General features: G+C 40.1%; 12 protein-coding genes, 2 long non-coding RNA genes and 3 pseudogenes across 18 annotated transcripts; 2 read left to right on the forward strand and 15 right to left on the reverse strand.

Moving 5' to 3' along the window:
• Positions 1 to 2,907: 2,907 nt before the first annotated feature.
• Positions 2,908 to 6,802, reverse strand: LOC126593637 (serine--tRNA ligase-like). The gene is made up of 9 exons (XM_050259730.1): positions 6,472 to 6,802; positions 6,270 to 6,340; positions 5,399 to 5,560; positions 5,210 to 5,315; positions 4,860 to 5,053; positions 4,498 to 4,601; positions 4,232 to 4,415; positions 3,582 to 3,761; positions 2,908 to 3,316 (listed from the first exon to the last, which is right to left on the reverse strand). The coding sequence occupies exons 1-9, from the start codon at positions 6,602 to 6,604 to the stop codon at positions 3,107 to 3,109; spliced, it is 1,344 nt and encodes a 447-aa protein (XP_050115687.1). The 5' UTR covers positions 6,605 to 6,802; the 3' UTR covers positions 2,908 to 3,106.
• A 5,078-nt stretch (positions 6,803 to 11,880) lies between these two features.
• Positions 11,881 to 18,020, reverse strand: LOC126593212 (uncharacterized). Of its 2 annotated transcripts, XM_050259203.1 has the most exons (11): positions 16,969 to 18,018; positions 16,615 to 16,683; positions 16,127 to 16,348; positions 15,749 to 16,024; positions 15,574 to 15,642; positions 14,724 to 15,212; positions 14,579 to 14,647; positions 13,891 to 14,055; positions 13,579 to 13,795; positions 13,132 to 13,479; positions 11,881 to 12,515 (listed from the first exon to the last, which is right to left on the reverse strand). In XM_050259203.1, the coding sequence occupies exons 1-11, from the start codon at positions 17,938 to 17,940 to the stop codon at positions 12,403 to 12,405; spliced, it is 3,009 nt and encodes a 1,002-aa protein (XP_050115160.1). In that variant the 5' UTR covers positions 17,941 to 18,018; the 3' UTR covers positions 11,881 to 12,402. The 2 variants fall into 2 exon arrangements, with proteins under 2 accessions (XP_050115160.1, XP_050115161.1); XM_050259204.1 differs by lacking the exon at positions 15,574 to 15,642 and having other exon boundaries at positions 16,969 to 18,020.
• Positions 18,021 to 19,633: 1,613 nt separating this feature from the next.
• Positions 19,634 to 20,469, reverse strand: LOC126592496 (uncharacterized GPI-anchored protein At3g06035-like). The gene is made up of 2 exons (XM_050258183.1): positions 20,342 to 20,469; positions 19,634 to 20,238 (listed from the first exon to the last, which is right to left on the reverse strand). Exons 1-2 carry the CDS (start codon positions 20,421 to 20,423, stop codon positions 19,739 to 19,741), a joined length of 582 nt encoding a protein of 193 aa, XP_050114140.1. The 5' UTR covers positions 20,424 to 20,469; the 3' UTR covers positions 19,634 to 19,738.
• A 746-nt stretch (positions 20,470 to 21,215) lies between these two features.
• On the reverse strand, positions 21,216 to 23,172 carry LOC126593803 (uncharacterized GPI-anchored protein At5g19250-like). Its single transcript, XM_050259916.1, has 2 exons — positions 22,461 to 23,172; positions 21,216 to 21,864 (listed from the first exon to the last, which is right to left on the reverse strand). The coding sequence occupies exons 1-2, from the start codon at positions 22,549 to 22,551 to the stop codon at positions 21,350 to 21,352; spliced, it is 606 nt and encodes a 201-aa protein (XP_050115873.1). The 5' UTR covers positions 22,552 to 23,172; the 3' UTR covers positions 21,216 to 21,349.
• Positions 23,173 to 24,196: 1,024 nt separating this feature from the next.
• LOC126593343 (NADPH-dependent aldehyde reductase 1, chloroplastic-like) lies at positions 24,197 to 26,094 on the forward strand. Of its 2 annotated transcripts, XR_007612916.1 has the most exons (5): positions 24,197 to 24,494; positions 24,783 to 25,159; positions 25,308 to 25,666; positions 25,768 to 25,885; positions 25,935 to 26,094. XR_007612916.1 is itself a non-coding variant. In XM_050259385.1 (4 exons), the coding sequence occupies exons 1-4, from the start codon at positions 24,219 to 24,221 to the stop codon at positions 25,788 to 25,790; spliced, it is 1,035 nt and encodes a 344-aa protein (XP_050115342.1). In that variant the 5' UTR covers positions 24,197 to 24,218; the 3' UTR covers positions 25,791 to 26,094. The 2 variants fall into 2 exon arrangements, 1 of the variants encoding a protein (XP_050115342.1); XM_050259385.1 differs by having other exon boundaries at positions 25,768 to 26,094.
• A 222-nt stretch (positions 26,095 to 26,316) lies between these two features.
• LOC126593342 (mevalonate kinase) lies at positions 26,317 to 30,368 on the reverse strand. The gene is made up of 5 exons (XM_050259384.1): positions 29,857 to 30,368; positions 28,779 to 29,022; positions 28,427 to 28,680; positions 27,281 to 27,694; positions 26,317 to 26,685 (listed from the first exon to the last, which is right to left on the reverse strand). The coding sequence occupies exons 1-5, from the start codon at positions 29,987 to 29,989 to the stop codon at positions 26,567 to 26,569; spliced, it is 1,164 nt and encodes a 387-aa protein (XP_050115341.1). The 5' UTR covers positions 29,990 to 30,368; the 3' UTR covers positions 26,317 to 26,566.
• A 5,120-nt stretch (positions 30,369 to 35,488) lies between these two features.
• On the reverse strand, positions 35,489 to 47,464 carry LOC126592001 (amidase 1-like; annotated as a pseudogene).
• Positions 47,465 to 48,048: 584 nt separating this feature from the next.
• On the reverse strand, positions 48,049 to 51,519 carry LOC126591996 (amidase 1-like). 3 transcript variants are annotated; one of them, XM_050257746.1, is made up of 9 exons: positions 51,253 to 51,513; positions 50,597 to 50,749; positions 50,282 to 50,406; positions 50,082 to 50,207; positions 49,567 to 49,749; positions 49,180 to 49,327; positions 48,891 to 49,059; positions 48,575 to 48,709; positions 48,049 to 48,435 (listed from the first exon to the last, which is right to left on the reverse strand). In XM_050257746.1, exons 1-9 carry the CDS (start codon positions 51,360 to 51,362, stop codon positions 48,298 to 48,300), a joined length of 1,287 nt encoding a protein of 428 aa, XP_050113703.1. In that variant the 5' UTR covers positions 51,363 to 51,513; the 3' UTR covers positions 48,049 to 48,297. The 3 variants fall into 3 exon arrangements, with proteins under 3 accessions (XP_050113703.1, XP_050113704.1, XP_050113705.1); XM_050257748.1 differs by having other exon boundaries at positions 48,287 to 48,435; positions 48,575 to 48,681; positions 51,253 to 51,519; XM_050257747.1 differs by lacking the exon at positions 50,597 to 50,749 and having other exon boundaries at positions 51,253 to 51,518.
• A 1,740-nt stretch (positions 51,520 to 53,259) lies between these two features.
• On the reverse strand, positions 53,260 to 54,531 carry LOC126592338 (uncharacterized). Its single transcript, XM_050258034.1, has 5 exons — positions 54,423 to 54,531; positions 54,263 to 54,331; positions 54,038 to 54,150; positions 53,737 to 53,798; positions 53,260 to 53,554 (listed from the first exon to the last, which is right to left on the reverse strand). Exons 1-5 carry the CDS (start codon positions 54,529 to 54,531, stop codon positions 53,260 to 53,262), a joined length of 648 nt encoding a protein of 215 aa, XP_050113991.1.
• Positions 54,532 to 55,690: 1,159 nt separating this feature from the next.
• Positions 55,691 to 59,267, reverse strand: LOC126592000 (amidase 1-like). The gene is made up of 9 exons (XM_050257751.1): positions 58,959 to 59,267; positions 58,305 to 58,457; positions 57,989 to 58,113; positions 57,789 to 57,914; positions 57,268 to 57,450; positions 56,884 to 57,031; positions 56,595 to 56,763; positions 56,238 to 56,372; positions 55,691 to 56,101 (listed from the first exon to the last, which is right to left on the reverse strand). The coding sequence occupies exons 1-9, from the start codon at positions 59,066 to 59,068 to the stop codon at positions 55,964 to 55,966; spliced, it is 1,287 nt and encodes a 428-aa protein (XP_050113708.1). The 5' UTR covers positions 59,069 to 59,267; the 3' UTR covers positions 55,691 to 55,963.
• A 1,657-nt stretch (positions 59,268 to 60,924) lies between these two features.
• On the reverse strand, positions 60,925 to 62,192 carry LOC126592339 (uncharacterized). Its single transcript, XM_050258035.1, has 5 exons — positions 62,188 to 62,192; positions 61,890 to 61,950; positions 61,703 to 61,837; positions 61,402 to 61,463; positions 60,925 to 61,219 (listed from the first exon to the last, which is right to left on the reverse strand). The coding sequence occupies exons 1-5, from the start codon at positions 62,190 to 62,192 to the stop codon at positions 60,925 to 60,927; spliced, it is 558 nt and encodes a 185-aa protein (XP_050113992.1).
• Positions 62,193 to 63,501: 1,309 nt separating this feature from the next.
• On the reverse strand, positions 63,502 to 69,325 carry LOC126591998 (amidase 1-like). Its single transcript, XM_050257749.1, has 9 exons — positions 69,025 to 69,325; positions 68,371 to 68,523; positions 65,650 to 65,774; positions 65,450 to 65,575; positions 64,929 to 65,111; positions 64,545 to 64,692; positions 64,256 to 64,424; positions 63,869 to 64,003; positions 63,502 to 63,732 (listed from the first exon to the last, which is right to left on the reverse strand). The coding sequence occupies exons 1-9, from the start codon at positions 69,132 to 69,134 to the stop codon at positions 63,595 to 63,597; spliced, it is 1,287 nt and encodes a 428-aa protein (XP_050113706.1). The 5' UTR covers positions 69,135 to 69,325; the 3' UTR covers positions 63,502 to 63,594.
• Positions 66,389 to 68,361, forward strand: LOC126592002 (uncharacterized). The gene is made up of 3 exons (XR_007612563.1): positions 66,389 to 66,702; positions 66,793 to 67,132; positions 67,906 to 68,361. It is a non-coding gene; the product is annotated as an uncharacterized LOC126592002 (long non-coding RNA).
• A 3,180-nt stretch (positions 69,326 to 72,505) lies between the features above and the next one.
• LOC126591999 (amidase 1-like) lies at positions 72,506 to 75,894 on the reverse strand (annotated as a pseudogene).
• Positions 75,895 to 78,727: 2,833 nt separating this feature from the next.
• On the reverse strand, positions 78,728 to 90,987 carry LOC126592341 (uncharacterized; annotated as a pseudogene).
• Positions 90,988 to 99,071: 8,084 nt separating this feature from the next.
• LOC126591995 (uncharacterized) lies at positions 99,072 to 100,641 on the reverse strand. The gene is made up of 2 exons (XM_050257745.1): positions 99,688 to 100,641; positions 99,072 to 99,601 (listed from the first exon to the last, which is right to left on the reverse strand). The coding sequence occupies exons 1-2, from the start codon at positions 100,610 to 100,612 to the stop codon at positions 99,072 to 99,074; spliced, it is 1,455 nt and encodes a 484-aa protein (XP_050113702.1). The 5' UTR covers positions 100,613 to 100,641.
• A 6,448-nt stretch (positions 100,642 to 107,089) lies between these two features.
• Positions 107,090 to 108,393, reverse strand: LOC126592003 (uncharacterized). Its single transcript, XR_007612564.1, has 4 exons — positions 108,009 to 108,393; positions 107,828 to 107,925; positions 107,647 to 107,744; positions 107,090 to 107,471 (listed from the first exon to the last, which is right to left on the reverse strand). It is a non-coding gene; the product is annotated as an uncharacterized LOC126592003 (long non-coding RNA).
• Between the last annotated feature and the right edge of the window lie 17,485 nt (positions 108,394 to 125,878).

Genomic DNA, 125,878 nt, shown 5'->3' on the forward strand with positions numbered 1-125,878 from the left:
CCGCCTAGAACTTACCCAACCACCACGCACCTCCATCAAAGTTGATATTTTCACCGGAGAAACCCCATCAAATTCTCTCGCTTCATACTTTTTCCTTTCTCCTCTTCCATTCTTAGCTTTACATGGTACCCAAGAATGATTGATGACAACTCCGACCTTCAGATCTACAGTCACTGATCTCCGATCAAAGCCTAGGAGTGTCGTTGACAATTTCTGAGATCCTTCTCCGGCGTAAGGGAGGAGTAGAATTAAAAATAGGAAGAGGAAGGGAAAAAGAGAGATAGGTGAGGGGGAGATGGGTGGGGTGGGGTGGAGGTCGAAGACCCAAAACGAGAATCTGGGTTTTGTGTTTTATTTAGAGTTTGTTTGGTACTCTACTTGAATCCAATTTTTTAAACTTAAAAACAATTTTCAAGTTTTAGGCCTTAAGAACTTGTTTGGTAGGATAATTTTCAAAAACGGAATTCAAGACTAACTAAAAAGTATAGTATATTTTCTAAAAACATAAAAAGTTAATTTTTAAAGTCTTTAAACTTAAACTCACTTCTTTCTTTTCTCTCACTCTTCCCCTCTCACTCCAAATCTATCTCTCTCTCCTTTTTTTTTGTTAACCTTTTTCATCTCTCCTCTAATCAGCTATCTTTATTCTCTCGGTTCTTTCTCTCACTCTTCTTCCTCTCTATCTTGTTCGATCCCCTCTCTTTTTTCTCTTTCCTTCAATCATCTCTTACTTTCTTTCCTCATCTCTCCTCTTTCTCCCTCTCCTGCAACCCCATCTTTTTAGATCTCTTTGTCTAGTTTAAGTCGTAAGATTAAAAAATTTAAATCGCAAACCAATCAAGTTTTTGAGTTTTAAAGAAAATTGTTTTCAAGAAATGTTTTGAGAAATGATTAAAATTTTCAACAGGCCCTTAACTTTTTCTGTTTTTTATTTTTTTATTTTATTTTTATAATTATTTTCTAAAAAGTTGAGTATTAGGGACTAATTAGGAAGATGGTAACTCAAGTGCCAACATGTAGCTATCTTGTGTACTCGGTACCTAGAAAAATTTCTCGTGTAGCTGGGATATCAACTTATTTTTTTATCTCACTTATCGCGTGACTTTTTCAATCACGTAAATCACGTGTAACATGAAGGATGAAAGTGGTTAAATCTTATTATACATCCTCAATTCCACTTAACAAAACTAACGATGGATTTGATGTTGAATACGGAAAAATATAGAAGCAACCCTACAAACACAGCAAATAGACAAGATCTGGGACATGGGAATCTCCCTGTCATTGTGGGCGAGAAAGATAAATCTAAAAGTTGATGCTTCAAAGTCGTCGCTTTTTGACTTCGAGAGCAAAGCAAGATTCCAAATACAGTAATTTCCACGATTTTAATCCTAATTACAAGATTCGACGTAAAAAATAGAGTGTCGACTATCAATTTTAATCCTAATCATGCAAAAATATTTCAATTTGTGGGCTCTGGATTATTTTGTTGCATATGAAAAGTTATTCGAGAAAGATAATAAAATTGACTAAAACAATATGATTATATTTGATATCGACAACATAATGTATAAAATGTGTTATTTTAATAAAAAAAAAACTAATGAAGAAGGCTTGAAAACTTTGAGTTTAACGATAAAGACAAAATAAATGATAAAATGAATAGTATCATGATTGATTTTTTAGTGTAAAAATTTGGTTTTTCATTAAAATGAACAGTACCGAAAGATTTTCATTAAAGTTTTCTTTTAATAATTATATTATATAACCCAAATCGAGGGACCAACTCTTTTGGATAGCTCATGTGTTTCACACAGGACAAGTTTCCTCTTTCATGAAGGCTGAGTCAGCCCCCGTAAACTGAAAAGAAACAAGCCGAGTCGGCTCAACCCAACAGGATCCTCACCCGTTCCGTGAATTGTATCTGTTTATTGTACGTTGTACAGTCAATTTTCTTCAAGTATTGTTTGTGTTAAATTTTAAATAAAAAAATTTAAAGTAATTTCTAACTACGTGATGTACGATGAACAAACACGATTCACGAACCTCTGAAATCCACACAAAGATGATCGGGATTCGGCCTCACCTTCAATTCGTGGAGGAGCTGTGATGATTGGTCCATGTGTCAGCTTCACATTGGTGATTGGCCCATGTGTCAGTTTTACATTGGTGGTGACTTAAGCCTGCAACTAGCTTATAATCTAGGATTTGTGCAGTAGCTAAGGTTCGACGGGGTCTAACATTCTGATCACGAGTACTTTTGGTTTGAAGCTCCGGATTTTCTCCAATACATTGTATTAGAATGTAGAGTAATGCTAACGAGACTACATTTATAAATTAACATTGTAAACTAAATTATGTGTAACTAATAATTAGCACATTTATTACCGTTTAAGTAATAACCCAATCATCAACTTCCATGTCATTTAGTTTACAAAACTTAGTCTACAAATTTAATCGTCCTAACATTACTCTAGAATGTATCGCTCCTTAATGTTTCAATAAAGCGCTATCGTTCATCTAAAAAAATTGAAGCTTCATTAAGATTTCAAGATTTATCCCCATACAAAGCAAAATTTCCAATTTGTGAGCTCAAAACCAAGGGTTAAGGTAAAAAGTGACTGGAAAAGAAAGTTGATTTCATGTCATTTCAACATCATGGTCATTTTTTTTAACCCAAATCCCCGGACAAAGTTGAAGAACGGCTTTTCAAACACTTCGAGGATCGACGATGACCTGAATTCTTGACAACCCATCAAACGAACGGGGTGGTGAACCCTGCAGAAGAACAAATAGATTTCTTTCAGAAAGGGGACAATGTGAAAGCAGAATGTATGAACAATTTACCCTCCCAATGTTCGAAGTAAAACTCCGTAAATTAACTCGTGAAACAGTATGTAATTAAGGTTTCTTGGGGGTCAAGCATCCGCCTTATCAGACAGAACCATGCATATCAGAAATCAGAAGGTATACAAGCTCTAAGTATATTTAATTCGTTACATCAAGACATGGACTTTGGGTTTCAGAGTTTCTCAGAACAATCAGTCGACGGGTTTACGCACGCGATATATCCAGAAAGGTTGAAGAACTATAAAAATTATGAATTTTAGGCCTTCGATTTCTTCCCTTTGACTTCAGGGACCGGTTTCTCCTTGAACGGTAGGAACTCCTTTCCACCCATGAAAGGTTGAAGAACTTTTGGTACATTTACACCCTCTTCGGTCTGGTAGTTCTCGAGAATGCAGCACATGGTTCTCTCTGTCGCAGTAAGAGTTGAGTTCAATAAGTGAACATATTGCTTTGTCTGCTCGTTGCTCTGTAAAAGCACAAAGGCTCGAGTGAAAATAATATTTCAATAGGTAACAACAAAACCTTCTTAAGTTCAATAAACACCATATGAACAGAATATTTCCTAAATTTGATCAGAGCATACAGTTCAATGGTATATGACCTACGGTAAAAGTAAGTGGTTATCTTCTTTCTAATTAAATTTCTGAGGCACACATAATCAATCTTTATGTTAATTAGAAGTACAGTCTGCAGTAATCAGAAATATGTGATAAATGTCAGATTTAACCTACCTTTTTCTGCCCATATCGAATTTCTAACTTTCTTGACTGGTAGTCCGTACAGTTTGAACAAGAAACCAGCTCTCTATATGTCTGAGATGCAGGAAACCATCCTTCCAGATCATACTTCTTTGCTGCGGCATCATTCAAAGCACCAGAAACGATGGACACAATATGATAGGGGAGCCCTAACTGCAAGTGACAAAATTCAAAATATCATACTCAGAAATAACACTATTGATGAAATTGAGGTTTCACCATAAAACCAATTGGCAATATGGGGAGTAGCCCATGACCATATAAGCACATAGCAAATCTTGTCCCTCACCGATGTGGGACAACTCTTCCTCACATTTCAACTCTCAACAACTACTAAACAGAAGATTTTCATCTACATTAATCAGATCCATAAAAAGGCATCCAACTTTGGTTTACAATAAGCAGGTGTATCTGCATCAATCTCTCAACCAATACAGTGACAACCATGCAATTCAAATATTTTCCTCCCAAAAGTAGAATAAACGTAAACTTAAACATGGGGTATGTGCTACAGATGCCATTTGGCATTCCAAAGTCACCCAGTCACTAAATCGTCGTTCCCAAACTTGATCAAAAAGCAAAAGTATGAAAAGGAAATAAGTTCTCAAGGGAAAAAGCTGTACCGCTTGATAAAATTCCTCAGAGTTTTTTATCATTTCCTCGTGCATTTCCCAAGAATCATTGCCATTTGGGGTTGTAATACAGAACTGTTCAACTTTCTCAAACTGATGAACCCTAAAAATTCCCAAGGTATCTCGACCGTGTGAACCAGCTTCTTTACGAAAACAAGATGAATATCCCGCATATCTGAGAAAAAAAACCAAAAAATTAATGAATGGAATACAAATATCATCTTTTATACATAAATTTTCCAACAAAATGTTACTACCTTAAGGGTAGCTGGGATGGATGGATCCAATCATCTATATGATATGCACAAAGTGGCTGTTCAGATGTAGCAATCAGATATTTGTCATCACCTTCACCGGTAACCTGTTCCACAAAAATAAATTAAAGTCATCCTCACGTTAAGCAAACCAAATGTAGGAAATATGATTTCAATGGATCATTAAAAATTTAGAATGAAAAACATCCACAATACGAACCAATTCTAGTATCTTGACAAGTTAACACAAAACAAGGCCCATATATTTGTAAGTTAAAATTTCACAATTACAACAAAAAGCTTGGGTGCCAACTCTATATGGCCCTATAAAACAAAAACTATTGGCAAATATTACCAAAAGCTACCTTGTAAAGTTCCTCATCAAATTGTGCTAATTGAGCACATTTTCCCATGATATCTTTTCTCATGAAAAATGGGGTATGCAGTTCTGTATATCCCCTTTTCTCAAGAAAATCAAGACCAAAGTTTATCAGAGCTTGATTAAGGCGTACACCAACACCTTTCAGGTAAAAACCTCTACCTCCTGCCACTTCAGCGCCTATACATTTTAAGCAGATTGAGTTAAAAACAGGCTAGTGCGGAACTAGGCGAATCTAGAGATTATACATGTCATAAGAAGTAAAAATGCAATATCATCCATAACTTTCCAATTCTTTCAAACCCTATAGACCCAGAAAGAGAGAGAACTCAATACCTTTCTTCAAGTCTGCGATCCCAAGAAGCTCAACAAGTTCAACATGGTTTTTGAGTTTTGGCTCCACTCGTTTGTCACCCCATGATCTAATCACAGCATTATTTTCCTAAAATACATAAAAACACCACATATAAAAATAAGAATTACATAGACCCATAGCAAAAGAAAAATCAATGTACCCAACATTACCTCATCATTGCTAAAGGGAACTGAATCATGCACAAGGTTTCCAATGATGTCCAGTTTTGAATTCAACTGTGTTAAAGCTTCTCGCACTTCAACTTCTTTCTCTGCTGCCAACCTTTTATTTTCCTCTGTGTCTTTAATCACCTCAGTTGCATCCTCTCCTGCCTTTTAATCCAGAAATTTTTTAACATCCAGTCCATAGATAACATAACCAATGTATTAGAATAGAAACATACATACTTAAAGAAAACAAACTCAGTCAAACTGCACTGGATGGCCCTATAAGAATCCGTTCTTATTTTTAAGAGAAAGCGGGATTAAAAAAAATCTTATTCAATGTTTTAATGACCTAGGTTTCTAGAATCGGGATAACATTCTCAATCAAATTTCCACACACATTCTAATATCTGTATATGCAAAGGGGCCTGCTTTACAATCATATGCTTACAAGTTCAGTAGTAGCCACAATAATATAAACACTCAATTAAGCATCAAAATCACCACCGCAATTCCATGCCACCACCCCGACCCTCGTTAAGCAATTTCCTCATCCATTACAAAATCAATGGAACTTATTTTTCAAAGTCAGTGATCTGAGAACAAATTCTCAAAGTTCTACAATATTCACTAGCAACATGAAATCAAGGCAATCAAAACCTAGTGGGAAAATCTACTAAAACTGACCTAACTTATGGTGCCAAGACAATTATTATCATTTGATAATTGTTTCGCAAATACGAGTTTCATAAGTTGTTCTGAGTTTCTAAACACATGTACAGTCCAAAAATTCAGGATTTAATAACCTTAAGGATGTATTTTCGGAAAACAACCGATCATCAAGATAACATTCAAATAGGAAAAAAAAAATACTCACAATCCTCAGCTGAGCAACTCGCTTGTTGATCTTGTTGAACTCTTTCCGAAGGCTCTCGAGCTCGAATTGACCTAAAAATTCATCATTTCACCACGAAAATCAATACTTTAATCGTAATTAATTAATTCAAAATAAATCTCAAAGCTCATGAAAAACTCAAGCTTTTAAATAGAGAAATGGATTGAGAGAGATGGGGGATTACGCTGTCGCCATTCTTTGTCGAGCTGGATGACCTCGTCGACGATCTCGACGCCTTTGAAACGTCGTCGTTGAGATTCCCGGATTATTTCGGGGTTGTGGCCCTTCTCCTCTCTGAACAGATTGATGTCCAGCATCTTTCTCTTCTTCCGACTGCGGATTGAAGTTTGGAATCCGAAAAAGTTGGATGCTTGCTGAAGAACAACGCACAAGTAACGCTAATCCTTACTGAGTGAGAGTGATCCCCAAAACCCTACTTGTATTTTATTTGATTTTCCCTATTTAGGGTCGATGATTTGGATTTCCGCCCCGATTTCCCATGGCCATATCTTCGACCCGATTTTTATCGGCCTCACTTTATTTTATTTTATTTTGTTTTTTATTAGGTCTGTTTGGAGATTTTATTCACTAAGGTCATCTCCAAACGATTCGATCAAAGAGTTATAGAGCTAAAAATAGTTCGGAATGACACGAAAATCATCTCCAACCGGGGATTAGGTCAAAAGGCTTGTGGGCCCGGGCTGACCATTTTCAGCCAGCCTTTCAGCCCAGCCCTCTAGCGCCAGAATGTCAAGCTTGACATTTGGCCCGCCCTCCAGCGCCAAAATGTCAAACTTGACAGTTTGCCAGCGTTTCAACTCATCCCATTTGAATGCCAACAAGTACCTGGTGTTAGTATGACGCCAACTAGCAACGACTAGCTAACGTCATGCTGTCATCAGGTTACCATTGTAATTTGAATTTTTTTTTTTGAATGAATTTAAAAATAAAAAATCTATTTTTTTTTTCTATAAATACCTACACCATTCCTACAACATTGAAAGTTGAAGATAAAAAGTGCCACGTAGATAAGAATTATATCTAAAATTTGCACAACCACTTACATCTCGACTGGCACTCGAAATCCTATCTGAAAAATTATTAAGATTACATAAAAATAAGAAATATGGAGAGTTACTTACTTTAACTACATGTGTCACTCGAAATCCTATCCAAAAAATTATTGAGATTACATAAATATAAGAAATCTTTAGAGTTATTCACGTTAGCGACACGTGTTACTCGAAATCATATCAAAAAAATTATTGAGATTTGGCGACAAGTGACACTTAAAATATGTTCGAAAACCTTATTTTTAGATTGTAGTTTAATTTAATTAACCATATTAATTTAATTAAAATAATAAATTATGTTTGGCCTATGACCCTTTGGTCATTTGGAGATGGTTTTTTGTCAAAGAGTTATGTTTGGCCTATAACTCTTTGGCCTCCTCGGTTGAAGATGATATAAAATAAGGAAAACTAATAAAAAAAAACTTGAAAACTTTGAGTTTTAATGATAATGACAAAATAAAGGGTAAAGTGAATAGTACCAAGTTTGACTTTTTAGTGTAAAAATGTGGTTTTTCGTTAAAATTAATAGTACCGTGGGTTTTTCGTTAAAACTCCTTATAAAATATAGGAAAACTAATGAAAATAGCTTGAAAACTTTGAGTTTTAATGATAAGGATAAAATAAAGGGTAAAGTGAATAGTAACATGTTTGACTTTTTAGTGTATAAATATGATTTTTTGTTAAAGTTAACAGTATCGTGGACTTTTCGTTTAAACTCCCATAAAATATGGCATATCACTGCTCATTAAAAATATAATTTCTTATAAAGCTATAGGGCTAAAGGGAAACCTTTGGCCCTCCTTCGATTAGAGATTGCCTAATGGTTGAAAGTATTTTCCTTTAATACATACGATATTATCGAGATTAACAAGTAGGGAGCATGATTATTATCTGCTAGTTATAGTATCACCCAAAATGGTGGCCGGCCAAGTCAAAGTTTGGGTCACAAACGGGCTAAGTTTACCCGATCGCTCTAATTGGGTCTGATTTGGGAAGAACTTTTCATTTTAGTGTTTTTGATTTTTGAGGTTAGACTTATAGTTATAGTAACTTTTAGTCAAAATGATGACAATACCCTCAAAATTTAAACGTTTCTAAATTCTTTGTTCTAACTCTGAATTGGGTGTCATTTGTGCCAACGAGCTTGTGGGATTGAGATCTATCCATACATTCTACCCTCACCTCCAAACACCAACTAAAATTCAAAATGACCAAAATAGATTTTAAATCTTTTTTTTTTCTTTCTCAAAACTGTCAAATATATCACATATTCTTGATTATCTTGGTACATATGTTGTTGAAAAACATTATCTTTACAAAACTGATGAGTTTTATAATGAACACATCCTTTGGTGATGGTTGGTCGCCTCCATTGTTCATAACAAAATTGAGAGAGATATTTTGTTGAAGATTCCCATGTTGTCTGAGTAATTTGTGAAATGTCAACCACGAGATATGATATGTTGATTTAAAAGGAAACTAGGTCAAGCCTCAATACTCGCACAAAACTACCTTCTACCACTTTCAAGAATTCGTTCCGCCCGTTGATGAGCTCGTAAATGGAGACTATAATTATCAGTTGGACTTGAATCATATAAGAGAGGTAAGGTGGTCAAGTTTAACGACATGCATTTGGAGATGTAGGTGGTTTATTTCGTTTGTAAAATGAGCGCAAATTTTTTTTAGTTTCCCTCAATATCTCAGTGTGGATCTCAATGCGGGTTGGAATAAAGAGTAGTTCAATTCAAATGAGGGGTATCACTCCGGTGATTGCGAATACGATTGTTGCTCATGCAATCATGGCCGCTAAAACTTACCTCTCAACTTCTTTATCTCTTTTCTAAACGCATGTTTCGTTTTCATTTTTCTCATACGAAAGTAAATACAACATCATGCATATGGTATGATGTTAACACGAAATAATTTTCACATTATGTAGCAAGTCATGCATGATTAAAGCCAATTCAAATCTCCTGCTTCGCAATTTAGACTAGTTTAAGGCAAAATAACGCTGGTATAAAAGATGGAGGAATTTGAATTTAGAAATTTCTTAAAAGTTTCACTAGAAATTGTTATCACTCTGTATGCAATAACCCAACTTTCACCAAGGAAACTCTACACAAACCGGCGACTTTAGGCCTTTTTCGATTTCTCGATTCCCTTCCCTTTGGCTTGAGATTGAGGGGAAGTTTGTTCTTGAAAAGGAGGAATGTGTTTCCATGCATGTACGGCTGTAAAAGTTTTGGTATCTCCACACCATCTTCCCTTTGGTAGTCCTGGAGCATGCAGCAAATAGTTCTCTGTATGTCTGAGATGTCGGAAAACATCCTTCTAGATCGTACTTCTTCTCCGCGGCATCATTCCAGAGCACCCGAAACCATGGACACAGTTTGGTAGGGGATATTTATCTGAACATCACAAAGTTCGGGTTAAACAAGCTTAGAAAAAGTCATTTGGTCACTAATCATATGTTTCCAACCACAATGATCTTTCAAGAAATGCTACGGTAAATAAATCGTATAAAAACATATTGTTTTGGTTCAATTTAACTAGAGTAAATCTGTTGCATAACAAAGAGAATTCGGTAAATACTGCAGTAACCGCACATTATCAACAACATTACATTGTACTAAATCGTAGACGTATAAATCCTGACTGCACAACAGACTCAGTTGTAAAACTAAATTACAAAACTATCAATCTGCCATGTCATTGATCCTACACTACGTACCCTACTCCCAGCCGTTGGTATGCTGGATGAACATCGTCGTATGAATGCTCATGTGATACTTCATTATTATGATTTCGAGAAAGACATCCGGTTACTAAGTGGCCGTGTATTGCATCCACAGAGGGAGGATCAGTTTGTACCTCAATCGAAATGAAAACGAGAAACATAGACAAAGCCTTTCTCCATGATCATCCAAAGTGTGGGATATAGGTTTTGTTATCGAACAGAAAAACAGGTGGAAAGATCGCAGTTCTGTCTACCAATCCTTGCACTCTTTAATTTCCTGAGGACCGAACGAAATGGTGATTTCCATAGAGTGAATTTAGTGCGAGCGGCTTTCACAGGAACCTGTTCGACAGTGACCAGATGTGTGACAGGCGTTGCTACTGGAGGCTGTGGTTCATCTGAAATGTTGGACAAGAGCGGACGCAGACTCTCAACATATATATTCAGTTACATTCACACTCGAGTTAATCCCAAAGAGCCTATATTGCCCGCTAAAAACCACATCCTTGTCAACATTGTCTTCTTTTTTATCAAACCGTGCAAACTCCATGTACTCGAAATTGCCTTCCTGCACCCGAAGAGCTCCCGGGTAATGTGGGAGGGGGGCTTCAATCCTTTTCCAAGAGCAAGCTCTCGACGAAAAGACCTCAACCGGGTCTTCGGTTCCATCCTCATTCAATTCAGCAGCCACAACAACTTTGTTTTCTGCTCACACGCTACTTTGAGCTGGGATTTAGCCAACTCGGGATCATAGATGATTGTATAACACCACCGTTTTGATACGCAGCTGAAGCGGATTAAGGATTTGACCGGCAATCTGGAGAGAATGTTTACTTTCAGAGTGCTTCTTCACCATTGCCCTCTGGTGCAGGAGAGCAAGCTTTAGCACCAAATGTGGGTGGAGGTTAGAGCATTTCCGACAAGATAGTCAAATTCTCCAATCATTTCGCTTTGGAATAATCTTATGTCACGTGTTTTAGGTTTTTTGCATGACCCTGGTTGGTTTATAAATTTTCTACGTAACATTGTTTGGTTATTTTTAAGTTTTAGTTTAAAATACGGCAAGTTCTTATGTACGACTGGTTGCATTTGACGCTTTTTCTTTCACGATGGTGAGGTAGTAGTAATTACTTTATAGGTTTATTTAGTTACCTTTTGGAATTGACTTTTAGTCTCATTTTATCCCTTTAAACATAATTTATCTCTCTTCTTCTACTGAAATTGTCAAATTGAGTCCCCTCACCCTATTTCTGTCAATTGTACCTCATGAAAATGAAATGAAAAGACAGTGTGGACATTTCGTACCATGCTGGCAGAGATGAGCTAGTGGACGTTAATGAAGTGAAATGACACAATTTTGACAGATTCAGCTAACAAAGTGAGACTAAATGGTAATTTCGTAGGACAAATCAATAAACAAGCCTCGCTTTATATTGGGGATCGATTTGTGTGTGCATAAGGCCTACTCTTCGAGCCTTAAAAAATTTGTTATGTGGTGTTACAGTTTTCACTCATGCATCTGTGTTTATTTATTAATTATATATTATAAGTTAAGGACGTATCAACCTTGTAGCTCATCCATGTTATAAACACAATACAAAGTATATAACCTTGTAGCTCATCCATGTTATAAACACAAGAAAAGGATCCTCGCCGGATCCTTTTCTTAGGGATTCAGGGGACCCCGTGATCATGATCGTTCAGCGTACATCATGCGATCAGAAATCATTTAAAATTTAAAATTAAATATAAATAGTACTTAACAAAAACTGACCGCACAATGTACGATGAACAATCATGATCACAGGAGGATCCTTGTCCATAAACACAATACAAAGTATATTATTAAGTACTACACCACAAAAAGGTTCTATTTCCATTTTGCACCAACATATGTAACATCCTATTTTTCTTCCTCGTTTCAAAATTCTAAAACCGGGCTCTAGGATGCTTTCCTTATTCACCCGGTTTTACCTTCGGAAACACAAGTACACACACACTGATACAAAAACAATTTCTACATCGAATCACTATCGTACAATAGCTACACAAAAATGAATGGCAAGCTTGAAACACAAGAATCGGATAACGGTTTGGTCGGATCAAACTGAGCAGCCTACTGTGTTTCGGATCAGATTTCTTCCTAATCGTGTTGTTGGGAAGCCACCACCGTTCTTTCTGAAAGATCGTCATGCTTTTTCAGTCCGGCAAAGCCAAATTCTAGAGAGAACGGAGAGATGCAGCGGCTATTTTCCGCCAAAGAGCGTGTCAAAAGTCCTCATATTCCTCGAGCATGATTCTGCGATCAGCTATAACTCAAGTGGGGCAATTCCGGAGGACTAGGACTAATTAAATTTGCCCACAAGTTCGCAAGCGTCAATAAGTAGTGTTCCCCATTCCACATCACCATTTTAATACCTGAAACATACAAACCAAACTAATACATTAAAAGAGCAGAAACACAAAACATATACATTAAAAGGGCAGAAACACAATACATATACATTAAAAGAGTAGAAACACAAAACATAGGTTCGAGATGAATATGAAAATACAGCGAGGATTTCAGATGTGAAGATGTACATTTACTAGTGAGCGGATGCGCCTATACTGCTAATAGTTTTATGACACTTTTCTTGAGAGAAAAAAGGACCGAGTTTACTAGGTGACGTAAATCAAGTATGCATCTCAGGTATCCTAGTTTATCACCCAAAAGAGTGATGACCAAACTACCAACAGTTTCAACATACTAACGCTGCAAAAAAGGTAAGCTGAAAAGGGACTACTTCAAACTCACTAAAGTATCTCTAAATATTTAGAAATTTTCCACAATGTTACTAGTTTGACTCAAATAATCATATCTTAATGAGCAACAAAGAAATTTAGTGTTGCTTGGTGTCTGGTAAGGATTGTTAAACTGGACAAAAGTTTACTGGACATGTACGATGCAAGCACCAAAAGAGTTGAGAGAGATTCATCGCATGGCCAGGTGTAATGAAATGACGGTTGGTGATTAAAATCAACTTCTGCATACCTGGCACGGCTCCTGCAGTTAATAGTGTTAGCGAACAAATAGGTTCTTGGCCATATACAACAACTTGGTTTTGGAGAGCAAATGCATCCAGATGATGAATGTATGTCATGGAATCTAGTAGTGCAGCAACGGTCTCGTCATATTTAAAATCAATCGCATCCGAAATGCTCTTGAGAGCTTCATCAAGTCCCGAACTTGACCATAAAGTAGAGCACTCGTTCAGAAGAGAAAAAAAACTAAAACAGTTTGAAGAATGTAATAGAATCCATGACTTGTAAAGTTTGGCAGACGCTTCAAGAACTAAAACTACTCTGTAAATTTCTCCAAGGGCAACAATATACTGCTTGCCTATGTTTCCACAAAAGATAAAAACAAAAAATTAATCAGAAAATTTTGAGAAGTAACATAAATTATGAAATCCATCAACAACAATTTTTTATGGGGTACCTTGAGGTTCAGATAGTATTTGATTCTGAACATTCGCTTCTAATGATTGCCTCCAAATTAGAGAACCATGTTTCAACTCTTCAGCGCAAAAGGAGACTATTCGAGACCAGGTGGAAATGAAGTTAGATTGTTCCTCAGTTGATCCCAATCTAAGAATCCTTAACATGGATGCCGCGTGTCTTGAAAGTTCAACAGCAGATCTCAAATCATTCTCTGCCTATCAAAGCCAAAGTATAAGCAGTGTCAAGCAAAGTCCACTTACACGTTATAACAAAAGTTTTCATTACGTCATATCAATGCAAAGATACATACCAATGACAACCTTTGTGACAACTGGTATTCGGATTCAAGAACTTGGAACTTTGGATCCTGTAGAAGTTTACGAACTTCTTGAATGTGTGTATTTCTTGATGAAAGATTCCCTGACCAGAATTGATCGGAGATCATATTGTGTTGATGCAGTTCATTGTACAATTTCTATAACAAGAGACCATAAGAAGTTAGGAAAAACTAACTTACAAAGTGTTAAGCTCCACAAAACTACTGACTTAAGCACCATCATACACTCATATCATTTGGTCTCTGTAAGAATGTTTCAAATCTCAAACAAAAAATAATTGAGTTAATTAATAAGCCGAATATTCAATTATTTAACAGAAATATGAAATCCACCAACGTTAGTTCCTGATTTTCACGCTTAATGCTATTCACACATGATGATTCCCAAGATAGTCCAAACACGAAAGAAGTATTATAAAGCCATAAAAGAAGTAAAAAAGTCCATGTTATCCTCTAATGAAACTTATTATACAAAAGCTACAACAAGAAGTTATTACAAAATTACAAACATAACAAAAGAATTCATTCAAAAACCAAGTCCATTGAAAATGCTATAAGACCAATTAGCTAACATGTCGATTCAGTTTTACTTGGGCATAGCCGCATAAGACATGGTAATAAAAAAAATAAGGAAAATAAAATGACCATTTAAAGCACAAACCTGGATTTCCTCTTCCATAGTCTCTATTGTTGTATCTTCACCAGAAAGAGTAGCACCACTTTGAGCTTTCTAAAAAAAATGCACATTTCATATACTTAATACTTAAAATTTCGTAACAGAAAGTTTGTCTGAGTAAATTACTAACCTTTTTATTTTCAAGATGGTAGAGTGCAAGACCGTATGTTTCATCCTTCAATTTGCAATATAAATCCACATAATTATCTAGATGGACTTTAGCAGAAGAATCGTGAGGTGAATCTTCAAGAGTAGCAATAGAGGTTTGGTTTTGATCACTTGAAACAGCATCCTTAAATTCCCAAGAATCTTCATCAAAATCATCACCACCAAAATTAGATTCCAAAACGGTTGGGGCAGGATCCATAATACTTTCAGTTGGTTTCGGCGCATGAATTGTGTTAGTGTTCTGGTCCACTTGACTGTATAAGCTTGATATTAGATCCGTGATGGATAAATTGGACGCAGGGCTTTTGTTGGTATTTACTTGGTGGGATGCAGTGGTAAGAGAAGAAATATCTTGTTGAATTGAGGAATCATCAGTCTCTAGTTCATCATCTCCAAAAATGGACAAGGGCAAGGCTCGTCGATGATTTTCTTCCAATGTTACCTCATTATGCTGTAAAATAGAAGGGAAAACAATTAAAAATTAGTATGGAGCATTTGCTCATAGAGCATAAATGAACAAAAAACTTCAACACCACAAGCACAATTGTCAATTTGTTAATGAGAGCTTAAACATTGATGAGGCAAAAACAAGCTAGACCAAGGAATTCTAGAGTACACTAATACAACGACATTAACACCAAGATGGTAAAGTTGCTAACTTAGATGATTCAAGAACATGCGACAGTTGAATTTTTCTTAGTCTCCAAATTATTTAAAGTGAACAGCTACAGATGATAAGCAAAACAAAATAAATATCTCAAAAACATATAGGATTGTGTCAATAAAAGAAAGATCAGGAGCGACGTGAGTACCTGGATTTCAAAACCCATGACAGATGGTTTTATATTGGCGGGAGGATTACCGCCAACCACTAACTCCCCCTACACCCAAAATTAATATAAGTCTATTCCAATTCCTTAAAAGTTTCTAATGTACATGAAAAAACATGCATATAAATACAAATCAAAGTCGGACTGAATCATCTACCTCAATATTTGATCCAGATTCAGAAAATGCATCCTTAAATTCCCAAAAATTGTCATCAGACCCAACATCTGGAGAACTACTCAAATCTTTTTCAATGTCCTCTTTCTTGCCACTGGAATGTGAATCTGAGATTACACCATGTTTCCTGCTAGAAGTCGGGATAAAAGGAAATGCAAAGTTTTCTCCAGACTTGTGGGGATCCCCATGAAATGCAGCAAAAAAATCATTATGAGCACGGGAGCCAAAACCAGCAGGATTGGCAGCCCTTGCCTCTTCCTACAACCAAAAATTAAGTCACTCTTTGATAGTCAACATTTCAGTAAACCAGATCAGAAATACCAAAAATAATACAAATAAAAAAATAAAAAACTAACTCACCAACTTATGTTTTGCTCCAGTTTCTGAAAATGCATCCTTGAACTCCCACAGATTTCCATTAACTGGAGTAGAATTGGGAATATCCGCAGCACTGTTCTGCTTGCTTTTCGAAAGTGGATCGAAGAAAAAATTATGTTGAGTAACAGGCTTTGGGTTGAAATCAAATGAAAACCCCCCACTAAATCCACTTCCTCCAGTATTTGCTTGCCACTTCTCATCAACCTTCAAAATGAGAAATGTCAGACTTGGGGGACCAAATGAACAGGTTTTTTTTTTCTTTCTAAAAGTTCAATGGCATGCTATAGTATTCGATTTAGATAGAAAATCTAAGTCCCCTATTTGAGTGTGGAAATGAAAAAATCACAACAGAAGAGACAGAGGGTGATTGAAATAGTAAGTTCTGCTTTTCAAAGAGAAGTTCCATGGTGGGACACAAAAACTACACCTAAACAAGACAATGAAGACATGCAACAATAAACAATACCCGCCTGGATTCCTGGTCGTGCGTGTGCACTTGATTCCGCTTTCGATCCTGCTACTTCCACAACCCCTTGTTCCTGATATGAAGAATAAAATTAAAGCAATGAGTAAAATAAATAAACAGTACCAAATGCAAAGACCATAGTTTTTCCAATGCTCCATTTAATCTTCATCAATGCTTATAAGAAATCTAAAAAGCCAGTAGAATTGTTCCTCACTAATCCGCCTAGAATTCAGTACGCATTTCAAACCAGAGAGGGAGAAGTTCTACTTTTTTTTCTCACTTCAGTTTTCTCAGCAACCAAACAGAGTCCAGACTAAATAAACAAGATCATCAAATCACCAAAGAAAACAACTTTTACCTTCAAATCCGCAGCTTTGAATTCCCAACCATCCTCATCCTCCTCATCAAAGTCCCCATTTCCTTCCTCCAAATCCAACCTCAACCCAAGTGTATTTGAATTCGAATCTACCCCATCAAATTTCAAATCAAAACCATTCGAATCCAAATTCAAGCCACCCGATGTCCCATTTTCTTTCGGAACCAGAGCATCAAGCTTCAAATCCAATGCATCTGCACTGAAATTCAATCCGTTTTTTACCGTATGAGGACCACCAGAACCCGAATTCGACACACTTGTATTTGAATTCGAACCCACATCGTCAAATTTCAAATCAAAACCATTCGAACCAAAATTCAAACCACCAAAGTTCCCTTTTCCGTTCGGAATGGGAGCATCAAACTTCAAATCCATCCCATTTGCACTGAAATCCAACCCCTTTTTTGTTGAATTGGGACCTCCAGGACCGAAATTCGAATCCGACCCATTTCGAACCACGACTTTTGGATTATGACCGTACAAATTTGCAATCAAATCATTGATCTCAACATTCAAATTCGACTCCTTTTTCGCAAATCCCTCGTTTGCAACGTCCCCAACCTTGGACTCACCCGCACCGGAGTCCTCTTCCTGCTCTTCCCAAAATAACGATAACGGCAAAGCTCCCTGCGGCTTTACCCACCGAGTCTTATCAGCCTTCGCGGGCTCAGTCTCAACTTGGATTGGCTCTGATTCCGTTCGGGTCGGCGCCGACCCATTAGGAACGAAAAACCCCAAAGGGTCGACGGGTATTTGGGAGGGAGGTGACTGGGAGTACGTGATTCCATTGGAGAGCACGGCCTGAGCTTTGATCTGACTCGTGCTGTCCGTTACGAAGTCGCCCCAATCGTCGTCCGAGACGGTCGAATCTCGTCCGTTGATCTTGGGCTTGGGATCGACGGCGGTGACGAACTTGAAGTCTCCGAAGCCCCCGGCGTCGTCGACCTCCGCCATGGCTATGAGGGCTTTGAAGCTCTGTGTGTGGGCCTCTCTCTCTGCTTCTGTGCGTCTAAGGAGGGATGTTCCGTTACGCGCTGGTTAAGATCTCGTTGTTGCATGTGGGAGTATGACGTGGATCAGGACCCAATCCAGCTTAAGCTCAGCTCGATTTGTTTGGAAAAAGATTCAGATTTCTTTCACCAAGGTTACCGGATTAAGTAATTTGGATTCTTAAAATTTGATCAAATGGTTAAAAAAAGAGATCCTTTAATAGTTATAATAACTTTAGCCGTTAGATCAAATTTCAAGAACCCGAATCACTTGATCCAGTGATCTTAATAGAAGAGATCCGGAATTTATTTTATGAGTGAATTTTAATTTAGGTCAATTACCTCATTGAATTTTGATTTATAGCTAAATTCTCTCATGCTGCTAAATTTATCTACATTTCATCCAAAACTCCATTAACTTAGGGGCACTTAAAAAAAATAAGATTAGAAAAAAAAAATTCAAATTAAAAAAAAAAAAAAGATTAGAAAAAAAAAATCAAATTAAAAAAAAAAAAAAAAAAAGCACCCAACCCATAACCCACTCAACCCACAACTCACACTCAATGTTAAAATATCGGTATCAGTGAATATATTGATATGTAAATTTGTAAAAATATTGACGGATATATCGAATATCGTTGTTATTGATATCGGTTGCTTTCAATGGAAATGATGAAACTTTAAACTGAAACTTTAGGATTTGTCAAACATGTGTAAGAAATATCGACGATATCTGTAGATTTTAATTTAAACTTAAGAGTTTTTCCAATATGAGGTAAAGTTTAGACTTCACCCCATTTCCATATCTTACTTGATTTTTTGGATTCACGAAAATATCGACCGTATCAAAAAAAATTTAAACACTGAACCCATCCATCCCACAACGATCACCCTTCTCTAATCCCAGCGAACCCACCTTCCCGAAGCTAAAGTATGATTATTTCCCTCTTAATCTCCTCTTTTCTTCTCTTCTCTTACACTTTCCTCATTGTCTTTCTGTAAAGAAGTCAACATAAAATATTAATGTGACGTAATTGTAACCGTTCAAATAAAAATAAAAATAGAAGAATTAAAGATTACGAGAGAATAGAATCTTACCCCACGTAACCCACTTACCACCACACCAAAAACTCATCATTGCTCTATTTTTCTGTCTCTACTCCGTCGGCGTCGTCACTAATTTTTATTACGCAGTTATAGTTTCTGAAATGTTTGGGCATGGATAGTTTTTGCACTACCATATATTCATTCTCTTTAATATCAGACTTTATTTAAGGATGACAAAAATCATATTTAATTGAGAAATTGAAACTATCACAAGGCATGCATAGAATGGTAAATTACAGTGGTTGAGAATGGAACACCAGTCTTGTAAAATTATAGAAACTTTAAAGACAAATAAAAAAATAACTTTGTCTCAATAGAATAACAAGTATAAGATCAAGCTTTGCGTTAATAAATGGCACCAACAAATAATTTAAACGAGATAAAGAGGAGTTGTTGCACATGGCACGTCGTGGATTAGATTCATGACGCTCGTGAATTATACGATGATAGATGGGAGGTGGCTGAAATGCCTTTGTAAGCATTTTCGGTTCCTGAAAAGATAAAATATCTTGACGAAGCCACTAGTTATTCATTTAAAGGAAAACAAGAGAGGAGGTGTAGCACATTATTATTAAGATATTATGTGTAAAGATCAAAGGGAAAAAATAATCACATTACTTTTTCCAACACAATAAAATAGAAAATAGAATACCAATTCAGCACATTAAAACCAAGAACAACCCCAACAAAACAGCCGCCATGTATTGAAACATGCCGATTGCACCCAAAGTAGCAGCGCCTCCAGAAAAGCTTCCACTTTCCGCGTCAGTGGTCAACACAGCAACGATCCAATCATCCTCAGAACCAATCCCAACTCCTGAATACTTGGAATCATTCAGATATTTTGAGGAATGGGAGTGAGTGTAGTTGTTGAGCACAAGATCCTCGTCCAAATCCGGCACGCAAACAGGCCAAATGATGGCGGCTGTTGTCGTGTTGATGTCGATATGGCACTTTTTTACGAGCTTCTCGAAGCTTGGGAACCTGGGTAAGTTGCCTGGCTCGATGATGTAGTGTGCGCTAGAACACGGTTGGTCTTCTAGCTCGTCGGCGAGTTCATCAGCTAGACAAGCTGCATTGTCGTTCTTCTTAAATTCCGGCAGGTTTGCGGATTTCCTGAAGCTGTTGAGGCCTTGGAAAAGATCGTCTTCTTCATCTGCCAAGAAAATAACATGTTAGAGAAATGATTACACTCGAACGAATTAAGACGAAAATATAGCGGAAGTTTTGAGACGCGAGAAAGATGATAGTGTACGTACCGTTCGAAAATACTGGATGAGAAAGGAAGAGTAAGCCAAGAACAAGAACAAAGAGAAAGTAGCTTAGTTTGGAGGAGGCCATTGTTTTAGTGCTAGGACGATGGCTGTGTGACAAGAAGAGGGTGCATAAAAATATACACCGGGGGAAGGAATAAAAAGATGGCTTGTGGGTTCAGATATTCTTTTAGGGTTTCCTCATTTACTTTTTTGTAAGGTTCCTTGGCTGCCAAGGTATTCTTATTCTCATTAAATTGGAAAAGTGGATAGAGATGTTTCTCCAGTTCTCTTTTCCTTTTGGTTCATTAAATTCTTTGCTAGAGAATTCTGGTTGACAAATCTTATACAGTACAATGAACGTTCTGGTTAACTTCTATTTCTTTTTTACCCGACATGAGATGAAAGTGGTTTTTACCTGAGATGAAAAAGGTTTGAGGGATCCATTCGAACAGAGTGACCCGATTCTTTTTCAATGTTCCTAAATTAACTTTCTAATGTGAGGTAGTAATTGTATACTGGTAACGTGGAGCACGCGTGCTAACACATATTATTCAATGGGGTGCCGAAATCCTTATAAACCCTTGCAAAGTTTCTTAACTTTTCAATATGAAAACCACAAAGTACAAAGCTACAAGGATACTCTACATTTGGTAAATTATTGTTTTAAATGAAAGGATGGTAATAAATTAAGTGAATCGAACTACACATAAAAGGCTGCTTGAGGCTGCTTGATCATCAAACTACAATAGTAGCCCTTACTCTCTTAACCCACAAGGCAGGTCAAAGGGCAGGTCAAAAGAACTAAGACCCTGGATCAGCCATCAACTACAAAGAAGGCTCAATTGCATAACATATGTAATGCAAATAACATTGCATGAAATGAAAACATAAAGTTCATTAGTTCATGCATTACATACAATCGAAATCCCTAGTTAACAACTACAAAAGTCACATATTTTGGTACAACATAACAACAGAGAGAGGGGGCAGTAAAAACTTTCAACTACCGATTCAGCTGACCAAAATAACACACAACCCTACCAAAATGGAGACCAAGAAATGACCAAAACCAACGGCTGAAACTAAAGAGCTTGCTGCATTAGCAAGGCTTCCAGTTGGGGTATTTGAGGCCAAAACCACCACCATCCAATCATCCTCGGATCCAAGTCCAACTCCAGTGAACTTCGTATCGTTCAGATACTTTGCGAATTGCGGTTGGTGAGTGTAATTGGTAAGTACCAGAGTTGGGACCAACTTAGGCACACAAACAGGGAGAATAACTCCATCTGATGCGCTGTTGGCATCGATTTTGCATTTTCCCAAGTGCTTGGGAAGATTGGCGAGCGGAGTCTGCGAGGTTGCCAGAATGTTGGCTCCATTGGTGGGGCTGCTGCAAGGCTGGTCTTCCATGTCATCAGCAATTTCATCTGCTAGGCAACCTGCGTTACCGTTCTTGACGAGGGCCGGCAGGTTTAGTGAGGTTCTGTAACTGTTTATGCCTTGGAGAAGGCTATCCTCATCCTTATCTGCAGGCAAATAGGTATGGTAAGTTTGAAAATGGTTAATTAGCCACTGAAATTCTAAAATAATACCAAATGCTACAACCATGGTCCTATCACTAACTTAATTGCTAAACATGCATGCATGCCATCAAGGATATATGTGAATCATAGATTCACAATCTAACGCCTAGTCTTGGATTTTTATCAGAATTAGGTTATTAATTGTTAATAATTTATATTAATTTGTTGCTATTTTCTAATACACCTAGGTCTGAGTGATTAAGCTGGGATAATATCGGTGCATATATAATTTGGACTCGATATACTCACATAGTCCGTGACACAACAACATTAATACTTTTTTATAACAATCTTGACAGAATAAGTTCATCAGTTGTACTAGAAAATAGCAAGTAATCAAATGCAAGGAGAAAAAGAAAAACACACCTCAACCTTGGTTAATTGCGAGTAACCAAGAAACTGAAAAATTGCATTCATACCAAGAACAAAAATTGCTTTCATATATATCTTAAATTAGACAAACTAGGGACCCTGTTTATAGTAATGCTATGCCTAACATGTCTGCATGCAAAAGAACACAGATGAGAGAGAGAGCATACCAGAACTCTGCACCAATGGAGAAAGCAAGACAAAGGCATGTGCAATCACAAAGAAGAAGAAGAAGAAGCTAAGTTTGGTCAGGGAGGCCATAGTTTCAATTAATGCTACGGTTGAATGCCTTTTCTGGAAGTTAAATAAGGTTTGTAGATTGGAACGCACCAGAGAGAGAGAGAGAGAGAGAGAGAGAGAGAGAGAGATAAGGGAAAGAGTTGAGAGATTGTTAAATGAGTTGCTAAAGCCTCACATATTTGTTCTTTAAGGCAATTTTCCAGGTGTTCGAGTATTGATCGATTACACAATGCTAAACTTGGTGCCTAATTGACATGTATCGGTTGCTTGGCCTGTCGCCCTTGCACGTGTACTACATGCAAAGCATGGCTCGAGACCCTTTTTCAACGGCTCTCTTACGGATCAAATATGCCGACAATTTCAACTTCTATTCGGGATGCACATCATCTTTTGTTTTTATCTGACATCATCTTAGCTAATACTTTTTATAAGTACTTAGCTTCTTACTCTCGGAGGGGTTAATTATGGCAGTTAAACATGAGTGCATAAAGATAATGTCCACGTACGATGAGCTTCTTACTCTCGGAGGGGTTAATTATGGCTGTTAAACATGAGTGCATAGAGATAATCCCCACATACGATGAGCCAAATAGTGCTTCTCTACCTATCACTTTCAGAAAATCCTCTCGAATATCTTCAGGCATGGCCTGTCAACAAACCTATTAAGACAATGAAACATACAAAAATTATGCTATGTTTTGATGTATTTTATACATTTGGATTTTTAACAATTAGATCATTATATCTTGAACAAAAACTTAACGACTACAATTTCATATAGTAGTACTCCGGATACGAGAAAACATCTAAACATATCAAAGCATATATATTACTTTGGACGTACTAGAGAGTTCTTTTCTAGTAAACTTTGTGATATTCGAGCTCATAGAACCCTAATATGACATATGAAAACTTGAAGTACGTAAACGACTCTTGATTTCGAGAGATTTTACGCTCGAAATAAAAGGGATTACGTTATGGTACAATCCGATAGACACTTGAAAAGAATGTCCCCTCCAAATAGTGGCGGATTCATAAAATATAAGGAGTCACAAAAAATTTTTGGACGGTATGGCATGAAAATCAGCATTTCGTCCAACTTTGGTATGTTAAAGTTATTTATCAAAGTCATATTGCAGCCTGTCAATAGATGCCAACAATTTTCGAACGAGCATGTCGACTGATGTCAATAGATATTAAGTGGGCATGAAGTCAGATGCCAACATATATTAAGTGCGCCTATTGAAACATGTCTATAGCAAAGCTTACAAAGTCATAAGGCTAGCAGCTACCCTACCCAATGCCTACAAAGGCTATTTGTCATAGGCAACTTCTCAAAGCATCTCATATTTTAAAAGAGCAGCATGAGCAACTTCTAAAGGCATCTCAGATTTTAAAAGAGGTCTTTCATAGAGAATTTCTCCGTTTTAGGGGACATGTCACCCACTTTGTTCTAAGGTGAATCCACCTCTACCTCCAATTGTATAATAACATGCCGGGCACATTAAAAAATTTCTCCTTAATTTCAGGCAGGGCCATGTCAACACTACTGTCCGCTTCAACAGATGTTCGCTGCATGCGACTGTCAGGACACGTACAGACACCTTCCCTGCCACGTACTCCCCCACGTGTCAACTCAAATCTCCTATTTAACCTCCTTGTCAAATTCTTATACAACCATTGCATATATGCTTTCCCGTTTAGCTTCATCCTCAGCAAGAACCCTAACAAGCAGATCTTCACCAGCATTTTATTTGTGCCTTCCCAAACCCTACATCCAAAGTTACTGTCCAGCAACTTCTTTGAAGAGTAATTCTCTGAGAGTTTTGAGAAGAACAATGGCTTCTGGTGGAAAGCAGCAGTTCCCTCCTCAGAAACAAGGAGCTCAGCCTGGCAAAGAACATGCCATGGATCCCACCCCTCAGTTCACCAACCCTGATTACCAACCCTCCAACAAGCTCCAAGTATTACATCTTACAATAAAATTTCACTAAGTTTCCATGTGATCCAATAAAAGTTCATTAGTTTTCAATTGATCCATGATGACAGTGTGGTGGTATTGCAAGTGAAGTAGGAAAATTTTTAAGTGAGAAAGTTATAAAGCATGCAAGTGCGTGATTGATTTACACTTAGCAGTTGGCTACCGTCACAGTGATATCTTGTGTAGGATATAAGTTTTTCTTGTGTAAGTGATATATATATATGTGTGTGTGTGTATGTATGTATGTATACTTATGTTTCAAGTGTTGCAGGGGAAAGTAGCGCTAGTGACGGGTGGGGACTCTGGGATAGGGAGATCCGTGTGCCATCTCTTTGCTCAAGAGGGTGCAACCGTGGCCTTCACATATATAAAGGAACAAGAGGACAAGGACGCACAAGACACAATCCAAATGATCAAACAGGCCAAGACTTCTGACGCCAAGGAACCCATGGCCCTTGCAGCTGATCTCGGATACGATGAAAATTGCAAGAATGTTGTTGAGAAAGTCGCAGATGCATACGGCCGCATTGATATTTTGGTTAACAATGCGGCTGAGCAGTACAAAGCAAGCTCCGTGGAAGAGATTGATGAGCCCCGTTTGGAGAGGGTCTTTAGAACCAACATATTTTCTTACTTCTTCACGACCAGGTAATTTAAAGAAAATAACCGAAATTGTTACCAAACGATATCTAATCCACCTTCGTGCAATCATAAGCATATTATAACACGTGTACTCAGAAGTTTATTCTCTAAAAAGCTTTTAGTTTTGATGATGATGTGAAATTGTGAACTTAAGGCATGCGTTGAAGCACATGAAAGAAGGAAGCTCCATAATCTGCACGACATCAGTCAATGCATACAAAGGAAACGCCAAGCTGCTTGATTATACTTCCACCAAGGGGGCCATTGTGGCATTCATAAGAGGACTTGCATTGCAGTTGGTAAACCGAGGCATCCGAGTCAACGGTGTAGCTCCGGGACCAATATGGACCCCATTGATTCCGGCATCTTTCGATGAGGAGGAGGTTTCGCAATTCGGCAACCAAGTGCCAATGCAGCGAGCCGGGCAGCCATGTGAGGTCGGACCAAGTTACGTCTTCCTCGCTTCCAATGCCTTCTCTTCTTACTACACCGGCCAAGTCCTCCATCCTAATGGTAACGATTTCTTACTAATCTAATGCAGTTTGGGTGGCGTTTATGCTACGTTTTTATGTACGAGAACTGGGTTTTTTTTAACGATCTGTGGAATTTTGCAGGTGGAACTGTTGTAAATGCTTGATGGGGTTTTGCGGAGGAGTCCTTTGGCTGGTGTTTTTGTGTGTGTGTGCGTGTGCGTGTGCGCGTGTGTGTTTTGAGTCATGAAATGGTTTGTGTGTGTCTGCTGTATGTAACAGCTGAGGAAGAGCACTTTTAAGAGTTTCAGATGTCCAATGTTGTGTGAAGTACATAAACAAATGAGCATGTCTATTTGCTAATAAAGCTTGGAACAAATTCTGTACCTTTTTATGATGAGTTGGGTTGAGTTGGAGCGATTCTTAACAATCCCACATCACCGATATACAACCCGTTACAAGGTAGAATAGCAGCAGAATGGGTTGGATTCTCAAATTCCACGTTTAATGTTTCAAACTCTCCGGAGCATGACTTCCATATACAACCAGTTACATGGTAGAATTCAGCCCATTCAGCCCAACAGTCACGAGGATTTGCAATCGTTTACAAGATAGATTATTATCCTAAATTATCCTGTTAACATGCTGTGTGTTTGCAATGTTCAAACAGTTCTAAGCTGTGATTTAAGAGGATTAACATAAAAATAATCCCATAGCAACAATCTTGTTTACGCCACAAGAAATCTGCGAGTGACGAGAAGTTACAAGAACTAGCACAGATTGCCATTTTTCAATTATTTTCGCCAAAAATTTGGAAGACGAAAATTTCTCGGATTAAAATTCAGAATACAAGAAAATAATTTACAGACAGCAGATAGAGCTCGAGTCCTACCAGTCAGCAATGGAGGTTTAAGATCTTATTCTCGGCACTTCGGAGGGAAGGTTACAACGAACCGCCGAAGCGAATTTCGACTCCGTTTCCACCAATGGCGGCCGTCAAACAATGGAATCCACAAGACTCCAGTTCAGCAGTTACTTTATCAACAACAGTTCCTGATAGCACTGATTCATGTGGTCAAGGAAACATCGTGCAAGGTATTGGGAAATAAGCACCAACAGAACTAGGTGAACGCTAAACAGAGAATAAAGTGACACTACGAACTCGTTTGAGACTGCTTATGTGGGAAGCACTTATGTTCGAAAATACTTTTGATATAAATGCTTTTATTATAAACATGTAGAAAACTTTATTGAAAATCCAAGTATTTCCTGGAAATGCACTTGGAAGAGGTTCTTGAAGAAGCACATAGCAAGTGCTTCTCCATAAAGCACTCTTACAACTCAGAAGCACTCTTAAGTTTTAATTAGAAGTGCTTTTAGTTGTCAGAAAGCAATTTTATCCCTTCTATGTGTAAGTTTATCTTACATTGCCGGTCCCAAGCCTGGATAAAGAAGGAGGGGGAGGGCGTCAGGTAGTCGACATCCGGCCCTCCTTGGTTACGTTGAATCCTTATAAGCAATTCTAAACAGACCCTAAACCGTGTTTGTGTGCAGCTAACTATCAGTTCATTGTTCTCCACTATTAGAGAAGGAAAATGAGAAGACATGAGATAATGTACTAAAGAACCAAAAATAAAGGGAATCATGAAAAGGATACAGGTTGGCAGTAGTGTGAGAACACAACCTCCGCCCCCAGCTCCGGTCAACTTGGAAGCTAACTTGTATTTCAGCGTTGTTTGAAGAACGGTTTCAATTGAAGCATGGCTGACCCCCATACATTGGAGCAAACCTTGATTCATTTCCATTAACTCTTCTATTTTCGCTTCCTTCTCAGTAATGGAGAGATCATCGGGGGCGGGCGATTGGATGATGCTAGCCACTTCCGTGCTGATAGAATCGACTGCATTAAACACAGAAGCCATGGCCTCCGGATGCCTTAAAGTTCTCTCCGAAACACCAGCGACTAAGGCCTTCGTGTTCCTCCCAACTTTTGTGTTGGTAATAAGCATTTTGAGTGTCATGTTCGATTTGATGCGAGTCAGACTACCTGATCTGAATTTGATCATATTGCCTGTTGCACGAGAGATTTGTATAAAGATATCGTCAAAAGCAGTAAATCCATTGCATCAAACAAGATAAAGAAACTACAATACTCCATAGCTCTAACGTTTGAACTCCAACAAATATGCCAAAAGATGATGTGGAGAGCTATGTCTAAAACCAGATACCATTACGCATATTTGAATACCTCGTAATTACTGCGATATCAGATCCGAATGCCCAATTTTTGGTGATTCAAAAACAGTAGTTTCTAGATTAATCACGATGAGCCAGTATGAACAGTTCCTCACTGAATCACAACATGATGATGGAACCAACAGTAGGCTTGGATTGCAAAAGAATAAAAGAGGTGGCAGAAGAAAATAATGGATTAAGCAAATCAACCCCAAGAGAGTTCCTATCTTAGCGAAGAAAAGTCCTAAGCGCAACTTCAAGATACAATGTGGATCTGGTACGACTATTTTTGGGGTACTAGTAAGCACCAATGAAGTAGATGCATAGAGATGAATGAATCTCTTCATGAAAGAAAAAATGTAGCTTCCGAGTAAATTGAAAATTTTCCCTTTCACCAGTAGCTGTTTGACATCATAACACTTTTCGTACTAATCCAGACAAACTATTTATCTAACTGATTCCAAGAACTTTATAACTAGAAGATTCAAGGCAAGAAATCAAAAGAAGAAGAAATGAGATATTGATGAAGGAAGATAATGAGTTGGGCACAGGACACAAAATAACATACCGTATGTGCTAACTGTATTGTCAATTCCAGACGGCTTTCCATGGATGATCTTCTCACCTTCAAAAGCCCATTTGTTCAGCAATTCAAGTTCACTTTCCCCAAAAGTAGTCCACTCTTTGTGGCCCAAATCCAGACTTACACAATCTGAGAAAGAAAGAAGAGCACCCGAGAGTGCAACGCATAATGCAGCAGATGATCCCAGGCCTGAGCCCAACGGAAGTTCTGAAGTGATAACAACAGTAGCAGGCTTAAATCTGAGCCATAAAGAGAAGAGATCAGAGAATGAGAAAATAAGAATAAATCGACAAAAACTGCAAGTAGTCGATTATTCAAACAAACAACAGTCGAGTACCCTTGGATAGATGCATATAGCCAAAGAAAAGCCACCACTCCAGCACCAAGTCCAATTTTTGCCTCTGGAATGTTCAGTTCATCAACCAAAGCAGCAAGTGATTTAATCGACTCCGTTGAACATGAGGTTGGAACTGATGAGTTGGGAATATCTAATTCTGATAGGACTTCTTTTATCCTACCAATAGGCCATGAAAACTCTAATCCAATATCCTTGAGCTGGAGCCTTAGTGCATCATCATTATCTATGAATAATAGCAAAAGACGGTCAGTGAGAGATTCATATAGAATTAACCTGGACTTGAACATATGAACTTTATACTATGTTCATATCAGAAACGTTTACATGTTCTCATTCTCGAAATTAAGACCCTGAAAATAGTCAGATTTCTAATATAACCCATATAAATTCAACTAGGCCAATAGTCAGGGTCGTCCGAAAACAGATTCCAGGATCTAAAAAGGGTTTCTTTAAAATCCTGATATCAAGTAATCCAGTTGCTGAATAGATTTCTGAACATAACTTAAAACCTACAGGTGTAACCATTCAGATTCATCCACAAAACAGATTTTCACATATCTCGAAAGGGTTTCTTTCAACCACAGTTTCAAGCAACAAAACAACCAAATTTAAGTTTAGCTCAGAAAAAAGATACAAACTTTGCGCCTTGGTACTACAGTCACAAAGTTGAATCAAAACCCATGAAACCTAAACAGAACAGAAGTTTCAGAAACACTATCATCTCACCCAATGGAAGTTCCCAGAATCTGAAAAGGGTTTCTATAAACCCTGATTTCAGGCAACCCAAAAGCTGAATTCTTATCTTACAAACCCTGAAAGCTTAAGCAAAACCATGAATCCAACCATAAAAAAGATGAAAACTTTTGCATTGGCAAACCATTGACAACCCAAAAATGATCTCCTAAGCAAAACCCACGAATCCAACTCAAATACAACATCTTCCAAATAACATCCCAAATCAAACGCACCAAATGCCACATCAAAGAATAAATCACATAAATTGACAGATGAAAAGAAACCCAGTAAAGATTAGAGATTAGAGAGAGAGGGAGAGTACCAGAGGGAGTGGGAAAGCGAAGAGAGACGTAGGTGTAGAGGTCAATGGACGACGCCACCGCCGTTGATCCATGAACGACAGCATGTTCACCCGAGAGTATGATTTTTCCAGGAGCTCTTGCTTTCACTTCCATTTTCTTTCCTTTTTTTCGTAATTGCTGGAATTAGCTGAATGATTCCAATCGGGGCGACCAAATATTTTGGTGCCAATATTGAGAACCCCAGAGAGTCTCTGAGTGTGGTGGTTGGAAGTTCGGAACTTGGAACTCGGTGACTTAATCTGTTAAATGTGGGAATAATTTATACAGCCATTTAATGTGGGAAAGTCGTAATTGGGCTGCTGCCAACCACAGTTGGCCTTCTGATTCGTTTATTTGGCTTCTTGTTTTTCATGTTTCTTTGACTCCATGCCGGTGGCGGCGCGTGGATCATCTGCGGGGATCATGGTGCGGGGATCATTTCCGCTCGAGGCCAATTACTCGGTGGTTGGTGCCCAGTAGTGAAAAGGGTTGTTGAAAAGATTGAATCGGGAGTCTGTTTGGAAGTTTTTCTTTAAATAATTAACAAGGTTTTTAGATTTATCAAAAACACTTTTGATAGTGTCGGCAAAAAAAAAATTAAAAAGTGGTTTTGAGGTTGAAAAATATAGTTGCAATGCTTTCTAAGACAATCTATAACCTTTAGCCTAAAACTTAATATTTTTAGTCCAGAAAATCTAGATTTCAATCCAGAAACAGTTTTTGTGCTTTAATTCTTTTAGCGTAAAATTATGTAGACTATCCTAAATTAATTTTATGAACATTTTAACCTAAAAATATTTAAATTCTGATAAATATTGAAAAATCACTAAATTGATATATTAAACTCATGAAACACTATGGAAGAATATGAAAATCAAGATAGAGATGTATAAACACAAAATATATGAAACAAACAATACACACAGAACACATATGAAGCACATACAAAACACATGATAAAGATGTATAACACACCAAACATGTAAAACACATGACACACACGAAACACATACCAAATACATACAAAACACATGAAACGCATGAAACACAAACCTACACACATGAAACGCAAACCTTCATTCATCCTCTATATAAGCATGGGGTGAATATCTAATCATCACACAACATATTCACCAATCTTCCAACTTTCAAAGTGTTTTTCTCCTCCTCAAAATCATCAATATCTCATCAATGAGTGTTAGAAAAAGGCGTAGCTTGGCAATGCATATGGCACAATACCAAGCAAGCCTTGCAACTACGAATGCAAAAATGAACAGCGAAGAAGTTGAATTTGCAAACTCGCTTATGCAATATGAGCACCATGCCAAATCTAACTATCATGGTTCTGTCACGGGATGTTCATTTGTGCAGCGTGATACAGAAGAATGTCATGACCGGATGATGAAGGATTATTTCATCGAATGTCCAAGATATCTTCCTCATAATTTTCGGAGGAGGTATCGGATGAGGAGAGAGTTTTTTGAAAGCATCTTGAACGCAGTTGTCCATGAGGACCACTACTTTGCAAGGAAGATAAATCCCGTAGGCCGACGAAGTCTATCACCTCGTCAGAAGCTCACATCTACATTTTGGATGCTAGCTAATAAGTGCTCTACAGACTCAATTGACGAATATTGTCGACCTGCGGAGAGTACTGCTATTGGTCTGCATCGGTTCCCCACCTCAGACAATCCTTGAGGACGTTCTAAGCATAATGCAACTTAAAAGCTTAATTTTTTGGTGTAGTTCTTGTCTTGTAAATTGTCATTGCTTTGTCACCCTATGCAAGAAATACATAAAAACAATTAGTTGAAAAATAATATTGTGTACATGACAAATAAAATATCAACAAAGAAACTCACAACTTCTACGGCGCTTCTTCCACTAGTCATGTCAACCACAATTCTCCCCAAGCTTCCTTTCTATAAAGTGCACGCTTTGTTGATAACCTTCCACTGATTGTAAACACCACCACCTTCCCTTCGCCCGGCTTTGGAGCTTTTATTGAACTTATCAACAATTTTACCCCACAAAACCTTTTTATTTTGATTCGTGCCAACAACATCATCTTTGCTAATAGAAACTTATGCAAAGCATAAAGCAACATCTTCCTCAAATGTCCAATTACGACCTCTAATATGCTCTTTTGCCATCCTGAAAAATTTGGAAATGGAAAGAAATGGTAGAAAGAAAAATTGGAAGAATTGTAGGAGAAAAGTGAGTGTGTGGATGTTTGAACAAATACATAGGTATTTATAAAGTTTTTGGGTGAATTTTGTGTTAAATAATGTTTTTTTAATTATTTTAGCCATTGGATTTAAATTTGGGCCGTTAGATCTTTTTTTTTCCGTTAGATTTGATTATATTTGATCTCAGTCGTTGGATTCAATAAATAGATAAATATATAATAAAAATTGAATGTAAGCCGTTGGATCAACCAATGACCAATTGATCTCAGCTGTTGCTTAAAAACTGGCCGTTGGAATATGACAAGAGGCTGACATGCCCACGTGGGTGGGGCCATGCCGGCTTGTCCCTTTGCCGCGTCGCTCGGGTGCGGGCGTCGCAACCCTTTGTCTGGTGTTCAAGCGCTGAGTTTCACTCTTGTTGGTGGGGCCCACACCATTTTCTAGGCTAAAACCTGGGTGGAATCTGATTGTTTTTTTTTTTAGGTTCTAACTTCAAATTAGAACTAGGGTTGGAATGGATTGGGGGGGGGGGGAATATAAGGGAAATGATAGGTTTTAGGTTATGGGTTGGAGTTGGTCTAAGACTATCTCCAATCCTTAGGTTAAAACCTATATTTTTTAATTCAGAAGTAGTTTTTCTGCTCTAACCATTTTTAGCCCGATATTATTAAAAAAATGAGGAACCTTGGATTGAAATAAATAATTTTCTCATCTCTTTCTCCAACATACCTTGAATATTATCCATTCCAATTTAATCTTGAAGGCTAAATAAGGAGTCTCGGATCTTGAGTTCGGAATAAGTCTTTTTAGTATTGAAAAGGGTTGTTAAAAGATTGAATTGGGATTATGTTTGGAAGTTTTTTTTTAAATAATTAACAACGCTTTCAGATTATAAAAAACGCTTTAGGTTGAAAAATGAAGTTGCAATGCTTTCTAAGCTCCAACGCTTAGGTTAAAACCTAAAATTTTTAATCCAGAAACAATTTTTCTGCTACAATCCTTCTATGTTAAATTTTTAGCCCGAAATTTTAAAGAATGAGGAGTCTCAGATTGAAATGAATAATTTTCTCATCTCTTTCTCCAACATACCTTGAAAATTATCCATTCCAATGTAATCCTGATGGCCAAATAAGGAGTCTCGGACCCTGAGTTTGGAATAAATCTTCTTAGTTTACCATCTATCAAGATTAGTATATCACAACAACGTAAATAATGAGACTAGAGCAGGGTTAACTTATATATTTCAATCCATATCCATTTTTGTGCACCAAACATAAATATTAAACCAGCCGTAGATGGATTTTGATTGATCGACGAGTACAGGAGCCAGCTTCTGAGACTGCACCGCGTGCTTTGCACGAGTATAAGTAGGGCGCTTGGGTTTTGGTTGGAAACTACGCCGCTCACACGACAACACAGTTGTCAGTAGAGACCGCCAATGGGGAAGCAGCGCCCACTCTTCTTTACCTTACCCTACCTTCATCGTTGACTATGGCTTTCAGACAAAAGTGAGATTGTTCGTGAAGGACGAGGATCCTTTTTGTGGGGATCCGGAAATCAATAAATCGTATCTATTTATTATATATCGTGTGATTATTTTTTATTAAGTATTATTTATATTTAATTTTAATTAAAAAATTCAAAATATTTCTAACTGCACGATATACGATGAACGGACACGATTAATTGATCATTCGGATCCCCACAAGGAGGATCTGGGGAGGATCTTATTCCGTTTGTGAACTCTATGCCAATTTTTAGTACAATATTTTATAATATTGGCACGGAAATTGTGCCAAAGAAATGAGGTGACGGATAGTCTCACTTTTGAAGGATGAGGATCCTTTCCGGATCCTCTTTGTGGGGATCTAGATGCTCAATCTATCATGTTTGTTTAGTATACATCGTGTGGTCAGTTTTTATTGGGTATTGTTCATAAAATTTTAGATAAAAAAATGTAAAATGATTTATGACCGTACGATATACGATGAACGAACACAATTGATTGATCATCCGAATCCCCCCCAAAGATAATCCAGCTAGAATCATAATCCACTTTTAACAGAATCTCCTTAATATTTCTCATCCGACAAATCAAATTACTAACCTACAACGGGAATGCGGATTTATAAATCAATCACTCATTGTTATAGATGTCAAATTTTATATAAAATAGTGCATGATTGAAATAAAATATCTGCATAGTTAATCTTTAGGGAGTTTTAACGAAAACCCCACAGTACTGTTCACTTTAATGAAAAACCACATTTTTACACTAAAAAGTCAAACCTGGTACTATTCACTTTACCCTTTATTTTGTTCTTATCATTAAAACTCAAATTTTCAAATCCTTTTCATTAGTTTTCCTTAATTTATTGCATGAAAATCCTTCTCCACTCAACATCACATGTACATTCTTCGATACTTTCGAAGTAAAACACCCACAAGGTCCACACCACACAACTCGCATTTCTACTCAGACCACTTCCTTTTCACTTATAATTTTGGTTTATTTTTTTATTTGTATTGTAATTTAGATTGTGGATTAGTTAACACGACCCAATACTACATAACCAAATTACTAATTATACTATCCAAGTATATGGAGTGGGATGAGGATCCTCTTTGTTAGGATTTTAGAGATTCTCATATTTTAGCCGTTCATTATACATCGTACGACCAGTTTTTGTTAGGTACTATTTGTGTTTAATTTTAAATAAAAAATCAAATAAATTCTGATCGCACGATGTACGATAAATAACTAAGATGTGAGGATCTCTAGAATCTCCACAATTTGGATCCGGATAGAATCCAAATCCTATAGAGTGAATATTTTATCCTCACAAGATAGATAGCATACGAAAAAGCGGTGGGTGATTTCTACACTCTCCTTTGAATGTAGAAAGTCTCTGTACTTTCTAGCCGTTGTATTGATAATTTAAGGACAAAATTAGGAAAGAAAATGCATAAGTGAAAAGGAGAGTACAGAAACCACTTTCATGTTAAAATGAGACGATGAGAGCAACATATAAGCTTGATAGCTTGCTCATGAACCATATGGAAGGATAAAAGCAGGAAAATTCCTGTCTATTTTAGACCTTACGATAGTTTGGAGTTGTGGTGCTTTTATTAAAAAAAAAAACTTATGCAAAAATCTGGAACATTAAATGCGTTTCATAAAACCAAAAAAAAATGCTTATTTAAAAAAACTATTGTCAATGACAACAAAAAATCATAGAAAAGCAAAAACAAGGTCTAATATGCTTCTAAAAAAAATAAATTTTTTTTCTAAGCATAGTGAACAGTGGCCATTTAATGAAATTTTCAAATGGCAAATATACTACTGCATATTTTACAAAATAACAATCGTTGCCCGTGTACTATTCTCTTTGACAATTATTATATCACATTAAATGTCATATCATTTTTAGTATTTAACATATTCACATTAATTTTATATAAAAGTTTACAAAACACTCAGATACTGTTTTTTTTTTTTTTTTACAAGCACTTTTACAATAAAAGTTTATTAAACGCTCAACAACTTTATTTTATAGCTCTTTATTCTCAAAACACAGCAGAAACATTTTTTTTTTTTTTTTTTAACATAACAATACCAAACTAGCAGAACTTACAAGGACATGTATATCAGGAAGAGATTATCAGATCTGCAACTCAAAATCTTGTAGTCAACATTCACAACTTCCTGACGTGTTCTTTGAGAGTGTCGTAAAGAGTCTCCACAAGATTGAGCAGGAACCCGTCCGAGCCATGCTTTGCCAGCAAGGAAACTGAAACAGGTAGGTTATCGTACATCCCTAGAGGTATACTCACCTGCAAATACGTAGAAATAAGTTACAAACTTTCGCAAGATACTTGCAGTCAATGACGAAGAAGAAGATCGTAATGTGTCGTATACAAACATGGAGAGGGGGAGGGAGAGGTAGAGATAGATAGAGGGATTAAAAACCTGGCAGAATCCGGAAACCACGGCAATGGATAGGAAGCTGTAAGCCTGGCACTAAAAGCGTCCAATATAGTAGGATCTGTTTGCAGCTTTGGTGGATCCCCTGGAACTGTAGGCATTGCGAGGAGACCGAAATCCTGATGAGCAATTCAAAGAGATTGTGTTACGTATTCATTAGAGACAGTATTTCTTCTGCTAAAAGTTTCGTTTTAAGAGCAAAAGGAAGGAAGATGCTAAAAAATAACAGTTTGTCAGTCTCTCTACTCTAACAAAACGAACTCGTTAGATATGAAGTGACGGATTCCTAAAATGAACTTTGGCGTGTGCAAAGATGAGAGAGAGAGAGAGAGAGAGAGTACCCCGAGAAGGTCAGTAAGAGCAGCACGCAATTCAGTCATCACGGAGTGACAAACATCGACATTTTCATCTGTTGACCGAACGGCTGCCCATATACGTTCTCCTATCCCGGGACCTAAGTCAGGTCTGACTGTACTAACCCATTCACCATGGTTGCTCTTGAATTCATACCTATTCTATCAACCAAATAATAAATTTGGAATTCATTATGAACGACAAATTTAAATTTTGTTAATCAAGGTGAAGATGCAGAAATTATCACACTCATATTCAAGTCCACCAAATCAGCACCTTACGAGAAGATGAAAGGCGGTTGATAGGGCTGCCAATGACGGTATAATGTACTCTTCACTTGGATTTCCTTTATCCAAGAAAGAGTTCAAGCTTGGAACTTTGTCCTTGACAACATCCCCGAGGTTAGCATGTTTTATAACTTGACCTGCATTTGCAGATATAACGAGTGAGCGTCTTCTTTCCATGTTATGAGCTTGTCCCTATCTCAGCAGGAGACCCAATTTAATAAGTGAATAATTTTCGGTTAATAATCTGTCTATTGAACATAATGGCCAATTTGTGTCTTAAAATGCGGGGGAATTATAAATTGGACTCGATTCATGTCAATCAAAATACTTACAGCGAGAGATGAAACAGATGAATACGGTCAAATCACTTACCCCCAAATAACTTCTCAACTGAGTCAACAAGTACTTGTTTCACTCGACTGCTTGGAACACTTGAAATCTGGAAACAGTCTTCTGCGATGATTAACTGAGTGGGTACGACAGGACCCGTATCAGGCAATTGGAGTAACACTCGTCCAAGTCTATTCAAAATTGCCGGATTCCTTGCAAACCATCCTATATCAGAAGTTAGTGTCAAAAGGATAGTTTCCGATTGCTTAGAGTGCTAGATAGATCATTCGCATAGGTAAAGCTTTCGAAGTACTATATTTCCAATTGCAGAAAAATTTAAACAAAGAAGTGTCACAAGTAATAATCAACAAAAATGCAGAATGCATGGATGGCATATGAATCATTAAAGCGGAAGAAGTTAGCTACTTTCTAGAAACAGAAATAGAGATTTCCTGTTATATAAAATCAAGGGAAAACCAAAACATGACTTTTTTTTGTCACAACCAGAAATCTATTTCCTAAGCCAGTCTGCAATATAAAATGTCATTGATTTCTCACCCACTGTATCGAAACTTTGTGCCAGAGGAGTAACTCCAGAAGTAGAAATGACGCCATGAGATGGCCGAAACCCAAAAATTCCACAATATGAAGCAGGAACTCTTACACTTCCTCCAGTATCGGTTCCTGAAAAAGTGAGGGCCTTGTGCTTCAACTTAAAGAAGCAAGAAAACAACAAAAGCACACAAGGAATAACTTACCTAAGGAAAAATCTGCGAGGCCTGCAGCTACGACAACAGCAGAACCGCTAGAAGAGCCTCCAGGCACCCTATCTGGTGCGCACGGATTTCTGGGTGTGCCATAATGCTTGTTCTCTCCATTCATACTGCCAACAACACAATGCAAAATTCAAGGGCGTTTTCTGTTGAGTGATTTTCGAATGTCCAAAATCATTATATAAATACTTTTACCACGAAAAGAGACTTGTAGCGATCAATCATTTGTCAAAATTTTTGCAAACAAAACAGTAATGCAAGTTTAAGCATGTGAAGTAAGACAAGGCCTCTTTGCACTAACCAGTAAGCCATTTCATCCATGACAGTTATACCAATACTTGTGGCACCTCCACTCAATATTGCCGAAACAGCCGGAGCTGTTGATTCAGCAGCCGGGTGAGTCCTCGCCCAATCAGGATTCCCAAACCCAGTCACACGTCCAGCCACATCAAATCTGCCTCCAAGTTCAAATTTTAGTGAATACAAAAATGTTTTGGCTTTTACACACACACACACACAACAACAACAACAACAACAAAGCCTTTTCCCACTAAGTGGGGTCGGCTATATGAATCCTAGAACGCCATTGCGCTCGGTTTTGTGTCATGTCCTCCGTTAGATCCAAGTACTCTAAGTCTTTTCTTAGAGTCTCTTCCAAAGTTGTCCTAGGTCTTCCTCTACCCCTTCGGCCCTGAACCTCTGTCCCGTAGTCACATCTTCTAACCGGAGCGTCAGTCGGCCTTCTTTGCACATGTTCAAAATCACCGGAGCCGATTTTCTCTCATCTTTCCTACAATTTCGGCTACTCCTACTTTACCTCGGATATCCTCATTCCCAATCTTATCCTTTCTCGTGTGCCCACACATCCCACGAAGCATCCTCATCTCCGCTACACCCATTTTGTGTACGTGTTGATGCTTCACCACCCAACATTCTGTGCCATACAACATCGCTAGCCTTATTGCCGTCCTATAAAATTTTCCCTTGAGCTTCAGTGGCCTACGACGGTCACACAACACGCCGGATGCACTCTTTCCATCCAGCTCGTATTCTATGGTTGAGATCTCCATCTAATTCTCCGTTCTCTTGCAAGATAGATTCTAGGTAGCGAAAACGATCGCTTTTTGTGATCTTCGCTAGATTGCTCCAGTCATTAGTGTGGATAAGTATATAAATGGATAGAGATAGGAAAGCAAACACAAGATGTACGTGGTTCACCCAGATTGGCTACGTCCACGGAATAGAAGAGTTCTCATTAATTGTGAAGGGTTTACACAAGTACATAGGTTCAAGCTCTCATTTAGTGAGTACAAGTGAATGATTTAGTACAAATGACATTAGGAAATATTGTGGGAGAATGATCTCGTAATCACGAAACTTCTAAGTATCGGAGTGTGGTGTCGTCTTGACTTGCCTTATCTGTCTCATAGGTAGATGTGGCATCTTCTCTGGAAGTACTCTTCCTCCATCCAGGGGTGGTATCTTTAACTGGTGGAGATGCACAAGGTAATGTATCAATTTCACTTGAAGCTTACTTGTAGTTTCAGGCTTGGTCAAGCGCGATACAAACCATGTAGTAGGAGTCCCCCAAGTCGCCGAGCTAGGGGGTCTGCTGAAAGAGGTGACAGACAAGGTAAGCAATCAGAGCTCCGACTGATTGTTCACCTTCTCCCCATCTTGCAGCAGCATGAAGGATAAAGAGAAGAAAAATGAGAAGAGATGATATGAGATACTTTTGCTTTTGAAGAAGTAACTTTCCACAGGCTTATTCTTGAACTGAGCTGGAGGGTTTTCTGGTTTCCTCCAGAGTATAAGGCCGACTGAAGAATTTGAGGGTCAAAACAAGTCCATCAAATCTAGAGTACGTTCCACCCTGCTGATATGGGATACTTTTGCTTTTGACAGAGTAATGAATGTATCGGCACGTGTGCTGTTACGCTTGTCTCCACATGCTTCCTTGTATCCTTCGCACTTGCCCTATCTGTTCCTCAAGCAGATGCGGAATCTTCCCTGGAAACATAAGATGTTGAAGATGAGTACTCGAGAGCAATGCCAGGTAAGTAATCAGGTAAGGGGTTCCAGGCAGTCAGTTCCTGGCTGGAAGCTTGATTCCAAGTGCTGACTAATTGCTCTCTTTCTCCTTGTCTTGCAGGTAAAAACAAGGCCAAAAGAAAAGACAGGGAAAAAGCATGATATGGGATACTCTTGCTTTTAACCCTGATGATATGAGATATTCTTGCTCTAGTATAGCTTGTTTGCAGAGGTATTATCGGGGGGAAAGAAAGCTGAATATTTCGAAAGGCTTCGTTGGGAGTGCCCTCTCAGATATGATGAAGGGTTGAGCATTTTTGCAGGTCTGCCTGTCCGTTGGGGATGGAGGTCGACATATATAGGAGTCTCCCTAACAACAAGTAGTAATGCTATTCCTTTACCCTGCTTGGTCATAGCACGGTAGTGGGAGCTGCCAGTTTCACATGTTTTAACTCTGTCAGAGCACTTTGAAAAAGTGGTCTGTGGTATCTGGCTCTCGAGATTCGGAGAACGATGCCTCTTCGATTTTTGAGAAAGCAATCATGCTGGGGGTATGACTCTCGAGATTCGGAGAGCAGTGTCTCTTCGATTTTTGAGGAAGTAATCATGTTGGGAGTCTGGCTCTCGAGATTCGGAGGGTGGTGCCTCTTCGATTTTGGAGCAAGCAATCTTGTTGGGAGTGTTGTCTCGAATGTGAGTAAAGGTTGGGCATGTTTGCTAGTCTACCTTGCCACGAAGCACAAAGGTTGACACACAGGGACTTTCCAATTATCCAGCAATGGTACTGTTCCTTTACCCTCTCTTCGATTTTGAGAAAGTAGTCATGTTGGGAGTCTGGCTCTCGAGATTCGGAGGACGGTGCCTCTTCGATTTTGGAGCAAGCAATCTTATTGGGAGTGTTTTCTCGAATGTGAGTAAAGGTTGGGCATGTTTGCTAGTCTACCTTGCCACGAAGCACAGAGGTTGACACACCGGGACTTTCCAATTATCCAGCAGTGGTACTGTTCCTTTACAGTTGTGGGTAATAATATGGTAGCTAGACCTTCAAAATTTATGTGTCTAAACTTTTGTTAGTGCTGTTTCTTTGCTATTCTTTTACCTTTCTTGGTCAGAGCGATGTAGTGGGAGCTGCAAGCTTCACGTGCTCAACTTTGGCAGAGAACTTTGGCAAAGTTATTTGTGGTACCCATGAGCTATTGTTGCGTGTGGGAAGTGGGTGATTGAACAGTAAGATTCATGTGCTTTCTACTTCAACAGAAGTCTTCGACAGAATGCCCATAATTTCTGCAAAGCTGAGTGTGCGTGTGACAGGTGTTGACAAGGCTAGAAAAGTAGGTGCCTCTTCGATTTCTGAGATCGGCCCTCGTGGTCTCTGAGCAGCCCAGCTTTTGAGAAAGCGAGCGCCTCTTCGATTGATTCGGAGAACGATGCCTCATCGATTTTTGAGAAAGCAATCATGCTGGGGGTCTGGCTCTCGAGATTCGGGGAGCAGTGTCTCTTCGATTTTTGAGAAAGTAATCATGTTGGGAGTCTGGCTCTCGAGATTCGGAGGGCGGTGCCTCTTCGATTTTGGAGCAAGCAATCTTGTTGGGAGTGTTTTCTCGAATGTGAGTAAAGGTTGGGCATGTTTGCTAGTCTACCTTGCCACGAAGCACAGAGGTTGACACACAGGGACTTTCCAATTATCCAGCAATGGTACTGTTCCTTTACCCTCTCTTCGATTTTTAAGAAAGTAGTCATGTTGGGAGTCTGGCTCTCGAGATTCGGAGGACGGTGCCTCTTCGATTTTGGAGCAAGCAATCTTATTGGGAGTGTTTTCTCGAATGTGAGTAAAGGTTGGGCATGTTTGCTAGTCTACCTTGCCACGAAGCACAGAGGTTGACACACAGGGACTTTCCAATTATCCAGCAGTGGTACTGTTCCTTTACCCTTGTGGGTAATAATATGGTAGCTAGACCTTCAAAATTTATGGGTCTAAACTTTGTTAGTGCTGTTTCTTTGCTATTCTTTTACCCTTCTTGGTCAGAGCGATGTAGTGGGAGCTGCAAGCTTCACGTGCTCAACTTTGGCAGAGAACTTTGGCAAAGTTATCTGTGGTACCCATGAGCTATTGTTGCGTGTAGGAAGTGGGTGATTGAACAGTAAGATTCATGTGTTTTCTACTTCCCCAGAAGTCTTTGACAGAATGCCCATAATTTCCGCAAAACTGAGTGTGCGTGTGACAGGTGCTGACAAGGCTGGAAAAGGTTGGAAAAGTAGGTGCCTCTTCGATTTCTGATATCGGCCCTCGTGGTCTCTAGGGAGCCCAGCTTTTGAGAAAGCGAGCGCCTCTTCGATTTTTGAGATTGGCCTTCGTGGTCTTTGAGCAGCCCAACTTTTGAGAAAGCAAACGCCTCTTCGATTTCTGAGATCAACCCTCGTGATCTCTAAGCAGCCCAGCTTTTGAGAAAGCAAACGCCTCTTCGATTTCTGAGCAGGCGCCTCTTCGATTTCTGAAGCTTCGTCGAGTGCAGATTTTTATAGGGGCTGGCATTAAGTTCCAAAGCACACTTAAATCTCCACCAGTAGAAGCTTCATTCTTGCACTTCTAAGATCTTGATTTGTCCGACCTCTTCTCTCTTCAACAACTTTGAAAATGTCTGGCCCCTCCGACCGTCGTTTTGACTTGAACCTTGTTGAAGAGGCAGCCCCGCCTTCTCCAGACAACATATGGCGCCCATCCTTCGTCTCCCCTACTGGTCCTCTTACCGTTGGGGATTCCGTGATGAAGAATGATATGACCGCTGCGGTGGTGGCCAGGAACCTTCTCACTCCCAAAGATAACAGACTACTTTCCAAACGGTCTGATGAGTTAGCTGTTAAGGATTCGCTGGCTCTCAGTGTTCAGTGTGCAGGTTCTGTGTCTAATATGGCCCAACGCCTATTTGCTCGAACCCGCCAAGTTGAATCATTGGCGGCTGAAGTGATGAGTCTCAAACAGGAGATTAGAGGGCTCAAGCATGAGAATAAACAGTTGCACCGGCTCGCACATGACTATGCTACAAACATGAAGAGGAAGCTTGACCAGATGAAGGAAACTGATGGTCAGGTTTTACTTGATCATCAGAGATTTGTGGGTTTGTTCCAAAGGCATTTATTGCCTTCGTCTTCTGGGGCTGTACCGCGTAATGAAGCTCCAAATGATCAACCTCTGATGCCTCCTCCTTCTAGGGTTCTGTCCAGTACTGAAGCTCCAAATGATACCCCTCCGGTGCCTTCTCTTTCTGGGGCTCTACCGACTGCTGAGACTTCTCCTAAGCAACCTTTGTGAAGGCTCCCTCTTGTGTGCTTATTTTGACTCATGTATATGTACATATTTGTAGCTTATCGGGGATATCAATAAATAAGCTTTCCTTCATTTCAACGTATTGTGTTAAATACACCAAAGCCTTCTTCGCTAAGTTCTTTGAATTTTCTTTTGTTAAAGCTTGTATGTTGAAGCTTTCTGAGTGGAGCATGTAGGTTGGGGTAGTGTTCTCTTAATTTCCCGAATGAGGAAAACTTCTCGGTTGGAGACTTGGAAAATCCAAGTCACTGAGTGGGATCGGCTATATGAATCTTAGAACGCCATTGTGCTCGATCCTGTGTCATGTCCTTCGTTAGATCCAAGTACTCTAAGTCTTTTCTTAGAGTCTCTTCCAAAGTTTTCCTAGGTCTTCCTCTACCCCTTCGGCCCTGAACCTCTGTCCCATAGTCGCATCTTCTAATCGGAACGTCAGTAGGCCTTCTTTGCACATGTCCAAACCACCGTAACCGATTTTCTCTCATCTTTCCTTCAATTTCGGCTACTCCTACTTTACCCCGGATATCCTCATTCCTAATCTTATCCTTTCTCGTGTGCCCACACATCCAACGAAGCATCCTCATCTCCGCTACACCCATTTTGTGTACGTGTTGATGTTTCACCGCCCAACATTCTGTGCCATACAGCATCGCCGGCCTTATTGCCGTCCTATAAAATTTTCCCTTGAGCTTCAGTGGCATACGGCGGTCACACAACACGCCGGATGCACTCTTCCACTTCATCCATCCAGCTTGTATTCTATGGTTGAGATCTCCATCTAATTCTCCGTTCTTTTGCAAGATAGATCCTAGGTAACGAAAACGGTCGCTCTTTGGTATTTCTTGATCTCCGATCCTCACCCCTAACTCGTTTTGGCCTCCATTTGCACTGAACTTGCACTCCATATATTCTGTCTTTGATCGGCTTAGGCGAAGACCTTTAGATTCCAACACTTCTCTCCAAAGGTTAAGCTTTGCATTTACCCCTTCCTGAGTTTCATCTATCAACACTATATCGTCTGCGAAAAGCATACACCAAGGAATATCATCTTGAATATGTCGTGTTAACTCATCCATTACCAACGCAAAAAGGTAAGGACTTAAGGATGAGCCTTGATGTAATCCTACAGTTATGGGAAAGCTTTCGGTTTGTCCTTCATGAGTTCTTACGGCAGTCTTTGCTCCTTCATACATATCCTTTATAGCTTGGATATATGCTACTCGTACTCCTTTCTTCTCTAAAATCCTCCAAAGAATGTCTCTTGGGACCCTATCATACGCTTTTTCCAAATCTATAAAGACCATGTGTAAATCCTTTTTCCCATCTCTATATCTTTCCATCAATCTTCGTAAGAGATAGATTGCCTCCATGGTTGAGCGCCCTGGCATGAACCCGAATTGGTTGTCCGAAACCCGTGTCTCTTGCCTCAATCTATGCTCAATGACTCTCTCCCAGAGCTTCATTGTATGACTCATTAGCTTAATACCCCTATAGTTCATGCAATTTTGTACGTCGCCCTTATTCTTGTAGATAGGCACCAAAGTGCTCATTCGCCACTCATTTGGCATCTTCTTCGTTTTCAAAATCCTATTGAAAAGGTCAGTGAGCCATGTTATACCTGTCTCTCCCAAAAGTTTCCACACTTCGATTGGTATATCGTCTGGGCCTATTGCTTTTTTATGCTTCATCTTCTTCAAAGCTACAACCACTTCTTCCTTCCGGATTCGACGATAAAAGGAGTAGTTTCTACACTCTTCTGAGTTACTCAACTCCCCTAAAGAAGCACTCATTTCATGTCCTTCATTGAAAAGATTATGAAAATAACCTCTCCATCTGTCTTTAACCGCGTTCTCTGTAGCAAGAACCTTTCCATCCTCATCCTTGATGCACCTCACTTGGTTTAGGTCCCTTGTCTTCTTTTCCCTTGCTCTAGATAGTTTATAGATATCCAACTCTCCTTCTTTGGTATCTAGTCGTTTATACATATCGTCGTAAGCCGCTAACTTAGCTTCTCTGACAGCTTTCTTCGCCTCTTGCTTCGCTTTTCTATACCTTTCACCATTTTCATCAGTCCTCTCCTTGTATAAGGCTTTACAACATTCCTTCTTAGCCTTCACCTTTGTTTGTACCTCCTCATTCCACCACCAAGATTCCTTTTGGTGTGGGGCAAAGCCCTTGGACTCTCCTAATACCTCTTTTGCTACTTTTCGGATACAACTAGCCATGGAATCCCACATTTGGCTAGCTTCCCCTCTCTATCCCACACACATTGGGTGATTACCTTCTCTTTGAAAATTGCTTGTTTTTCTTCTTTTAGATTCCACCATCTAGTCCTTGGGCACTTCCAAGTCTTGTTCTTTTGTCTTACTCTTTTGATATGTACATCCATCACCAACAAGCGATGTTGATTAGCCACGCTCTCTCCTGGTATAACTTTGCAATCCTTACAAGTTATACGATCCCCTTTCCTCATTAGAAGAAAATCTATTTGTGTTTTTGACGACCCACTCTTGTAGGTGATCACATGTTCTTCTCTCTTCTTAAAGAAGGTGTTGGCTAAGAAGAGATCATATGCCATTGCAAAATCCAAGATAGCTTCCCCATCCTCATTTCTCTCCCCAAAACCATGGCCACCATGAAAACCTCCATAGTTGCCTGTCTCCCTGCCCACGTGTCCATTTAAATCTCCTCCTATAAATAACTTCTCCGTCTGAGCAATTCCTTGCACCAAGTCTCCAAGATCTTCCCAAAATTTCTCCTTCGAACTCGTATCCAACCCTACTTGAGGTGCGTACGCACTAATCACATTGATAAGTTCTTGTCCTATTACAATCTTGATTGCCATGATTCTATCTCCTACCCTCTTGACATCTACAACATCTTGTACCAAGGTCTTGTCCACGATGATGCCAACACCGTTTCTCGTTCTATTTGTGCCCGAATACCAAAGTTTAAACCCTGAGTTTTCTAGATCCTTTGCCTTACTACCAACCCACTTAGTTTCTTGTAGGCACATAATATTTATCCTTCTCCTCACCATAACTTCCACTACTTTCATAGATTTTCCCGTTAAGGTTCCTATATTCCACGTTCCTAAACGCATTTTGCTCTCTTGAACTCTACCCTTCTGTCCTAGCTTCTTCACCCTCCCCCGTCTAATAGGATCAAAGTACTTCTTTTATGTGTCCCGGGTAAAGTTGATAGGAGCATATGCTCCCAAACAACTTTGAGTGGAGTCGTTCGAAAAGAAGTTTCTATGGCCCCCTTGCTCATTTAACACTGCATCCGGGTGCCGATGGAGATACAGCGACCCTTGCTCACTTATCACTGTGCTCAGGCCACACAGCGCGCCACTTACGGGTGACGCCCTAGCTTTAGCGCGATTTTGTTCTGGATTCATTTTCATAAGGATTCGACGTGATCATGGAGTGCCGGCTGTCGACTACCTGACGCCCTCCCCCTCCTCCTTTATCCGGGCTTGGGACCGGCCATGTAAGACATAGGCGGAGTTACACACACACACACACAAGAAAAAAAAAAAAATTGCACAATTCAACACCCTGAAGTTCATCATCATGGTTCCACAAGCACGCATAAAACCACACAAAGCAGGAAGATTTATTAAAACGCTTCTCTGAAAAAGCACTTCTCATCATAAGTGCTTTTGTTGGAAGTATTTTAACTTTAGTAGAAGCAAATCCACCACAAAGTTTCATTAAAAATTCAAGTGCTTCAGGTAAAAATAAAAAATAAAAAAACTTTTGAACTTTTTTCTTTCTTTCTGAAAGTGCTTTTAGTCATTCTCAAATGAAGAAACGCCCAATCACAGAAACAACCCACAAAATTGGGTTGTTGTTGGAGAAAACTGCTTGAATTCAAATCCGAAATTCGCAAGCATCCACCAAATAGAAGAGTGATATAAATGAGGAAAATTTAAGAGAGTAGCTCTCACATGTCTTTAACAGCAAAGGTGAGGCTGCTCAGAGGAAGGTCATGTGACGAAGACGGCGGCCGAAGAAGGAATTTCTCCACGAAAGCTCCATGTTCTGAGTCTATCGCCATCCCTCTCTGCCACTGCTGTCTCAGACAATCTCAGCCTCAGCAGCAGCTCCACATTTGATGACAGAAGTGAACAGCTCTCCACTCATCAATCATGCGATGATCACTTCAGCCAGTGAGGACAAATATTATTCCTTAAAAAAAATCTGTGTTGATAAGGCGGTCACTTCAGCCAGTGAGGACAAACTGGAAATTCTGGAGGTTGCTTAAGTCCTCACTGTGGTCGTTAGACATTGAGAATCGATAAAGTGGTACTTAAAAGCAGGAAAAACAACTTACCATAAAATCTGGAACATCAAATGTGTTTAAAAGGTCGTACCCAGTGCACAAGGCTCCCGCTTTACGCAGGGTCTGGGAGAGGTGAATGTCGGCTAGCCTTACCCCCATTTATGGAGAGGCTGCTCCCAAGTCTCGAACCCGAGACCTACCGCTCATGGGCGAAGGCACTTGCCATCGCACCAAGTGCGACCTCAAATGTGTTTGGTAAAAAAAAAAAAGCTTATTTAAAAAATTGTTGTCAATGACAACAAAAAAGCATAGAAAAGCAGAAGTAGGATCTACTATGCTTTAAAATTATCTAAGCATAGTGAACAGTGGCCATTTGATGAAATTTTCAAATAGCAAGTATACCCCTGCCTTTTTTACAAAATAACAATCGTTGCCCGTGGAATATTATCTTTGACAACTATTATAGGGAATTATTATTAGCATTCCAAAAGTCTCATTTGACATTCCAAACTTTCTATAATTAGAAAGAAAAAAAACACTTGTGAGGAGTGTAGAATGAGATTTTTGGAATGCTAATAACAGTTCCGTTATTATATCACATTAAATGCCATATCATTTTTAGTATTTAACATATTCACATTAATTTTATATAAAAGTTGACATAACACTCAGATACTGTTTTCTTTTTTTTTACAAGCACTTTTACAATAAAAGTTTATTAAACGCTTAACAACTTTATTTTACAGCTGTTCTGCTGTTTTTTTTTTTTTTTTAACATAACAATACCAAACTAGCAAAACTTACAAGCACATATATCAGGAAAAGATTATCAGAGTCTGCAACTCAAAATCTTGTAGTCAACATTCACAACTTCCCGACGTGTTCTTTGAGAGTGTCGTAAAGAGTCTCGACAAGATTGAGCAGGAACCCATCCGAGCCATGCTTTGCCAGCAAGGAAACTGAAACGGGTAGGTTATCGTACATCCCTAGTGGTATAGTCACCTGCAAATACGTAGAAATACGTTACAAACTTTCCCAAGATATTTGCAGTCATTGAAGAAGAAAAAGATCGTAGTCATATACAAACATGGAGACTGGAGAGGGGGAGGGAGAAGTAGAGATAGATAGAGGGCTTAAAAACCTGGCAGAATCCGGAAACTACGGCAATGGATAGGAAGCTGAAAGCCCTGGCACGAAAATTGTGCAGTGTTGTAGGATCTGTTTGCAGCTTTGGTGGATCCCCTGGAACTGTAGGCATTGCGAGGACACCGAAATCCTGATGAGTAAATCAAAGAGATTGTGTTATGTATTCATTAGAGACGGTATGTATCATCCATTTCTTCTGCTAAAGGTACCTTTTTAAGAGCAAAAGGAAGGAAGATGCTAACAAATAACAGTTTGTCAAAGATGAGAGAGAGAGAGAGAGAGAGAGAGAGAGAGAGAGAGAGAGAGAGTACCCCGAGAAGGTCAGTAAGAGCAGCACGCAATTCAGTCATCACGGAGTGACAAACATCGACATTTTCATCTGTTGACCGAACAGCTGCCCATATACGTTCTCCTATCCCGGGACCTAAGTCAGGTCTGACTGTACTAACCCATTCACCATGGTTGCTCTTGAATTCATACCTATTCTATCAACCAAATGATAAATTTGGAATTCATTATGAACGAAAAATTTGAATTTTGTTGATCAAGATGAAGATGCAGAAATTATCACACTCATATTCAAGTCGACCAAATCAGCACCTTTCAAGTAGACGATCGGCGGTTGATAGGGCTGCCAATGACGGTATAATGTACTCTTCACTTGGATTTCCTTTATCCAAGAAAGAGTTCAAGCTTGGAACTTTGTCCTTGACAACGTCCCCAAGGTTAGCATGTTTTATAACATGACCTGCATTTGCAGATATAACGAGTGAGCTTCTTCTTTCCATGTTATGAACTTGTCCCTATCTCAGCAGGAGACCTAATTTAATTAAGTGAATGATGATTTTCAGGTAATAATCTGTCTACTGAATTTAATGGTCTATTTGTGTCTTAAAATGCGAGGGAATTATAAATTGGACTCGATTCATGTCAATCAAAGTACTTACAGCAAGAGATGAAACAGATGAATATGGTCAAATCACTTACCCCCAAATAACTTCTCAACCGAGTCAACAAGTACTTGTTTCACTCGACTGCTTGGAACACTTGAAAGCTGGAAACAGTCTTCTGCGATGATTAACTGAGTGGGTACGACAGGACCTGTATCAGGCAATTGGAGTAACACTCGTCCAACTCTATTCAAAATCGCAGGATCCCTTGCAAACCATCCTATATCAGAAGTTAGTGTCAAAAGGATGGTTTCCAATTGCTTAGAGTGCTAGATAGATCATTCGCATAGGTAAAGCTTTCGAAGTACTATATTTCCAATTGCAGAAAAACTTAAACACAGAAGTGTCACAAGTAATAATCAACAAAAATGCAGAATGCCTGGATGGCATATGAATCATTAAAGCGGAAGAAGTTAGCTACATTCTAGCAACAGAAATAGAGATTTCCTGTTATATAAAATCGAGGGAAAACTGAAACATGACTTTTTTTGTCACAACCAGAAATCAATTTCCTAAGCCAGTCTGCAATATAAAATGTCATTGATTTCTCACCCACTGTATCGAAACTTTGTGCCAGGGGAGTAACTCCAGAGGTAGAAATGACACCATGAGATGGCCGAAACCCAAAAACTCCACAATATGAAGCAGGAACTCTTACACTTCCTCCAGTGTCGGTTCCTGAAAAATTGAGGGTCTTGTGCTTCAACATAAAGAAGCAAGAAAACAACAAAAGCACGCATGGAATAACCTACCTAAGGAAAAATCTGCGAGGCCTACAGCTACGGCAACAGCAGAACCGCTAGAAGAGCCTCCAGGCACCCTATCTGGTGCGCACGGATTTCTGGGTGTGCCATAATGCTTGTTCTCTCCATTTATACTGCCAACAACACAATGCTAAATTCAAGAGCATTTCTGTCGAGTGATTTTCAAATGTACAAAATCATGATATAAATACTTTTACCATGAAAAGAGACTTGTAGTGATCAATCATTTGTGAAAATTTTTGCAAACAAAACAGTAATGCAAGTTTAAGCATGTGAAGTAAGACAAGGCCTCTTTGCACTAACCAGTATGCCATTTCATCCATGACAGTTATACCAATACTTGTGGCACCTCCACTCAATATTGCTGAAACAGCCGGAGCTGTTGACTCAGCAGCCGGGTGAGTCCTCGCCCAATCAGGATTCCCAAACCCAGTCACACGTCCAGCCACATCAAATCTGCCTCCAAGTTCAAATTTCAGTGAACACAAAAATGTTTTGGCTTTTACACACACACATGAAAAAAATTGCACAATTCAACACCCTGAAGTTCACCATCATGGTTCCACAAGCACACATAAAACCACACAAAGCATGAAGATTTATTAAAACGCTTCTCTGAAAAAGCACTTCTCATCATAAGTGCTTTTGCTGGAAGTATTTTTACTTTAGTAGAAGTAAATCCACCACAAAGTTTCATTAAAAATTCAAGTGCTTCAGAAAAAAAAACATTTGAACATTTTTTCTGAAAGTGCTTTTAGTCATTCTCAAATGAAGAAACGCCCAATCACAGAAACAACACACAAAATTGGGTTCTTGGAGACAACTGATTGAACCCAAATCCGAAATCAGCAAATAAGCACAAAAGCATATGAATTTTAAGTATAACACTACAAAATTTAAAGCATCCACCAAATAGAAGAGTGATATAATTGAGGAAAATTTAAGAGAGTAGCTCTCACATGTCTTTAACAGCAAAGGTGAGGCCGCTCAGAGGAAGGTCATGTGATGAAGACGGCGGTCGGAGAAGGAATTTCTCCACGAAAGCTCCATGATCTGAGTCTATCGCCATCTCTCTCTGCCACTGCTGTCTCAGACAATCTCAGCCTCAGCAGCAGCTCCACATTTGACGACAGAAGTGAAAAGCTCTCCACTCATCAATCATACGATGATCGTATTCAAATGCAAGGACAAATATTATTCCTTAAAAAAATCTGTTGTTGATAAGGTGGTAACTTCAGTCAGTGAGGGCAAAGTGGAAATTCTGGAGGTAGCTTAAGTCCTCACTATGGTCCTTAGACTTTGAGAATTGATACAAATGGTCTTTAAATTTCTCCACCGTAAATTATTTTGCTCTAAAAAATTTGTCAATATCATCGTTGAGTGGTTGGGTTGATTAGACAAAATATCCTTAAAAAGAAAGACAATTCAAGGACCGCTTCTATCGGTTTTCATTATCATGATCAAAGTGAGGGGTTTTGCCAAAGTCATGAACTATTTTGACTAAAACCCTAAAAAAAAAAGGGAATTGTTATTGGCTCTCCAAAAATCTCATTCTATACTCCAACTTTCTATATTTGGAAAGAAAACTACACTTCTGATGAGTGTAGAATAAGATTCTTGGAGTGTTAATAACACTTCCCAAAAAATAAAACATATTCTATGAAAATATTGTGAATTTCTTAGCTTATGGATCCAACGCAAGTACACAATGTATTAGGGTTTTTATCACAAAGGATCCCTGAGATTGATCAAACTCATTATTTTGATCCCTCACTTTCAAAATCAATCAATGTCGTCTCTAACCTTCACTACCAAATATCAATTGGGTCATTCCGTTAAGATTTTGTTAACTATTCTGTTAGTTTATATGCGGGGCCCACAATTTCAATGAAATTGTGACATGTAGATTACACAAAATAAGGATTTTTATCGCAAATGGTCCCTAACATTGATCTAACTCCTCATTTTGGCATCTGAGTTTCAAAAATTAATAAATTTGGTCATTGACTTTCAATACCGCATGTTAATTTAATCATTCCGTTAAAGTTTCGTCAATATTCTTTTTCCCACTAATTCAATCATATGACGTCACGTGAATTAACTATAAGAAATTTTTTTTTTAAGATTTAAAACTAAAAGTAAAATAAGAGACTAAAAACCAATACTAAAAGAAAGAAAAAAGTCATCGTCATCTTCATCAGGTATGCTAAAAAAGAAAATAAAGGCACCATGACACTATTAAAGTTCTTGGCCTCCTAAACTTACTCTTCATTATCTCCAGTTGGTTATAATCCTATCAACTTTAAATTGAATTTGGATTCGATTTTATCAAATTTAGATTGAATTTTTTTCAATTGGGGTTGTGGGATGTGAGAAAAATATCAACGCAGAATACTCGTATGTTGGTTCAATCTTAAAAAAAAAAAAAAATTCTTATAGTTAATCCACGTGGAGCCATATTGATGAAATTTTAATGAAATGACTAAATTGATGTGCGATAGTGAAAGTCAGGGATCAAATTCATAAATTTTTGAAACTTAGGGACCAAAATGAGGGGTTGGACCAATGTCAGTGACCATTTGCGATAAAAACTTTAATTTTGTGTAATCCACATGTCACTATTTCACTAGATTTGTGGGTTCCACTTACAAACTAACATAATAGTTGACGGAATTTTAACGGAATGACCAAATTGATGTGGGGTGGTGAATATCATGGACGACATTAATTGATTTTGAAAGTAAGTCTCACTTACAAACTAACAGAATAGTTGAAGGAATCTTAACGGAATGACCAAATTGATGTAGGGTAGTGAATGTCATGGACGACATTAATTGATTTTGAAAGTAAGCGACCAAAATGATGAATTTGATCAATCTTATGGACCATTTGTGATAAAAACTCCATTGTATTATCAATGGAAACAAAATTTCAAGTGGCAGTTCCATACATATGCAGGCGAACTTTCATTCGCTGCGGTCGTAATAAAAAAATATGTACAAATAAGGGATCACAGGTCTGTGCTCGGCGAGTTCCACCTCTGCTGGCTTTGTAGTTACTCCCGGAGCACTCCAACCTAAGCGTTGCATGCACACAGCATCGTATGCTTCAATTTTCAAACCCGAAGCAAGAAATAGTTCCACCTCGTTTACAAACCGATTGGTTCTTGCTGCCAGGAAAGGCCCTGCTGCATCACAGGTTGATTCTTGAAATTCTCTTTGTTTTTCTTCAGGTGCCGTCGTTCGACCTTTTTGTTCATCCCTTGAAAATGCATGGTTCAGGTAAAAGTTCAGACAAAGAGTTCATTGAAATTTTGCACGTTTTCAAGCACTTCAATGTTGTTCTTTCTCATATCTTGTCCAAAAGAACTCTAAAGACGGGAACTAAACTTTAGAATGTTATTCGATTTTTCAATTGAAGATCTAGGGAGTAACACATATCACCTCGTCAGGGATGAATTAATCACGCCATGTATGTGGTGCATGACGATGTCAACATCTTCCTCCTACAAGCAGCAACAGAAGCAAGTTAGCTATAAAGAGTCACCCGAATAACTATAACATGCATGTTCTGCTTTGGTCGTCATAGATAAAGAAAGACCACACGCACAATTTTATGATTTAGCTAATTGGACTAGGTGATCCAGTTCATTGCCAAGCCAAAGAAACAAAAATGAAACTCTGTAAGATGTTGAAATGTCCCCGTGTCACCACGAAAGAAAATTTATGCAGAAGAAGCCAAGACCTGCATCAGAGCTTGGATTTCCCTTCTCCACCAACTTTGGAGCCAGCGGTTTGGCTGAAGATACTTGCTGGACTTCCGATACCGTGGTATGTCAAATATGTCACTTAAGAAAACTAATTAAGAAACAAAGTTAACCAACTGGAAGGCATGTAAACAGTGACGTCGTTTCTCAGGGATATAAAATGAGAAACAACACAACCAATAAAATGACAAGAAGCACAAAACCTGGTTCAGTGTAATAACACTGCAATCTATGCTTGCAATCTATGCTTGTGCTCCTTTGATAAGAAAAAGCTGCAGATACCATTAACAAAAAACGATTTACAGAGAGGGTTACATATTTTCGAAAACGATTTACAAAACTTTATTTTTCAGGCCTATCCACCCTTGTTTTTCTCCCCTCCAGGAATTTTAGTGGCAGAGGTTTTGTGACGACGAGGATTGTTGGTAAAAGCTGTTATGTAGGAGACTTCTCCTTTCAGTATAAATGTCATTACTCTTCTTTTATTGTAATTTATTTATGCTCTGACATCATTTGTGTGAAATGGGTTCAATCCCGCTCATATGCGCAGTCTAAATTAGTTACTTTTAGGTTTTAATTTATTCACAATTTTCACTTCACTACATTTTATGGCTTCGTCACCTCTGAGTGTCGGCTAGTACATCACGATTTGGGTGTCTGCGTGGACATTCCGAGTCGGAATGTGTCAAAAATGTACCATATAAAGGCTACCAATTTTTTGTATGTAAAATATCATTAATATAAGTAATGACAAATCATGGGTTTTATTTAAATATAGTTTATTTTAATGACAAATCATGTCATTAAGATAAATTATACTTTTTTATATAAGTATAATTTATTTTTTTATATTTTCAACCCCACAAATCATGAATTTTATCTAAAATCTCATTAATACAAGTAACTAAAAATATCAAAATATCAAATTTTAATTTGAAATTATAATAACCTACATAGAAATTTATTATTGTATTAATTTCAGGAACTTCAATAAAAAACTGAAAACCAACAAGGTTTCAATTGGATTAAAATTGAGGGACCATTGATACAATTTTTCTTATTTGATTTTTCATATTTGCCCCTTAATTTGGCCTCATGTGCATAGCATGTGACTTATTTTGGCAGAAGTTCTAATGTAGTTGACAAAAAAAAAAAATCATATCTGCACGTTTTGATGAGTTTAGAGACCAATGTTAATGAATTTTTAGTTGATGGATCGTTGCTCCTATTAAGTTAAAGTTGAGAAATTATTGCTACAATTTCCTCTACAATTAAAGCTAATATATAAGCTTGATAGCTCGCTCATGGACCATACACAAGGATAAAACGAGGAAAATTCCTATCTATTTTAAACCTTATGACTGATTTGGGATTGTGGTTCTTTTATAAAAAACAGCTTATGAAAAAATCTGGAACATCAAATGTATTTGGTACCAAAAAAAAAAGTGCTTATTTAAAAAATTGTTGTCAATGACAACAGAAAAGCAAAGAAAAGCAGAAGCAGGGTCTACTACGTTTCTAAAAATTTCTAAGCATGGTGAACAGTGAGAATTTAATGAAATTTTCAAATGGCAACTGCATATTTCAATATTCTCTTTGGCAATTATTATATCACATTAAATGTCATATCATTTTTAGTATTTAACAAATTCACATCAATTTTATATATAAAAGTTTACAAAACACTCAGATACTGTTTTATTTTTTTACAAGCACTTTTACAATAAAAGTTTATCAAACGCTCAACAACTTTATTTTACAACTGTTTATTCTCAAAATACTGCAGAAACAATTAAAAAAAAAAAAAAAACAAAACATAACAACACCAAACTAGCAGAACTTACAAGCACATGTATTAGGAAAAGATTATCAGAATCTGCAACTCAAAATCTTGTAGTCAACATTCACAACTTCCCGGCGTGTTCTTTGAGAGTGCCGTAAAGAGTCTCCACAAGATTGAGCAGGAATCCATCCGAGCCATGCTTTGCCAGCAAGGAAACTGAAACAGGTAGGTTATCGCACATCCCTAGTGGTATACTCACCTGCAAATACGTAGAAATAAGTTACTAACTTTCGCAAGATACTTGCAGTCAATGACGAAGAAAAAGATTGTAACATGTCGTATACAAACATGGAAAGGGGGAGGGAGAGGTAGAGATAGATAGAGGGCTTAAAAACCTGGCAGAATCCGGAAACTACGGCAATGGATTGGAAGCTGAAGGCCCGGGCACGAAAAGCGTCCAGTATACTAGGATCTGTTTGCAGCTTTGGTGGATCCCCTGGAACTGTAGGCATTGCGAGGACACCGAAATCCTGATGAGTAATTCAAAGAGATTGTGTTACGTATTCATCAGAGACAGTATTTCTTCTGCTAAAAGTTTCGTTTTAAGAGCAAAAGGAAGGAAGATGCTAACAAATAACAGTTTGTCAGTCTCTCTACTCTAACAAAACGAACTCGTTTGATATGAAGTGACGGATTCCTAAAATGAACTTTAGCGTGTGCAAAGATGTGAGAGAGAGAGAGAGAGAGAGTACCCCGAGAAGTTCAGTAAGAGCAGCACGCAATTCAGTCATCACGGAGTGACAAACATCGACATTTTCATCTGTTGACCGAACGGCTGCCCATATACGTTCTCCTATCCCGGGACCTAAGTCAGGTCTGACTGTACTAACCCATTCACCATGGTTGCTCTTGAATTCATACCTATTCTATCAACCAAATAATAAATTTGGAATTCATTATGAACGACAAATTTAAATTTTGTTAATCAAGGTGAAGATGCAGAAATTATCACACTCATATTCAAGTCCACCAAATCAGCACCTTGCGAGAAGATGAAAGGCGGTTGATAGGGCTGCCAAAGACGGTATAATGTACTCTTCACTTGGATTTCCTTTATCCAAGAAAGAGTTCAAGCTTGGAACTTTGTCCTTGACAACATCCCCGAGGTTAGCATGTTTTATAACTTGACCTGCATTTGCAGATATAACGAGTGAGCTTCTTCTTTCCATGTTGTGAGCTTGTCACTATCTCAGCAGGAGACCCAATTTAATTAATTGATTAATTTTCAGTTAATAATCTGTCTATTGAACATAATGGCCAATTTGTGTCTTAAAATGCGGGGGAATTATAAATTGGACTCGATTCATGTCAATCAAAATACTTACAGCTAGAGATGAAACAGATGAATACGGTCAAATCACTTACCCCCAAATAACTTCTCAACTGAGTCAACAAGTACTTGTTTCACTCGACTGCTTGGAACACTTGAAATCTGGAAACAGTCTTCTGCGATGATTAACTGAGTGGGTACGACAGGACCCGTATCAGGCAATTGGAGTAACACTCGTCCAACTCTATTCAAAATCGCAGGATTCCTTGCAAACCATCCTATATCAGAAGTTAGTGTCAAAAGGATGGTTTCCGATTGCTTAGAGTGCTAGATAGATCATTCACATAGGTAAAGCTTTCGAAGTACTATAGTTCCAATTGCAGAAAAACTTAAACACAGAAGTGTCACGAGTAATAATCAACAAAGATGCAGAATGCACGGATGGCATATGATTCATTGAAGCGGAGGAAGTTAGCTACTTTCTAGAAATAAAGAGAGATATTTCCTGTTACATAAAATCAAGGGGAAAAAACCGAAAACATGACCTTTTTTTTGTCACGACCAGAAATCTATTTCCTAAGCCAGTCTGCAATATAAAATGTCATTGATTTCTCACCCACTGTATCGAAACTTTGTGCCAGAGGAGTAACTCCAGAAGTAGAAATGACACCATGAGATGGCCGAAACCCAAAAATTCCACAATGCGACGCAGGAATTCTTACACTTCCTCCAGTGTCAGTTCCTGAAAAAGTGAGGGTCTTGTGCTTCAACATAAAGAAGCAAGAAAACAACAAAAGCACACTAGGAATAACTTACCTAAGGAAAAATCTGCGAGGCCTACAGCTACGGCAACAGCAGAACCGCTAGAAGAGCCTCCAGGCACCCTATCTGGAGCGCACGGATTTCTGGGTGTGCCATAATGCTTGTTCTCTCCATTCATACTGCCAACAACACAGTGCAAAATTCAAGGGCGTTTTCTGTCGAGTGATTTTCGAATGTCCAAAATCATTATATAAATACTTTTACCACGAAAAGAGACTTGTAGCGATCAATCATTTGTCAAAATTTTTGGGAACAAAACAGTAATGCAAGTTTAAGCATGTGAAGTAAGACAAGGCCTCTTTGTACTAACCAGTATGCCATTTCATCCATGACAGTTATACCAATACTTGTGGCACCTCCACTCAATATTGCTGAAACAGCCGTAGCTGTTGATTCAGCAGCCGGGTGAGTCCTCGCCCAATCAGGATTCCCAAACCCAGTCACACGTCCAGCCACATCAAATCTGCCTCCAAGTTCAAATTTCAGTGAACACAAAAATGTTTTGGCTTTTACACACACATGAAAAAAATTGCACAATTCAACACCCTGAAGTTCACCATCATGGTTCCACAAGCACACATAAAACCACACAAAGCATGAAGATTTATTAAAACGCTTCTCTGAAAAAGCACTTCTCATCATAAGTGCTTTTGCTGGAAGTATTTTTACTTTAGTAGAAGTAAATCCACCACAAAGTTTCATTAAAAATTCAAGTGCTTCAGAAAAAAAACATTTGAACTTTTTTTTCTGTAAGTGTTTTTAGTCATTCTCAAATGAAGAAACGCCCAATCACAGAAACAACACACAAAATTGGGTTCTTGGAGACAACTGATTGAACCCAAATCCGAAATCAGCAAATAAGCACAAAAGCATATGAATTTTAAGTATAACACTACAAAATTTAAAGCATCCACCAAATAGAAGAGTGATATAATTGAGGAAAATTTAAGAGAGTAGCTCTCACATGTCTTTAACAGCAAAGGTGAGGCCACTCAGAGGAAGGTCATGTGATGAAGACGGCGGTCGGAGAAGGAATTTCTCCACGAAAGCTCCATGATCTGAGTCTATCGCCATCTCTCTCTGCCACTGCTGTCTCAGATAATCTCAGCCTCAGCAGCTGCTCCACATTTGACGACAGAAGTGAATAGCTCTCCACTCATCAATCATACGATGATCCTATTCAAATGCAAGGACAGATTATTCCTTAAAAAAATCTGTTGTTGATAGGTGGTCACTTCAGTCAGTGAGGGCAAAGTGGAAATTCTGGAGGTAGTAAGTCCTCACTATGGTCCTTAGACTCTGAGAATTGATACAAATGGTCTTTAAATTTCTCCACCGTAAATTATTTTGCTCTAAAAAATTTGTCAATATCATCATTGAGTGGATGGGTTGATTAGACAAAATATCCTTAAAAAGAATGACAATTCAAGGACCGCTTCTATCGGTTTTCATTATCATGATCAAAGTGAGGGGTTTTGCCAAAGTCAGGAACTATTTTGACTAAAACCCTAAAAAAAAGGGGAATTGTTATTGGCTCTCCAAAAATCTCATTCTATACTCCAACTTTCTATATTTGGAAAGAAAACTACACTTCTGAGGAGTGTAGAATAAGATTCTTGGAGTGTTAATAACACTTCCCAAAAAATAAAACATATTCTATGAAAATATTGTGAATTTCTTAGCTTATGGATCCAACGCAAGTACACAATATATTAGGGTTTTTATCACAAAGGATCCCTGAGATTGATCAAACTCATTATTTTGATCCCTCACTTTCAAAATCAATCAATGTTGTCTCTAACCTTCACTACCAAATATCAATTTGGTCATTCCGTTAAGATTTTGTTAACTATTCTGTTAGTTTATATGCGGGGCCCACAATTTCAATGAAATTGTGACATGTAGATTACACAAAATAAGGATTTTTATCGCAAATAATCCTTAACATTGATCTAACTTCTCATTTTGGTCTCTGAGTTTCAAAAATTAATAAATTTGGTCATTGACTTTCAATACCGCATGTTAATTTAATCATTCCGTTAAAGTTTCGTCAATATTCTTTGTCCCACTAATTCAATCATATGACGTCACGTGAATTAACTATAAGAAACTTTTTTTTTTTAAGATTTAAAATTAAAAGTAAAATAAGAGACTGAAAACCAAAACTAAAAGAAAGAAAAGAGTTATCGTCATCTTCATCAGGTATGCTAAAAAAGAAAATAAAGGCACCATGACACTATTAAAGTTCTTGGCCTCCTAAACTTACTCTTCATTATCTCCAGTTGGTTATAATCCTATCAACTTTAAATTGAATTTGGATTCGATTTTATCAAATTTAGATTGAATTTTTTTCAATTGGGGTTGTGGGATGCGAGAAAAATATCAATGTAGAATACTCGTATGTTGGTTCAATCTTAAAAAAAAAAAAAATTCTTATAGTTAATCCACGTGGAGCCATATTGATGAAATTTAAACAAAATGACTAAATTGATGTGCGATAGTGAAAGTCAGGGATCAAATTCATAAATTTTTGAAACTTAGGGACCAAAATGAGGGTTTGGACCAATGTCAGTGACCATTTGCGATAAAAACTTTAATTTTGTGTAATCCACATGTCACTATTTCACGTTGACGGAATCTTAATGGAATGACCAAATTGATGTGGGGTAGTGAATATCATGGACGACATTAATTGATTTTGAAAGTAAGTCCCACTTACAAACTAACAGAATAGGTGAAGGAATCTTAACCGAATGACCAAATTGATGTAGGGTAGTGAATGTAATGGACGACATTAATTGATTTTGAAAGTAAGCGACCAAAATGATGAGTTTGATCAATCTTATGGACCATTTGTGATAAAAACTCCATTGTATTATCAATGGAAACAAAATTTCAAGTGGCAGTTCCATACATATGCAGGCGAACTTTCATTCGCTGCGGTCGGAATAAAAAAATATGTACAAATAAGGGATCACAGGTCTATGCTCGGCGAGTTCCACCTCTGCTGCCTCTGTAGTTACTCCCGGAGCACTCCAACCTAAGCGTTGCATGCACACAGCATCGTATGCTTCAATTTTCAAACCCGAAACAAGAAATAGTTCCACCTCGTTTACAAACCGATTGGTTCTTGCTGCCAGGAAAGGCCCTGCTGCATCACAGGTTGATTCTTGAAATTCTCTTTGTTTTTCTTCAGGTGCCGTCGTTCGACCTTTTTGTTCATCCCTTGAAAATGCATGGTTCAGGTAAAAGTTCAAACAAAGAGTTCATTGAAATTTTGCACGTTTTCAAGCACTTCAATGATGTTCTTTCTCATATCTTGTCCAAAAGAACTCTAAAGACGGGAACTAAACTTTGGAACGTTATTCGATTTTTCAATTGAAGATCTAGGGAGTAACACATATCACCTCGTCAGGGATGAATTAATCACGCCATGTATGTGGTGCATGACGATGTCAACATCTTCCTCCTACAAGCAGCAACAGAAGCAAGTTAGCTATAAAGAGTCACCCGAATAACTATAACATGCATGTTCTGCTGTGGTCGTCATAGATAAAGAAAGACCACACGCACAACTTTATGATTTAGCTAACTGGACTAGGTGATCCAGTTCATTGCCAAGCCAAAGAAACAAAAATGAAACTCTGTAGGATGTTGAAATGTCCTCGTGTCACCACGAAAGAAAATTTATGCAGAAGAAGTCAAGACCTGCACCAGAGCTTGGATTTCCCTTCTCCACCAACTTTGGAGCCAGCGGTTTGGCTGAAGATACTTGCGGGACTTCTGATACCGTGGTACATCAAATATGTCACTTAAGAAACCATGTAAACAGTGACGGCGTTTCTCAGGGATATAAAATGAGAAACAACACAACCAATAAAATGACAAGAAGAACAAAACCTGGTTCAGTGTAATAACACTGCAATCTATGCTTGTGCTCCTTTGATAAGAAAAAGCTGCAGATACCATTAACAAAAAACGATTTACAGCGAGGGGTTACATATTTTCGAAAACGATTTACAAAACTTTATTTTTTAGGCCCATCCACCTTTGTTTTTCGCCCCTCCAGGAATTTTAGTGGCAGAGGTTTTGTGACGACGAGGATTGTTGGTAAAAGCTGTTATGTAGGAGACTTCTCCTTTCAGTATAAATGTCATTACTCTTCTTTTATTGTAATTTATTTATGCTCTGACATCATTTGTGTGAAATGGGTTTAATCCTGCTCATATGCGCAGTCTAAATTAGTTACTTTTAGGTTTTAATTTATTCACAATTTTCACATCACTACATTTTATAACTTCGTCACCTTCTGAGTGTCGGCTAGTACATCACAATTTGGGTGTCTGTGTGGACATTCCAAGTCGAAATGTGTCAAAAATGTACCATACCAATTTTTTGTATGTAAAATATCATTAATATAAGTAATGACAAATCATGGGTTTTATTTAAATATAGTTTATTTTAATGACAAATCATGTCATTAAGATAAATTATACTTTTTTATATAAGTATAATTTATTTTTTTATATTTTCAATCCCACAAATCATGAATTTTATCTAAAATCTCAATAATATAAGTAACTACAAATATCAAAATATCAAATTTTAATTTGAAATTATAATAACCTACATAGAACTTTATTATTGTATTAATTTCAGGAACTTCAATAAAAAAATTGAAAACCAACAAGGTTTCAATTGGATTAAAATTGAGGGACAATTTCTCCATTTGGATTAAAATTGAGAGACTATTGATACAATTTTTCTTATTTGCCCCTTAATTTGGCCTCATGTGCATAGCATGTGACTTATTTTGGCAGAAGTTCTAACGTAGTTGACAAAAAAAAAAAACCATATCTGCACGTTTTGATGAGTTTAGAGACAAATGTTAATGAATTTTTAGTTAATGGATAGTTGCTCCAATTAGGTTAAAGTTGAGAAATTATTGCTACAATTTCCTCTACAATGGAAGCTAATATATAAGCTTGATAGCTTGCTCATGGACCATACACAAGGATAAAACGAGGAAAATTCCTATCTATTTTAAACCTTATGACTGATTTGGGATTGTGGTTCTTTTATAAAAAAACAGCTTATGAAAAAATCTGGAAACCAAAAAAAAAAGTGCTTATTTAAAAAATTGTTGTCAATGACAACATAAAAGCAAAGAAAAGCAGAAACAAGGTCTACTATGTTTCTAAAAATTTCTAAGCATAGTGAACTGTGAGAATTTAATGAAATTTTCAAATGGCAACTGCATATTTTACAAAATAACAATCGTTGCCCGTGCAATATTCTCTTTGACAATTATTATATCACATTAAATGTCATATCATTTTTAGTATTTAACAAATTCACATAAATTTTATATATAAAAGTTTACAAAACACTCTGTTTTATTTTTTTACAAGCACTTTTACAATAAAAGTTTATCAAACGCTCAACAACTTTATTTTACAACTGTTTATTCTCAAAACACTGCAGAAACAATTTAAAAAAAAAAAAAAAAGACATAACAACACCAAACTAGCAGAACTTACAAGCACATATATTAGGAAAAGATTATCAGAATCTGCAACTCAAAATCTTGTAGTCAACATTCACAACTTCCCGGCGTGTTCTTTGAGAGTGTCGTAAAGAGTCTCCACAAGATTGAGCAGGAATCCATCCGAGCCATGCTTTGCCAGCAAGGAAACTGAAACAGGTAGGTTATCGCACATCCCTAGTGGTATACTCACCTGCAAATACGTAGAAATAAGTTACAAACTTTCGCAAGATACTTGCAGTCAATGACGAAGAAAAAGATTGTAACATGTCGTATACAAACATGGAAAGGGGGAGGGAGAGGTAGAGATAGATAGAGGGCTTAAAAACCTGGCAGAATCCGGAAACTACGGCAATGGATTGGAAGCTGAAAGCCCTGGCACGAAAAGCGTCCAGTATACTAGGATCTGTTTGCAGCTTTGGTGGATACCCTGGAACTGTAGGCATTGCGAGGACACCGAAATCCTGATGAATAATTCAAAGAGATTGTGTTACGTATTCATCAGGGACAGTATTTCTTCTGCTAAAAGTTTCGTTTTAAGAGCAAAAGGAAGGAAGATGCTAACAAATAACAGTTTGTCAGTCTCTCTACTCTAACAAAACGAACTCGTTTGATATGAAGTGACGGATTCCTAAAATGAACTTTGGCGTGTGCAAAGATGTGTGTGTGTGAGAGAGAGAGAGAGAGAGAGAGAGAGAGAGAGAGAGAGAGAGTACCCCGAGAAGTTCAGTAAGAGCAGCACGCAATTCAGTCATCACGGAGTGACAAACATCGACATTTTCATCTGTTGACCGAACGGCTGCCCATATACGTTCTCCTATCCCGGGACCTAAGTCAGGTCTGACTGTACTAACCCATTCACCATGGTTGCTCTTGAATTCATACCTATTCTATCAACCAAATAATAAATTTGGAATTCATTATGTACGACAAATTTAAATTTTGTTAATCAAGGTGAAGATGCAGAAATTATCACACTCATATTCAAGTCCACCAAATCAGCACCTTGCGAGAAGATGAAAGGCGGTTGATAGGGCTGCCAAAGACGGTATAATGTACTCTTCACTTGGATTTCCTTTATCCAAGAAAGAGTTCAAGCTTGGAACTTTGTCCTTGACAACGTCCCCAAGGTTAGCATGTTTTATAACTTGACCTGCATTTGCAGATATAACGAGTGAGCTTCTTCTTTCCATGTTGTGAGCTTGTCACTATCTCAGCAGGAGACCCAATTTAATTAATTGATTAATTTTCAGTTACTAATCTGTCTATTGAACATAATGGCCAATTTGTGTCTTAAAACGTGGGGGAATTATAAATTGGACTCGATTCATGTCAATCAAAATACTTACAGCTAGAGATGAAACAGATGAATACGGTCAAATCACTTACCCCCAAATAACTTCTCAACTGAGTCAACAAGTACTTGTTTCACTCGACTGCTTGGAACACTTGAAATCTGGAAACAGTCTTCTGCGATGATTAACTGAGTGGGTACGACAGGACCCGTATCAGGCAATTGGAGTAACACTCTTCCAACTCTATTCAAAATCGCAGGATTCCTTGCAAACCATCCTATATCAGAAGTTAGTGTCAAAAGGATGGTTTCCGATTGCTTAGAGTGCTAGATAGATCATTCACATAGGTAAAGCTTTCGAAGTACTATAGTTCCAATTGCAGAAAAACTTAAACACAGAAGTGTCACGAGTAATAATCAACAAAGATGCAGAATGCACGGATGGCATCTGAATCATTGAAGCGGAGGAAGTTAGCTACTTTCTAGAAATAAAGAGAGATATTTCCTGTTACATAAAATCAAGGGAAAAAAACCGAAAACATGACCCTTTTTTTGTCACGACCAGAAATCTATTTCCTAAGCCAGTCTGCAATATAAAATGTCATTGATTTCTCACCCACTGTATCGAAACTTTGTGCCAGAGGAGTAACTCCAGAAGTAGAAATGACACCATGAGATGGCCGAAACCCAAAAATTCCACAATGCGATGCAGGAATTCTTACACTTCCTCCAGTGTCAGTTCCTGAAAAAGTGAGGGTCTTGTGCTTCAACATAAAGAAGCAAGAAAACAACAAAAGCACACTAGGAATAACTTACCTAAGGAAAAATCTGCGAGGCCTACAGCTACGGCAACAGCAGAACCGCTAGAAGAGCCTCCAGGCACCCTATCTGGAGCGCACGGATTTCTGGGTGTGCCATAATGCTTGTTCTCTCCATTCATACTGCCAACAACACAATGCAAAATTCAAGGGCGTTTTGTTAAACCCCACCCCCAATATTTTCATACTATTTCTATTTTTCCCCTAGAACATATTTGTTTTCTATCACTTTAGTCCCTTATTCTCTTTTAATCCTAACCTTTGATCTAGAAATGTTGTCTCTCTTAGACTGCCATGTGGCAGCTCTCATATCTCTCCCTTCTTCCCTCTATTCCCGAAAGACTCCCCTTCACAGAACCTTTCTTTCTTGTTTATTTTTTTCAGTTTCTTCCCTCTCTCTCTCTCTCTCTCTCTCTAAGCTCCGAGAGCTTCTCTCTAACTTTCACCTCATTTCCTTCACAAATCAAACCCCAAAAACCATATATTTGGAATCCTTGAGACCTAACGAACTCAATGGTACCCTTGCATGCGCCATCTGAGCACCGTGGGTTTTTCTGCCATTGAAGCCGAGAGCTTCAAAGCTCTAAAACTCGAACCCAGGTGAGGATTGTGTTCCTTCAAATTTCTGAATTATGCATGTTGGTTTTATGACAAAACTCAAGGGTTTCGATCTCAGTTTTTCCCTATGCTAATAATCTAGTTCCGACGACGAACTCTGGCGAGTTCGTAGGTGTGTGTGTGCAGGTGTGTATGTGTGTCCGTGTGTGTGTGTGCGCGAACTGTGTGTGTGTGTGAGCATGCTGTGCATGCCGTGTATACTGTGCGTGTGTGTATGTGATTATGGGTGTGTGTGTTGTGCGGTGCAGGTGTGTGTGTGTGTGTGTACCGTGTGCATGTGTGTGTGCAGTGCATGCATATGCAGACTGTGCATGTGTGTGTGTTTATATATGTGTATATATATATATATATGCAAGTGTGTGTGTGTTGGTGTGAATGTATGTGTGCATGCGTGGGAGTGTGTGTGTGTGCTGGTGTGTAAGTATATGTATGTGTGTGTGTTTATATATATATATATATATATATGCATGTGTGTGTGCAGCGCATGCTTATGCATGCTGCGTGTGTATGTGTTTATATATAGATATATATATATATATATATATATATATGCATGTGTGGGTGCAGCGCATGCTAATGCATGCTGTGTGTGTGTGTGTGTTTATATATGTATATATATATATGCAAGTGTGTGTGTGTGCAGTGCATGCTTTGCATGTGTGTGTGTGTGGGTGAGTATGGGTTGGGCTCAAGCCCAAACCACCTCTTGATCCTAACCTATCCAAACCCAAAACCCATTTCCATTTCCTAAAATTCTATCTTTTGGGTAGTTTATTAAATTGTACATTTTCGTGCTTAGGTGAAATTGCTAGTGGAGACTTCCTTAATCATTTTCCGCACAATTCTGCTGCTTCGGAGTATCTGTGAGTGGACCACCTTCGAAAATTGCATGTTTTATTGATAGAAATGCATAATTTAATAGCATGCCTTGTAGAATTATTGATTTGAGGAATACTTTACAGGAAGCATGATGATTTGATTATACGTGATTATATATATATATATATGTTTTGAATTATTTCCATTATATCGTATTTTCTATAGAACCCTCATTCTGGTAGACTATCTGATCGATGATGATAGGATGCTAAGAATGTGTTTCAAATGACTTTCGAACACCTCTTCGTAGTATAGAGGATCGATGAATTTATGCTACGAAGTTGTATTTTAGAGATGAATTATGTTTTGTGCGTACCTAGTGAACACTATGCCGCCTGGGGCGAGGATCTGGTGTTGGCATTGAGGCCGGGAGAAATAATCCCTAGCGAAAGGCTGAGGGACACGGAGACAGGCATTGGGCCGGGAGGGAGATATCTCTGGCTACGGGCACAGAGACTGAGGTGCAGGCATTGGGCCGGGAGTATTGTTATTCAGTGCACTCACTAGCAGCACAACTTGTGTTATGCTTCCTGATACGATTTCTGATATGATTTTTGATATGATTTTCTGAGATTGATTTGCAGATGGATATATGAATTGTTTTTATGGCATGCTAGAGTTTTCTGAAAAGCTTATCACTTATTATTCTAGTAGTTTTCATAATTAAACTGTGGGGGTTAGTATGTTCATAACTGTTTTCGTACTACGTATGTATATAAACTTGGTCCACTCACCCTTGTTTTGCGCCCCCATTCAGGTCTTAGAAACGAGGCATAGAATCCCGGCATTAAGGTACTTCCACAGCGGCATCTTCAAGTCCTCTCGGGGTAGGACCCACTCCTTTGTTCATTCAATCTTATCTTAATTCTTGTTAGTGACTAGGTTTAGCTGTATGCTCTGAACACGTTCCTAAATTGTTAATTCATTGTTTTTAAATTCATAACCCGTATTTATTTCTTATTCCTAGCTTTTGTATCAATTAATGGCTTTCGTCACCCTCGGGTGTCGGCCATCACGTGTCTATCCTGGTATTCAGGGAATATCAGGGTCGGGGCATGTCACGTTTTCTGTCGAGTGATTTTCGAATGTCCAAAATCATTATATAAATACTTTTACCACGAAAAGAGACTTGTAGCGATCAATCATTTGTCAAAATTTTTGGGAACAAAACAGTAATGCAAGTTTAAGCATGTGAAGTAAGACAAGGCCTCTTTGTACTAACCAGTATGCCATTTCATCCATGACAGTTATACCAATACTTGTGGCACCTCCACTCAATATTGCTGAAACAGCCGGAGCTGTTGATTCAGCAGCCGGGTGAGTCCTCGCCCAATCAGGATTCCCAAACCCAGTCACACGTCCAGCCACATCAAATCTGCCTCCAAGTTCAAATTTCAGTGAACACAAAAATGTTTTGGCTTTTACACACACATGAAAAAAATTGCACAATTCAACACCCTGAAGTTCACCATCATGGTTCCACAAGCACGCATAAAACCACACAAAGCATGAAGATATATTAAAACGCTTCTCTGAAAAAGCACTTCTCATCATAAGTGCTTTTGCTGGAAGTATTTTTACTTTAGTAGAAGTAAATCCACCACAAAGTTTCATTAAAAATTCAAGTGCTTCAGAAAAAAAACATTTGAACTTTTTTTTCTGTAAGTGTTTTTAGTCATTCTCAAATGAAGAAACGCCCAATCACAGAAACAACACACAAAATTGGGTTCTTGGAGACAACTGATTGAACCCAAATCCGAAATCAGCAAATAAGCACAAAAGCATATGAATTTTAAGTATAACACTACAAAATTTAAAGCATCCACCAAATAGAAGAATGATATAATTGAGGAAAATTTAAGAGAGTAGCTCTCACATGTCTTTAACAGCAAAGGTGAGGCCGCTCAGAGGAAGGTCATGTGATGAAGACGGCGGTCGGAGAAGGAATTTCTCCACGAAAGCTCCATGATCTGAGTCTATCGCCATCTCTCTCTGCCACTGCTGTCTCAGATAATCTCAGCCTCGGCAGCAGCTCCACATTTGACGACAGAAGTGAATAGCTCTCCACTCATCAATCATACGATGATCCTATTCAAATGCAAGGACAGATTATTCCTTAAAAAAATCTGTTGTTGATAGGTGGTCACTTCAGTCAGTGAGGGCAAAGTGGAAATTCTGGAGGTAGTAAGTCCTTACCATGGTCCTTAGACTTTGAGAATTGATAGAAATGGTCTTTAAATTTGTCCACTGTAAATTATTTTGCTCTAAAAAATTTGTCAATATCCTCGTTGAGTGGAAGGGTTGATTAGACAAAATATCCTTAGAAAGAAGGACAATTCAAGGACCACTTCTATCGATTTTCATTATGATGATCAAAGTGAGGAGTTCTGCCAAGGGGTGTGATATCCACACACCCCTTTTTACTTCTCTCACACTTTTTTAGTTTTCGGCCGTCGGATTTGATGAATTGAAGAAGATCAACGGACATAAATTAACAAGGGTGTGTGAGAAGTAAAAATGAATGTGTGGATAACACACCCTTTCTGCCAAAGTCAGGAACTATTTTGACTAAAATTCTAAAAAAAAAAAAAGAATTGTTATTGGCTCTCCAAAAATCTCATTCTATACTCCAAACTTTCTATATTTGGAAAGAAAAGTACACTTCTGAGGAGTGTAAAATGAGATTTTTGGAATGTCAATAACATTTCCCAATAACAAACATATTCTATGAGAATATTGTGAATTTCTTAGCTTATGGATCCAACGCAAGTACAAAATGTATTAGGGTTTTTATCACAAATGGTCCATGAGATTGATCAAACTCATTATTTTAGTCCCTCACTTTCAAAATGAATCAATGTCGTCCCTGACCTTCACTACCGAACATCAATTTGGTTATTCCGTTAAGATTTCGTCAACTATTCTGTTAGTTTATATGCGGGACCCAACGACATTGATTCCAATAACAAACATATTCTATGAGAATATTGTGAATTTCTTAGCTTATGGATCCAACGCAAGTACACAATGTATTAGGGTTTTATCACAAATGGTCCATGAGATTGATCAAACTCATCATTTTAGTCCCTCACTTTCAAAATGAATCAATGTCGTCCCTGACCTTCACTATCGAACATCAATTTGGTTATTCCGTTAAGATTTTGTCAACTATTCTGTTAGTTTATATGCGGGACCCACAAATTCAATGAAATTGTGACATGTGGATTACACAAAATAAGGATTTTTATCGCAAATGGTCCTTAACATTGATCCAACTCCTCATTTTGGTCTCTGAGTTTCAAAAATCAATAAATTTGGTCTTTGACTTTCAATACTGCATGTTAATTTAATTATTCCGTTAAAGTTTCGTCAATATTTTTTGTCCCACTAATTCAATCATATGACGCCACGTGAATTAACTATAAGAAACTATTTTTTAAAGATTTAAAACTAAAAGTAAAATAAGAGACTGAAAACCAAAACTAAAAGAAAAAAAAAGTCATCGTCATCTTCAGCATGGTATGCTAAAAAAGAATAGGAAGGCATCATGACACCATTAAAGTACTTGGCCTCCTAAACTTACTCCTCATTATCTCTAGTTAGTTATAATCCTATCAACTTTGAATTGAATTTGGATTCGATTTTATCATATCTAGATTGAATTTTTTTTCAATTGGGGTTACACATTTTCGAAAACGATTTGCAAAACTTTATTTTTCAGGCCTACTTATCCTTGTTTCCCCCCCCCCCTCCAGGAATTTTGGTGGCAGAGATTTCATGACAACGAGGATTGTTGGTAAAAGCTGTTATGTAGGAGACTTCTCATTTCGTTGTAAATGTCATTACTCTTCTTTTACTGCAATTTATCTATGATTTTACATCACTTGTGTGATATGGATTCAATCCCGCTCACATGTGCAGTCTAAATTGGTCACTTTTAGGTTTTAATTTATTCACATTTTCCATATCACTACACTTTATGTCTTTGTCACCTTTTGAGTGTCAGCCAACACATTGCGATTCGGATGACTGCATGGACATTCCGGATCGAGGTGTGTAAAAAATGTACATATAAAGGCTACCGATTTTTTGTATGTAAAATGTCATTAATATAAGTAATGACAAATCATGGGTTTTATTTAAAAATAGTTTATCTTAATGACAAATCATGTGATTAAGATAAATTATACATTTTTATATAAGTATAATTTTTTTTTCAATCCCACAAATCATGGATTTTATTTAAAATCTCATTAATATAACTAACTACAAATTCCCATATTAAAATATCAACTTTTAATTTGAAATTATAATAACCTACATAGAAATTAATTATTGTATTAGTTTCAGAGACTTTAATAAAAAACTGAAAACCAAAGGTTTCAATCCAAGGACATTAATAAATAGGGATCGCATCCAAAGCCACCCTTATACTATCCAAGTATATGAAGTGGGTATTTTCTCCTCACAAGAGAGATTACGAAAAGCAGTGGAGTGATTTCTACTCTCATTTGGACATGTGCGAGCCCTTTTACTTTCTAGCCGTTGTATTGATAATTTAAGGACAAAATTAAGAAAGAAAATACAAGAGGTGAAAGGGAGAGTAAGGAAACCACTTTTTTGTTAAAATGCGACAATGAAGAGTAAATTGTAGCAATAGTCTCTCAATTTTAACCAAATTGGAGCAATGTTCCCTCAACCAAAAATCCATTCACATTGGTCCCTTAACTCATCAAAACGTGAAGTTATGGTCATTTTCGTCAACTTCTATCAGAACTCTGTTAAAATGAGTTTAGGGACCAATGGTAATGATTTTTTAGTTGAGGAACCATTACTCCAATTAGGTTAAAATTGAGAAATCATTACTACAATTTCCTCCACAATGAAAGCTAATATATAAGCTTGATAACTTGCTCATGGACAATACACAAGGATAAAAGCAGGAAAATTCCTGTCTATTTAAAACCGTATGAGTGATTTGGCGGTTGTGGTGCTTTTATAAAAAACAACTTGTCAAAAAATCCCGAACATCAAATGTATTTGGTAAAACAAAAAAAAATGTTTATTTAAAAAACTGTTGTCAATGACAACAGAAAAGCAAAGAAAAGCAGAAGCAGGTCTAGTATGCTTCTAAAAATTTCTAAGCATAATGAATAGTGGGCATTTAATGAAATTTTCAAATAACAAGTATACCCCCTGCATATTTTACAAAATAACAATAGTTTCTTTTTGACAATTATTATATCACATTAAATGTCATATCATTTTTAGTATTTAACATATTCACATCAATTTTATATAAAAGTTTACAAAACACTCTTATACTTTTTTTTTTACAAGCACTTTTACGATAGAAGTTTATCAAACGCTCAACAACTTTATTTTACAGCTGTTTATCCTCAAAACACAGCAGAAACAATTTTTTTTTAAAACATAACAATACCATACTAGCAGAACTTACAAGCACATATATTAGGAAAAGATTATCAGAATCTGCAACTCAAAATCTTGTAGACAACACTCACAACTTCCCGACGTGTTCTTTGAGAGTGTCGTAAAGAGTCTCCACAAGATTGAGCAGGAACCCATCCGAACCATGCTTTGCCAGCAAGGAAACAGAAACAGGTAGGTTATCGCACATCCCTAGTGGTATACTCACCTGCAAATACGTAGAAATAAGTTACAAACTTTCGCAAGATACTTGCAGTCAATGACGAAGAAAAAGATCGTAATAAGTTGTATACAAACATGGAGAGGGGGAGGAAGAGGTAGAGATAGATAGAGGGCTTAAAAACCTGGCAGAATCCGGAAACTACGGCAATGGATAGGAAGCTAAAAAGCCCTGGCACGAAAAGCTCCCAGTGTAGTAGGATCTGTTTGCAGCTTTGGTGGATCCCCTGGAACTGTAGGCATTGCGAGGACACCGAAATCCTGATGAGTAAATCAAAGAGATTGTGTTACGTATTCATTAGAGACAGTATGTATCATCCATTTTTTCTGCTAAAAGTTTCATTTTAAGAGCAAAAGGAAGGAAGAAGCTAACAAATGACAGTTTCAGTCTCTCTACTCTAACAAAATGAACTCATTTGATATGAAGCGACGGATTCCTAAAATGAACTTTGGCGTGTGCAAAGATGAGAGAGAGAGAGAGAGAGAGAGAGAGAGAGAGAGAGAGAGAGAGTACCCCGAGAAGGTCAGTAAGAGCAGCACGCAATTCAGTCATCACGGAGTGACAAACATCAACATTTTCATCTGTTGACCGAACAACTGCCCATATACGTTCTGCTGTCCCAGGACCTAAGTCAGGTCTGACTGTACTAACCCATTCACCATGGTTGCTCTTTAATTCATACCTGATCTATCAACCAAATAATAAATTTGGAATTCATTATGAACAACAAATTTAATTTTGTTAATCAAGATGAAGATGCAGAAATGATCACTCATATTCAAGTCCACCAAATCAGCACCTTATGAGAAGACGATTGGCGGTTGATAGGGCTGCCAATGACGGTATAATGTACTCTTCACTTGGATTTCCTTTATCCAAGAAAGAGTTCAAGCTTGGAACTTTGTCCTTGACAACGTCCCCGAGGTTAGCATGTTTTATAACATGACCTGCATTTGCAGATATAACGAGTGAGCCTCTTCTTTCCATGTTATGAGCTTGTCCCTATCTCAGTAGGAGACCTAATTTAATAAAGAGAATGATGATTTTCAGGTAATAATCTGTCTAATGAATTTAATGGCCTATTTGTGTCTTAAAACGCGGGGAATTATAAATTGGACTCGATTCATGTCAATCAAAATACTTACAGCGAGAGATGAAACAGATGAATACGGTCAAATCACTTACCCCCAAATAACTTCTCAACTGAGTCAACAAGTACTTGTTTCACTCGACTGCTTGGAACGCTTGAAAGCTGGAAACTGTCTTCTGCGATGATTAACTGAGTGGGTACGACAGGACCCGTATCAGGCAATTGGAGTAACACTCGTCCAACTCTATTCAAAATCGCAGGATTCCTTGCAAACCATCCTATATCAGAAGTTAGTGTCAAAGGGATGGTTTCCGATTGCTTAGAGTGCTAGATAGATCATTCGCATAGGTAAAGCTTTCGAAGTACTATATTTCCAATTGCAGAAAAACTTAAACACAGAAGTGTCACGTGTAATAATCAACAAAGATGCAGAATGTATGGATGGCATATGAATCATTGAAGCAGAAGAAGTTAGCTACTTTCTAGAAATAAAGAGAGATATTTCCTGTTACATAAAATGGAGGGAAAAAAAACCGAAACATGACCTTTTTTTTGTCACAACCAGAAATCTATTTCCTAAGCCAGTCTGCAATATGAAATGTCATTGATTTCTCACCCACTGTATCGCAACTTTGTGCCAGAGGAGTAACTCCAGAAGTAGAAATGACACCATGAGATGGCCGAAACCCAAAAATTCCACAATATGAAGCAGGAATTCTTACACTTCCTCCAGTGTCAGTTCCTGAAAAAGTGAAGGTCTTGTGCTTCAACATAAAGAAGCAAGAAAACAACAAAAGCACACTAGGAATAGCTTACCTAAGGAAAAATCTGTGAGGCCTGCAGCTACGACAACAGCAGAACCGCTAGAAGAGCCTCCAGGCACCCTATCTGGTGCACACGGATTTCTGGGTGTGCCATAATGCTTGTTCTCTCCATTTATACTGCCAACTAATTCAAGGGCCGTTTCTGTCGAGTGATTTTTGAATGCACAAAATCATGATATAAATACTTTTACCACGAAAAGAGACTTGTAGCGATCAATCAGTTGTCAAAATTATTGCAAACAAAACAGTAATGCAAGTTTAAGCATGTGAAGTAGGATAAGGTCTCTTTGCACTAACCTGTATGCCATTTCACCCATGACAGTTATACCAATACTTGTGGCACCTCCACTCAATATTGCCGAAACAGCCGGAGCTGTTGATTCAGCAGCCGGGTGAGTCCTCGCCCAATCAGGATTCCCAAACCCAGTCACACGTCCAGCCACATCAAATCTGCCTCAAAGTTCAAATTTCAGTGAACACAAAAATATTTTGGCTTTTACACACACACACATGAAAAAAAAATGCACAATTCAACACCCTGAAGTGCATCATCATGGTTCCACAAGCACGCATAAAACCACACAAAGCAGGAAGATTTATTAAAACGCTTCTCTGAAAAAGCACTTCTCATCATAAGTGCTTTTGTTGGAAGTATTTTAACTTTAGTAGAAACAAATCCACCACAAAGTTTCATTAAAAATTCAAGTGCTTCAGAAAAGAAAAAAAAAACATTTGAACTTCTGAAAGTGCTTTTAGTCATTCTCAAATGAAGAAACGCCCAATCACAGAAACGACACACAAAATTGGGTTCTTGGAGAAAACTGATTGAACCCAAATCCGCAATCCGGAAATAAGCACAAAAGCATATGAATTTTAAGTATAACACTACAAAATTTGAAGCATCCACCAAATAGAAGAGTGATATGATTGAGGAAAATTTAAGAGAGTAGCTCTCACATGTCTTTAACAGCAAAGGTGAGGCCGCTCAGAGGAAGGTCATGTGACGAAGACGGCGGTCGGAGAAGGAATTTCTCCACGAAAGCTCCATGATCTGAGTCTATCGCCATCTCTCTCTACCACTGCTGTCTCAGACAATCTCAGCCTCAGAAGCAGCTCCTCACTTGACGACAGAAGTGAATAGCTCTCCACTCATGTAACAACTGTTCCTAAAAATGATAGTTTTTATAATTTTTAAATGTGAATTTACGAAAATGTTCTTTTGAGGTAAATACATTGATTTTTATTAACCATTTTGTCGTGTCATGTAAGATCCGCTTTCTTGGCATATTTGGGTAGTACTCATTGCTACGAACGCGTGAGCGCAAATAGAACGTGATTTTGAGTTATAACGAAAAAGTTATGGGCATGTATAATTAAGGACAAAATGGTAATTTGAATATTTTCTGGAAGGCTATATATTTTTGGAGCAAAATCTGGAAAACCAAATGTATGACTGAAATTAAAGGAAATGAGAGATGAACGGATGGGAGAGAAGATAAAGGGGAGAAAGAAGGGAGATGTGAGGTGAATTGGAAGAGGAGAGAGAATGGAACTGACCAATCAAAGAGGAGAGGAATGAGGGGAAATGAGGGAATGGAGGAGCACCGGATCACCCTGACTCGATTCCTCCCTGCGTGACCTGCCCGTTTCTCTTCAAGTTTTCTGACGGTTTTTATCTGTTTTCCTTCGATTTTCCGACAAATTGTAGCCAACCAATACCATCAATCAACTCGATGTCATCCCATCTTCCATTTCCACCCAAAATTGAAGAAGTTTGGCCTTGGTCTCACGAAGAACGAAACTGTTGGTGGGTGCGACAATTCCTTAAATCCTAAAGCTAACTCTTCCAATTACCACCACCTTTAGCCTAGAACAAAGCCCAAACAACTATAGGGACGGCGGAGCACCAGAGGTGAGGGATCAAAGACACCCATTTTTAGGGTTTCCGACGGGTTCTAGTGAAATTGGAGCTTTTCTCAGCCAAATTAGCTTTAGTTGCAGGAATGAAAGTTGTTCCTCTCATCGAGATCTTCATTACTGTAAAATTTGGGAATTTTTGGAGTTGTTGGGTTTTTCAGCGAGTCGTGGCGGCTGACCGCCACCACGGCGGCGCGTGGAGGAAAACCTGAGGTTCCTCGACTTGTCAAATCTGAATCCGCCATCCGTTTTCCAAAATTATAATGTTTTAGTAGAGTTTTACCAAAAGGTTCCTAATTATGTTTAGGCGCGTTGGCAGGAAGTGATCCACATTCTCGATAGTTCGAGCGACTTCCGAGTAATGGAAAACTTGTGAGTGGACCCCTTCTTAACTATATATTTTTATAAAATACTAGCCTAGCATGCATGACATACTTCATGATTTGAATACGATTTATATTATGCCTTTATAGTTTTCTATAATTATGGTTTAAGAGAAATTAAGATTTATTAAAATTACTTTTACAAATACCTTTTATTTATCGAAACTACATTCTTCTAAAGATTATGAATTATGGGTTTGCATATATGTATTTCTATGGATAAGAATTATTGGATTTACCTATATAAATACTATGGATAAGAATTATTGGATTTACCTATATGAATTCTATGGCTATCGAGTATGATTTATATTACAAATTTGCGAATGTGTTTTATCTTAGGAATTTCATGAATACGATTTATCTTAGATTTATGAGATAAGATTTTGAGCTAGTGAGCTCCGATGTTCGATACGAGTTTTTGAGATATGTTTTTTGTACTTATCTGGTTATCATACGGCACATCTGCACACCACAGGTATTATGTTTATGGCCATAGGACACAGATGATAGAGGAATGAGATATAATATATTATATACCCCCATCTTCACCGTTGAAAGCGGTGTCGGACAACTTCACTAGCCACGACTAGTGTCGGTGTGGATGTTATGCTATTTGATTCAGCTTCACGTGCGGGTGATGGACATGTTATTCAACTTCACATTCGGGTGATGGACAAGTTATACAGCTTCACCTTCGGGTGATGGACAAGTATTGCCTTCGGGCAACTATGATACCCCTAGTTGAGTACAGCACAGATATGATTTACAATGTTTCACAAATGTTTTACATTGCATGCTAGGGTTTTTCATAAAACCTATATGTAGTATTATATATATGTTTTCAAAACAGAGGGTTACTATGTTCAAAAATAAAATATTTTTCCTATTATTAGTATTATTATTATAAACTTTGGTCCACTCACCATTTCTATTTTACGCTCCCTTCAGGAGTTAGGATAGAGACACATGATCCCGGCGTCAGGGCACTTCAGCTTAGTTATCCTCGAGTCTTCCCAGTATAGGTATCATTTCCTTGTTCATATCTTTTCTTAGTAATCATTTCATATTATTCTTAGTAGTTGTAACACGATTCTGCATCGGTTTATATCTTTCTAATTACATATTTTATCAATATGCATGTTTTTAATGGCTTCATCGTCATTAGGTGTCAGCCAGCACGTGCCTACCCTGGTATTTGAGGATATTGGGATTGGGGCGTGTCAACTCATCAATCATACGATGATCCTATTCAAATGCAAGGACATATATTATTCCTTAAAAAAAAAAAATATGTTGTTGCAAAGTGGAAATTCTGGAGGTTGCTTAAGTCCTCACTGTGGTCCTTAGACATTGAGGATCGATACAAGTGGTCATTGAATTTGTCCAACGTAAATTATTGTGCTCATTTTGTAAAAAAATCTATCAATATCCTCGTTAAGGGGAGGGGTTGATTTGACAAAATACCCGTAAAAAGAAGGACAATTCAAGGACCACTTCCATCGATTGTCATTGTCAGGACCAAAGTGAGGATTTTTGCAAACTCATGGACTATTTTGACTAAAAGGCTAAAAAAAAAATTCTATGAGAATATTGTGAATTTCTTAGCTTATGGATTCAACGCAAGTGCACAATGAATTATCACTGGAAAAAAAAAATTCAAGTGGCAATTCCATACATATGCAGACGAACTTTCATTCCCTGCAGTCGGAATCATAAAATATGTACAAATAAGGGATCACAGGTCTGTGCTCGGCGAGTTCCCCCTCTGCTGGCTCTGTAGTTACTCGCGGGAGCACTCCAACGTAAGCGTTGCATGCACGCAGCGTCGTATGCTTCAATGTTCAAACCCGAAGCAAGAAATAGTTCCACCTCATTTACAAACTATTGGAAGTCGGTCCTTATGATTACCTTGTCCTTAGATTGTCAACATCCCTTAATTCAAGGGGATGTTATTTATCTTTCCTAAGTTAGACAACTTCCTTAATTCAAGGGTGTCAACATCCCTTAATTCAAGGGGCTATTATTTATTTTTTTCCTAAGCCTAGCGTAAAGCATGAGGTTATTCTTCTTATATATTGTTGTACAATTGTAAAAGAACTTATGAGGGAAATACAATTCAATCCTTGAAAATCAATATGGTATCAGAGAGGAAAATTAACCTGCGTCTGCTATACTATTATCCGAGCGTGTTCAACCTTCAAAATGTCTGAAGACAATCCGTTGATATCTGAAGCTGAAAGCTCACTGGTGCCTTCCTCCATGAACGTGCATGAGATGGACGTCAACCCAAATCAAAGATTAAGCTCAATCGTATTGAATGAGTTTAATTACTTGCCTTGGTCGAGAGCTGTGTCATTGGCGCTAGGTGGAAGGTCCAAGCTGGGGTTCAGAAATGGAAGCATCGAAGTACCTGATGATTCCTCACCAAACTATGAATCCTGGCTTAGCAAGGATCAGCTGGTTATGTTATGGCTCTTGAATTCCATGGAACGTAAATTAGCTGAAATATTCAGCTACTTAGAATCCTCGTACCAGCTATGGGAAGCGGTCAAGGAAATATATGGCAGCCAAAACAATGCTGCACGGGTCTTCCAATTAAAGAAGGACATCTCCGATCTGTAGTAAGATGGCAAACCGTTTGTGCAGCTCCTAGGAAGCATGAAAAACATGTGGAATGAGTTGGAAATCTATCGCCCTCATACAACTGACGTAGCACTGCTACGAAAGAGAGCAGAAGAAGACAAGATATTTCAACTCTTGTCCAGTCTTGATTCAACGTATGAAGACCTTCGATGTCACATACTCATGAACGCTGAGCTTCATTCCTTCACCAGTGTGTGCGACGATTCAACGAGAAGAAGTAAGGAGGAAAGTCATGAACATGGGTACAACGACTAGTGTACCTGAGGCTAGGGCATATATAAACAACGAAAAGAGATACAAAGGAAAGCATCCGAACTTGAAGTGTCAACACTACAATAATACGGGTCACGTCAAAGACACATGTTGGATTTTACACCCAGAGTTAAAGCCTGAGTTCATGAATGACAACAAGGGTGTGCAAAGGATGAATCGTACTCCACATCGAGCGAATCATGCATCTACCTCCACCTCCAATGGGCCAGATCTACTCAAGAATTTCATCGTGAATCCAGCTGAACTCATGAACGAGTTTATGTTATATCTTCAAAGCAAGAAAGGAGGTGCTAGAAGTGATCGTGTTGATAGCATAGAAGAAGGGAACTCGACGGCATTGCTCGGCAAGTTTGCAGGGTTCTTGGCAGACACGAAATCCATACCCCAAGAGGACATGCAAGGTATCATGAAAGCCTTTAAAATTGCTCTTAAAATAAATATGTTGCATGATTTTTGGGTTGTAGATTCGAGTGCCACAAATCATATGACCAACCATGTGTCTAAGTCTTAAAAATTTGAAAAATTTGCAAACCCTTCTCAAGTTTCAATTGCAAATGGTGAGAATGTAAAGGTCTTAGGAAAGGAAAAAATAAAATTAATGTCAGATGAAATTGAATCAATGGCTTTATATGTTCATTCTTTCCCATTTCAACTTCTATATGTGGGAAAGATCACAAATACCTTGAATTGCTTAGCCATTTTTTCTCCTCACAATGTTATCTTTCAGGATTGTGCCACCAAGAAGACGATTGGTGAAGGGTTTTATTTAGATGGTCTCTATTACATATCAAAGAGCAATCCGAGAGGGTTTCAGGCCAAGCTCAACCTCATTCAAGATAATCAATTGTGGCATCAACGTTTAACTCATCCTTCTTCACCCATTTTGTCAACTCTATTTCCAAACTTAGGAAATGATGCTATTTCATGTGAAACATGCCGCTTGTCTAAGTCTACTAGACTACCTTTTAACTTTTCCTTGTCTAGAACTAGTAAGTGTTTTGAACTAGTTCATTCAGATGTATGGGGACCAACTAGTGAATCATTTGATGGCTATAAGTATTTTGTGATTTTTGTGGATGACTTTTCTCGAGTCACATGGTTATATCTCTTAAAGTCAAAGAATGAAGTTATGGAAGTTTTTAAGGACTTTCATAACCTTGTTAAAAACCATTTCTCCTCTCAAATTCAAACCTTAAGGTCTGACAATGGCACCGAATATATGTCCCATATCATGAAACAATGTTTGAGCACTCATGGCATCATGCATCAAACAAGTTGTGTTGGAACACCTCAACAAAATGGTGTATCCGAACGCAAAAACCGTGACCTACTTGAAAAAATAAGAGCACTAATGCTACAAATGAAGGTACCAAAGAGATTTTGGTCTCAAGGTGTTATGGCAGCTGCATATATCATCAATAGATTACCCAGCTGAGTCTTGGAATTCAAGTCTCCACTCGAGGTCATGAAAGGAAGAAAAATTGACCTCTCACATCTTAGAGTGTTTGGCTGCATCTGTTTTGTGCATGTTCAATCTTTTTACCGAGATAAATTAGATCATAGAGCTGCCAAATGTATTTTTCTTGGTTATTCCTCTACAAAAAAAAAGGGATATAAGTGTTATAATCCCCAACTAAGAAGATTGATTGTGTCCAAAGATGTGCGATTTCATGAAACTAACCCCTTTTTCAGCAAGTTAAGTGAAATCACAGCCCAAGGGGATGGCATCTTGGATGTGTTCCCACTACCAATAATTGAACTGGAGGGACCACAACAACGAGAGCTCAGTCATGCCAATGTTGATGCCTCTCCCAATGAAGATAGCAATGAAGGGTCTCACTCTGAGGATACACTACATGACAATTGTGACAATTAAGATGATGTGAACGAGTGTGAAATAACTCTTCTATCTCCTCGACGCAATCCAATGCGTGTTAGAAAAACTCCCACAAGACTTCAGGATTTTGTCATGTACAAACTCACACATCCCATCTCTAATTGTGTGTCATACAAGAGAATGACACCGGATCATGCTGCATTCCTAAGCACTATATCCAGTTACCAGGAGCCTCAGAATTTCCATGAGGCCAACAACCAAGAAGTGTGGAAAGAGGCAATGTGTTGATGCACAAAACCGGATGGTCTTGGTACAACGTAAATCCGACCGTGAATCTGCACAAACGCTCAAGAACACGAAGAACACAAAGAACACAAAGAACACAAGGATTTTATCGTGGTTCACCCCAATGTATGGGCTACGTCCACACTGTAGTTGATATTGTTTCTCTGTATGTGTATGGATACAAGTGTTTGGGGAAGTCCCTCGGAGAAAGGAGGGTGGGGGAGAAGGAAGGAGAGCCTCTTGAATTGTATGAGGACTCTCTCTCTAAATGTATGAGAGTTTTGAGCCTTGTAGGATGGCTTGGCTCTCTTCCTCCTTTAGAATGAGGGGAGGAGTCCCCTTTTATAGAATAAGGGGCTCCTCCTCTTTTACAAAGTATGGGCTTTAGTGTGAGGCCCAAATACAAGGCCCAAGTCCCAAGTATACGAGGCCCTAAATATGGTATAAACAGTAGTCCCCCAAGTCTTCAGTCAAGAGAGTCTTTTGGCTGGAGACTTGAAATTCAGTCCATGTGTGGGCCGAAGTAACTAAATGTCGTCTAGAACTGATGCTCGATATGAGGCGGTGCCCAATCTGAAATGATGCTCAACTAGAAGTAGCACATGTTGTGAGGCCGCTCTGCTTGTAGCTTGTGTTGCCTTGGTTGGCTCAGCTTGTGGCGTTGAAGGTGAGGGAGTCCCTTTTATAGAATAAGGGCTCTCTCCTCAATACATAAGTGATGGGCTAGAGTTGATGCTCGCAGTGAGACAGTTGCTCAGTAGGCGGCGATGCTCTCTAATGGTGGTGAGGGAGTCCCTTTTATAGAATAAGGGCTCGCTCCTCAATACATAAATCATGGGTGATCTTTCAATGAAAGTGAGGGAGTCCCTTTTATAGAATAAGGGTTCGCTCCTTAATACATAGATAATGGGCTAGAGTCCCCCAAGTATTTTTCATGAGGCCCAGTTGAGGCCCAATATATGGTACATAATGTAGTCCCCCAAGTCTTCGGTCAATAGAGTCTGTTGGCTGGAGACTTCAAATTGAATCCATGTATGGGCCGAAGTGGCGGTTGTTCGGAGGCGGTATTTGTATACCCTGCACTGAAGCTTTGTAGGTGAAGCTTTGTAGGTGAAGCTTTGCAAGTGAAGCTTTGAAGCTAGAGCTCTGTAAATGAAGTCTTTTGAAGCTAGAGCTCTTGTAAATGAAGCTTTTGAAGTTAGAGCTTTTTGTAAATGAAGCTTTTGATGCTAGAGCTTTGTAAATGAAGTCTTTGAAGCTATAGCTCTTGTGAATGAAGCTTTTGAAGCTAGAGCTTTGTAAATGAAGTCTTTGAAGCTGATTTGACATGAGTGATGCTCATGCATGTTTATGTTGATTGACATGAGTGATGCTCATGGATGTTGTCATGAGTGATGCTCATGAATGTTAACATGAGTGATGCTCATGAATATTGACATGAATGATGGTCATGAATGTTTATGTATGATTATCATGAGTGATGCTCATGAATGTCTATGTATGAATGACATGAGTAATGCTCATGTATAATTTGGAGTACTTGGCGTACTTTTGATCGCCTGGTTGGAGCTATTTTGGGCTTATGGGTTTTCGCCCTCTACACAACATTCCAGCCCATTTACTTTGGGCTTTGCCCTTTTTTTTTTTTTTTTTTCTTTTTTTTTTTTTTTTTTTTTTTTACCCTCTGATGGGGTTTATACATATTACCCTCTGATGGAGTTTATACAAATGTTTCCAAAATAAAAGGAAAATAAATTACATCATTCTGATGGGGTGTTTATTTCTTGCTTTTGCAGTGTTTTTCTGCTGGCAGACAGAAGAAATCATAATAATAGGAAAATCTTTTGTTTTTCTTTTTTTCTCTTTTCCTTTTGCTTTTGTTTCTGTTTTTCTCCGGACATCAATTTTCTTTTTCTTTTGCCGTGTCTTCCACTTCTTTGTGGAATTGTACACCTTTTTCTTTCTTTATTCCTTTCCTCCATTTTCTTCTTCTTTTGTCGTGCCCATCCACTATCACCCCTCTTTTTTCTTTTTCCTTTTGGCAATGGTAGACGAGAAAGCCATGTGGAGTGTCTCTTTTCCCTTTCTGTTTTTCCGACAAAAGCAGTGGAGATTTTATATTGCAAATGGCTTTTACTTTCTCAGGTGGAGATTTTATATTGCAAATGGAAGACCGTGAGATCTCCTCTACCAGTGACTTGGACGGAGCTCCGTGAATTGGGGAGGAGATCTACGGTAGGGAATTATTGAAGTGGTAATAGTAGTTGTCGGCAAGCTTTCGGATTCGATCAAGGCCCCACAATCTCCTTCCCAATTGTATAGTGGCCTCTGGCAAAGTTATTAGCGGTGTCTTCCTTGCCGCTGATGAGCTGCTCCGTTCCTTCTTCGCATTGGCGGTATGGAGCCCCAACCTCATCGACACCGCCATTGTCCCGACCACGACGTAGACCGGCACGAAGTCGCCCCCCATAAACCTCTTGAAGTTGCTCTGTTGGGAGAGCCAGAATCCAAAGGAGAAAGCTGGTGCCCACTTTGGGTCCAGGAATCGCCTATGTGACGGAGCCCATACACTCTACCACGTCCAAGGCCTTCTCCTAAATCCACAGTAGATCCTCTTCCACCTCTTCCACTACTTTTTCTCAAACGAATTTTCATTGAGCTTAAGAATTCGCAGGCTGGGAAGTGAGCTTATACCCACATAAATCTCCCAGAGAAATTATTGCTGGAAACGTTGAGGGTTTCGAGTAGACCGAAGTTACCAATGTCGTTCGGCAACGACCCAGAAATCTAGTTGTTGGAAAGAATAAAGAGCTTGAGAGAACTTATGCTCCACAAATCCAAAGGACGACCGGTGATTTTGGCGTGGCTGAGGTTCAAAGTTTGAAACTTCATGAGCTTTCCGATGGTGGTGTCGGGAACCGAACTGGAGAGCTTCATACCGGAAGCCTCAAAGTCGATAACATTGTTGGATTCATAAGAAACTCCTTTCCATGAACAAACAGGTGCAGAGAAGTTGTAGAGATTGCTTTCCGTTGATCACATGAGTCTCTTCAATTAATTGGTCAACAACAACAGGTTCCTCATAGGTGATGAACCCGAACCCCCTGGGTCGACCAGTTTCGCGGTCTTTCATGATCACAGAGTCAATTCTCTCCCCATACTTCTCAAAGTACTGAACGAAGGTATGCAAAGTGGTGTCTTTGGCTAAACCACCGATGAAGATCTTTCCTTGGCTAGCACCATCGTTGGAGAGAGAGGGGTTTTTTTTTTTCGGTTTTCCAGTGACTGATGCACAAATCTGGGAGGCTCATCTGGAACCGGAACGATGACGACCCGCGACTGGTGGAACCGAGCTGGGTCCTCTGTTTGAGCGAGTCACGAATCTGGTCCACGGCGTCGCCGATGGTGGATAAGTAGTCGTGGAGAGCGGGTGGCGCGACCGGGTCGGCGCCGTAGTCAGCTTGGCGGGAGATGTTAGAGAGGTAATCGAGAAAGGTGTCGTGCTTGTGCCAGCACTCTCCAACTCCAACTGAGCGCAACACAGCCACCAGAGAAGGTATATTCTTGTCAGCGGACTCCAGCTCACCTCGGAGGAAGGGGCAGGTTGAGTTCAAGAGGCTTTGGAGGTAGGTGCCACCGTGGCTGCTCTCCAACGACGGTGTTGGTGTCTTGAATAACCTTGATTTGATTGATTATAGCTGGCTGGTGGTGCTTGGTTTTTTGTTTCTTCTTCTCACTAGAAAATGGAAAACGAAGTGGGTTTTTGGGTAGTTGGAGAATTAAAAGCTACCAAAAACAGTGGGAATGAGAGTGATTCTGAGTGTGGGTGTTAGGTTTTTGCAGACTCATGGCGAACAGTGTGAGATGTGATGAAAAAATGAAAGAGAACCGACATAGTTTTTTGTGTCGATTCCCACAGACGGCGCCAAATGTTGATGCACAAAACCGGATGGTCTTGGTACAACGTAAATCCGACCGTGAATCTGCACAAACGCTCAAGAACACGAAGAACACAAAGAACACAAAGAACACAAGGATTTTATCGTGGTTCACCCCAATGTATGGGCTACGTCCACACTGTAGTTGATATTGTTTCTCTGTATGTGTATGGATACAAGTGTTTGGGGAAGTCCCTCGGAGAAAGGAGGGTGGGGGAGAAGGAAGGAGAGCCTCTTGAATTGTATGAGGACTCTCTCTCTAAATGTATGAGAGTTTTGAGCCTTGTAGGATGGCTTGGCTCTCTTCCTCCTTTAGAATGAGGGGAGGAGTCCCCTTTTATAGAATAAGGGGCTCCTCCTCTTTTACAAAGTATGGGCTTTAGTGTGAGGCCCAAATACAAGGCCCAAGTCCCAAGTATACGAGGCCCTAAATATGGTATAAACACAATGCAAGAAGAACTTAAAGCTCTAGATCAACACAATACCTGAAGCATCACTAAACTTCCAACAGGCAAGAAAGCAGTGGGTTGCAAATGGATTTATAAACTCAAATTCAAGTCAGATGGTTCAATTGAGAGACATAAAGCAAGATTGGTGGCTCGGGGATTCACTCAAACATTCGAGGTGGATTACAAAGAAACGTTTGCACCTGTGGCCAAAATGAACACAGTAAGAATGCTATTATCTGTAGTTGTAAACAAACGATGGTCCATGTACCAAATGGACATGAAGAACGCATTATTGCACGGTGATCTCAAAGAATAAGTCTATATGAAATTGCCACCAGGGCATCCACAAAGCAATGAACCAAATGTGGTGTGCAAATTGCACAAAGCCATTTATGGCCTGAAGCAGTCCCCACGAGCTTGGTATGCCAAACTGAGTTCAGTTCTCATTAGTGTTGGTTTCAAAAGCAGCAACGCCGATTCCTCACTATTTGTTCGCACAAGAGCTGTGGGCACATTGGTTGTGCTGATTTATGTTGATGATCTGATAATTACGGGTGATAATACTGACGAGATCTCCACTCTCAAACAGTCTCTCAGACAAAGATTTGCAATTAAAGACCTTGGGATATTGAAATACTTTCTTGGTATAGAAGTGGCAACCTCACACAAGGGACTGTTTCTTAACCAAAGAAAGTATGTCTTGGATTTGCTCAAGGATGCTAACATGAGCGATGCTAAACCAACCACCACTCCTCTTGACAGTAAGCAAAAACCTAGCTTGAAGTGCACACCACTCACTTATATCACCCATTATCAGCGATTGGTTGGAAAATTGATCTACCTCATAATCACTAGACCCGACATCACCTATTCTGTAAGTCTTGTGAGCCAATTAATGCACTCCCCGACTCTTGAACATTTGACTTTGGTTAAACGGATCTTACGCTACTTAAAAGGTTCAGTGGGTCGTGGTATCATCATGCGGAAGAATGACAACACCCAAGTCGTAGGGTATTGTGATGATGATTGGGCAGGCAACACAATTGATCGTAAGTCCACCTCCGGCTACTGTACATTTGTCGATGGAAACTTGGTCACCTGGAAAAGTAAAAAGCAAACTGTTATCGCCAGATCCAGTGTCGAAGCTGAGTACCGTGCAATGGCTTCCACTGCGTGTGAGTTGATCTGGCTCAAGGGTTTTCTGTGTGATTTAGGGTTTCCTGCAACTTTTCCAATGTCTTTATTCTGTGACAATCAGGCAGCCATGCATATAGCATATAACCCAGTGTTTCACGAGAGAACGAAACACATTGAGGTTGACTGTCATTTCGTTCGGGAATAGGTGCAGTCACAGGTAATTCAGACACGGTATACACGAAGCTTCGACCAACTGGCTGACATTTTCACCAAGCCCTTGGCTTCTCATCAGTTTCAACGGCTTCTGTCCAAGCTTGGATCCATAAACCTTCTGGATCCAGCTTGAGGGGGAGTATTGGAAGTCGGTCCTTATGATTAGCTTGTCCTTAGGTTGTCAACATCCCTTAATTCAAGGGGATGTTATTTATCTTTCCTAAGTTAGACAACTTCCTTAATTCAAGGGTGTCAACATCCCTTAATTCAAGGGGCTATTATTTATTTTTTTCCAAAGCCTAGCGTAAAGCGTGAGGTTATTCCTTTTATATATTGTTCTACAATTGTAAAAGAACTTATGAGTGAAATACAATTCAATCCTTGAAAATCAATACAGACCGATTGGTTCTTGCTGCCGAGAGAGGCCCTGCTGCATCAGAGGTTGATTCTTGAAATTCTCTTTGTTTTTCTTCAGGTGCTGTCATTCGACCTTTTTGTTCATCCCTTGAAAATGCATCGTTCAGGTAAAAGTTCAGACAAAGAGTTCATTGAAATTTTGCAGGTTTTCAAGCACTTCAACGTTGTTCTTTCTCATATCTTGTCCAAATGAACACGGGAACTAAACTTTGGAACGTTATTCGATTTTTCAATTAAAGATCTAGGGAGTAACACATATCACCTCGTCAGGGATGAATTAATCACGCCATGTATGTGGTGCATGACGATGTCAACATCTTCCTCCTACAAGCAGCAAAAGAAGCAAGTTAGCCATAAAGAGTCATCCGAATAACTGTAACACGCATGTTCTACTGTGGTCGGCTGATCGTCATAGATAAAGAAAGACCACACACACAATTTTATGATATAGCTAATTAGACTAGGTGATCCAGTTCATTGCCAAGCCAAAGAAAAAAAATGAAACTCCGTAGGATGTTGAAATGTCCTCGTGTCACCAAGAGAAAAAATTTATGCAGAAGAAGTCAAGACCTGCATCAAAGCTTGGATTTCCTTTCTCAACCAACTTTGGAGCCAGCAGTTTGGCTGAAGATACTTGCGGGACTTCCAACACCGTGGTACGTCAAATATGTCACTTAAGGTAACCAACTGGAAGACATGTAAACAGTGATGGCGTTTTGCAGGGATATAAAATGAGAAGCAACACAACCAATAAAATGACAAGAAGCACAAAACCTGTTTCAGTGTAATAACACTGCAATCTATACTTATGCTCATTTGATAAGATAAAGCTGCAGATACCATTAACGAAAAAAACACAAGTCACATTTTCAACACTGGTATGATCTCAAAGCAGAGAAAAAAGAAGCGGAATACGCATACCCTGAATTCTGATCAGTGCAATGCTTTTGAAAAGAACATCCCTCGTAATCATACATTATGCAGACATTTTCCGTCTGCGTCAAGCCACTAAAATTCAGCACTACGACAAAAAGAAACAAAATTTGATTGAATAGAATGCGGTATGAATAAACTGACCTTGCAAAGATGACACTTTATACAATCCAGCGGGCAAGACTGTTTGCGAGTAACAACTTCCGTCCAACGCAAAATGAACCTGTAACAGAACTTATCTGAAACACAGAACCAGTGGATTTCGGCTCAATAGACACAATGCAGTTTGTTTCTGTTCGTGGCAGGAATTTCCGTCGGGGATGTTCCCTGGCCGACGAGCACACAGCTCCCCTTGAGGTCGGCGCCAGTTGATGCTTCCTGTCAGGCTTCTGCTTTACTGGCAGGCTTGTCAGGCAAAACCTAGTCGGGCAAAGCTTGTCGGGCAAGGCTGGTCGGGCAAGGCTGGTCGGGCAAGGCTGAAAGAGAAGGACAGAGTTAACCTTGAAATGTGCCTTTGTGGGGCCTTAGGTGTAGGCCTTGAGGCTCACAATCAAGATTAACTTTTAAGTGCTCAGGCGTGCCACTGCCATCTTCAGCATGGCAGATGTAGAACGAATGTTGAATTTTAATTGTATATATATCCAAGAGACTATTTTAGTTATGACAGGTGCCTTTGTGGGGCCTTAGGTATAGGCCTTGAGGCTTTCCGTTAATAACTAACTTAGTATTTGAATATATACATATGGTTCGTTTCCTTGGTTATATAAATCTTATAACCATTATACTTCTGATTACCTGAACTCGAATGACAGAATGAATCAAATAGGTGCATTTGTAGGGCCTTAGATATAGGCCTTGAGGCTTCCCATCAGAATTCATTATATATTCAACGTTCTAGCCCGAAGGACAGAATGAATCCAAATAGGTGCCTTTGTAGGGCCTTAGATATAGGCATATGATCTCAAAGCAGAGAAAAAAGAAGCAGAATACGCATACCCTGAATTCTAATCAGTGCAATGCTTTTGAAAAGAACATCCCTCGTAATCATACATTATGCAGACATTTTCCGTCTGCGTCAAGCCACTAAAATTCAGCACTACGACAAAAAGAAACAAAATTTGATTGAATAGAATGCGGTATGAACAAACTGACCTTGCAAAGAGGACACTTTATACAATCCGGCGGGCAAGACTGTTTGCGAGTAACAACTTCCGTCCAACGCAAAATGAACCTGTAACAGAACTTATCTGAAACACAGAACCAGTGGATTTCGGCTCAATAGACACAATGCAGTTTGTTTCTGTTCGTGGCAGGAATTTCCGTCGGGGATGTTCCCTGGCCGACGAGCACACAGCTCCCCTTGAGGTCGGCGCCGGTTGATGCTTCCTGTCAGGCTTCTGCTTTACTGGCGGGCTTGTTAGGCAAAACCTAGTCGGGCAAAGCTTGTCGGGCAAGGCTGGTCGGGCAAGGCTGAAAGAGAAGGACAGAGTTAACCTTGAAATGTGCCTTTGTGGGGCCTTAGGTGTAGGCCTTGAGGCTCACAATCAAGATTAACTTTTAAGTGCTCAGGCGTGCCACTGCCATCTTCAGCATGGCAGATGTAGAACGAATGTTGAATTTTAATTGTATATATATCCAAGAGACTATTTTAGTTATGACAGGTGCCTTTGTGGGGCCTTAGGTATAGGCCTTGAGGCTTCTCGTTAATAACTAACTTAGTATTTGAATATATACATATGGTTCGTTTCCTTGGTTATATAAATCTTATAACCATTATACTTCTAATTACCTGAACTCGAATGACAGAATGAATCAAATAGGTGCATTTGTAGGGCCTTAGATATAGGCCTTGAGGCTTCCCATCAGAATTCATTATATATTCAACGTTCTAGCCCGAAGGACAGAATGAATCCAAATAGGTGCCTTTGTAGGGCCTTAGATATAGGCATTGAGGCTTCCCATCAAAATTCATTCTATATTCAACGTTCTAGCCCGAAGGACAGAATGAATCTAAATAGGTGCCTTTGTAGGGCCTTAGATAGGCCTTGAGGCTTCCCATCAGGATTCATTCTATACTCAACGTGCTATGGTAATCATAATATAATAGAAATAAAACTAGGTGATAGATCGATTACTTGCGCTCCAAGTAACTTCGGACTTCTTGTTTATCAAAGCTTGTCGTGGATGGGTTATGTTCACATAAGGCTCTTGTTTGTACCATACTTGACCAATCCCGAAACTACCGAGCACCGGCCAACGCTATACTGTCAAGGACCCAGAAGAGTTCCCCTCCGACCAGGAGGCCAATCACTACTCGACACGTGTCAAGATTAGAAGCCAATCAGAGCGCAGCACGTGTCGACATCAAGAACCAATCATAACATGACACATGTCAATGTGACAAAGCTACAAGTTTTTCTATAAATAGGGGTCATTCCCCCACAATATTGCCTAATGCCATTTGTGTTAAATCATTCACAAGAACTCACTAAATTGAGAGCTTGATCCTTTGTACTTGTGTAAGCCCTTCACTACTAATAAGAACTCCTCTACTCCGTGGACGTAGCCAATCTGGGTGAACCACGTACATCCTGTGTTTGCTTCTCTGTCTCTATTCATTTACGTACTTATCCTCACTAGTGACCGAAGCAACCAAGCGAAGGTCACAAACCTGACACTTTCTGTTGTACCAAAGTCTTCGCTGATTTTGTGCATCAACATTTGGCGCCGTCTGTGGGAAGCGACACTTATTCCTACTCTCTTCAGCTGTGTCAAGCTGGTTTCTATCATTCGTACACTTTCTTTTGATCAGGCATCCCTCTCCAACATGGGAAGCGAAGGAAGCCACAGCACACAGAATGACACCCCCCTTGCACATAGTGCGAAACAACGAAAGAAGGAAGGAAAACGAGTTCTTCTTCAAGCTAAAGTCGATGAGTTGGAAGCTCAGAACAACAAGATAGCAATGAGGAATGAGGTCCTCCAGGAGCAATATGAGAAGCTCTTCGAGACACTCCACGAAGCTAGGCAAGCTCAGACACGCGAGCTTGTTGCCCCCGTGGAAGTCAACCATCAACTGGGTGCCTTCCAACATGGAGGGTCACATGCATTCGACATAGATATCCCTGATAGGGAACAGATTACCCCTCGACTTGATAATCAACATGAGGCTTCTCTTAACCCAGTTGCTTCGACCCGAACCATGAGAAGTGGAGGGAGACACCTCTTTGCTGAAGGGGCAGAAGGATCGAAAGCCGTCTTTCGCGATTGTCGGGATTTCCTGAAGCAACGTCGAGAGAATTCCATCCATATAAGCTCAAAGATTAATGACCCAAGGATTTCTGAGAGACTCGGTCCCCTGCCACGGCCCAAGCCGGCCACCAATTTGGGGAAGGGGCAACAAGTCCTAGAGAGACATGAGGGTACAGGGGACTCAGAGGTGTTCCGACAGACATACCCTGGAAGCCAGTACAGCGAGTCCAGGGAAAAATCACATGCCCTTGATCAAACCTTCCTAATTCCAATAGGAGATGGAGATTTACGAAAGAAAGCTCCAGTGACACATAACCCCGCTCAGGACCCCCTTGTCCTACAACTTCTTGAGGAAGTAAACAAGTTGAAGGCTGAACGTCAGGCTGAAATACCTGACTGGAACCAACCCAGGCCTGGCCCTCTTACAAGGAGGATCCTCAACACCCCCCTTCAAGCAAAGACAAAGCAAAAGCTTGGCTTGCAACTTTATACTGGAAAAGAGGACCCGATTGAGCACCTTAACCTCTTTGAGTCCACCATGGCATACCGGATGCACACCGACGAAGAGCGATGTCTTCTCTTCCCCTCCACCCTCTCTAGTGGAGCTCTAAATTGGTATTGTCGTCTTACACCTGAGACTGTAGACTCATTTGAGGAATTGAGGAAACTATTTGTTTCCCAACACATTTTCCAAACCGATCGCTTGCACTCTGCAGATGACTTGTACACTATCCGCCAGAAGCCAGACGAGTCATTACGTAGGTATGCTGGCCGCTTCAGCCATGAATACTCCCAGTGTGCCGAGGCAGACGACAAGACTGCCCTCAAAGCCTTCACGGCAGGCCTACGTGATTGTTTCTTTAAATACATGATCAATGCCAATACTTGGAAGACTTACTCTGAGGTGATGGCGCAGGCTTATAACCATGCCTCCGCCGAAGCAAAGACATATCAGGAGAAACCCCCTACAACCATCCTTTATCAACAAGTGGGAGGTGGAAGCCAGACTCACCTAAATGAGAAGACCTCGACTTTCCAAACAGCAGTGGCACCTCCCCATGCCTTGCATAATGCTTCACCGAATCAACAGACATATCAATTTCAAGGCAAGAGGAAGGATTTCCATCCTCACCACTCTCCTTTCAGTAAAAAGAGTAAGGGACACTATCCCGATAACCAAGGGTATCGCCACAATAACGCTCGCCCCCAGGCAGTCAATGCAGTGGGTCAAACCCGCGTCAAGATACCCCCTACCCCAAGGTATGAGACATACACGCCCTTGAATGCCACATGCGCGGCCATTTACCCCAGCATAGCTCACCTGATACCAAAGCCAAAGCCGAGGCACCCAGATTACACGCCCCCGAATAACGCGGGCATGTTTTGTTGCTACCATGAGCATAACGGCCATGATAGCGAGAAATGTATCATCCTCCGTGATCGTATTGAAGCTTTGGCACGAGAAGGAAAAATTGATCAATTCCTTCTTCACCCTCAAAGGGATAACCGTAACCAACGCCAGGTGAATGTCATATATTCCATAAGTGGCGGCACACCCATATCTGAATCTTCCAATAGGGCCATGAAAAACAGTGAACGAAGTCTGAGGCCTGGTCACCAAGTGTTTCACGTGGAAGACATCAGGGGAGGGAAGTATCAAAAACCTAACTGGGATCCGATATGTTTCTACCCTGAGGAAGAAAGAGGCATCATCTACCCTCATAACGACCCATTGATTGTGGAGGCTCACATAGCCAACTTTGATGTTCGACGAATCCTCGTATACACAGGGGCTTCGGTCAATATCATGTTTGCCGAAGCTTTCAGGGCACTCAGTGTAGCTGAACACTTGCTCGATCGCTCGATTTCTCCTCTGATAAGCTTCTCCGGTGATATCGTGCAACCCTTAGGGAGCATACATTTACCCTTTACTATTGGTACAGGCCCTTACACGGCTACCATTACCACTAACTTCCTAGTGGTTGACTGCCCAACGGCATACAATGTCATCTTTGGGCGCACAGGCATCAATGATCTCAAGGCTATGGTATCCACGCATATGCTGTTGATGAAATTTCCAACCCCCTATGGCAACGGCTACATCAGAAGAGATCAGCTTAGTGCACGATCATGTTACAACACTTCAGTTAAGCAACAACACTTGCCCGGACCCAAGGAAACCCTGTCTGTACATGACCAAGTCACAAAGACCAGCCTAGATGAAGCGACCTTGGATCTTCCTGATAGCAACAATCAACCCGATGATCCTCGAGATGACTCTTTCACCCAGCAAGCCCAACCTGCTGAAGAGTTGGAGAAGGTACCTATCTCAAGAGATCATCCAGACCGCATGGTGAATATTGGCACCACATTGTCACCACCCCTTCGGTTAGCATTGATATCTTTTTTGAAAGAGAACACTGAAGTCTTCGCCTGGTCATACGAGGACATGCCAGGCATCTCTCCCGATGTCATCTGTCATCGTTTGAGTATTGACCCCAAGATCAAGCCGGTGAGACAGAAGCGAAGATCTTATGACGCTGAACGATACGAGGCAATGAAAGCAGAAGTTGAAAAACTCAAAGGCATAGGCTTTGTCCGCGAGGTCAATTACCCGACATGGGTAGCAAATGTGGTCCTTGTTAGGAAAAATCCGACCAAAGAAAGTCTTTCGCTTCAAAAGGTCTTGTGGATGATGTGTGTTGACTACACCGACCTAAACAAAGGGTGTCCGAAAGATAGTTTCCCTCTTCCTCTTATTGACAGGCTTATAGACTCTACGGCAGGGTGTGAGCTCTTGAGCTTTATGGACGCTTATTCAGGATACAACCAAATCCTCATGAACCCCTCAGACCAAGAACACACGGCCTTCACTACTGACAGGGGACTATATTGCTATAAAGTCATGCCTTTCGGCCTAAAGAATGCAGGAGCAACTTATCAGAGACTGGTCAATTCAATGTTCGCCGAACAAATTGGGAAGAACATGGAAGTTTACGTTGATGATATGCTAGTCAAAAGCAAACATGCTGACCAACACATCACCAACCTATCTGAAACTTTCACCATTCTAAAGAGGTATCGAATGAGGTTGAACCCCAACAAATGTGCCTTCGGCGTGGGCTCTGGCAAATTCTTAGGCCTCATGATTAGCCAACGAGGCATTGAAGCTAACCCTGAAAAGATCAAAGCAATCCTCGACATGAAAGAGCCAATAACTTCAAAAGACATCCAAAGCCTTACTGGCAAGGTGGCAGCCTTAACCAGATTCATCTCTAAGGCCACAGACAGATGTGCTCCTTTCTTCAAAGCACTCAAGGGAAATAAGAAGTACATTACATGGACGGAGGAATGTGCCAAGGCATTCAGGAACCTCAAAGAGTACATGAGTAAAGCCCCTCTGCTCTCCAAACCAGAAGTTGGTGACACTCTCATCATCTATCTATCGGTTTCAGCTTCAGCAGTCAGTTCTGTTCTTATTCGAATGGACAGTGGTGTCGAACGGCCCGTCTACTACGCTAGCAAGGCCCTACAAGATGCGGAGACACGATACTCCAACATTGAGAAATTAGCTCTAGCATTGGTCATGTCTGCTCGGAAACTTCGCCCTTATTTCCAAGCACACGCCATCATCGTGCTTACCAATCACCCTCTTCGACAGATACTCCAGAGTCCTGACACTTCAGGGTGAATGATCAAATGGGCAATAGCGTTGGGTGAGTTTGACATCTCCTACCAACCAAAGCCAGCTGAGAAGGGCCAAGCAGTGGCAGACTTCATTGCCGACTTCACAAATCCGGTTGACATTGCTTCTACACCTGAAGCAGTGGCTTCATTACCCCCGGAAGCTCAGAAGATAGAACCAACAACCCCAGCATGGAGTCTGTATGTTGATGGCTCATCCAACCAACAGGGCTGTGGAGCGGGACTAGTCTTGACTACGCCCGACAAAGTAGCAATGGAGTATGCTCTTCGTTTCAAATTCAAGGCATCAAACAATGAGGCCGAGTATGAAGCCCTTCTAGCAGGATTACGTTTGGCCAAACACCTCGGGGTTAAACAAATTGATATTTTCAGTGACTCCCAATTAGTGGTCAACCAGGTTACCAACAACTTTGATGCTAAGGACAGCTCCATGGCAGCATATCTTGCGCAAACACAACTTTTGCTCAAGCACTTCCACTACCAGATCACCCAAGTTCCTCGAGTGGCAAACAGTCATGCAGACGCCCTGGCTCGCCTCGCCTCAGCTGTGGAAGACAAGATTGGAAGAAAAATTCATGTCGAACTGTTGGCAACACCAAGCACCATGGCCGCAGAAGTATGCAACTTACAACAGGGGGATAGTTGGATCACCCCGATCTATAATTTCCTTGCTCATGGCACCCTCCCAAATGATAAAGTCCAGGCTAAGCAAATTCGATACAAGTCTACCCGCTACCTGATCATCAATGATCAACTCTATAAGCGAGGTTTTAGCCTGCCATACTTAAGGTGTCTTACGCCTGCCGAGGCGGAAATCGTCCTTCGGGAAATACATGAGGGAGTCTGTGGAGATCATGCTGGATCTCGGTCCCTAGCACACAAGACTTTTCGCCAAGGATATTACTGGCCAACACTCCACCAGGATGCCATCAAAGTATCCCGCTCATGTGACAAATGTCAACGATATGCGACTATTCCTCATTCCCCTCCAGAGCCTCTTACTCCTATGATCAGCCCTTGGCCCTTCGCCCAGTGGGGACTTGATTTGATCGGCCCAATGCCGGCAGGGAAGGGCAAAGTCTGTTACGCAGTCGTTGCAGTGGACTACTTCACAAAGTGGGCCGAAGTAGAACCCTTGGCAACCATTACTGAGGCAAAGATAGAAGACTTCGTGTGGAAGAACATCCTTTGTAGATTCGGCATTCCCAATGCGATAGTCACTGACAATGGGCGACAGTTTGACAACAAGAAGTTCAGGTTGTTCTGCTTTAAGTTCAACATCAACTTATGCTTTGCCTTTCCAGCTCATCCCCAGTCTAATGGACAAGTTGAGGCCATCAACAAAATAATCAAGCGCACTTTGAAAACCAGCTTGGACAAAGCTAAAGGCTGTTGGCCAGAATTTGTACCCCAAGTTCTTTGGTCATATCGCACTTCATATCGGACTTCAACAGGAGAAACTCCATTCTCACTTGCCTTTGACACAGAGGCGGTTGTCCCTGTTGAGCTCGAGCAAGCAACATTTCGAGTCCAGAACTACATTCAAAGTGAAAATGACAAACAACTCACCCTCAACTTGGATTTAGTCGAGAAACACAGAAACCAAGCTCACTTGAGGAATGTCGCCTACAAGCAGCGCATCTCCAACTATTATGACTCTAGGGTCAAGCCTCGTTCTTTCAAAATAGGAGACTGGGTCTTAAAGAAAAGATTACTCTGCGACAGAGTCCCGAGTGAAGGCACACTTAGTCCAAATTGGGATGGACCGTATGAAGTCATTGGCATCAGTCGCCCTGGCTCTTACACACTTAGAAGCTCCGATGGCAAGACCCTTGGCCATCCATGGAACGCTGATCACTTGAAGTACTACTACAAATAGACTCACGATGTACAAGTGTTGAGCTATAGCCGTTCGGCATCCTATGTAATGAAGGCCATTTGGCAATGAATTCAATAAAGAGGTAATTTAGCCAACTCAGCCCTCACTCTTTTACAGCAAGGGAACACTCAAGTGTTGAAACCTCAAAGCAGATATATCCAACACGAAACAAAATCTAAGTATGTGTCGACAAGACTATACAAAGAAAGGAACAACCAAACAATGGCTTATATCCAAACAATAGATCTATTCATACATAGCCAAACATGCATTAATAATAGTGCAAACACTCATAACACCTAAAATCCAAAACTCTCAAGCTTATAACATGGGCACATGTTATACACACATCAGACTACTACATCCAGAATACATGCAGATAGTAAAGACACTGCTATTCATTCTCATCTGAAGCCGAACCCCTGGCAGTATCACTCCGCGTCCTACCATCATCCTCTGCATCCCCAAGATCCTCTTCACCATGCTGAGTCTGTGCATCAGCACTACCTTCATTATCAGACTCATCTTCGCTGCTAGGATCAACAGCAAGGACAAATGTCTCGCCCTTTCGATGATGCTCATCTATATCTTCGTGGTATTTTCGAAGAATGCTCTCATCATTATAACGATCAAGGACGGCCATCCATTTCCTTTTTTCAAAGCGAGCTTCTTGAGCACAGTGGGGTTTAATAGCAAGATGAAAGGTCGAAGAACTTAAGTATTCTTGCACAGCAGCCTCCCTTTCAGTTGGAATGCTCTTCTCCAGTTCAGAAATCTCAACTAAGGCACCATCCAATTCTCCCCTAACCTTGGATACCTCCAAGGTAGCCACCTCCAACTGTTTTTTAGTTGCCTCAAACAATTTCTTAAGCCTTAGGTTCTCACCATTTCGCCTTTTCAAGCTCTCCATGGTTTCGTCCTTCAGTTGGAGAGCCTGAGTCAAAAGTCCTTTATTCCTTCGGGCCTCGTCCACAAGCTGCTTATTCTCCTTCAGTTTTGCCTTGTACCGCTCAACCTCTTGCAGTCTGTCGTGATACTCGGCCATGACCTGCATGGCAAGACGATCATCACTACCTAAATAATGACAATAAAGAGGAAAAAGTAAGGAAATGACAAAGTAACACTCACATATGAAGACAGCTTCAACATCCGGTCGCAATCCGATTCATCCTTAGCTAAGGGCTCTCCGAGCTCATCGAAGGCGAATCGACGCCCTGCCAAGCAATTGTTGATATCCCCAAAATCCTTTGGCCGCGTGGCAACCCTCAAGTCCTTCCACGGGACACTGCCAGCTCTTTCCTTGCCTTTCCCCTCATGGCGGGAACCAGGATCACTTTCCTGGACAGTGTGCTCCATAGTAAGAGGAGGAGGCAACAGTCGGCTCCCTTCTCCTGCAACTACGGCAGCAGCATTTTCAACGGCCTCGACTCCAGTCTTCCTAAAGGCAGGCCCCTTAAGGACCCCATCTTGGGACTTAGGTCTAACGGATGGTTCCCCTCGGAACTTATGAATTTTCTTATGCGGTAGGATGTCTTCCGAAGGAACTAACACTGGTGCTTTCCTTTTATGGGTGCTAGTCCCTGTTTTCTTGCTTACCTTCTCCACTGCATAAGGAAAATCAAAATAAGAAATACAACTTTCCAAATAAAGTAAGGAAAAGAGCAAAGTTTACATGAAGGATACAACTTACTCGATCGTCCTTGGCTCTCGGAAACTAAGGGTTGGAAACCGTACCAACGAAATAAGGGTTGTAGCTTGCTTAAGTGTCTATCCTCTTTGGGCACCCTCAACACCTTCTCTATGTCAGATAGCTCCTGCCCAAACAGTTTGATGGTGCCCCGCGTCACTACATGAAGCAAAGTGTTAGAAGCAAGAAAAGACCACAACAAATAGCAAATAGTACGAACGGTTGATACGTTACAACCTACAGTCTGGAAGTGAGTAAGCACACGTCGCTCAGGCGTGACACCCTTATCATACTCCCAATCATTATACAGAAAGCACCAACGGTTTTTCCATGTGTAGTATGCCTTTTTCTTACCATACACAATACGCTCTCTCTCACTCCGACATGCATACTCGACATAACCAGTGCATGATTTTGTTGGGCGCATCTTGTAACAGTAACGCCACTGATGGAAGGAAGGCTCACACAACCCACACTCCATCCAAATGATATAAAAGCCAATCAAAGTATCCCAGAAACCAAGATTGAGTTGCCCAGGTGCATATCCGATCAAAGATAACATCTTTTGCAACCACGGATGTAAAGGTAGTCTCACCCCTAAAGTCAGTAATATCTGGGTGTAGAACATAACATGACCCTGGGGAGGCTCAGAAGGCCATTCTTCATCATGTACCAAACGTATCCCTACACTACGAGGGATATTACATGACTGCCTTAGCGCCTCAACCTGCTTCTCATTATCTAACAAGTTATTCTTTAGATGGTCTGCTGTGAACTCAGAGCGAACTATGGGTATGGCATAAAAAACAACCCCCTCACCCAACGCCATGGAGGAAGAACTAGCAATAGCTAAAGTTTGACGGTTGGGAAGATCATCCAATGTTTCTCTAGTACCGGACTCTAACAAAGACCCTGAAGACTCCGACATTGCAGACTCAAACTTAGAGCTAAAGCTAGAAGAGCCCTCATCACTAGAACTTCCAGGCTCTGACATCTACAATAAGAAGAAACAAATTCTATCACTACATGCATGATCAAAACATAAGGAAGTTCCTATATTACCCACATGAAGATGGTGCAAAGCGATGCCGGAACCCTTCTCAATCAGAAAGCAATCCGTCTTCCACAGTCACTACAACAACAACAACAACAACAAAGCCTTTTCCCACTAAGTGGGGTCGGCTATATGAATCCTAGAACGCCATTGCGCTCGGTTTTGTGTCATGTCCTCCGTTAGATCCAAGTACTCTAAGTCTTTTCTTAGAGTCTCTTCCAAAGTTTTCCTAGGTCTTCCTCTACCCCTTCTGCCCTGAACCTCTGTCCCGTAGTCACATCTTCGAACCGGAGCGTCAGTCGGCCTTCTTTGCACATGTCCAAATCACCGGAGCCGATTTTCTCTCATATTTCCTACAATTTCGGCTATTCCTACTTTACCTCGGATATCCTCATTCCCAATCTTATCCTTTCTCGTGTGCCCACACATCCCACGAAGCATCCTCATCTCCGCTACACCCATTTTGTGTACGTGTTGATGCTTCACCGCCCAACATTCTGTGCCATACAACATTGCTGGCCTTATTGCCGTCCTATAAAATTTTCCCTTGAGCTTCAGTGGCCTACGACGGTCACACAACACGCCGGATACACTCTTACACTTCATCCATCCAGCTCGTATTCCATGGTTGAGATCTCCATCTAATTCTCCGTTCTCTTGCAAGATAGATCCTAGGTAGCGAAAACGGTCGCTTTTTGTGATCTTCGCTAGATTGCTCCGATCATTAGTGTGGATAAGTATATAAATGGATAGAGATAGGAAAGCAAACACAAGATGTACGTGGTTCACCCAGATTGGCTACGTCCACGGAATAGAAGAGTTCTCATTAATTGTGAAGGGTTTACACAAGTACATAGGTTCAAGCTCTCCTTTAGTGAGTACAAGTGAATGATTTAGTACAAATGACATTAGGAAATATTGTGGGAGAATGATCTCGTAATCACGAAACTTCTAAGTATCGGAGTGTGGTGTCGTCTTGACTTGCCTTATCTGTCTCATAGGTAGATGTGGCATCTTCTCTGGAAGTACTCTTCCTCCATCCAGGGGTGGTATCTTCAACTGGTGGAGATGCACAAGGTAATGTATCAATTTCACTTGAAGCTTACTTGTAGTTTCAGGCTTGGTCAAGCGCGATACAAACCATGTAGTAGGAGTCCCCCAAGTCGCCGAGCTAGGGGGTCTGCTGAAAGAGGTGACAGACAAGGTAAGCAATCAGAGCTCCGACTGATTGTTCACCTTCTCCCCATCTTGCAGCAGCATGAAGGATAAAGATAAGAAAAATGAGAAGAGATGATATGAGATACTTTTGCTTTTGAAGAAGTAACTTTCCACAGGCTTATTCTTGAACTGAGCTGGAGGGTTTTCTGGTTTCCTCCAGAGTATAAGGCCGACTGAAGAATTTGAGGGTCAAAACAAGTCCATCAAATCTAGAGTACGTTCCACCCTGTTGATATGGGATACTTTTGCTTTTGACAGAGTAATGGATATATCGGCACGTGTGCTGTTACGCTTGTCTCCACATGCTTCCTTGTATCCTTCGCACTTGCCCTATCTGTTCCTCAAGCAGATGCGGAATCTTCCCTGGAAACATAAGATGTTGAAGATGAGTACTCGAGAGCAATGCCAGGTAAGTAATCAGGTAAGGGGTTCCAGGCAGTCAGTTCCTGGCTGGAAGCTTGATTCCAAGTGCTGACTGATTGCTCTCTTTCTCCTTGTCTTGCAGGTAAAAACAAGGCCAAAGGAAAAGACAGGAAAAAAGCATGATATGGGATACTCTTGCTTTTAACCCTGATGATATGAGATATTCTTGCTCTAGTATAGCTTGTTTGCAGAGGTATTATCGGGGGGAAAGAAAGCTGAATATTTCGAAAGGCTTCGTTGGGAGTGCCCTCTCAGATATGATGAAGGGTTGAGCATTTTTGCAGGTATGCCTGTCCGTTGGGGATGGAGGTCGACATATATAGGAGTCTCCCTAACAACAAGTAGTAATGCTATTCCTTTACCCTGCTTGGTCATAGCACAGTAGTGGGAGCTGCCAGTTTCACATGTTTTAACTCTGTCAGAGCACTTTGAAAAAGTGGTCTGTGGTATCTGGCTCTCGAGATTCGAAGAACGATGCCTCTTCGATTTTTGAGAAAGCAATCATGCTGGGGGTCTGGCTCTCGAGATTCGGAGAGCAGTGTCTCTTCGATTTTTGAGGAAGTAATCATGTTGGGAGTCTGGCTCTCGAGATTCGGAGGGCGGTGCCTCTTCGATTTTGGAGCAAGCAATCCTGTTGGGAGTGTTGTCTCGAATGTGAGTAAAGGTTAGGCATGTTTGCTAGTCTACCTTGCCACGAAGCACAAAGGTTGACACACAGGGACTTTCCAATTATCCAGCAATGGTACTGTTCCTTTACCCTCTCTTCGCTTTTGAGAAAGTAGTCATGTTGGGAGTCTGGCTCTCGAGATTCGGAGGACGGTGCCTCTTCGATTTTGGAGCAAGCAATCTTGTTGGGAGTGTTTTCTCGAATGTGAGTAAAGGTTGGGCATGTTTGCTAGTCTACCTTGCCACGAAGCACAGAGGTTGACACACAGGGACTTTCCAATTATCCAGCAGTGGTACTGTTCCTTTACCCTTGTGGGTAATAATATGGTAGCTAGACCTTCAAAATTTATGTGTCTAAACTTTGTTAGTGCTGTTTCTTTGCTATTCTTTTACCTTTCTTGGTCAGAGCGATGTAGTGGGAGCTGCAAGCTTCACGTGCTCAACTTTGGCAGAGAACTTTGGCAAAGTTATCTGTGGTACCCATGAGCTATTGTTGCGTGTGGGAAGTGGGTGATTGAACAGTAAGATTCATGTGCTTTCTACTTCACCAGAAGTCTTCGACAGAATGCCCATAATTTCTGCAAAGCTGAGTGTGCGTGTGACAGGTGCTGACAAGGCTAGAAAAGTAGGTGGCTCTTCGATTTCTGAGATCGGCCCTCGTGGTCTCTGAGCAGCCCATCTTTTGAGAAAGCGAGCGCCTCTTCGATTGATTCGGAGAACGATGCCTCATCGATTTTTGAGAAAGCAATCATGCTGGGGGTCTGGCTCTCGAAGATTCGGGGAGTAGTGTCTCTTCGATTTTTGAGAAAGTAATCATGTTGGGAGTCTGGCTCTCGAGATTCGGAGGGCGGTGCCTCTTCGATTTTGGAGCAAGCAATCTTGTTGGGAGTGTTTTCTCGAATGTGAGTAAAGGTTGGGCATGTTTGCTAGTCTACCTTGCCACGAAGCACAGAGGTTGACACACAGGGACTTTCCAATTATCCAGCAATGGTACTGTTCCTTTACCCTCTCTTCGATTTTTAAGAAAGTAGTCATGTTGGGAGTCTGGCTCTCAAGATTCGGAGGACGGTGCCTCTTCGATTTTGGAGCAAGCAATCTTATTGGGAGTGTTTTCTCGAATGTGAGTAAAGGTTGGGCATGTTTGCTAGTCTACCTTGCCACGAAGCACAGAGGTTGACACACAGGGACTTTCCAATTATCCAGCAGTGGTACTGTTCCTTTACCCTTGTGGGTAATAATATGGTAGCTAGACCTTCAAAATTTATGGGTCTAAACTTTGTTAGTGATGTTTCTTTGCTATTCTTTTACCCTTCTTGGTCAGAGCGATGTAGTGGGAGCTGCAAGCTTCACGTGCTCAACTTTGGCAGAGAACTTTGGCAAAATTATCTGTGGTACCCATGAGCTATTGTTGCGTGTGGGAAATGGGTGATTGAACAGTAAGATTCATGTGTTTTCTACTTCCCCAGAAGTCTTCGACAGAATGCCCATAATTTCCGCAAAGCTGAGTGTGCGTGTGACAGGTGCTGACAAGGCTGGAAAAGTAGGTGCTTCTTCGATTTCTGAGATCGGCCCTCGTGGTCTCTGGGGAGCCCAGCTTTTGAGAAAGCGAGCGCCTCTTTGATTTCTGAGATCGGCCTTCGTGGTCTTTGAGCAGCCCAACTTTTGAGAAAGCAAACGCCTCTTCGATTTCTGAGATCAACCCTCGTGATCTCTAAGCAGCCCAGCTTTTGAGAAAGCAAACGCCTCTTCGATTTCTGAGCAGGCGCCTCTTCGATTTCTGAAGCTCCGTCGAGTGCAGATTTTTATAGGGGCCTGGCATTAAGTTCCAAAGCACACTTGAATCTCCACCAGTAGAAGCTTCATTCTTGCACTTCTAAGATCTTGATTTGTCCGACCTCTTCTCTCTTCAACACCTTTGAAAATGTCTGGCCCCTCCGACCGTCGTTTTGACTTGAACCTTGTTGAAGAGGCAGCCCCGCCTTCTCCAGACAACATATGGCGCCCATCCTTCGTCTCCCCTACTGGTCCTCTTACCGTTGGGGATTCCGTGATGAAGAATGATATGACCGCTGCGGTGGTGGCCAGGAACCTTCTCACTCCCAAAGATAACAGACTACTTTCCAAACGGTCTGATGAGTTAGCTGTTAAGGATTCGCTGGCTCTCAGTGTTCAGTGTGCAGGTTCTGTGTCTAATATGGCCCAACGCCTGTTTGCTCGAACCCGCCAAGTTGAATCATTGGCGGCTGAAGTGATGAGTCTCAAACAGGAGATTAGAGGGCTCAAGCATGAGAATAAACAGTTGCACCGGCTCGCACATGACTATGCTACAAACATGAAGAGGAAGCTGGACCAAATGAAGGAAACTGATGGTCAGGTTTTACTTGATCATCAGAGATTTGTGGGTTTGTTCCAAAGGCATTTATTGCCTTCGTCTTCTGGGGCTGTACCGCGTAATGAAGCTCCGAATGATCAACCTCTGATGCCTCCTCCTTCTAGGGTTCTGTCCAGTACTGAGGCTCCAAATGATCCCCCTCCGGTGCCTTCTCTTTCTGGGGCTCTACCGACTGCTGAGACTTCTCCTAAGCAACCTTTGTGAAGGCTCCCTCTTGTGTGTTTATTTTGACTCATGTATATGTACATATTTGTAGCTTATCGGGGATATCAATAAATAAGCTTTCCTTCATTTCAACGTATTGTGTTAAATACACCAAAGCCTTCTTCGCTAAGTTCTTTGAATTTTCTTTTGTTGAAGCTTGTATGTTGAAGCTTTCTGAGTGGAGCATGTAGGTTGGGGTAGTGTTCCCTTAATTTCCCGAGTGAGGAAAACTTCTCGGTTGGAGACTTGGAAAATCCAAGTCACTGAGTGGGATCGGCTATATGAATCTTAGAACGCCATTGTGCTCGATCCTGTGTCATGTCCTTCGTTAGATCCAAGTACTCTAAGTCTTTTCTTAGAGTCTCTTCCAAAGTTTTCCTAGGTCTTCCTCTACCCCTTCGGCCCTGAACCTCTGTCCCATAGTCGCATCTTCTAATCGGAGCGTCAGTAGGCCTTCTTTGCACATGTCCAAACCACCGTAACCGATTTTCTCTCATCTTTCCTTCAATTTCGGCTACTCCTACTTTACCCCGGATATCCTCATTCCTAATCTTATCCTTTCTCGTGTGCCCACACATCCAACGAAGCATCCTCATCTCCGCTACACCCATTTTGTGTACGTGTTGATGTTTCACCGCCCAACATTCTGTGCCATACAGCATCGCCGGCCTTATTGCCGTCCTATAAAATTTTCCCTTGAGCTTCAGTGGCATACGGCGGTCACACAACACGCCGGATGCACTCTTCCACTTCATCCATCCAGCTTGTATTCTATGGTTGAGATCTCCATCTAATTCTCCGTTCTTTTGCAAGATAGATCCTAGGTAACGAAAACGGTCGCTCTTTGGTATTTCTTGATCTCCGATCCTCACCCCTAACTCGTTTTGGCCTCCATTTGCACTGAACTTGCACTCCATATATTCTGTCTTTGATCGGCTTAGGCGAAGACCTTTAGATTCCAACACTTCTCTCCAAAGGTTAAGCTCTTCATCCAAAAAGCTTCACCCGAAAAGCTTCACCTAAAAAGCTTCACCCAAAAAGCTTCACCCGAAAAGCTTCACCTCCAAAGCTTCACCCACAAAGCTTCACCTAAAAAGCTTCACCCACAAAGCTTCACCAAAAAAAAAAAAACTTCACCCGAAAAGCTTCACTTAAAAAAAGCTTCACCTACAAAGCTTCACCTAAAAAAGCTTCACCTAGAAAGCTCCCTCTACATACTTTCACCATCAAAGCTTCACCTAGAAAGCTTCATCTACAAAGCTTCATCTACAAAGCTTCACCATCAAAGCTTCACCTAGAAAGCTTCAACACCAAAGCTTCACCTACAAAGCTTCAACACAAAACCTTGCTCCAAATAAACAAATTTTGTTCACAAAACCCAAGATGCCCTTGAACTTGTACAAAAACACTTGGGTAAACATAAACATTTTTTGTTTTACACCCACAAGGGCCCAAAATCTTCCCTCTTATTTATTCACTTATATATGTTCCCAAACATATTATAATAGATCAAATAATAATTCAAAGTCCAAAATTTAGTTATGGACAAAAATACAAGCAATTCACCAGTACTGAAGTTGCTACAAAAACTGGAATCTTCCCCAGCCTAGAAATCCAACAAAGCTTCGCCTCCTTTCCTCTATCAAATTTTTGCAGCTGTTGCTTTTCTCCAATGTAGCTGAATTTTGGACACCCTCTAGTTCTTGAGCAGATGAACAACTTTCAAGAAGGAATCGTTTCTGTTTGAACGACGGAAATTAACGTGTTGAAGCTCCAAACATGATAGTCGGCTTCTTGCAGATTTCGAAGCTGTTGTGATGTTTCGAAGATCTGGAAATATTTAACCGTTAGTTCATCCTGAATTTTTGATATGTTATGAAAGAGTTGATGAGGAACAACTTCAATGAAGAAAGCATGCCGATCTGAACAATAGAAAATGGAGTTTCGAAGCTCACAACAAATCTGACGGGTTGACAGAAAAATAATAACCAGTCATTCATCATACCTGGATTTCTGGAGTTATACTGCTCCGAGGGATCTCAAATTTGGATATGTTGTAGTTCACGAGCTGAGGAACAACTTCAATGAAGAAAGCATACCGATCTGAACAAGAGAAAATGGAGTTTCAAAGCTCACAACAAATCTGACGGGTTGACAGAAAAATAATAACCAGTCATTCATCATACCTGGATTTCTGGAGTTATACTGCTCCGAGGGATCTCAAATTTGGATATGTTGTAGTTCACGAGCTGAGGAACAACTTCAATGAAGAAAGCATACCGATCTAAACAAGAGAAAATGGAGTTTCGAAGCTCACAACAAATCTGACGGGTTGACAGAAAAATAATAACCAGTCATTCATCATACCTGGATTTCTGGAGTTATACTGCTCCGAGGGATCTCAAATTTGGATATGTTGTAGTTCACAAGCTGAGGAACAACTTCAATGAAGAAAGTATGTTGATCTGAACAAGAGAAAATGGAGTTTCGAAGCTCACAACAAGTCTGACGGATTAACAGAATATTGATGAACAGTTACTCATCATACTTGAATTTCTGAAGTTGTACTACTCCGATGGATCTCAAATTTGGATATGTTGTAGTTCACAAGATAAGGAAAAACTTTCATGAAGACGACTTTGCAATCTGAGCTATAGAGAAAGGTGTTATCTTGCATCCACTCAGGCTGATTAGTGGAAACGAAAAGCAATTCCACCAAAGAAAAGATGAAAAAGAGAGAAAAGCTACTAATTGCACTTGATCTTGTCTAGTCAATAGCATGCAGCATCAAACACACAAAAGTTGGAAATATTTTTAGATAAAGCATATACGAATGTGTGACATCGAAACAAGGATTCGTTACTTTGACAAATTAGTAACACGCGAGACACCTCATTCGGCAACTCTCTTCGCCTGAAGACTTGGGGGACTCCCACCATATGCTACTGCACCTTGATACTCGGCAGTCTCACAACCACTCAGTGACTTGGATTTTTCAAGTCTCCAACCGAGAAGTTTTCCTCACTCGGGAAATTAAGGGAACACTACCTCAAACTACATGCTTCACTCACAAAGCTTCAACAATACAGGTTTCAACAAAAGCAAAAATTCAAAGAACTTTATGAAGAAGGCTTTGGTGTATTTAACACAATATGTTGAAATGAAGCAAAGCTTATTTATTAATATTTTCGATAAGCCACAAATATGTACATATACATGAGTCAAAATAAACAAACAAAAGGGAGCCTTCACAAAGGTTGCTTAGGGGAAGTCTCAGCAGTCGGTAGAGCCCCAGAAAGAGAAAGCACCGGAGGGTGGTTATCCGGAGCCTCAGTACTTGACAAAACCCCAGAAGGATGAGGCATTGGAGGTTCATCATTTGAAGCTTCATTACCAGGTACAGCCCCAGAGGACGAAGGCAATAAATGCCTTTGGAACAAACCCACAAACCGCTGATGATCAAGTAAAACCTTACCATCAGATTCCTTCATCTGGTCAAGCTTCCTCTTCATGTTTGTAGCATAGTCATGGGCGAGCCGGTGCAACTGCTTATTCTCATGCTTGAGCCCTCTAATCTCCTGTTTGAGACTCATCACTTCAGCAGCCAATGATTCAACTTGGCGGGTTCTAGCAAATAGGCGTTGAGCCATATTAGACACAGAACCTGCACACTGAACACTAAGAGCCAGAGAGTCCTTAACAGCCAACTCATCAGACCGTTTGGAAAGTAGTCTGTTATCTTTGGGAGTGAGAAGGTTCCTGGCCACCACTGCAGCGGTCATATCATTCTTCATCACAGAATCCCCAACGGTAAGGGGACCAGTAGGGGATATGAAGGATGGGCGCCATATGTTGTCTGGAGAAGGCGTGGCTGTCTCTTCTCCAAGGTTCAAGTCAAAATGACGGTCGGAGGGTCCAGACATTTTCAAATGTGTTGAAGAAGGAAGAGGTCAGACAAATCAAGATCTTAGAAGTGCAAGAAATGAACTTCTACTGGTAGAGATTCAAGTGTGCTGTGGAACTTAATGTCAGCCTCTATAAAAATCTGCACTCGATGGAGCTTCAGAAATCGAAGAGGCGTTTGCTTTCTCAAAAGCTGGGCTGCTCAGAGACCACGAGGACCGATCTCAGAAATCGAAGAGGCGTTTGCTTTCTCAAAAGCTGGGCTGCTCAGAGACCACGAGGGCCGATCTCAGAAATCGAAGAAGCACCTGCTTTTTCAGCCTCGTCAGCACCTGTCACATGCACAATCAGCTTTGCGGAAATTACGGGCACTCTGTCGAAGATTTCTGGTGAAGTAGAAAGCACGTGAATCTTACTGTTCAATCACCGCTCTCCATATGCACCATCAACTCCTCGGGTACCACATATAACTTTGTCAAAGATCTCTGACAAAGTTTAGGCACGAGAATTTTGAAGTTCCAGCTACCCTACTATTACCCATAAGGGTAAAGGAACAGCACCACTGCTTGACAACTGGAAAGTCCCTATGTGTGTCGACCTCCGTGTTTTGCGGCAAGACAGGTTGGCAAGAACGTCCAACCTTTACTCACATTCGAGAAAAGACTCCCAACATAATTACTTTCTAAAAAACCGGAGTAGCACCGCTTTCCGAATCTCGAGAATCAGATCCTCGACGGGATTGCTTGTTCGAAAACCGAAGAGGCACAACTCTCAGAACTTCGAGAGCCAGATTTCCTTAGATAAAGCTTGTCTGTAATCTTCACACGTAACATCAGCTTTCCAGATACCACATACCACTTTTTCAAAGTGCTCTGACAAAATTAAAACACGTGAAGCTGGCAGCTCCCACTACATTGCTGTGACCAAGAAGGGTAAAGGAATAGCATTACTACTTGTTATTGGGAAATCCCTATATACATTGACCTCCCTCCTCAACGGACAGAAAAACCTGCAAAAATGCTCAACCCTTTCTCGCATTCGAAAAGGCACCCTCAACATAACCTCTCGAAATACTCAGCTTTATTTCCCCCCGATAATACCTCAGCAAATAAGCCACACCAAGAACAAGAGTATCTCATATCATCAGGGTCGAAAGCAAGAGTATCCCATATCATGCTTTCTCCCTGTCTTTGTCTTTGTCCTTGTCCACACCTGCAGGACAAGGAGAAAGAGAGCAGTCAGTCGGAACCTGAAATCAAACCTCCAATTTGGAACTGACTGCCTGGAGCCTTTGCCTGGTTGCTTACTTAGCATTGCTCTCGAGTACTCATCCTCAACTGCTGTCAAGGTCACGAATTCCACCGGCAAATACCTCATGACAGTTGATCAGATATTGGCTCTTTACACTGAAGCTGCCAAGCGTGGATGAGTCACTATGAAGGAATGTTCTGAAGGACCATTTAAATGCAAAGGTTGCACACCACTTCTGCCATGCAAAAGATTGAAGCAGAAGGTTCAACGGTGAGCTGAAACAGATCACTACAGCACGACACCTTTCCATACCACATTCATTATTCCGTCAACAGCAAAAGTATCCCATATCATCAAGGTCGAACGTACTCTAGATTTGATGGACTTGTTTTGACCCTCAAATTTTTGAGTCGGCCTTATACTCTGAAGGGCACCAGAAAACCCTCCAGCACAGTTCAAGAATAAGCCTGTGGAAAGTTACTTCTTCAAAAGCAAAAGTATCTCATATCATCTCTTATCCATTTGCTTCTCCTTATCCTGGCAGTTGAATGAGAGACAAGGAGAAAGAGAACAATCAACCGGAAGCCGAAGTCAAACCTCTGATCCTGGGTTGCTTACTTGGAAGTTTGACTGCTTACCTTGTCTGTCACCTCTTTCGGCAGATCTCCTAGCTCGGCGACTTGGGGGACTCCTACTATAGGGTTTGTATCGCACTTGACCAAGCCCGAAACTACAACTAAGCTTCAAGTGAAATTGATACATTACCTTGTGCGTCAACATCAGCTAAATACACCATTCCCGGATGGAGGAAAGGTACTTCCAGAGAAGGGCAGATGAAGATCAGACCACACTTCGGTACTTAGAAGTTTCGTGATTACTCAAGGGATTGGATCTTGCAAGTCCCCAACCGAGGAGTTTCCCTCACTCGGGAACTTAGGGGAGCACTGTTTGTACCATACTTGACCAATCCCGAAACTACCGAGCACCGGCCAACGCTATACTGTCAAGGACCCAGAAGAGTTCCCCTCCGACCAGGAGGCCAATCACTACTCGACACGTGTCAAGATTAGAAGCCAATCAGAGCGCAGCACGTGTCGACATCAAGAACCAATCATAACATGACACATGTCAATGTGACAAAGCTACAAGTTTTTCTATAAATAGGGGTCATTCCCCCACAATATTGCCTAATGCCATTTGTGTTAAATCATTCACAAGAACTCACTAAATTGAGAGCTTGATCCTTTGTACTTGTGTAAGCCCTTCACTACTAATAAGAACTCCTCTACTCCGTGGACGTAGCCAATCTGGGTGAACCACGTACATCCTGTGTTTGCTTCTCTGTCTCTATTCATTTACGTACTTATCCTCACTAGTGACCGAAGCAACCAAGCGAAGGTCACAAAACCTGACACTTTCTGTTGTACCAAAGTCTTCGCTGATTTTGTGCATCAACAGCTCTTTTTTATGCCTTGAGGCCAAGGACTTTTAGATGATCAAATCTTACATGCCCGAGGGCTTAGAACTTAGATCTGGCTTGAACTATGAAAACATATTCAAATCGGATTTAAGCGCTGAGAGAGTCTTTTAATAACCATATTACTAGAAATAACTTGAATACAACTTGTAGTATACAACATATTGCTAGGTTAGTGAATGAAAAGACAAAAACAAAAGGGGTCGGGCAAGGTTTAACCTTGTCGGACAAGGCTGATCCTCTTGCAACTTCCTATCTTTGAGGTTTATCAAGGGGGTTGAGAACTTTTTAGAAAAGGGGTAGGAAGATGAGTTTGCAGAAAGAAATCGATACTACAGCAGGTTCTTGACCAGGTAGTAGAGCTATTACAAAGGTTTATCTCGAGAATGATGAAGGCTTGGGCTGACTATAGCTTTGTTTTGAAGGCAAATATGGTTTGAGCAGAGTTTGTGCTTGTATTTGTTTGTTTGAGTGTCTTTATTTCTGACTTCTCTTTCTTCTTTTATAGACAACTCGGCTTGTCTTCTTGTAGCAGTAACCTTGCCCGAATGCAACTTGAAGGGTAGTGACTCATCAGCTTTTTACTTATACTGCCACTGTAAAGTACTTTTAGGCTGATTAGCTGGCAGGTCAATACCACTTGGTCCTTGGGCAGGTGAGCAAGTGGTGCAAATGATATGCACCTAGTCGGGAAAGGCCTCTTCTGCCTTCGGGACTTGGGCTGTACTTTGAGCTTTCCTCCTCTTCATTGGGCCAACTCCCTTCTGAGCCCAAGGTTTAAGTTTTAACCCAAACAGTGCCCCATTCAATCAATATTCAGACTGGAATCTCCGGCGCCAATATTGATTGGATATCCGCCTGTTTGCATACCCGTTCTTGGAACTCATGTTTTCCTAGGCGGGAGGCCTACGCTCCTGCGTCTTTTGCTCTTCTCACGACCTTTGGGTTATCCTCTGAAGTCTTTATAAATTCAGGCTTGAATTTGCTTTTGTTCAGCCAACAAACTTCCTCCAGTCTTTGCTTTTATCGATCCTGAATACCTCTGCCTTCTTAGTTTTCTTCTCAAAACTAAAAAAAAAAAAAAAAGAGTTCTTCAGGATTTAAGTGAGGTTTCCTAAAACTCCCTTTTCGTGAGAAAAAGAGTTTTCATCAGATAACTATCCCCAACACCTTGGTCAGATGCCCCGCTATCTCCAACACCCTTGGTCAGACGGTTTCCTCATAAGGACTTGCCCTCCTGCTTGTTGTCATGATAAATCAGGCTTCACCATCACTCATGGTGATGATTCTGCCTGGGGATCCTCTACCAGGCTCATCTTGGCCGCACAACCCGATCACCTGATCGGATTCTATCCATGAAGACATCGGAAGATCAGTTGAGACACCATTACACCTGGAAGGAGTCGAACGCAGCACATCAGAATTGAATTGAATTGTTTGTAAATTCCACCAATTTGTCGAAATGAAATAGACATGATCTTAACCATCTTGTGTCTTTCTGTCTTCTTGAATGACTGATAAATATACACTACACTTTTAGCATCCTGAAACCTGCTTTTACTTTGCATCTTCCTCAATATAACAATCTCTAATATCCCATAATGTAAGACAATATTTCTTCAAGAATTTAACATTAATGGGATGTTTCTGTCAATTCCCTTCGAGGTCCGCCAAGTAATATCCCCCTTTGTCCAAGACTTGACTAATCATGAAAGGCCTTTCCCATGTCGGGCTCCATTTTCCAAAGCCCCTAAGCTGAGCTCCCAAAGGAAGGATCGTCTTCCACACCAAATCTCCTTCCTTGAATGACTTTATTTTCACCTTTTTATTATAAGCTCGGGCAACAACTTTCTTTCCTTCCTGAATCTGGTTCAGGGCTTCAATTCGGGCTACGTCTAAGTTTTCAATCCCTTGACACATGGCTTCGACATACTCTTCGCTATGTAACCCAAACTGATTTTGAATTCTGACAAAACTTACATTGATCTCCATGGGAAGCACTGCATCTTGCCCGAAAGTTAAAGCATAAGGAGTTGTTCCTGTTCTTGCCCTCTTTGAAGTTCTGTATGCCCACAAAGTATTTCCCAACTTTTCATGCCACCTTTCCGGACTATCAATCACCATTCTTTTGATAATGTTTACCAAAATCTTGTTGCTGGATTCTGCCTGGCCATTTGACTGCGGGTAGTAAGGACTGGACTGAATCATCTTTATTTTGTATTTGCTTGCAAATTCTTCAACTTCTTTTGAAATAAAAGATGGCCCATGATCCGTTACTATAGTTTCGGGCACCCCAAACCTATACAGAATCTTGGTCTCGATGAAAGTCTTGACTGTGGCTGAGGTTATGGATTTTACTGCCGATGCTTCTACCCATTTGGTGAAGTAATATGTTGCCACAATTATGAAAGTATGCCCCTTGCTAGAAGCTGGATAGATCTGCCCGATGAAATCCATTGCCCACCCTCTGAAGGGCCAAGACTTGACCACTGGATTCAAAGGTACTGAAGGTACATGTTGGAGAGGACCATGCCTTTGACATTCTTCACACCCTCGAGCATCAGACTTGCAATCTTTTTCGATGTCGGGCCAAAAATAAACATACCTCCTAAGTAACCACCTCATTTTCATTCCAGCCTGATGAGCTCCACATACTCCTTCATGTACTTCGGCCATCACTCTCATGGATTCTTCTTGGCCTAAGCATTTTAGTAATAATCTGTCTGAAGTTTTCCTTAGCAAGTCTTTCGCCCATAAAACATACCTAGTCGTTTGCTGCCTATCCTTCTTGCTGGTGGGTGAAGAGGGATCTTTTAAATGACGGATGATAGGTGACCTCCAATTTTCTACCTCGGGTTTTAGAACCATTATATCCAGACTGAATCCCCTTTCTAGGATAGAATGAAGGTTTCTTCTTTGGACCTTGATATCTACCCCATATTTCCTCTCATGTATTGGCACACCTGAGGCTAGTTGCGCCACCTCGTTGGCCGTTAGGTTAGCTCTTCTAGGAACATGACTAACTGATATTTCAGAATCCCAATAACTCAGTAATTGCGTGGCCGCCAAGTAATATCCGGCCATGGTGATATGTCTACACTTGAACTCCCCATTTAGCTGGTTTATTACTAATTCTGAATCACCAAACACCTCTACCTCTGTTGCCCCCAGATCCATCAAGATTTCCAAACCAATTATTAAGGCCTCATATTCTGCCCAATTATTGGTATTCCCTTGATAATCCAGAAGAAATGAGTAATAATGATGAACTCCTTGAGGGTTGATAATTACAATTCCAGCTCTTGCAACCTTCTGAGTGCAGGAACCATCAAAATATAGTTTCCAATGAGTAATCCACAAACCAGCCACTCTCCTTATCTCCTGCTGGATCCACTCCTATTTGCCCGAGATCCCCTGACTTGGCGGAATCCAAACATTAGTAACTTCCAGAGTTCCTGGGATATTGATTATTTCATCTTAAGATTCTTGATACTCCGCCAAGAAGTCAGCAATTGCTTGGCCTTTGACTGCCTTTTGGGGAACATACTAAAAGCTGAATTCGGATAATGCTAGAATCCACTTCCCAATCCTTCCTGTCAACATTGGTTTTGACAACATGTACTTTATCACATCTGTCTTGGAAATAATGTGCACGTGACAAGGTAACATGTAATGTCTTAGCTTGTTGGCAATGAAATACAAAGCTAAGCACAATCTCTCCACTGGGGAATATCTCGTTTCTACTTCAGTCAGAATTCTACTGAGGTAGTATACTGCCTGCTCTTTCCCTCCTTCATTATTTTGAGCTAGCAAACTCCCGATTGATTTTTCTAAAGCGGAGATATACAGCTTTAAGGGTTTTCCCCTTTGAGGTGGTACCAACACTGGTGGAAAAGTTAAGTAAATTTTGATACTATCGAAAGCCTTTTAGTGTGGTGGTCCCCACTCGAAATTCTCCTTATCCTTCAGTCTTAATAAAGGAGTCAGCGGCTGGATCTTGCCTGCTAGGTTGGCAATGAATCTTCTCAAGAAATTAATTTTGCCCAGCAGCCTCTGGAGTTGAACTTTGTTGGTAGGTGAAGGTGACTCCATTATTGCCCGCGCTTTGTTTTTGTCCACTTCTACACCTCTTTGATGAACCAGGAATCCCAAGAAGTTGCCCGCTCTCACCCCAAACGCACATTTCTTCGGATTCATCTTCAATTTGTGGATCCTCATTCTTGTCAACGCATGCCTGAGGTCTATCAGATGCTACTCTTCTGTCTTGGATTTCACCACGATGTCATCAATATACACCTCCATATTATGGCTAATCAGATCATGAAAGATGGCATTCATTGCCCTTTGGTATGTTGCGCCAGCATTCTTGAGCCCGAATGACATGACCAGATATTCATAAGCCCCCACATGCCCAGGGCATCTAAAAGTTGTTTTATGTATATCATCCTGAGCCATTTTTATCTGATTATACCCGGCATTTCCATCCATAAAAGATATGACTTTGTGTTTTGCTACTGCGTCTATGGATAAATCTGCCATGGGCATGGGATACTCATCTTTCGGGGTAGCGCTATTAATATTTCTGTAATCAACGCAACATCGTACTGCTTTTGTTATGGCTTTTAAAATAGGTACAATATTGGCTAACCACTCCACATATTTCGCTGGCTTAATAAATCCGGCTTTTACTAGTCTCTCAATCTCTTCTTTGACCTTCTCTTCTATCTCCTTTGACATCCTTCGTGGTGCTTGCTTAACCGACTTATATCTTTCCTTGATGGGCATTCTGTGTTCCACCAAGGTTGCATCTAAACCTGGCATCTCAGTGTAATGCCAAGCAAAACAATCTCTGAATTTTTGCAGGAGACAGATAATTTTTTCCCGAGCCTTGCTTTCTAATAAACCACTGATTTGAATTGGTCTTGGATCTTCCTTTGTTCCTAGCTCAATAACTTCCAAAGGATCTTAGACCTCTGGTGGTGGCTTATCAGGTTCTACACACAAAAATTCGACCAGCTCCAGGCTCTCGGGCAAGTCGTCGGGCCCATCTAGGTCGTATATGCACTCGGCCATTTGAATAGCCCTTTCCAATTCTTCTCGACAAGATTCCTCTTTGCTTTCATCCTGGCTAGTTAAAGCTCATACCTGCCATTCCTGCTCTTCTTTGTCTAAGAGCTCATGTTCTTGTCTTTTTCCTTTCCCATACACTAACAGCCGTTTAATCAGGGATCTGACTGCTATTACCTGATCATTCCTTTTTTGTTCTGTCATTTATGGGGTAGGGGTGTTGGGACGATACAAGGTCTATCTCACTCCTCTCTAGTAAGGAGTATTCCTTGTTCTAGAAACTTTTGGGCCGTCACCTTGGTAGGGCGGCCGTTCTCATCCGCTCCCAAACACTTCAAGATTCCTACATTGGGATTGTAAAAACTTGCTTCCGCTATATTGGCTGTGGGAAGAAATGGCCGTGATTCGGCCTCTACCATCTCCCAAAAACCTGGCTCTTCTGCGCTTACCTCATGATAAACAGCCATTTGTTGATGTAGAGTGGAGGGTATAGCAAGACTTTGATGGATCCAATCTCTTCCGAGTAAGGCTCCATAGGTGGAGGTGCAGTCCACCACAAAGAATGCCAGCATAATCTGTTTAGACCCCAAATCTACTTCCAAAGGCAATATCCCATGAGTCTTGGTGATAGCACCCGAGAAACTAGAAACAGTGAGGTCTGTATGAATAAGATCCTATGTACCTCTCCCCAACCTTTTCATTTGTTTGGCTGGCAGTACGTTAACAACCGCTCCTCCATCAATTAGAACTCTTTTGAAAGGTACTCATTCCACATGGGCTGTAACGTATATGGGTTTCAGATGATTGGCGAGTGCAATACTCGGGCGGTTGAACACCATCTTGTCTATATAGATCCTCAAAGGACCATCCTTGGGCACTTCAGATGATTCAGCTTCCCCCGATTCTCCCTCTTCAGCTACCTCTATGCTAACATGAGCCATCATTGGCTCAGTTGTCACGTAATCTCCTTCCATGGTGGCAAGCTGATTTAGTTGGGCACCAAACATGGCGAATAGTACATACGCCATGTTTATATGAAAGTTGCTGGGCTCCGGCAGCTCTTCTTTCTTGCTTCCAATCTGGTCCATGAACTCATCCAACCAAGCCATCGCATCTGGTGGAAGTAGTGGTTCTGGTGCCCCATCTAGTTGATTCACACCTAGTGTTTGATTTGGAACTTCCCCGAAGGGATCCACTAATGATAAAGAAGGTTGTTTTCTTTCTGGTGAAACAGTTCCAAAACAAATAGGCTGCTCTGGCTTCCATCCGGGAGTTGGCACCATAACCATATCCTCTTGAGCTCTCCTCAAGATTCTATATTTTCCAGGGTGTAGGCTTTGTGGCACATGGTTTCCTTCGCCATCAGTCTTGCTATTAGCCCTTTCCACCTCCTTCTTACTCCTCTAGCGGAGTTGACTACTCCCCCCATATGATGTTTTCTCCAACTTTTGATTTTTGGAGGCTTGCGACGTCGCAGGGGTTTTTAAGGAATTCATGTAGGCTTTGTGTTGCCTTTGAGCCCTTCTGACCATGGAGGCTCCCATTTGCTTAACAGGCTGTCCATTTTTTCCAACCACATACCATTTTCGCCCGAGGCGGGCATGATTATCTTTTTTGACAGGGTTTGTTATCTTGTCACTCATCCTGACCTCTTTTCCCATATGGTCATACTTAGAGTATTCCACACCCTTCTCTTTCAGCTTCTTGGCATCTTTATCTTCTGCTTCTTCAGAAACTTCATGGTTGCGAAATATCTCTGATAGAGCCCTTGGCTGAGAATCACCTCCTAATCGCTGAAAGACACTTCGAGAGGTATCCCTTTCTAGAGTCCGCCGAGCTTTCTCTTGTGCCTATTTTCTCTTTTCTTCTTCATCCCTCCTGATCAGTTCATGATCTATGAGGGCTCTCGTGGGCCGTATTTCGAGCTCACACTCATATTGGCACTTACTGCACAACACCCTCCCCTTGATTCTGGCGACTCTTGGATATTTGGGCAAGTTAACCACTGTAACGCCCACCCCCTTAATTATAAAAATATATGTTTGTATTTACCCCTAAACGTGTATAATCTATCAATTTCTTCCTCTTTGACTATCCAATCAGAAATTAAAGCATTGGATCCTTTCTTTCTAACACTGCCACGTGGCAGCACCCCAAGAAATTTTCATTCTTCTCTCTTTGTCCCCCCCCCCGTGAACTCCTCCCTTCTTTCTTCTTCTTTTTCTGTTTTCTTTTCTTCCTGCTTCTATCTGTCTCTCGGCTCTCTCTCATCATTCATTTCTCTCTCTTCTTACACCGCAACACACACACCCACACACTGAGACGCACACACGCACCCATCTCCCCGCGTGAGGAAGTCAATCTCGTTCTACTCTCTCTCTCTCTCTCCCTCTCGTCCCCGCGACCCCAGTAAAATCCGGAGAGGAACTCTGACGAATTTTTCTGCTTTTCCGGTGAGGTAAGCTCCAAACCTTCCCTTTTTCATCCTAAAATCTGGTGAATGAATTTTAATGGAGGTTATTTCGTGATTTTTGAGGTTGTTAGGACGAAATCGAAGCCGGGTGTAGGCACACCCAACTCCGGCGACCTCGGGGGTTTTTCCGGCCACCTCCGGCCGTTCCACGACGAAAGGAAGGTATAAAAACACTCCCCTCGTCTTGCTCTTCGTTTTGGTACCTAGATCAGGGTCTAGGGTTGTGTGTGGTAGTCGGCCGGAGTTGTGAAACTCCGGTGGTGGTGTTCTGGCGAGGCCAGGCCTCCCATGCCGGTTCCTATAGCAAGCGGGCCTTAGGCCCGTGTGGTGAGGGAGCCCAAGCCCAAACCCAAATTCTTTTATTTTTGTTTTTATTTAATTATTTTGTTAAGACCAAAGGCCCTCGGGCCGTTTATGTTTAGGGCCTGTAGCCCGTGACCCAACCTAAAACCTTTTAAGGTTTTATTTAATTTCTGTTGAGCAAAAATTGTACATAATATGTAAACAAATAATTCACTCGACACAATTTCACCCTCATTCAGTTTTCCGAAGAGGGTTTTATTAATTCGAGTTCGACCCATTTTAGGCTACGCGCCTATTAATTACAATCTTTCTTTTGGGAAAGAAATACCCTTTGATTCCAATTTGAATAAAAATGTAACTTGAGGAATTTGATGTTTGTTTGATTTTGTGACTGCACCTAGGTCGATCCCTAGATTGCCTACGTACCCTCTTGAGGGATCAAGTCACTCGTAGTTCATGGTGTTTGGGTTTTGATGCCTTGTGCAGTTTCAGCTCGTGCGGGTGAGGACTTTAAGCCATTGGAGCGTTTTGATGCCTTGTGCAGTTTTAGCTCATGCGGGTGAGGACTTTAAGCCATTGGAGCGTTTTGATGCCTTGTGCAGTTTCAGCTCGGGTGAGGACTTTAAGCCATTGGAGCGTTTTGATGCCTTGTGCAGTTTCAGCTCGTGCGGGTGAGGACTTTAAGCCATTGGAGCGTTTTGATGCCTTGTGCAGTTTTAGCTCATGCGGGAGAGGAGCATAGTGCCTTATGCAGTTTTAGCTCATGCGGGCAAGGAGCATTTGAAAATTTGATATGGCTTCATGCCATTTGAGACTTTTCTTCGGCTTTGTGTCATTTGAGACTTTGATACGGCTTTGTGCCCTTTGAAAACTTTTCTTCGGCTTCGTGCCATTTGGTATTTGATAGCAGGAGTGAATTTAGTTTATATAAACCAGGGATTCGTTTCGATTTCACGGTTGCGTCTAAAACTTGATATTAGACTGCCTACGTATCCTTAACGGAATCAAACCGGCGTAGTTCATTGTCTTGATTTCATGGTTGTGTCTGAAAATTAATATCAAACTGCCTACGTATCCTTAATGGAATCAAACCAGCGTATTTCATAATCTTGAAACGACTTTGTGCTATTTGAAGCGGCTTCGTGCCATTTTAATTTGGATTTGGCTTTGTAGAAATTTTGTACCAATTATATGCCAACTAATACAATGAACGAATTTACTTTGGATATCATGTCCATTTACTTCCCTTGGAAAATTATACCAATTAATTGTTAATCAGTATAAACCCCCTTTGACTGGCAATTTTGTTTTATGAGTTCAACTTGCTTTGTATTTGAAAGCGTTGCTTCAGACCCTTTGACTAGCAATCTTGTATTTGTTGCTTGGGAGTACTGATATGCCCTTGTAGATGTAGCTTTGTCCTTTTGGTTTTTGTACAGATAGACACCCTTTTAATTGTTGGGTCTTTCATCCTTTGAACTATTATGTGATTGCCTCATTTCCTTCATTGTACAGAGGCTTTATTTGTGACCAAGATGAGGTATTGCCATAATTTGGAATCACCACCCAGGATATTTATTATTTTTTTTATCCTGTATCCACTTCCATTCTTTCATAGAGGTTTGCTCATTTAACCACGTGAAATGATCAGGGGATTTTTGACTTCCTTGTATCACACTTGCCCATCTTTTTGTCCTTTACTGCAATCATCCACTACTTTGGAATCAACTCACCTTTTCTTAATAGCAAGGCTTTCGGTGGAATAAGAAGGAAGAACAACTATTAAAGCTACGAAGCCAGAACATCAAAGCTGCTACAATATCGTCGTCTCGAGTACTGTACAAAGCTTTATTTATTTCCTTTACTTTTGAGTGTAGCTTCCATCATTTTGTCTCTATCTCATCTTTTCTTTGAGTGTAATCTTCTAGCAATTTAGAAGACAACTTCCTTTATTTTTTATTCCCTGTTGTAGCTTTCTTTGTTCTTTTGTTATCCCGATTTTAATGGGATCTTTACGAAAGAAAGACAACAACCTAGCAGATATGGTCCTTGAAATCACAGTGGAGATTGCTTTGTTCATCTTCATTATTTTCACTTCCCATATTTGCACGAGAAGAAAATGAATGAACGACGGTGGGTAAGGGGTCGCCCTCCTCTCATTTGCTGCAGCCATCAGAGTCAGTGGTTTCTTTCCCTTGTAGACTTGTATTTCTTAGCACAAAAGGCTTTCATATACGAAGCAACTCCCATGTTAATTTTGCCCACGAAAATATTAGGTTTGTCTGGTTTTCTGCTATAAGTGAGACTGACATAGAAGCCATAGTCTTGCTTCTACTTGTTGCTTATGTCTGTGATAGAGACATTCCTCGACAAAGGCGGGAGTCAGCAAGAGCCTCGTGTATTTCTTAGATAGCTTTCTATGGGATTAAAAATCCCGAATGATGAGCACCCTTTCTTTCTTTTCCTTTGTCTTGAAACCTTTTCCATTTTGCCATGCTTGTTTCATGCACCATATTTTATTAATGGGGCCCAAGTTCATAATGCCCACGTGAATGGCATTCTAAGTTTTGGAGGAGCTTTTACTTTCTTCCTTTGTTGTTGCCTTCGGATTTTGTAGGATTTTAAGAACATTGGCCTCTTGTTCAAGTCTTGCCAAACATATCATTTTCCTCCAGGCGGGAAAACGGTACACAGCAATTCCATGCTTTGGTACCTATCTGCATATTTTGACGTAGAGAAGAGAACACAAGGGCTTTTGAAGACGACCACGGCCCTTCGACTGAACTGGAAGTCTTCCCTTCTTATTACTGATGCAAGACTTACGTAGGATTGAGAGCGCTGCAGAGGCTTAGTGCACGGAATATTGATGTTGTCCCTTGGTTGCTGCAGTGCAGTGATCACTTAGACCTGGTTGGAACTTCAGGGGTGGTTTAGACAACCCACAAGAAATTCATGGAATTAACAACAGCGGTGAGGATCGGATCATGTAGACTTGACTGGAATTTCACGGGGTGTTTTAGACCACCCCGAAGAAATTCATGGAGTTAACGGTAACGGCAAGGACGGTTCTGTCTTCAGAACTTCTCTCGTCTGTTGGTTATTGTTGCCATGGTGAGCCGGTGGGCTTAGTCTCCATTTTTTTTACTTTGGTGAAAGATGAAGAAGAAAGCAAATTTCTTCTTTCTCTCCTGCAAAAGTCGAGAGGAAACAAAACAACAAAGAACAAATTTAAAATAAATTTATACCTTCCTGCTCTTGGTTGTTTCTTTTTTTTTCTTTCTTTTTCCTTATGTTTCTCCCTTGCTTTCTTGCGTTGTTCTTCTTTGCCGTCCGTACTTTTCTGCTGTCTTCTCCGTGTCCTGCTCTTCTTCCTTTTTTTGTTCCTTTGTGCTCTTCTCTATCGTCCTTTTTTTTTGTCGATCTCCCTCTTTTCTGCAGTGTCTCCCCTTCCTTTTTTCTGTCCCCCGTGTGCTTCAATTTCTGCAACGTCTCCCTCTTTTTTTCGTCCTCTTTTTTTTTTCGTCCACTGTGACTGATGCCTATTTATAGGCATCATAGGAAGCCTCGGGAACTTTTACGTGGGGAGATAGATGCCATATCTTTCGCCATCCTCTCCCACTAACCGTGTAACCTCCCATGTCTTGCATGAAACTTTCCACGTTTTGCAGAAGATGGGGAGTTTTGCTCCACGTTTTCTTCTCTTGTCGACTTGGATTTCCAAGTCTAAACAGATTTCACGTGAGCAGCATCTTTCTTTTGAAAAGTTTGTTTGCTGCAAACTTTTTATTTTATTTTTTATTATATATATATATATATATATAGTTTTTTTTTTTTTTTGTTCAACAATTTCTGTTTTAGAAATTAAGGCCTTAGGCCATTTAAAAGGTGGGCTTTCAGCCCTTTCCCCCAAAACCCTTAAGGCCTTTCGGCCCAACCCAAAACCCAAAGCCCAGTTGACTTTGACCTCTGACCAGTTGACTGTTGACTCAGTCAACGGTCAGAGTTGACTTTGACTTTGACCGGTCAATGGTCAACGTTGACTTTTTGAGTTGACTTTTCAGGGTTTCGTTCAGGACCTCTCCTAGGCTAATTTCGACGTCCTGGACCCGTTTTTGAAGTTCGTTTTCCCAAATTCAATCGTTTGAATATAGTTTGACTAAAGGTACTCCTTTATGTGAATAGGTGCAATTATTAACGGTGATTCCGTTATACCTTTTTGGTATAGCTTTGCACCGTCGGTGTACGGTGAGTGGACCCCTTCAAAAGCATGTTTTAATATTAGAAATGCATACATGAAAAGCATGATTTAATACTTATGTTTTATGAAGTACTTTATGAGATAACATGTTTACTGAGGCTAGATTGAATTATTACTATTTTTCCTATAACCCAGGTTCTTATAGAATATCCGATGGATGACAATATGATATTTAGAACATGTTTAGAACACCTCTTTGTAGTATAGATGATGGATGACTTTGTACTACGAAGTTGTTTTTCAATATATATAAATATATATATATATATGTGTGTTCAATGGTTTTGTACTTACCTAGTGGTCCTTCCGCTACGGGACGTAGGGATAGATTCTGGTCCGTCCCGGGCGACGGTTTGGTGTTGGCATAGGGCCTGGAGGGTGTTTCCTCTGGCATTTAAGACCAGGGACGGGGAGCCGGCAAAGGGCGTGTAGTGTATTTTCCTCTGACTGTCTGCTCAGAGATGGGGAGCCGGCAAAGGGCCTGGGGGTTATCGGACAACTCACTAGTGTTTATTACTTATACAAGTTATGAATTTGAGATATTGCACGGCATGCTAGGTTCCGGAAAACCTATTTTGATCATGATATATATGTTTTCATAAACCTGGGGGTTAGTATGTTGATAACTGTTTTATTATATTTATATCAAATTGGTCCACTCATGTTTGTTTTGCGCCCCCTTCAGGACCTACGAACGAGGATTACGATATAAGCTACGAGGCTTTTCCCTACCAGTGATCCAGTGCTATATTTCCTCTGCTTCGATATCTATTGTAATATAGCAGACCTTTATCTTGAATTTTGTTTGTACTCTGTAATAGACGTATCTCTGAACTGATGTTATGATCTTAATTTTATTAATTAGAAGTTGAATTTTAGTATTATGTGGCTAGTCCTGCTGCCTGTTTTAGCTTATTTTTGAGCTTTTACTTAATTTAAATGGCTTTCGTCACCCTTTGGGTGTCAGCCAGCACGTGATCATCCTGATGTCACGAGGACATCGGGATCGGGGCGTGTCCCTTTTATGGGTTTGTCAACCAACCTTCTTTCTTCTTCTCTTTTCCCTTTCTCCGTCCAGGCCATACTAATCATATTTATAGGGGCTTCTGAGAAGGGATCCGTATGTTTATCTGTCACCGCTGCTTCTTCTGGTCGTTTGATTTTAAGTCCCCCTATCATCTTTCTCCCCAAGATGGGGTAAAGATATAGGACTAGGTGGTCTTAGAACCGGGTCATCTTCTTTTCTGGAGCCTGCGGAGGCGTTCTCCAATCTTTGTAGCATACATAACGAAGCAGTTTGCAAATCATCTGATCCCTTTGACATATCTCTTTGATCAAAAAGAGAAATCCCACCGGGCATGCCAAAACTATGTTCGTGGCAGGAATTTCCGTCGGGAATGTTCCCTGGCCGACGAGCACACAGCTCCCCTTGAGGTCGGCGCCGGTTGATGCTTCCTGTCAGGCTTCTGCTTTACTGGCGGGCTTGTCAGGCAAAGCCTAGTCGG

This window comes from Malus sylvestris, chromosome 12 (genome assembly GCF_916048215.2).
Source record: "Malus sylvestris chromosome 12, drMalSylv7.2, whole genome shotgun sequence".
In the NCBI taxonomy this organism is placed as follows: Eukaryota; Viridiplantae; Streptophyta; class Magnoliopsida; order Rosales; family Rosaceae; genus Malus; species Malus sylvestris.

What these genes read in the sequence shown, in the direction of transcription:
- LOC126593637 (XM_050259730.1), bottom strand. Translation starts at nt 6,604, where the DNA reads ATGCTGGACATCAATCTGTTCAGAGAGGAGAAGGGCCACAACCCCGAA. An exon ending in GATCGCAGACTTGAAGAAAG is followed by an intron (nt 5,054 to 5,209) that starts GTATTGAGTTCT and finishes TAAAATGTATAG; the next exon opens with GCGCTGAAGTGGCAGGAGGT. An exon ending in TTCGATATGGGCAGAAAAAG is followed by an intron (nt 3,317 to 3,581) that starts GTAGGTTAAATC and finishes GTGCTTTTACAG; the next exon opens with AGCAACGAGCAGACAAAGCA.
- LOC126593212 (XM_050259203.1), bottom strand. Translation starts at nt 17,940, where the DNA reads ATGGCGGAGGTCGACGACGCCGGGGGCTTCGGAGACTTCAAGTTCGTC. An exon ending in TGTCACAAAGGTTGTCATTG is followed by an intron (nt 13,796 to 13,890) that starts GTATGTATCTTT and finishes TGGCTTTGATAG; the next exon opens with GCAGAGAATGATTTGAGATC. An exon ending in AACTGCAGGAGCCGTGCCAG is followed by an intron (nt 12,516 to 13,131) that starts GTATGCAGAAGT and finishes TGTATGTTTCAG; the next exon opens with GTATTAAAATGGTGATGTGG.
- LOC126592496 (XM_050258183.1), bottom strand. Translation starts at nt 20,423, where the DNA reads ATGGCCTCCTCCAAACTAAGCTACTTTCTCTTTGTTCTTGTTCTTGGC. An exon ending in TCATCCAGTATTTTCGAACG is followed by an intron (nt 20,239 to 20,341) that starts GTACGTACACTA and finishes TTTTCTTGGCAG; the next exon opens with ATGAAGAAGACGATCTTTTC.
- LOC126593803 (XM_050259916.1), bottom strand. Translation starts at nt 22,551, where the DNA reads ATGGCCTCCCTGACCAAACTTAGCTTCTTCTTCTTCTTCTTTGTGATT. An exon ending in TCCATTGGTGCAGAGTTCTG is followed by an intron (nt 21,865 to 22,460) that starts GTATGCTCTCTC and finishes ATTTGCCTGCAG; the next exon opens with ATAAGGATGAGGATAGCCTT.
- LOC126593343 (XM_050259385.1), top strand. Translation starts at nt 24,219, where the DNA reads ATGCTTTCCCGTTTAGCTTCATCCTCAGCAAGAACCCTAACAAGCAGA. An exon ending in AACCCTCCAACAAGCTCCAA is followed by an intron (nt 24,495 to 24,782) that starts GTATTACATCTT and finishes CAAGTGTTGCAG; the next exon opens with GGGAAAGTAGCGCTAGTGAC. An exon ending in CCAAGTCCTCCATCCTAATG is followed by an intron (nt 25,667 to 25,767) that starts GTAACGATTTCT and finishes GGAATTTTGCAG; the next exon opens with GTGGAACTGTTGTAAATGCT.
- LOC126593342 (XM_050259384.1), bottom strand. Translation starts at nt 29,989, where the DNA reads ATGGAAGTGAAAGCAAGAGCTCCTGGAAAAATCATACTCTCGGGTGAA. An exon ending in TCGCTTTCCCACTCCCTCTG is followed by an intron (nt 29,023 to 29,856) that starts GTACTCTCCCTC and finishes TATTATTCATAG; the next exon opens with ATAATGATGATGCACTAAGG. An exon ending in CTATATGCATCTATCCAAGG is followed by an intron (nt 28,681 to 28,778) that starts GTACTCGACTGT and finishes TTTATGGCTCAG; the next exon opens with ATTTAAGCCTGCTACTGTTG.
- LOC126591996 (XM_050257746.1), bottom strand. Translation starts at nt 51,362, where the DNA reads ATGGCGATAGACTCAGATCATGGAGCTTTCGTGGAGAAATTCCTTCTC. An exon ending in ACCTTTGCTGTTAAAGACAT is followed by an intron (nt 50,750 to 51,252) that starts GTGAGAGCTACT and finishes ACTTGGAGGCAG; the next exon opens with ATTTGATGTGGCTGGACGTG. An exon ending in CCTCGCAGATTTTTCCTTAG is followed by an intron (nt 50,208 to 50,281) that starts GTAGGTTATTCC and finishes TCAATTTTTCAG; the next exon opens with GAACCGACACTGGAGGAAGT.
- LOC126592338 (XM_050258034.1), bottom strand. Translation starts at nt 54,531, where the DNA reads ATGACATTTATACTGAAAGGAGAAGTCTCCTACATAACAGCTTTTACC. An exon ending in TGGAGGGGAGAAAAACAAGG is followed by an intron (nt 54,332 to 54,422) that starts GTGGATAGGCCT and finishes TGGTATCTGCAG; the next exon opens with CTTTTTCTTATCAAAGGAGC. An exon ending in ATTAATTCATCCCTGACGAG is followed by an intron (nt 53,555 to 53,736) that starts GTGATATGTGTT and finishes TGCATTTTCAAG; the next exon opens with GGATGAACAAAAAGGTCGAA.
- LOC126592000 (XM_050257751.1), bottom strand. Translation starts at nt 59,068, where the DNA reads ATGGCGATAGACTCAGATCATGGAGCTTTCGTGGAGAAATTCCTTCTC. An exon ending in ACAAAGTTTCGATACAGTGG is followed by an intron (nt 57,451 to 57,788) that starts GTGAGAAATCAA and finishes CTTCTGATATAG; the next exon opens with GATGGTTTGCAAGGAATCCT. An exon ending in AGTTGAGAAGTTATTTGGGG is followed by an intron (nt 57,032 to 57,267) that starts GTAAGTGATTTG and finishes CTGCAAATGCAG; the next exon opens with GTCAAGTTATAAAACATGCT.
- LOC126592339 (XM_050258035.1), bottom strand. An exon ending in ATTACACTGAACCAGGTTTT is followed by an intron (nt 61,838 to 61,889) that starts GTTCTTCTTGTC and finishes TATATCCCTGAG; the next exon opens with AAACGCCGTCACTGTTTACA. An exon ending in ATTAATTCATCCCTGACGAG is followed by an intron (nt 61,220 to 61,401) that starts GTGATATGTGTT and finishes TGCATTTTCAAG; the next exon opens with GGATGAACAAAAAGGTCGAA.
- LOC126591998 (XM_050257749.1), bottom strand. Translation starts at nt 69,134, where the DNA reads ATGGCGATAGACTCAGATCATGGAGCTTTCGTGGAGAAATTCCTTCTC. An exon ending in ACCTTTGCTGTTAAAGACAT is followed by an intron (nt 68,524 to 69,024) that starts GTGAGAGCTACT and finishes ACTTGGAGGCAG; the next exon opens with ATTTGATGTGGCTGGACGTG. An exon ending in TAGTTTCCGGATTCTGCCAG is followed by an intron (nt 63,733 to 63,868) that starts GTTTTTAAGCCC and finishes ACGTATTTGCAG; the next exon opens with GTGAGTATACCACTAGGGAT.
- LOC126591995 (XM_050257745.1), bottom strand. Translation starts at nt 100,612, where the DNA reads ATGTCGGAGTCTTCAGGGTCTTTGTTAGAGTCCGGTACTAGAGAAACA. An exon ending in CGAGAGCCAAGGACGATCGA is followed by an intron (nt 99,602 to 99,687) that starts GTAAGTTGTATC and finishes TTCCTTATGCAG; the next exon opens with TGGAGAAGGTAAGCAAGAAA.